Source organism: Osmia lignaria, unplaced genomic scaffold, assembly GCF_051020975.1.
Source record: "Osmia lignaria lignaria isolate PbOS001 unplaced genomic scaffold, iyOsmLign1 scaffold0002, whole genome shotgun sequence".
NCBI classification, from domain to species: domain Eukaryota; kingdom Metazoa; phylum Arthropoda; class Insecta; order Hymenoptera; family Megachilidae; genus Osmia; species Osmia lignaria.
The window spans coordinates 17,460,879-17,605,057 of record NW_027478159.1 but is presented as its reverse complement, the minus strand read 5'-3'; positions in this window follow the sequence as shown (position 1 = coordinate 17,605,057).

Here is a 144,179-nt window from a genome sequence, read left to right as displayed (position 1 = left end):
GTTGTTCTTCTTCTGCACAGCTAAGCTGGAAGTGGCATTTGCGGCTCGCACTAGTGCACAGTTATCTCAAAGAAAGGGGCCACGGTGTTTCTGTATCTCTATTATGTTGTTGCGGCTTCGGAACTTTTAAGTATCTCGATATATCTCGAGAACTACGCATCTGATCAAAAAATATCATAGAACATAAAAAGTAGGAAACTTAATTCTCTACAAAAAAGGTCTCTTAACATTTTGCCATATCTCTCTTCGTTTCCGAGATATTTGCAGATTTATCTCAAGGGAAGGGGCCTGACGGACATATTTCGAGATATTTCTTCTTCTTGTTGTTCTTCTTCTGCACAGCTAAGCTGGAAGTGGCATTTGCAGCTCGCAATAGTGCGGAGTTATCTCAAAGAAAGGGGCCACGGTGTTTCTGTATCTCTATTATGTTGGTGCGGCTTCGGAACTTTTAAATATCTTAATATATCTCGAGAACTACGCATCTGATCAAAAAATATCATAGAACATAAAAAGTAGGAAACTTAATTCTCTACAAAAAAGGTCTCTTAACATTTTGCCATAGCTCGCTTCGTTTCCGAGATATTTGCAGATTTATCTCAAGGGAAGGGGCCTAACGGACATATTTCGAGATATTTCTTCTTCTTGTTGTTCTTCTTCTGCACAGCTAAGCTGGAAGTGGCATTTGCGGCTCGCACTAGTGCAGAGTTATCTCAAAGAAAGGGGCCACGGTGTTTCTGTATCTCTATTATGTTGGTGCGGTTTCGGAACTTTTAAATATCTTGATATATCTCGAGAACTACGCGCCTGATCAAAAAATATCAGAGAACATAAAAAGTAGGAAACATAATTCTGTACAAAAAAGATCTCTTAACATTTTGCCATAGCTCGGTTCGTTTCCGAGATATTTGCAGATTTATCTCAAGGGAAGGGGCCTGACGGACATATTTCGAGATATTTCTTCTTCTTGTTGTTCTTCTTCTGCACAGCTAAGCTGGAAGTGGCATTTGCAGCTCGCACTAGTGCACAGTTATCTCAAAGAAAGGGGCCACGGTGTTTCTGTATCTCTATTATGTTGGTGCGGCTTCGGAACTTTTAAGTATCTCGATATATCTCGAAAACTACGCTTCTGATCAAAAAATATCATAGAACATAAATTGTAGGAAACATAATTCTCTACAAAAAACGTCTCTTATCATTTTGCCATAGCTCGCTTCGTTTCCGAGATATTTGCAGATTTATCTCAAGGGAAGGGGCCTGACGGACATATTTCGAGATATTTCTTCTTCTTGTTGTTCTTCTTCTGCACAGCTAAGCTGGAAGTGGCATTTGCAGCTCGCAATAGTGCAGAGTTATCTCAAAGAAAGGGGCCACGGTGTTTCTGTATCTCTATTATGTTGGTGCGGCTTCGGAACTTTTAAATATCTTGATATATCTCGAGAACTACGCATCTGATCAAAAAATATCATAGAACATAAAAAGTAGGAAACTTAATTCTCTACAAAAAAGGTCTCTTAACATTTTGCCATAGCTCGCTTCGTTTCCGAGATATTTGCAGATTTATCTCAAGGGAAGGGGCCTGACGGACATATTTCGAGATATTTCTTCTTCTTGTTGTTCTTCTTCTGCACAGCTAAGCTGGAAGTGGCATTTGCAGCTCGAAATAGTGCAGAGTTATCTCAAAGAAAGGGGCCACGGTGTTTCTGTATCTCTATTATGTTGGTGCGGCTTCGGAACTTTTAAATATCTTAATATATCTCGAGAACTACGCATCTGATCAAAAAATATCATAGAACATAAAAAGTAGGAAACATAATTCTCTACAAAAAAGGTCTCTTAACATTTTGCCATAGCTCGCTTCGTTTCCGAGATATTTGCAGATTTATCTCAAGGGAAGGGGCCTAACGGACATATTTCGAGATATTTCTTCTTCTTGTTGTTCTTCTTCTGCACAGCTAAACTGGAAGTGGCATTTCCAGCTCGCAATAGTGCAGAGTTATCTCAAAGAAAGGAGCCACGGTGTTTCTGTATCTCTATTATGTTGGTGCGGCTTCGGAACTTTTAAATATCTTGATATATCTCGAGAACTACGCATCTGATCAAAAAATATCATAGAACATAAAAAGTAGGAAACTTAATTCTCTACAAAAAAGGTCTCTTAACATTTTGCCATAGCTCGCTTCGATTCCGAGATATTTGCAGATTTATCTCAAGGGAAGGGGCCTCACGGACATATTTCGAGATATTTCTTCTTCTTGTTGTTCTTCTTCTGCACAGCTAAGCTGGAAGTGGCATTTGCAGCTCGCAATAGTGCAGACATATCTCAAAGAAAGGGGCCACGGTGTTTCTGTATCTCTATTATGTTGGTGCGGCTTCGGAACTTTTAAATATCTTGATATATCACGAGAACTACGCGCCTGATCAAAAAATATCATAGAACATAAAAAGTAGGAAACATAATTCTGTACAAAAAAGGTCTCTTAACATTTTGCCATAGCTCGCTTCGTTTCCGAGATATTTGCAGATTTATCTCAAGGGAAGGGGCCTGACGGACATATTTCGAGATATTTCTTCTTCTTGTTGTTCTTCTTCTGCACAGCTAAGCTGGAAGTGGCATTTGCGGCTCGCACTAGTGCACAGTTATCTCAAAGAAAGGGGCCACGGTGTTTCTGTATCTCTATTATGTTGGTGCGGCTTCGGAACTTTTAAGTATCTCGATATATCTCGAAAACTACGCTCCTGATCAAAAAATATCATAGAACATAAATTGTAGGAAACATAATTCTCTACAAAAAACGTCTCTTAACATTTTGCCATAGCTCGCTTCGTTTCCGAGATACTTGCAGATGCAGCTCAAAGGAACTGGCCTGACGGACATATTTCGAGATATTTCTTCTTCTTGTTGTTCTTCCTCTGCACAGCTAAGCTGGAAGTGGCATTTGCAGCTCGCAATAGTGCAGAGTTATCTCAAAGAAAGGGGCCACGGTGTTTCTGTATCTCTATTATGTTGGTGGGGCTTCGGAACTTTTAAATATCTTGATATATCTCGAGAACTACGCATCTGATCAAAAAATATCATAGAACATAAAAAGTAGGAAACTTAATTCTCTACAAAAAAGGTCGCTTAACATTTTGCCATAGCTCGCTTCGTTTCCGAGATATTTGCATATTTATCTCAAGGGAACGGGCCTGACGGACATATTTCGAGATATTTCTTCTTCTTGTTGTTCTTCTTCTGCACAGCTAAGCTGGAAGTGGCATTTGCAGCTCGCAATAGTGCAGAGTTATCTCAAAGAAAGGGGCCACTGTGTTTCTGTATCTCTATTATGTTGGTGCGGCTTCGGAACTTTTAAATATCTTGATATATCTCGAAAACTACGCTTCTGATCAAAAAATATCATAGAACATAACTTGTAGGAAACATAATTCTCTACAAAAAAGGTCTCTTAACATTTTGCCATAGCTCGCTTCGTTTCCGAGATAGTTGCAGATTTATCTCAAGGGAAGGGGCCTGACGGACATATTTCGAGATATTTCTTCTTCTTGTTGTTCTTCTTCTGCACAGCTAAGCTGGAAGTGGCATTTGCAGCTCGCAATAGTGCAGAGTTATCTCAAAGAAAGGGGCCACGGTGTGTCTGTATCTCTATTATGTTGGTGCGGCTTCGGAACTTTTAAATATCTCGATATATCTCGAGAACTACGCACCTGATCAAAAAATATCATAGAACATAAAAAGTAGGAAACTTAATTCTCTACAAATAAGGTCTCTTATCATTTTGCCATAGCTCGCTTCGTTTCCGAGATATTTGCAGATTTATCTCAAGGGAAGGGGCCTGACGGACATATTTCGAGATATTTCTTCTTCTTGTTGTTCTTCTTCTGCACAGCTAAGCTGGAAGTGGCATTTGCAGCTCGCAATAGTGCAGAGTTATCTCAAAGAAAGGGGCCACGGTGTTTCTGTATCTCTATTATGTTGGTGCGGCTTCGGAACTTTTAAATATCTTGATATATCTCGAGAACTACGCATCTGATCAAAAAATATCATAGAACATAAAAAGTAGGAAACTTAATTCTCTACAAAAAAGGTCTCTTAACATTTTGCCATAGCTCGCTTCGTTTCCGAGATATTTGCAGATTTATCTCAAGGGAAGGGGCCTGACGGACATATTTCGAGATATTTCTTCTTCTTGTTGTTCTTCTTCTGCACAGCTAAGCTGGAAGTGGCATTTGCAGCTCGCAATAGTGCAGAGTTATCTCAAAGAAAGGGGCCACGGTGTTTCTGTATCTCTATTATGGTGGTGCGGCTTCGGAACTTTTAAATATCTTGATATATCTCGAGAACTACGCACCTGATCAAAAAATATCATAGAACATAAAAAGTAGGAAACTTAATTCTCTACAAAAAAGGTCTCTTAACATTTTGCCATAGCTCGCTTCGTTTCCGAGATATTTGCAGATTTATCTCAAGGGAAGGGTCCTGACGGACATATTTCGAGATATTTCTTCTTCTTGTTGTTCTTCTTCTGCACAGCTAAGCTGGAAGTGGCATTTGCAGCTCGCAATAGTGCAGAGTTATCGCAAAGAAAGGGGCCACGGTGTTTCTGTATCTCTATTATGTTTGTGCGGCTTCGGAACTTTTAAATATCTTGATATATCTCGAGAACTACGCATCTGATCAAAAAATATCATAGAACATAAAAAGTAGGAAACCTAATTTTCTACAAAAAAGGTCTCTTAACATTTTGCCGTAGCTCGATTCGTTTCCGAGATATTTGCAGATTTATCTCAAGGGAAGGGCCCTGACGGACATATTTCGAAATATTTCTTATTCTTGTTGTTCTTCTTCTGCACAGCTAAGCTGGAAGTGGCATTTGCAGCTCGCAATAGTGCAGAGTTATCTCAAAGAAAGGGGCCACGGTGTTTCTGTACCTCTATTATGTTGGTGCAGCTTCGGAGCTTTTAAATATCTTGATATATCTCGAGAACTACGCATCTGATCAAAAAATATCATAGAACATAAATAGTAGGAAACTTAATTTCCTACAAAAAAGATCTCTTACTATTTTGCCATAGCTCGCATTATTTCCGAGATATTTGCAGATTTAGCTCAAGGGAAGGAGCCTGACGGACATATTTCGAGATATTTCTTCTTCTTGTTGTTCTTCTTCTGCACAGCTAAGCTGGAAGTGGCATTTGCAGCTCGCAATAGTGCAGAGTTATCGCAAAGAAAGGGGCCACGGTGTTTCTGTATCGCTATTATGTTGGTGCGGCTTCGGAACTTTTAAATATCTTGATATATCTCGAAAACTACGCATCTGATCAAAAAATATCATACAACATAAAAAGTAGGAAACTTAATCCTCTACAAAAAAGGTCTCTTAACATTTTGCCATAGCTCGCTTCGTTTCCGAGATATTTGCAGATTTATCTCAAGGGAAGGGGCCTAACGGACATATTTCGAGATATTTCTTCTTCTTGTTGTTCTTCTTCTGCACAGCTAAGCTGGAAGTGGCATTTGCAGCTCGCAATAGTGCAGAGTTATCTCAAAGAAAGGGGCCACGTGTTTCTGTATCTCTATTATGTTGGTGCGGCTTCGGAACTTTTAAATATCTCGATATATCTCGAAAACTACGCTTCTGATCAAAAAATACCATAGAACATAGCTTGTAGGAAACATAATTCTCTACAAAAAAGGTCTCTTAACATTTTGCCATAGCTCGCTTCGTTTCCGAGATAGTTGCAGATTTATCTCAAGGGAAGGGGCCTGACGGACATATTTCGAGATATTTCTTCTTCTTGTTGTTCTTCTTCTGCACAGCTAAGCTGGAAGTGGCATTTGCAGCTCGCAATAGTGCAGAGTTATCTCAAAGAAAGGGGCCACGGTGTTTCTGTATCTCTATTATGTTGGTGCGGCTTCGGAACTTTTAAATATCTCGATATATCTCGAGAACTACGCATCTGATCAAAAAATATCATAGAACATAAAAAGTAGGAAACTTAATTCTCTACAAATAAGGTCTCTTAACATTTTGCCATAGCTCGCTTCGTTTCCGAGATATTTGCAGATTTATCTCAAGGGAAGGGGCCTGACGGACATATTTCGAGATACTTCTTCTTCTTGTTGTTCTTCTTCTGCACAGCTAAGCTGGAAGTGGCATTTGCAGCTCGCAATAGTGCAGAGTTATCTCAAAGAAAGGGGCCACGGTGTTTCTGTATCTCTATTATGTTGGTGCGGCTTCGGAACTTTTAAATATCTTGATATATCTCGAGAACTACGCCTCTGATCGAAAAATATCATAGAACATAAAAAGTAGGAAACTTAATTCTCTACAAAAAAGTTCTCTTCACATTTTGCCATAGCTCGCTTCGTTTCCGAGATATTTGCAGATCCATCTCAAGGGAAGGGGCCTGACGGACATATTTCGAGATATTTCTTCTTCTTGTTGTTCTTCTTCTGCACAGCTAAGCTGGAAGTGGCATTTGCGGCTCGCACTAGTGCAGACTTATCTCAAAGAAAGGAGCCACTGTGTTTCTGTATCTCTATTATGTTGGTGCGGCTTCGGAACTTTTAAATATCTTGATATATCTCGAGAACTACGCATCTGATCAAAAAATATCATAGAACATAAAAAGTAGGAAACTTAATTCTCTACAAAAACGGTCTCTTAACATTTTGCCATAGCTCGCTTGGTTTCCGAGATATTTGCAGATTTATCTCAAGGGAAGGGGCCTGACGGACATATTTCGAGATATTTCTTCTTCTTGTTGTTCTTCTTCTGCACAGCTAAGCTGGAAGTGGCATTTGCGGCTCGCACTAGTGCAGAGTTATCTCAAAGAAAGGGGCCACGGTGTTTCTGTATCTCTATTATGTTGGTGCGGCTTCGGAACTTTTAAATATCTCGATATATCTCGAAAACTACGCTTCTGATCAAAAAATATCATAGAACATAAATTGTAGGAAACATAATTCTCTACAAAAAACGTCTCTTAACATTTTGCCATAGCTCGCTTCGTTTCCGAGATATTTGCAGATTCAGCTCAAAGGAACTGGCCTGACGGACATATTTCGAGATATTTCTTCTTCTTGTTGTTCTTCCTCTGCACAGCTAAGCTGGAAGTGGCATTTGCAGCTCGCAATAGTGCAGAGTTATCTCAAAGAAAGGGGCCACGGTGTTTCTGTATCTCTATTATGTTGGTGCGGCTTCGGAACTTTTAAATATCTTGATATATCTCGAGAACTACGCATCTGATCAAAAAATATCATAGAACATAAAAAGTAGGAAACTTAATTCTCTACAAAAAAGGTCTCTCAACATTTTGCCATAGCTCGCTTCGTTTCCGAGATATTTGCAGATATATCTCAAGGGAAGGGGCCTGCCGGACATATTTCGAGATATTTCTTCTTCTTGTTGTTCTTCTTCTGCACAGCTGAGCTGGAAGTGGCATTTACAGCTCGCAATAGTGCAGAGTTATCTCAAAGAAAGGGGCCACGGTGTTTCTGTATCTCTATTATGTTGGTGCTGCTTCGGAACTTTTAAATATCTTGATATATCTCGAGAACTACGCATCTGATCAAAAAATATCGTAGAACATGAAAAGTAGGAAACTTAATTCTCTACAAAAAAGGTCTCTTAACATTTTGCCATAGCTCTCTTCGTTTCCGAGATATTTGCAGATTTATCTCAAGGGAAGGGGCCTGACGGACATATTTCGAGATATTTCTTCTTCTTGTTGTTCTTCTTCTGCACAGCTAAGCTGGAAGTGGCATTTGCGGCTCGCACTAGTGCAGAGTTATCTCAAAGAAAGGAGCCACGGTGTTTCTGTATCTCTATTATGTTGGTGCGGCTTCGGAACTTTTAAATATCTCGATATATCTCGAAAACTACGCTTCTGATCAAAAAATGTCATAGAACATAAATTGTAGGAAACATAATTCACTACAAAAAACGTCTCTTAACATTTTGCCATAGCTCGCTTCGTTTCCGAGATATTTGCAGATTCAGCTCAAAGGAACGGGCCTGACGGACATATTTCGAGATACTTCTTCTTCTTGTTGTTCTTCCTCTGCACAGCTAAGCTGGAAGTGGCATTTGCAGCTCGCAATAGTGCAGAGTTATCTCAAAGAAAGGGGCCACGGTGTTTCTGTATCTCTATTATGTTGGTGCGGCTTCGGAACTTTTAAATATCTTGATATATCTCGAAAACTACGCATCTGATCAAAAAATATCATAGAACATAAAAAGTAGGAAACTTAATTCTCTACAAAAAAGCTCTCTTAACATTTTGCCATCGCTCGCTTCGTTTTCGAGATATTTGCAGATTTATCTCAAGGGAAGGGGCCTGACGGACATATTTCGAGATATTTCTTCTTCTTGTTGTTCTTCTTCTGCACAGCTGAGCTGGAAGTGGCATTTGCAGGTCGCAATAGTGCAGAGTTATCTCAAAGAAAGGGGCCACGGTGTTTCTGTATCTCTATTATGTTGGTGCGGCTTCGGAACTTTTAAATATCTTGATATATCTCGAAAACTACGCATCTGATCAAAAAATATCATAGAACATAAATTGTAGGAAACATAATTCTCTACAAAAAAGGTCTCTTAACATTTTGCCATAGCTCGCTTCGTTCCCGAGATATTTGCAGATTTATCTCAAGGGAAGGGGCCTGACGGACATATTTCGAGATATTTCTTCTTCTTGTTGTTCTTCTTCTGCACAGCTAAGCTGGAAGTGGCATTTGCGGCTCGCACTAGTGCAGAGTTATCTCAAAGAAAGGGGCCACGGTGTTTCTGTATCTCTATTATGTTGGTGCGGCTTCGGAACTTTTAAATATCTCGATATATCTCGAGAACTACGCGTCTGATCGAAAAATATCATACAACATAAAAAGTAGGAAACTTAATTCTCTACAAAAAAGGTCTCTTAAGATTTTGCCATAGCTCGCTTCGTTTCCGAGATATTTGCAGATTTATCTCAAGGGAAGGGGCCTGACGGACATATTTCGAGATATTTCTTCTTCTTGTTGTTCTTCTTCTGCACAGCTAAGCTGGAAGTGGCATTTGCGGCTCGCACTAGTGCAGAGTTATCTCAAAGAAGGGAGCTACGGTGTTTCTGTATCTCTATTATGTTGGTGCGGCTTCGGAATTTTTAAATATCTCGATATATCTCGAAAACTACGCTTCTGATCAAAAAATATCATAGAACATAAATTGTAGGAAACATAATGCGCTACAAAAAACGTCTCTTAACATTTTGCCATAGCTCGCTTCGTTTCCGAGATATTTGCAGATTCAGCTCAAAGGAACGGGCCTGACGGACATATTTCGAGATACTTCTTCTTCTTGTTGTTCTTCCTCTGCACAGCTAAGCTGGAAGTGGCATTTGAAGCTCGCAATAGTGCAGAGTTATCTCAAAGAAAGGGGCCACGGTGTTTCTGTATCTCTATTATGTTGGTGCGGCTTCGGAACTTTTAAATATCTTGATATATCTCGAGAACTACGCATCTGATCAAAAAATATCATAGAACATAAAAAGTAGGAAACTTAATTCTCTACAAAAAAGGTCTCTTAACATTTTGCCATAGCTCGCTTCGTTCCCGAGATATTTGCAGATTTATCTCAAGGGAAGGGGCCTGACGGACATATTTCGAGATGTTTCTTCTTCTTGTTGTTCTTCTTCTGCACAGCTAAGCTGGAAGTGGCATTTGCGGCTCGCACTAGTGCAGAGTTATCTCAAAGAAAGGGGCCACGGTGTTTCTGTATCTGTATTATGTTGGTGCGGCTTCGGAACTTTTAAATATCTCGATATATCTCGAGAACTACGCGTCTGATCGAAAAATATCGTAGAACATAAAAAGTAGGAAACTTAATTCTCTACAAAAAAGGTCTCTTAACATTTTGCCATAGCTCGCTTCGTTTCCGAGATATTTGCAGATTCAGCTCAAAGGAACGGGCCTGACGGACATATTTCGAGATACTTCTTCTTCTTGTTGTTCTTCCTCTGCACAGCTAAGCTGGAAGTGGCATTTGCAGCTCGCAATAGTGCAGAGTTATCTCAAAGGAAGGGGCCGCGGTGTTTCTGTATCTCTATTATGTTGGTGCGGCTTCGGAACTTTTAAATATCTTGATATATCTCGAGAACTACGCCTCTGATCGAAAAATATCATAGAACATAAAAAGTAGGAAACTTAATTCTCTACAAAAAAGGTCTCTTAACATTTTGCCATAGCTCGCTTCGTTTCCGAGATATTTGCAGATTTATCTCAAGGGAAGGGGCCTGACGGACATATTTCGAGATATTTCTTCTTCTTGTTGTTCTTCTTCTGCACAGCTAAGCTGGAAGTGGCATTTGCGGCTCGCACTAGTGCAGAGTTATCTCAAAGAAAGGAGCTACGGTGTTTCTGTATCTCTATTATGTTGGTGCGGCTTCGGAATTTTTAAATATCTCGATATATCTCGAAAACTACGCTTCTGATCAAAAAATATCATAGAACATAAATTGTAGGAAACATAATGCACTACAAAAAACGTCTCTTAACATTTTGCCATAGCTCGCTTCGTTTCCGAGATATTTGCAGATTCAGCTCAAAGGAACGGGCCTGACGGACATATTTCGAGATACTTCTTCTTCTTGTTGTTCTTCCTCTGCACAGCTAAGCTGGAAGTGGCATTTGCAGCTCGCAATAGTGCAGAGTTATCTCAAAGAAAGGGGCCACGGTGTTTCTGTATCTCTATTATGTTGGTGCGGCTTCGGAACTTTTAAATATCTTGATATATCTCGAGAACTACGCCTCTGATCGAAAAATATCATAGAACATAAACAGTAGGAAACTTAATTCTCTACAAAAAAGGTCTCTTAACATTTTGCCATAGCTCGCTTCGTTTCCGAGATATTTGCAGATTTATCTCAAGGGAAGGGGCCTGACGGACATATTTCGAGATATTTCTTCTTCTTGTTGTTCTTCTTCTGCACAGCTAAGCTGGAAGTGGCATTTGCGGCTCGCACTAGTGCAGAGTTATCTCAAAGAAAGGAGCTACGGTGTTTCTGTATCTCTATTATGTTGGTGCGGCTTCGGAATTTTTAAATATCTCGATATATCTCGAAAACTACGCTTCTGATCAAAAAATATCATAGAACATAAATTGTAGGAAACATAATGCACTACAAAAAACGTCTCTTAACATTTTGCCATAGCTCGCTTCGTTTCCGAGATATTTGCAGATTCAGCTCAAAGGAACGGGCCTGACGGACATATTTCGAGATACTTCTTCTTCTTGTTGTTCTTCCTCTGCACAGCTAAGCTGGAAGTGGCATTTGCAGCTCGCAATAGTGCAGAGTTATCTCAAAGAAAGGGGCCACGGTGTTTCTGTATCTCTATTATGTTGGTGCGGCTTCGGAACTTTTAAATATCTTGATATATCTCGAGAACTACGCATCTGATCAAAAAATATCATAGAACATAAAAAGTAGGAAACTTAATTCTCTACAAAAAAGGTCTCTTAACATTTTGCCATAGCTCGCTTCGTTCCCGAGATATTTGCAGATTTATCTCAAGGGAAGGGGCCTGACGGACATATTTCGAGATATTTCTTCTTCTTGTTGTTCTTCTTCTGCACAGCTAAGCTGGAAGTGGCATTTGCGGCTCGCACTAGTGCAGAGTTATCTCAAAGAAAGGGGCCACGGTGTTTCTGTATCTCTATTATGTTGGTGCGGCTTCGGAACTTTTAAATATCTCGATATATCTCGAGAACTACGCGTCTGATCGAAAAATATCGTAGAACATAAAAAGTAGGAAACTTAATTCTCTACAAAAAAGGTCTCTTAACATTTTGCCATAGCTCGCTTCGTTTCCGAGATATTTGCAGATTCAGCTCAAAGGAACGGGCCTGACGGACATATTTCGAGATACTTCTTCTTCTTGTTGTTCTTCCTCTGCACAGCTAAGGTGGAAGTGGCATTTGCAGCTCGCAATAGTGCAGAGTTATCTCAAAGGAAGGGGCCACGGTGTTTCTGTATCTCTATTATGTTGGTGCGGCTTCGGAACTTTTAAATATCTTGATATATCTCGAGAACTACGCATCTGATCAAAAAATATCATAGAACATAAAAAGTAGGAAACTTAATTCTCTACAAAAAAGGTCTCTTAACATTTTGCCATAGCTCGCTTCGTTTCCGAGATATTTGCAGATTTATCTCAAGGGAAGGGGCCTGACGGACATATTTCGAGATATTTCTTCTTCTTGTTGTTCTTCTTCTGCACAGCTAAGCTGGAAGTGGCATTTGCAGCTCGCACTAGTGCAGAGTTATCTCAAAGAAAGGGGCCACGGTGTTTCTGTATCTCTATTATGTTGGTGCGGCTTCGGAACTTTTAAATATCTCGATATATCTCGAAAACTACGCTTCTGATCAAAAAATATCATAGAACATAAATTGTAGGAAACATAATTCTCTACAAAAAAGGTCTCTTAACATTTTGCCATAGCTCGCTTCGTTTCCGAGATATTTGCAGATATATCTCAAGGGAAGGGGCCTGACGGACATATTTCGAGATATTTCTTCTTCTTGTTGTTCTTCTTCTGCACAGCTGAGCTGGAAGTGGCATTTCCAGCTCGCAATAGTGCAGAGTTATCCCAAAGAAAGGGGCCACGGTGTTTCTGTATCTCTATTATGTTGGTGCGGCTTCGCAACTTTTAAATATCTCGATATATCTCGAAAACTACGCTTCTGATCAAAAAATATCATAGAACATAAATTGTAGGAAACATAATTCTCTACAAAAAAGGTCTCTTAACATTTTGCCATAGCTCGCTTCGTTTCCGAGATATTTGCAGATATATCTCAAGGGAAGGGGCCTGACGGACATATTTCGAGATATTTCTTCTTCTTGTTGTTCTTCTTCTGCACAGCTAAACTGGAAGTGGCATTTCCAGCTCGCAATCGTGCAGAGTTATCTCAAAGAAAGGGGCCACGGTGTTTCTGTATCTCTATTATGTTGGTGCGGCTTCGGAACTTTTAAATATCTTGATATATCTCGAGAACTACGCATCTGATCAAAAAATATCATAGAACATAAAAAGTAGGAAACTTAATTCTCTACAAAAAAGGTCTCTTAACATTTTGCCATAGCTCGCTTCGTTTCCGAGATATTTGCAGATTTATCTCAAGGGAATGGGCCTGACGGACATATTTCGAGATATTTCTTCTTCTTGTTGTTCTTCTTCTGCACAGCTAAGCTGGAAGTGGCATTTGCAGCTCGCACTAGTGCAGAGTTATCTCAAAGAAAGGGGCCACGGTGTTTCTGTATCTCTATTATGTTGGTGCGGCTTCGGAACTTTTAAATATCTCGACATATCTCGAAAACTACGCTTCTGATCAAAAAATATCATAGAACATAAATTGTAGGAAACATAATTCTCTACAAAAAAGGTCTCTTAACATTTTGCCATAGCTCGCTTCGTTTCCGAGATATTTGCAGATATATCTCAAGGGAAGGGGCCTGACGGACATATTTCGAGATACTTCTTCTTCTTGTTGTTCTTCTTCTGCACAGCTAAACTGGAAGTGGCATTTCCAGCTCGCAATCGTGCAGAGTTATCTCAAAGAAAGGGGCCACGGTGTTTCTGTATCTCTATTATGTTGGTGCGGCTTCGGAGCTTTTAAATATCTTGATATATCTCGAGAACTACGCCTTTGATCGAAAAATATCATAGAACATAAAAAGTAGGAAACTTAATTCTCTACAAAAAAGGTCTCTTAACATTTTGCCATAGCTCGCTTCGTTTCCGAGATATTTGCAGATTTATCTCAAGGGAAGGGGCCTGACGGACATATTTCGAGATATTTCTTCTTCTTGTTGTTCTTCTTCTGCACAGCTAAGCTGGAAGTGGCATTTGCAGCGCGCAATAGTGCAGAGTTATCTCAAAGAAAGGGGCCACGGTGTTTCTGTATCTCTATTATGTTGGTGCGGCTTCGGAACTTTTAAATATCTTGATATATCTCGAGAACTACGCATCTGATCAAAAAATATCATAGAAGATCAAAAGTAGGAAACTTAATTCTCTACAAAAATGGTCTCTTAACATTTCGCCATAGCTCGCTTCGTTTCCGAGATATTTGCAGATTTATCTCAAGGGAAGGGGCCTGTCGGACATATTTCGAGATATTTCTTCTTCTTGTTGTTCTTCTTCTGCACAGCTAAGCTGGAAGTGGCATTTGCGGCTCGCACTAGTGCAGAGTTATCTCAAAGAAAGGGGCCACGGTGTTTCTGTATCTCTATTATGTTGGTGCGGCTTCGGAACTTTTAAATATCTCGATATATCTCGAAAACTACGCTTCTGATCAAAAAATATCATAGAACATAAATTGTAGGAAACATAATTCTCTACAAAAAACGTCTCTTAACATTTTGCCATAGCTCGCTTCGTTTCCGAGATATTTGCAGATTTATCTCAAGGGAAGGGGCCTGACGGACATATTTCGAGATATTTCTTCTTCTTGTTGTTCTTCTTCTGCACAGCTAAACTGGAAGTGGCATTTCCAGCTCGCAATCGTGCAGAGTTATCTCAAAGAAAGGGGCCACGGTGTTTCTGTATCTCTATTATGTTGGTGCGGTTTCGGAACTTTTAAATATCTTGATATATCTCGAGAACTACGCATCTGATCAAAAAATATCATAGAACATAAATAGTAGGAAACTTAATTCTCTGCAAATAAGGTCTCTTAACATTTTGCCATAGCTCGCTTCGTTTCCGAGATATTTGCAGATTTATCTCAAGGGAAGGGGCCTGACGGACATATTTCGAGATATTTCTTCTTCTTGTTGTTCTTCTTCTGCACAGCTAAGCTGGAAGTGGCATTTGCGGCTCGCACTAGTGCAGAGTTATCTCAACGAAAGGGGCCACGGTGTTTCTGTATCTCTATTATGTTGGTGCGGCTTCCGAACTTTTAAATATCTCGATATATCTCGAAAACTACGCTTCTGATCAAAAAATATCATAGAACATAAATTGTAGGAAACTTAATTCTCTACAAAAAAGGTCTCTTAACATTTTGCCATAGCTCTCTTCGTTTCCGAGATATTTGCAGATTTATCTCAAGGGAAGGGGCCTGACGGACATATTTCGAGATATTTCTTCTTCTTGTTGTTCTTCTGCACAGCTAAGCTGGAAGTGGCATTTGCAGCTCGCAATAGTGCAGAGCTATCTCAAAGAAAGGGGCCACGGTGTTTCTGTATCTCTATTATGTTGGTGCGGCTTCGGAACTTTTAAATATCTTGATATATCTCGAGAACTACGCATCTGATCAAAAAATATCATAGAACATAAAAAGTAGGAAACTTAATTCTCTACAAAAAAGGTCTCTTAACATTTTGCCATAGCTCGCTTCGTTTCCGAGATATTTGCAGATTTATCTCAAGGGAAGGGGCCTGACGGACATATTTCGAGATATTTCTTCTTCTTGTTGTTCTTCTTCTGCACAGCTAAGCTGGAAGTGGCATTTGCGGCTCGCACTAGTGCAGAGTTATCTCAAAGAAAGGGGCCACGGTGTTTCTGTATCCCTATTATGTTGGTGCGGCTTCGGAACTTTTAAATATCTCGATATATCTCGAAAACTACGCTTCTGATCAAAAAATATCATAGAACATAAATTGTAGGAAACATAATTCTCTACAAAAAACGTCTCTTAACATTTTGCCATAGCTCGCTTGGTTTCCGAGATATTTGCAGATTCAGCTCAAAGGAACTGGCCTGACGGACATATTTCGAGATATTTCTTCTTCTTGTTGTTCTTCCTCTGCACAGCTAAACTGGAAGTGGCATTTGCAGCTCGCAATAGTGCAGAGTTATCTCAAAGAAAGGGGCCACGCTGTTTCTGTATCTCTATTATGTTGGTGCGGCTTCGGAACTTTTAAATATCTTGATATATCTCGAGAGCTACGCGTCTGATCAAAAAATATCATAGAACATAAAAAGTAGGAAACTTAATTCTCTACAAAAAAGGTCTCTTAACATTTTGCCATAGCTCGCTTCGTTTCCGAGATATTTGCAGATTTATCTCAAGGGAAGGGGCCTGACGGACATATTTCGAGATATTTCTTCTTCTTGTTGTTCTTCTTCTGCACAGCTAAGCTGGAAGTGGCATTTGCGGCTCGCACTAGTGCAGAGTTATCTCAAAGAAAGGGGCCACGGTGTTTCTGTATCTCTATTATGTTGGTGCGGCTTCGGAACTTTTAAATATCTTGATATATCTCGAGAACTACGCATCTGATCAAAAAATATCATACAACATAAAAAGTAGGAAACTTAATTCTCTACAAAAAAGGTCTCTTAACATTTCGCCATAGCTCGCTTCGTTTCCGAGATATTTGCAGATTTATCTCAAGGGAAGGGGCCTAACGGACATATTTCGAGATATTTCTTCTTCTTGTTGTCCTTCTTCTGCACAGCTAAACTGGAAGTGGCATTTCCAGCTCGCAATAGTGCAGAGTTATCTCAAAGAGAGGGGCCACGGTGTTTCTGTATCTCTATTATGTTGGTGCGGCTTCAGAAATTTTAAATATCTTGATATATCTCGAGAACTACGCATCTGATCAAAAAATATCATAGAAGATAAAAAGTAGGAAACTTAATTCTCTACAAAAAAGGTCTCTGAACATTTTGCCATAGCTCGCTTCGTTTCCGAGATATTTGCAGATTTATCTCAAGGGAAGGGGCCTGACGGACATATTTCGAGATATTTCTTCTTCTTGTTGTTCTTCTTCTGCACAGCTAAGCTGGAAGTGGCATTTGCGGCTCGCACTAGTGCAGAGTTATCTCAAAGAAAGGGGCCACGGTGTTTCTGTATCTCTATTATGTTGGTGCGGCTTCGGAACTTTTAAATATCTTGATATATCTCGAGAACTACGCATCTGATCAAAAAATATCATAGAACATAAATAGTAGGAAACTTAATTCTCTGCAAATAAGGTCTCTTAACATTTTGCCATAGCTCGCTTCGTTTCCGAGATATTTGCAGATTTATCTCAAGGGAAGGGGCCTGACGGACATATTTCGAGATATTTCTTCTTCTTGTTGTTCTTCTTCTGCGCAGCTAAGCTGGAAGTGGCATTTGCAGCTCGCAATAGTGCAGAGATATCTCAAAGAATGGGGCCACGCTGTTTCTGTATCTCTATTATGTTGGTGCGGCTTCGGAACTTTTAAATATCTTGATATATCTCGAGAGCTACGCGTCTGATCAAAAAATATCATTGAACATAAAAAGTAGGAAACATAATTCTCTACAAAAAAGGTCTCTTAACATTTTGCCATAGCTCGCTTCGTTTCCGAGATATTTGCAGATTTATCTCAAGGGAAGTGGCCTGACGGACATATTTCGAGATATTTCTTCTTCTTGTTGTTCTTCTTCTGCACAGCTAAGCTGCAAGTGGCATTTGCGGCTCGCTCTAGTGCAGAGTTATCTCAAAGAAAGGGGCCACGGTGTTTCTGTATCTCTATTATGTTGGTGCGGCTTCGGAACTTTTAAATATCTTGATATATCTCGAGAACTACGCATCTGATCCAAAAATATCATAGAACGTAAATAGTAGGAAACTTAATTCTCTACAAAAAAGGTCTCTCAACATTTTGCCATAGCTCGCTTCGTTTCCGAGATATTTGCAGATTTATCTCAAGGGAAGGGGCCTGACGGACATATTTCCAGATATTTCTTCTTCTTGTTGTTCTTCTTCTGCACAGCTAAGCTGGAAGTGGCATTTGCAGCGCGAAATAGTGCAGAGTTATCTCAAAGAAAGGGGCCACGGTGTTTCTGTATCTCTATTATGTTGGTGCGGCTTCGGAACTTTTAAATATCTTGATATATCTCGAGAACTACGCATCTGATCAAAAAATATCATACTACATAAAAAGTAGGAAACTTAATTCTCTACAAGAAAGGTCTCTAAACATTTTGCCATAGCTGGCTTCGTTTCCGAGATATTTGCAGATTTATCTCAAGGGAAGGGGCCTGACGGACATATTTCGAGATATTTCATCTTCTTGTTGTTCTTCTTCTGCACAGCTAAGCTGGAAGTGGCATTTGCAGCTCGCACTAGTGCAGAGTTATCTCAAAGAAAGGGGCCACGGTGTTTCTGTATCTCTATTATGTTGGTGCGGCTTCGGAACTTTTAAATATCTCGATATATCTCGAAAACTACGCTTCTGATCAAAAAATATCATAGAACATAAATTGTAGGAAACATAATTCTCTACAAAAAAGGTCTCTTAACATTTTGCCATAGCTCGCTTCGTTTCCGAGATATTTGCAGATATATCTCAAGGGAAGGGGCCTGACGGACATATTTCGAGATATTTCTTCTTCTTGTTGTTCTTCTTCTGCACAGCTAAGCTGGAAGTGGCATTTGCAGCGCGCAATAGTGCAGAGTTATCTCAAAGAAAGGGGCCACGGTGTTTCTGTATCTCTATTATGTTGGTGCGGCTTCGGAACTTTTAAATATCTTGATATATCTCGAGAACTACGCATCTGATCAAAAAATATCATAGAAGATAAAAAGTAGGAAACTTAGTTCTCTACAAAAAAGGTCTCTTAACATTTCGCCATAGCTCGCTTCGTTTCCGAGATATTTGCAGATTTATCTCAAGGGAAGGGGCCTGTCGGACATATTTCGAGATATTTCTTCTTCTTGTTGTTCTTCTTCTGCACAGCTAAGCTGGAAGTGGCATTTGCGGCTCGCACTAGTGCAGAGTTATCTCAAAGAAAGGGGCCACGGTGTTTCTGTATCTCTATTATGTTGGTGCGGCTTCGGAACTTTTAAATATCTTGATATATCTCGAGAGCTACGCGTCTGATCAAAAAATATCATTGGACATAAAAAGTAGGAAACATAATTCTCTACAAAAAAGGTCTGTTAACATTTTGCCATAGCTCGCTTCGTTTCCGAGATATTTGCAGATTTATCTCAAGGGAAGGGGCCTGACGGACATATTTCGAGATATTTCTTCTTCTTGTTGTTCTTCTTCTGCACAGCTAAGCTGGAAGTGGCATTTGCGGCTCGCTCTAGTGCAGAGTTATCTCAAAGAAAGGGGCCACGGTGTTTCTGTATCTCTATTATGTTGGTGCGGCTTCGGAACTTTTAAATATCTTGATATATCTCGAGAACTACGCATCTGATCAAAAAATATCGTAGAACATAAAAAGTAGGAAACTTAATTCTCTACAAAAAAGGTCTCTTAACATTTTGCCATAGCTCGCTTCGTTTCCGAGATATTTGCAGATTTATCTCAAGGGAAGGGGCCTGACGGACATATTTCGAGATATTTCTTCTTCTTGTTGTTCTTCTTCTGCACAGCTAAGCTGGAAGTGGCATTTGCGGCTCGCACTAGTGCAGAGTTATCTCAACGAGAGGGGCCACGGTGTTTCTGTATCTCTATTATGTTGGTGCGGCTTCGGAACTTTTAAATATCTCGATATATCTCGAAAACTACGCTTCTGATCAAAAAATATCATAGAACATAAATTGTAGGAAACATAATTCTCTACAAAAAAGGTCTCTTAACATTTCGCCATAGCTCGCTTCGTTTCCGGGATATTTGCAGATATATCTCAAGGGAAGGGGCCTGACGGACATATTTCGAGATATTTCTTCTTCTTGTTGTTCTTCTTCTGCGCAGCTAAGCTGGAAGTGGCATTTGCAGCTCGCAATAGTGCAGAGATATCTCAAAGAATGGGGCCACGCTGTTTCTGTATCTCTATTATGTTGGTGCGGCTTCGGAACTTTTAAATATCTTGATATATCTCGAGAGCTACGCGTCTGATCAAAAAATATCATTGAACATAAAAAGTAGGAAACATAATTCTCTACAAAAAAGGTCTCTTAACATTTTGCCATAGCTCGCTTCGTTTCCGAGATATTTGCAGATTTATCTCAAGGGAAGTGGCCTGACGGACATATTTCGAGATATTTCTTCTTCTTGTTGTTCTTCTTCTGCACAGCTAAGCTGCAAGTGGCATTTGCGGCTCGCTCTAGTGCAGAGTTATCTCAAAGAAAGGGGCCACGGTGTTTCTGTATCTCTATTATGTTGGTGCGGCTTCGGAACTTTTAAATATCTTGATATATCTCGAGAACTACGCATCTGATCCAAAAATATCATAGAACGTAAATAGTAGGAAACTTAATTCTCTACAAAAAAGGTCTCTCAACATTTTGCCATAGCTCGCTTCGTTTCCGAGATATTTGCAGATTTATCTCAAGGGAAGGGGCCTGACGGACATATTTCGAGATATTTCATCTTCTTGTTGTTCTTCTTCTGCACAGCTAAGCTGGAAGTGGCATTTGCAGCTCGCACTAGTGCAGAGTTATCTCAAAGAAAGGGGCCACGGTGTTTCTGTATCTCTATTATGTTGGTGCGGCTTCGGAACTTTTAAATATCTCGATATATCTCGAAAACTACGCTTCTGATCAAAAAATATCATAGAACATAAATTGTAGGAAACACAATTCTCTACAAAAAAGGTCTCTTAACATTTTGCCATAGCTCGCTTCGTTTCCGAGATATTTGCAGATATATCTCAAGGGAAGGGGCCTGACGGACATATTTCGAGATATTTCTTCTTCTTGTTGTTCTTCTTCTGCACAGCTAAGCTGGAAGTGGCATTTGCAGCGCGCAATAGTGCAGAGTTATCTCAAAGAAAGGGGCCACGGTGTTTCTGTATCTCTATTATGTTGGTGCGGCTTCGGAACTTTTAAATATCTTGATATATCTCGAGAACTACGCATCTGATCAAAAAATATCATAGAAGATAAAAAGTAGGAAACTTAGTTCTCTACAAAAAAGGTCTCTTAACATTTCGCCATAGCTCGCTTCGTTTCCGAGATATTTGCAGATTTATCTCAAGGGAAGGGGCCTGTCGGACATATTTCGAGATATTTCTTCTTCTTGTTGTTCTTCTTCTGCACAGCTAAGCTGGAAGTGGCATTTGCGGCTCGCACTAGTGCAGAGTTATCTCAAAGAAAGGGGCCACGGTGTTTCTGTATCTCTATTATGTTGGTGCGGCTTCGGAACTTTTAAATATCTTGATATATCTCGAGAGCTACGCGTCTGATCAAAAAATATCATTGGACATAAAAAGTAGGAAACATAATTCTCTACAAAAAAGGTCTGTTAACATTTTGCCATAGCTCGCTTCGTTTCCGAGATATTTGCAGATTTATCTCAAGGGAAGGGGCCTGACGGACATATTTCGAGATATTTCTTCTTCTTGTTGTTCTTCTTCTGCACAGCTAAGCTGGAAGTGGCATTTGCGGCTCGCTCTAGTGCAGAGTTATCTCAAAGAAAGGGGCCACGGTGTTTCTGTATCTCTATTATGTTGGTGCGGCTTCGGAACTTTTAAATATCTTGATATATCTCGAGAACTACGCATCTGATCAAAAAATATCGTAGAACATAAAAAGTAGGAAACTTAATTCTCTACAAAAAAGGTCTCTTAACATTTTGCCATAGCTCGCTTCGTTTCCGAGATATTTGCAGATTTATCTCAAGGGAAGGGGCCTGACGGACATATTTCGAGATATTTCTTCTTCTTGTTGTTCTTCTTCTGCACAGCTAAGCTGGAAGTGGCATTTGCGGCTCGCACTAGTGCAGAGTTATCTCAACGAGAGGGGCCACGGTGTTTCTGTATCTCTATTATGTTGGTGCGGCTTCGGAACTTTTAAATATCTCGATATATCTCGAAAACTACGCTTCTGATCAAAAAATATCATAGAACATAAATTGTAGGAAACATAATTCTCTACAAAAAAGGTCTCTTAACATTTCGCCATAGCTCGCTTCGTTTCCGGGATATTTGCAGATATATCTCAAGGGAAGGGGCCTGACGGACATATTTCGAGATATTTCTTCTTCTTGTTGTTCTTCTTCTGCACAGCTAAGCTGGAAGTGCCATTTACAGCTCGCAATAGTGCAGAGTTATCTCAAAGAAAGGGGCCACGGTGTTTCTGTATCTCTATTATGTTGGTGCGGCTTCGGAACTTTTAAATATCTTGATATATCTCGAGAACTACGCATCAGATCAAAAAATATCATAGAACATAAAAAGTAGGAAACTTAATTCTCTACAAAAAAGGTCTCTTAACATTTTGCCATAGCTCTCTTCGTTTCCGAGATATTTGCAGATTTATCTCAAGGGAAGGGGCCTGACGGACATATTTCGAGATATTGCTTCTTCTTGTTGTTCTTCTGCACAGCTAAGCTGGAAGTGGCATTTGCAGCTCGCAATAGTGCATAGTTATCTGAAAGAAAGGGGCCACGGTGTTTCTGTATCTCTATTATGTTGGTGCGGCTTCCGAACTTTTAAATATCTTGATATATCTCGAGAACTACGCATCTGATCAAAAAATATCATAGAACATAAATAGTAGGAAACTTAATGCTCTGCAAATAAGGTCTCTTAACATTTTGCCATAGCTCGCTTCGTTTCCGAGATATTTGCAGATTTATCTCAAGGGAAGGGGCCTGACGGACATATTTCGAGATATTTCTTCTTCTTGTTGTTCCTCTTCTGCGCAGCTAAGCTGGAAGTGGCATTTGCAGCTCGCAATAGTGCAGAGATATCTCAAAGAAAGGGGCCACGCTGTTTCTGTATCTCTATTATGTTGGTGCGGCTTCGGAACTTTTAAATATCTTGATATATCTCGAGAGCTACGCGTCTGATCAAAAAATATCATTGGACATAAAAAGTAGGAAACATAATTCTCTACAAAAAAGGTCTCTTAACATTTTGCCATAGCTCGCTTCGTTTCCGAGATATTTGCAGATTTATCTCAAGGGAAGTGGCCTGACGGACATATTTCGAGATATTTCTTCTTCTTGTTGTTCTTCTTCTGCACAGCTAAGCTGGAAGTGGCATTTGCGGCTCGCTCTAGTGCAGAGTTATCTCAAAGAAAGGGGCCACGGTGTTTCTGTATCTCTATTATGTTGGTGCGGCTTCGGAACTTTTAAATATCTTGATATATCTCGAGAACTACGCATCTGATCCAAAAATATCATAGAACATAAATAGTAGGAAACTTAATTCTCTACAAAAAAGGTCTCTCAACATTTTGCCATAGCTCGCTTCGTTTCCGAGATATTTGCCGATTTATCTCAAGGGAAGGGGCCTGACGGACATATTTCCAGATATTTCTTCTTCTTGTTGTTCTTCTTCTGCACAGCTAAGCTGGAAGTGGCATTTGCAGCTCGCAATAGTGCAGAGTTATCTCAAAGAAAGGGGCCACGGTGTTTCTGTATCTCTATTATGTTGGTGCGGCTTCGGAACTTTTAAATATCTTGATATATCTCGAGAACTACGCATCTGATCAAAAAATATCGTAGAACATAAAAAGTAGAAAACTTAATTCTCTACAAAAAAGGTCTCTTAACATTTTGCCATAGCTCGCTTCGTTTCCGAGATATTTGCAGATTTATCTCAAGGGAAGGGGCCTGACGGACATATTTCGAGATATTTCTTCTTCTTGTTGTTCTTCTTCTGCACAGCTAAGCTGGAAGTGGCATTTGCGGCTCGCACTAGTGCAGAGTTATCTCAACGAAAGGGGCCACGGTGTTTCTGTATCTCTATTATGTTGGTGCGGCTTCGGAACTTTTAAATATCTCGATATATCTCGAAAACTACGCTTCTGATCAAAAAATATCATAGAACAGAAATTGTAGGAATCATAATTCTCTACAAAAAAGGTCTCTTAACATTTCGCCATAGCTCGCTTCGTTTCCGGGATATTTGCAGATATATCTCAAGGGAAGGGGCCTGACGGACATATTTCGAGATATTTCTTCTTCTTGTTGTTCTTCTTCTGCACAGCTAAGCTGGAAGTGCCATTTACAGCTCGCAATAGTGCAGAGTTATCTCAAAGAAGGGGGCCACGGTGTTTCTGTATCTCTATTATGTTGGTGCGGCTTCGGAACTTTTAAATATCTTGATATATCTCGAGAACTACGCATCAGATCAAAAAATATCATAGAACATAAAAAGTAGGAAACTTAATTCTCTACAAAAAAGGTCTCTTAACATTTTGCCATAGCTCTCTTCGTTTCCGAGATATTTGCAGATTTATCTCAAGGGAAGGGGCCTGACGGACATATTTCGAGATATTGCTTCTTCTTGTTGTTCTTCTGCACAGCTAAGCTGGAAGTGGCATTTGCAGCTCGCAATAGTGCATAGTTATCTGAAAGAAAGTGGCCACGGTGTTTCTGTATCTCTATTATGTTGGTGCGGCTTCGGAACTTTTAAATATCTTAATATATCTCGAGAACTACGCATCTAATCAAAAAATATCATAGAACATAAAAAGTAGGAAACTTAATTCTCTACAAAAAAGGTCTCTTAACATTTTGCCATAGCTCCCTTCGTTTCCGAGATATTTGCAGATTTATCTCAAGGGAAGGGGCCTGACGGACATATTTCGAGATATTTCTTCTTCTTGTTGTTCTTCTTCTGCACAGCTAAGCTGGAAGTGGCATTTGCAGCTCGCAATAGTACAGAGTTATCTCAAAGAAAGGGGCCACGGTGTTTCTGTATCTCTATTATGTTGGTGCGGCTTCGGAACTTTTAGATATCTTGATATATCTCGAGAACTACGCATCTGATCAAAAAATATCATAGAACATAAAAAGTAGGAAACTTAATTCTCTACATAAAAGGTCTCTTAACATTTTGCCATAGCTCTCTTCGTTTCCGAGATATTTGCAGATTTATCTCAAGGGAAGGGGCCTGACGGACATATTTCGAGATATTGCTTCTTCTTGTTGTTCTTCTGCACAGCTAAGCTGGAAGTGGCATTTGCAGCTCGCAATAGTGCATAGTTATCTGAAAGAAAGGGGCCACGGTGTTTCTGTATCTCTATTATGTTGGTGCGGCTTCCGAACTTTTAAATATCTTGATATATCTCGAGAACTACGCATCTGATCAAAAAATATCATAGAACATAAATAGTAGGAAACTTAATGCTCTGCAAATAAGGTCTCTTAACATTTTGCCATAGCTCGCTTCGTTTCCGAGATATTTGCAGATTTATCTCAAGGGAAGGGGCCTGACGGACATATTTCGAGATATTTCTTCTTCTTGTTGTTCCTCTTCTGCGCAGCTAAGCTGGAAGTGGCATTTGCAGCTCGCAATAGTGCAGAGATATCTCAAAGAAAGGGGCCACGCTGTTTCTGTATCTCTATTATGTTGGTGCGGCTTCGGAACTTTTAAATATCTTGATATATCTCGAGAGCTACGCGTCTGATCAAAAAATATCATTGGACATAAAAAGTAGGAAACATAATTCTCTACAAAAAAGGTCTCTTAACATTTTGCCATAGCTCGCTTCGTTTCCGAGATATTTGCAGATTTATCTCAAGGGAAGTGGCCTGACGGACATATTTCGAGATATTTCTTCTTCTTGTTGTTCTTCTTCTGCACAGCTAAGCTGGAAGTGGCATTTGCGGCTCGCTCTAGTGCAGAGTTATCTCAAAGAAAGGGGCCACGGTGTTTCTGTATCTCTATTATGTTGGTGCGGCTTCGGAACTTTTAAATATCTTGATATATCTCGAGAACTACGCATCTGATCCAAAAATATCATAGAACATAAATAGTAGGAAACTTAATTCTCTACAAAAAAGGTCTCTCAACATTTTGCCATAGCTCGCTTCGTTTCCGAGATATTTGCAGATTTATCTCAAGGGAAGGGGCCTGACGGACATATTTCGAGATATTTCTTCTTCTTGTTGTTCTTCTTCTGCACAGCTAAGCTGGAAGTGCCATTTACAGCTCGCAATAGTGCAGAGTTATCTCAAAGAAGGGGGCCACGGTGTTTCTGTATCTCTATTATGTTGGTGCGGCTTCGGAACTTTTAAATATCTTGATATATCTCGAGAACTACGCATCAGATCAAAAAATATCATAGAACATAAAAAGTAGGAAACTTAATTCTCTACAAAAAAGGTCTCTTAACATTTTGCCATAGCTCTCTTCGTTTCCGAGATATTTGCAGATTTATCTCAAGGGAAGGGGCCTGACGGACATATTTCGAGATATTGCTTCTTCTTGTTGTTCTTCTGCACAGCTAAGCTGGAAGTGGCATTTGCAGCTCGCAATAGTGCATAGTTATCTGAAAGAAAGTGGCCACGGTGTTTCTGTATCTCTATTATGTTGGTGCGGCTTCGGAACTTTTAAATATCTTAATATATCTCGAGAACTACGCATCTAATCAAAAAATATCATAGAACATAAAAAGTAGGAAACTTAATTCTCTACAAAAAAGGTCTCTTAACATTTTGCCATAGCTCCCTTCGTTTCCGAGATATTTGCAGATTTATCTCAAGGGAAGGGGCCTGACGGACATATTTCGAGATATTTCTTCTTCTTGTTGTTCTTCTTCTGCACAGCTAAGCTGGAAGTGCCATTTACAGCTCGCAATAGTGCAGAGTTATCTCAAAGAAAGGGGCCACGGTGTTTCTGTATCTCTATTATGTTGGTGCGGCTTCGGAACTTTTAAATATCTTGATATATCTCGAGAACTACGCATCAGATCAAAAAATATCATAGAACATAAAAAGTAGGAAACTTAATTCTCTACAAAAAAGGTCTCCTAACATTTTGCCATAGCTCTCTTCGTTTCCGAGATATTTGCAGATTTATCTCAAGGGAAGGGGCCTGACGGACATATTTCGAGATATTGCTTCTTCTTGTTGTTCTTCTGCACAGCTAAGCTGGAAGTGGCATTTGCAGCTCGCAATAGTGCATAGTTATCTGAAAGAAAGGGGCCACGGTGTTTCTGTATCTCTATTATGTTGGTGCGGCTTCCGAACTTTTAAATATCTTGATATATCTCGAGAACTACGCATCTGATCAAAAAATATCATAGAACATAAATAGTAGGAAACTTAATGCTCTGCAAATAAGGTCTCTTAACATTTTGCCATAGCTCGCTTCGTTTCCGAGATATTTGCAGATTTATCTCAAGGGAAGGGGCCTGACGGACATATTTCGAGATATTTCTTCTTCTTGTTGTTCCTCTTCTGCGCAGCTAAGCTGGAAGTGGCATTTGCAGCTCGCAATAGTGCAGAGATATCTCAAAGAAAGGGGCCACGCTGTTTCTGTATCTCTATTATGTTGGTGCGGCTTCGGAACTTTTAAATATCTTGATATATCTCGAGAGCTACGCGTCTGATCAAAAAATATCATTGGACATAAAAAGTAGGAAACATAATTCTCTACAAAAAAGGTCTCTTAACATTTTGCCATAGCTCGCTTCGTTTCCGAGATATTTGCAGATTTATCTCAAGGGAAGTGGCCTGACGGACATATTTCGAGATATTTCTTCTTCTTGTTGTTCTTCTTCTGCACAGCTAAGCTGGAAGTGGCATTTGCGGCTCGCTCTAGTGCAGAGTTATCTCAAAGAAAGGGGCCACGGTGTTTCTGTATCTCTATTATGTTGGTGCGGCTTCGGAACTTTTAAATATCTTGATATATCTCGAGAACTACGCATCTGATCCAAAAATATCATAGAACATAAATAGTAGGAAACTTAATTCTCTACAAAAAAGGTCTCTCAACATTTTGCCATAGCTCGCTTCGTTTCCGAGATATTTGCAGATTTATCTCAAGGGAAGGGGCCTGACGGACATATTTCCAGATATTTCTTCTTCTTGTTGTTCTTCTTCTGCACAGCTAAGCTGGAAGTGGCATTTGCAGCTCGCAATAGTGCAGAGTTATCTCAAAGAAAGGGGCCACGGTGTTTCTGTATCTCTATTATGTTGGTGCGGCTTCGGAACTTTTAAATATCTTGATATATCTCGAGAACTACGCATCTGATCAAAAAATATCGTAGAACATAAAAAGTAGAAAACTTAATTCTCTACAAAAAAGGTCTCTTAACATTTTGCCATAGCTCGCTTCGTTTCCGAGATATTTGCAGATTTATCTCAAGGGAAGGGGCCTGACGGACATATTTCGAGATATTTCTTCTTCTTGTTGTTCTTCTTCTGCACAGCTAAGCTGGAAGTGGCATTTGCGGCTCGCACTAGTGCAGAGTTATCTCAACGAAAGGGGCCACGGTGTTTCTGTATCTCTATTATGTTGGTGCGGCTTCGGAACTTTTAAATATCTCGATATATCTCGAAAACTACGCTTCTGATCAAAAAATATCATAGAACAGAAATTGTAGGAATCATAATTCTCTACAAAAAAGGTCTCTTAACATTTCGCCATAGCTCGCTTCGTTTCCGGGATATTTGCAGATATATCTCAAGGGAAGGGGCCTGACGGACATATTTCGAGATATTTCTTCTTCTTGTTGTTCTTCTTCTGCACAGCTAAGCTGGAAGTGCCATTTACAGCTCGCAATAGTGCAGAGTTATCTCAAAGAAGGGGGCCACGGTGTTTCTGTATCTCTATTATGTTGGTGCGGCTTCGGAACTTTTAAATATCTTGATATATCTCGAGAACTACGCATCAGATCAAAAAATATCATAGAACATAAAAAGTAGGAAACTTAATTCTCTACAAAAAAGGTCTCTTAACATTTTGCCATAGCTCTCTTCGTTTCCGAGATATTTGCAGATTTATCTCAAGGGAAGGGGCCTGACGGACATATTTCGAGATATTGCTTCTTCTTGTTGTTCTTCTGCACAGCTAAGCTGGAAGTGGCATTTGCAGCTCGCAATAGTGCATAGTTATCTGAAAGAAAGTGGCCACGGTGTTTCTGTATCTCTATTATGTTGGTGCGGCTTCGGAACTTTTAAATATCTTAATATATCTCGAGAACTACGCATCTAATCAAAAAATATCATAGAACATAAAAAGTAGGAAACTTAATTCTCTACAAAAAAGGTCTCTTAACATTTTGCCATAGCTCCCTTCGTTTCCGAGATATTTGCAGATTTATCTCAAGGGAAGGGGCCTGACGGACATATTTCGAGATATTTCTTCTTCTTGTTGTTCTTCTTCTGCACAGCTAAGCTGGAAGTGGCATTTGCAGCTCGCAATAGTACAGAGTTATCTCAAAGAAAGGGGCCACGGTGTTTCTGTATCTCTATTATGTTGGTGCGGCTTCGGAACTTTTAGATATCTTGATATATCTCGAGAACTACGCATCTGATCAAAAAATATCATAGAACATAAAAAGTAGGAAACTTAATTCTCTACATAAAAGGTCTCTTAACATTTTGCCATAGCTCTCTTCGTTTCCGAGATATTTGCAGATTTATCTCAAGGGAAGGGGCCTGACGGACATATTTCGAGATATTGCTTCTTCTTGTTGTTCTTCTGCACAGCTAAGCTGGAAGTGGCATTTGCAGCTCGCAATAGTGCATAGTTATCTGAAAGAAAGGGGCCACGGTGTTTCTGTATCTCTATTATGTTGGTGCGGCTTCCGAACTTTTAAATATCTTGATATATCTCGAGAACTACGCATCTGATCAAAAAATATCATAGAACATAAATAGTAGGAAACTTAATGCTCTGCAAATAAGGTCTCTTAACATTTTGCCATAGCTCGCTTCGTTTCCGAGATATTTGCAGATTTATCTCAAGGGAAGGGGCCTGACGGACATATTTCGAGATATTTCTTCTTCTTGTTGTTCCTCTTCTGCGCAGCTAAGCTGGAAGTGGCATTTGCAGCTCGCAATAGTGCAGAGATATCTCAAAGAAAGGGGCCACGCTGTTTCTGTATCTCTATTATGTTGGTGCGGCTTCGGAACTTTTAAATATCTTGATATATCTCGAGAGCTACGCGTCTGATCAAAAAATATCATTGGACATAAAAAGTAGGAAACATAATTCTCTACAAAAAAGGTCTCTTAACATTTTGCCATAGCTCGCTTCGTTTCCGAGATATTTGCAGATTTATCTCAAGGGAAGTGGCCTGACGGACATATTTCGAGATATTTCTTCTTCTTGTTGTTCTTCTTCTGCACAGCTAAGCTGGAAGTGGCATTTGCGGCTCGCTCTAGTGCAGAGTTATCTCAAAGAAAGGGGCCACGGTGTTTCTGTATCTCTATTATGTTGGTGCGGCTTCGGAACTTTTAAATATCTTGATATATCTCGAGAACTACGCATCTGATCCAAAAATATCATAGAACATAAATAGTAGGAAACTTAATTCTCTACAAAAAAGGTCTCTCAACATTTTGCCATAGCTCGCTTCGTTTCCGAGATATTTGCAGATTTATCTCAAGGGAAGGGGCCTGACGGACATATTTCGAGATATTTCTTCTTCTTGTTGTTCTTCTTCTGCACAGCTAAGCTGGAAGTGCCATTTACAGCTCGCAATAGTGCAGAGTTATCTCAAAGAAGGGGGCCACGGTGTTTCTGTATCTCTATTATGTTGGTGCGGCTTCGGAACTTTTAAATATCTTGATATATCTCGAGAACTACGCATCAGATCAAAAAATATCATAGAACATAAAAAGTAGGAAACTTAATTCTCTACAAAAAAGGTCTCTTAACATTTTGCCATAGCTCTCTTCGTTTCCGAGATATTTGCAGATTTATCTCAAGGGAAGGGGCCTGACGGACATATTTCGAGATATTGCTTCTTCTTGTTGTTCTTCTGCACAGCTAAGCTGGAAGTGGCATTTGCAGCTCGCAATAGTGCATAGTTATCTGAAAGAAAGTGGCCACGGTGTTTCTGTATCTCTATTATGTTGGTGCGGCTTCGGAACTTTTAAATATCTTAATATATCTCGAGAACTACGCATCTAATCAAAAAATATCATAGAACATAAAAAGTAGGAAACTTAATTCTCTACAAAAAAGGTCTCTTAACATTTTGCCATAGCTCCCTTCGTTTCCGAGATATTTGCAGATTTATCTCAAGGGAAGGGGCCTGACGGACATATTTCGAGATATTTCTTCTTCTTGTTGTTCTTCTTCTGCACAGCTAAGCTGGAAGTGGCATTTGCAGCTCGCAATAGTACAGAGTTATCTCAAAGAAAGGGGCCACGGTGTTTCTGTATCTCTATTATGTTGGTGCGGCTTCGGAACTTTTAGATATCTTGATATATCTCGAGAACTACGCATCTGATCAAAAAATATCATAGAACATAAAAAGTAGGAAACTTAATTCTCTACATAAAAGGTCTCTTAACATTTTGCCATAGCTCGCTTCGTTTCCGAGATATTTGCAGATTTTCCCAAGGGAAGGTGCCTGACGGACATATTTCGAGATATTTCTTCTTCTTGTTGTTCTTCTTCTGCACAGCTAAGCTGGAAGTGGCATTTGCGGCTCGCACTAGTGCAGAGTTATCTCAACGAAAGGGGCCACGGTGTTTCTGTATCTCAATTATGTTGGTGCGTCTTCGGAACTATTAAATATCTCGATATATCTCGAAAACTACGCATCTGATCAAAAAATATCATAGAACATAAATTGTAGGAAACATAATTCCCTACAAATAACGTCTCTTAACATTTTGCCATAGCTCGCTTCGTTTCCGAGATATTTGCAGATTCAGCTCAAAGGAACTGGCCTGACGGACATATTTCGAGATATTTCTTCTTCTTGTTGTTCTTCCTCTGCGCAGCTAAGCTGGAAGTGGCATTTGCAGCTCGCAATAGTGCAGAGTTATCTCAAAGAAAGGGGCCACGGTGTTTCTGTATCTCTATTATGTTGGTGCGGCTTCGGAACTTTTAAATATCTTGATATATCTCGAGAACTACGCATCTGATCAAAAAATATCATAGAACATAAAAAGTAGGAAACTTAATTCTCTACAAAAAAGGTCTCTTAACATTTTGCCATAGCTCGCTTCGTTTCCGAGATATTTGCAGATTTATCTCAAGGGAAGGGGCCTGACGGACATATTTCGAGATATTTCTTCTTCTTGTTGTTCTTCTTCTGCACAGCTAAGCTGGAAGTGGCATTTGCAGCTCGCACTAGTGCAGAGTTATCTCACCGAAATGGGCCACGGTGTTTCTATATCTCTATTATGTTGGTGCGGCTTCGGAACTTTTAAATATCTCGATATATCTCGAAAACTACGCTACTGATCAAAAAATATCATAGAACATAAATAGTAGGAAACATAATTCTCTACAAAAAAGGTCTCTTAACATTTTGCCATAGCTCGCTTCGTTTCCGAGATATTTGCAGATTTATCTCAAGGGAAGGGGCCTGACGGACATATTTCGAGATATTTCTTCTTCTTGTTGTTCTTCTTCTGCACAGCTAAGCTGGAAGTGGCATTTGCAGCTCGCACTAGTGCAGAGTTATCTCAAAGAAAGGGGCCACGGTGTTTCTGTATCTCTATTATGTTGGTGCGGCTTCGGAACTTTTAAATATCTCGATATATCTCGAAAACTACGCTTCTGATCAAAAAATATCATAGAACATAAATTGTAGGAAACATAATTCTCTACAAAAAAGCTCTCTTAACATTTTGCGATAGCTCGCTTCGTTTCCGAGATATTTGCAGATTTATCTCAAGGGAAGGGGCCTGACGGACATATTTCGAGATATTTCTTCTTCTTGTTGTTCTTCTTCTGCACAGCTAAGCTGGAAGTGGCATTTGCGGCTCACACTAGTGCAGAGTTATCTCAAAGAAAGGGGCCACGGTGTTTCTGTATCCCTATTATGTTGGTGCGGCTTCGGAACTTTTAAATATCTTGATATATCTCGAGAACTACGCATCTGATCAAAAAATATCATAGAACATAAAAAGTAGGAAACTTAATTCTCTACAAAAAAGCTCTCTTAACATTTTGCGATAGCTCGCTTCGTTTCCGAGATATTTGCAGATTTATCTCAAGGGAAGGGGCCTGACGGACATATTTCGAGATATTTCTTCTTCTTGTTGTTCTTCTTCTGCACAGCTAAGCTGGAAGTGGCATTTGCGGCTCACACTAGTGCAGAGTTATCTCAAAGAAAGGGGCCACGGTGTTTCTGTATCCCTATTATGTTGGTGCGGCTTCGGAACTTTTAAATATCTTGATATATCTCGAGAACTACGCATCTGATCAAAAAATATCATAGAACATAAAAAGTAGGAAACTTAATTCTCTACAAAAAAGGTCTCTTAACATTTTGCCATAGCTCGCTTCGTTTCCGAGATATTTGCAGATTTATCTCAAGGGAAGGGGCCTGACGGACATATTTCGAGATATTTCTTCTTCTTGTTGTTCTTCTTCTGCACAGCTAAGCTGGAAGTGGCATTTGCGGCTCGCACTAGTGCAGAGTTATCTCAAAGAAAGGGGCCACGGTGTTTCTGTATCTCTATTATGTTGGTGCGGCTTCGGAACTTTTAAATATCTCGATATATCTCGAAAACTACGCTTCTGATCAAAAAATATCATAGAACATAAATTGTAGGAAACATAATTCTCTACAAAAAAGGTCTCTTAACATTTTGCCATAGCTCGCTTCGTTTCCGAGATATTTGCAGATATATCTCAAGGGAAGGGGCCTGACGGACATATTTCGAGATACTTCTTCTTCTTGTTGTTCTTCTTCTGCACAGCTAAGCTGGAAGTGGCATTTACAGCTCGCAATAGTGCAGAGTTATCTCAAAGAAAGGGGCCACGGTGTTTCTGTATCTCTATTATGTTGGTGCGGCTTCGGAACTTTTAAATATCTTGATATATCTCGAGAACTACGCATCTGATCAAAAAATACCATAGAACATGAAAAGTAGGAAACTTAATTCTCTACAAAAAAGGTCTCTTAACATTTTGCCATAGCTCTCTTCGTTTCCGAGATATTTGCAGATTTATCTCAAGGGAAGGGGCCTGACGGACATATTTCGAGATATTTCTTCTTCTTGTTGTTCTTCTTCTGCACAGCTAAGCTGGAAGTGGCATTTACAGCTCGCAATAGTGCAGAGTTATCTCAAAGAAAGGGGCCACGGTGTTTCTGTATCTCTATTATGTTGGTGCGGCTTCGGAACTTTTAAATATCTTGATATATCTCGAGAACTACGCATCTGATCAAAAAATACCATAGAACATGAAAAGTAGGAAACTTAATTCTCTACAAAAAAGGTCTCTTAACATTTTGCCATAGCTCTCTTCGTTTCCGAGATATTTGCAGATTTATCTCAAGGGAAGGGGCCTGACGGACATATTTCGAGATATTTCTTCTTCTTGTTGTTCTTCCTCTGCGCAGCTAAGCTGGAAGTGGCATTTGCAGCTCGCAATAGTGCAGAGTTATCTCAAAGAAAGGGGCCACGGTGTTTCTGTATCTCTATTATGTTGGTGCGGCTTCGGAACTTTTAAATATCTTGATATATCTCGAGAACTACGCATCTGATCAAAAAATATCATAGAACATAAAAAGTAGGAAACTTAATTCTCTACAAAAAAGGTCTCTTAACATTTTGCCATAGCTCGCTTCGTTTCCGAGATATTTGCAGATTTATCTCAAGGGAAGGGGCCTGACGGACATATTTCGAGATATTTCTTCTTCTTGTTGTTCTTCTTCTGCACAGCTAAGCTGGAAGTGGCATTTGCAGCTCGCACTAGTGCAGAGTTATCTCACCGAAATGGGCCACGGTGTTTCTATATCTCTATTATGTTGGTGCGGCTTCGGAACTTTTAAATATCTCGATATATCTCGAAAACTACGCTTCTGATCAAAAAATATCATAGAACATAAATTGTAGGAAACATAATTCTCTACAAAAAAGGTCTCTTAACATTTTGCCATAGCTCTCTTCGTTTCCGAGATATTTGCAGATTTATCTCAAGGGAAGGGGCCTGACGGACATATTTCGAGATATTTCTTCTTCTTGTTGTTCTTCCTCTGCGCAGCTAAGCTGGAAGTGGCATTTGCAGCTCGCAATAGTGCAGAGTTATCTCAAAGAAAGGGGCCACGGTGTTTCTGTATCTCTATTATGTTGGTGCGGCTTCGGAACTTTTAAATATCTTGATATATCTCGAGAACTACGCATCTGATCAAAAAATATCATAGAACATAAAAAGTAGGAAACTTAATTCTCTACAAAAAAGGTCTCTTAACATTTTGCCATAGCTCGCTTCGTTTCCGAGATATTTGCAGATTTATCTCAAGGGAAGGGGCCTGACGGACATATTTCGAGATATTTCTTCTTCTTGTTGTTCTTCTTCTGCACAGCTAAGCTGGAAGTGGCATTTGCAGCTCGCACTAGTGCAGAGTTATCTCACCGAAATGGGCCACGGTGTTTCTATATCTCTATTATGTTGGTGCGGCTTCGGAACTTTTAAATATCTCGATATATCTCGAAAACTACGCTTCTGATCAAAAAATATCATAGAACATAAATTGTAGGAAACATAATTCTCTACAAAAAAGGTCTCTTAACATTTTGCCATAGCTCGCTTCGTTTCCGAGATATTTGCAGATTTATCTCAAGGGAAGGGGCCTGACGGACATATTTCGAGATATTTCTTCTTCTTGTTGTTCTTCTTCTGCACAGCTAAGCTGGAAGTGGCATTTGCAGCTCGCACTAGTGCAGAGTTATCTCAAAGAAAGGGGCCACGGTGTTTCTGTATCTCTATTATGTTGGTGCGGCTTCGGAACTTTTAAATATCTCGATATATCTCGAAAACTACGCTTCTGATCAAAAAATATCATAGAACATAAATTGTAGGAAACATAATTCTCTACAAAAAAGGTCTCTTAACATTTTGCGATAGCTCGCTTCGTTTCCGAGATATTTGCAGATTTATCTCAAGGGAAGGGGCCTGACGGACATATTTCGAGATATTTCTTCTTCTTGTTGTTCTTCTTCTGCACAGCTAAGCTGGAAGTGGCATTTGCCGCTCACACTAGTGCAGAGTTATCTCAAAGAAAGGGGCCACGGTGTTTCTGTATCCCTATTATGTTGGTGCGGCTTCGGAACTTTTAAATATCTTGATATATCTCGAGAACTACGCATCTGATCAAAAAATATCATAGAACATAAAAAGTAGGAAACTTAATTCTCTACAAAAAAGGTCTCTTAACATTTTGCCATAGCTCGCTTCGTTTCCGAGATATTTGCAGATTTATCTCAAGGGAAGGGGCCTGACGGACATATTTCGAGATATTTCTTCTTCTTGTTGTTCTTCTTCTGCACAGCTAAGCTGGAAGTGGCATTTGCGGCTCGCACTAGTGCAGAGTTATCTCAAAGAAAGGGGCCACGGTGTTTCTGTATCTCTATTATGTTGGTGCGGCTTCGGAACTTTTAAATATCTCGATATATCTCGAAAACTACGCTTCTGATCAAAAAATATCATAGAACATAAATTGTAGGAAACATAGTTCTCTACAAAAAAGGTCTCTTAACATTTTGCCATAGCTCGCTTCGTTTCCGAGATATTTGCAGATATATCTCAAGGGAAGGGGCCTGACGGACATATTTCGAGATATTTCTTCTTCTTGTTGTTCTTCTTCTGCACAGCTAAGCTGGAAGTGGCATTTACAGCTCGCAATAGTGCAGAGTTATCTCAAAGAAAGGGGCCACGGTGTTTCTGTATCTCTATTATGTTGGTGCGGCTTCGGAACTTTTAAATATCTTGATATATCTCGAGAACTACGCATCTGATCAAAAAATACCATAGAACATGAAAAGTAGGAAACTTAATTCTCTACAAAAAAGGTCTCTTAACAATTTGCCATAGCTCTCTTCGTTTCCGAGATATTTGCAGATTTATCTCAAGGGAAGGGGCCTGACGGACATATTTCGAGATATTTCTTCTTCTTGTTGTTCTTCCTCTGCGCAGCTAAGCTGGAAGTGGCATTTGCAGCTCGCAATAGTGCAGAGTTATCTCAAAGAAAGGGGCCACGGTGTTTCTGTATCTCTATTATGTTGGTGCGGCTTCGGAACTTTTAAATATCTTGATATATCTCGAGAACTACGCATCTGATCAAAAAATATCATAGAACATAAAAAGTAGGAAACTTAATTCTCTACAAAAAAGGTCTCTTAACATTTTGCCATAGCTCGCTTCGTTTCCGAGATATTTGCAGATTTATCTCAAGGGAAGGGGCCTGACGGACATATTTCGAGATATTTCTTCTTCTTGTTGTTCTTCTTCTGCACAGCTAAGCTGGAAGTGGCATTTGCAGCTCGCACTAGTGCAGAGTTATCTCACCGAAATGGGCCACGGTGTTTCTATATCTCTATTATGTTGGTGCGGCTTCGGAACTTTTAAATATCTCGATATATCTCGAAAACTACGCTTCTGATCAAAAAATATCATAGAACATAAATTGTAGGAAACATAATTCTCTACAAAAAAGGTCTCTTAACATTTTGCCATAGCTCGCTTCGTTTCCGAGATATTTGCAGATTTATCTCAAGGGAAGGGGCCTGACGGACATATTTCGAGATATTTCTTCTTCTTGTTGTTCTTCTTCTGCACAGCTAAGCTGGAAGTGGCATTTGCAGCTCGCACTAGTGCAGAGTTATCTCAAAGAAAGGGGCCACGGTGTTTCTGTATCTCTATTATGTTGGTGCGGCTTCGGAACTTTTAAATATCTCGATATATCTCGAAAACTACGCTTCTGATCAAAAAATATCATAGAACATAAATTGTAGGAAACATAATTCTCTACAAAAAAGGTCTCTTAACATTTTGCGATAGCTCGCTTCGTTTCCGAGATATTTGCAGATTTATCTCAAGGGAAGGGGCCTGACGGACATATTTCGAGATATTTCTTCTTCTTGTTGTTCTTCTTCTGCACAGCTAAGCTGGAAGTGGCATTTGCCGCTCACACTAGTGCAGAGTTATCTCAAAGAAAGGGGCCACGGTGTTTCTGTATCCCTATTATGTTGGTGCGGCTTCGGAACTTTTAAATATCTTGATATATCTCGAGAACTACGCATCTGATCAAAAAATATCATAGAACATAAAAAGTAGGAAACTTAATTCTCTACAAAAAAGGTCTCTTAACATTTTGCCATAGCTCGCTTCGTTTCCGAGATATTTGCAGATTTATCTCAAGGGAAGGGGCCTGACGGACATATTTCGAGATATTTCTTCTTCTTGTTGTTCTTCTTCTGCACAGCTAAGCTGGAAGTGGCATTTGCGGCTCGCACTAGTGCAGAGTTATCTCAAAGAAAGGGGCCACGGTGTTTCTGTATCTCTATTATGTTGGTGCGGCTTCGGAACTTTTAAATATCTCGATATATCTCGAAAACTACGCTTCTGATCAAAAAATATCATAGAACATAAATTGTAGGAAACATAGTTCTCTACAAAAAAGGTCTCTTAACATTTTGCCATAGCTCGCTTCGTTTCCGAGATATTTGCAGATATATCTCAAGGGAAGGGGCCTGACGGACATATTTCGAGATATTTCTTCTTCTTGTTGTTCTTCTTCTGCACAGCTAAGCTGGAAGTGGCATTTACAGCTCGCAATAGTGCAGAGTTATCTCAAAGAAAGGGGCCACGGTGTTTCTGTATCTCTATTATGTTGGTGCGGCTTCGGAACTTTTAAATATCTTGATATATCTCGAGAACTACGCATCTGATCAAAAAATACCATAGAACATGAAAAGTAGGAAACTTAATTCTCTACAAAAAAGGTCTCTTAACAATTTGCCATAGCTCTCTTCGTTTCCGAGATATTTGCAGATTTATCTCAAGGGAAGGGGCCTGACGGACATATTTCGAGATATTTCTTCTTCTTGTTGTTCTTCTTCTGCACAGCTAAGCTGGAAGTGGCATTTGCGGCTCGCACTAGTGCAGAGTTATCTCAAAGAAAGGGGCCACGGTGTTTCTGTATCTCTATTATGTTGGTGCGGCTTCGGAACTTTTAAATATCTTGATATATCTCGAGAACTACGCATCTGATCAAAAAATACCATAGAACATGAAAAGTAGGAAACTTAATTCTCTACAAAAAAGGTCTCTTAACATTTTGCCATAGCTCTCTTCGTTTCCGAGATATTTGCAGATTTATCTCAAGGGAAGGGGCCTGACGGACATATTTCGAGATATTTCTTCTTCTTGTTGTTCTTCTTCTGCACAGCTAAGCTGGAAGTGGCATTTGCGGCTCGCACTAGTGCAGAGTTATCTCAAAGAAAGGGGCCACGGTGTTTCTGTATCTCTATTATGTTGGTGCGGCTTCGGAACTTTTAAATATCTCGATATATCTCGAAAACTACGCTTCTGATCAAAAAATATCATAGAACATAAATTGTAGGAAACATAATTCTCTACAAAAAAGGTCTCTTAACATTTTGCCATAGCTCGCTTCGTTTCCGAGATATTTGCAGATATATCTCAAGGGAAGGGGCCTGACGGACATATTTCGAGATATTTCTTCTTCTTGTTGTTCTTCTTCTGCACAGCTAAGCTGGAAGTGGCATTTACAGCTCGCAATAGTGCAGAGTTATCTCAAAGAAAGGGGCCACGGTGTTTCTGTATCTCTATTATGTTGGTGCGGCTTCGGAACTTTTAAATATCTTGATATATCTCGAGAACTACGCGTCTGATCAAAAAATATCATAGAACATAAAAAGTAGGAAACATAATTCTCTACAAAAAAGGTCTCTTAACATTTTGCCATAGCTCGCTTCGTTTCCGAGATATTTGCATATTTATCTCAAGGGAAGGGGCCTGACGGACATATTTCGAGATATTTCTTCTTCTTGTTGTTCTTCTTCTGCACAGCTAAGCTGGAAGTGGCATTTGCGGCTCGCACTAGTGCAGAGTTATCTCAAAGAAAGGGGCCACGGTGTTTCTGTATCTCTATTATGTTGGTGCGGCTTCGGAACTTTTAAATATCTTGATATATCTCGAGAACTACGCATCTGATCAAAAAATATCATAGAGCATAAAAAGTAGGAAACTTAATTCTCTACAAAAAAGGTCTCTCAACATTTTGCCATAGCTCGCTTCGTTTCCGAGATATTTGCAGATTCATCTCAAGGGAAGGGGTCTGACGGACATATTTCGAGATATTTCTTCTTCTTGTTGTTCTTCTTCTGCACAGCTAAGCTCGAAGTGGCATTTGCAGCTCGCACTAGTGCAGAGTTATCTCAAAGAAAGGGGCCACGGTGTTTCTGTATCTCTATTATGTTGGTGCGGCTTCGGAACTTTTAAATATCTCGATATATCTCGAAAACTACGCTTCTGATCAAAAAATATCATAGAACATAAATTGTAGGAAACATAATTCTCTACAAAAAAGGTCTCTTAACATTTTGCCATAGCTCGCTTCGTTTCCGAGATATTTGCAGATATATCTCAAGGGAAGGGGCCTGACGGACATATTTCGAGATATTTCTTCTTCTTGTTGTTCTTCTTCTGCACAGCTAAGCTGGAAGTGGCATTTACAGCTCGCAATAGTGCAGAGTTATCTCAAAGAAAGGGGCCACGGTGTTTCTGTATCTCTATTATGTTGGTGCGGCTTCGGAACTTTTAAATATCTTGATATATCTCGAGAACTACGCATCTAATCAAAAAATACCATAGAACATGAAAAGTAGGAAACTTAATTCTCTACAAAAAAGGTCTCTTAACATTTTGCCATAGCTCTCTTCGTTTCCGAGATATTTGCAGATTTATCTCAAGGGAAGGGGCCTGACGGACATATTTCGAGATATTTCTTCTTCTTGTTGTTCTTCTTCTGCACAGCTAAGCTGGAAGTGGCATTTGCGGCTCGCACTAGTGCAGAGTTATCTCAAAGAAAGGGGCCACGGTGTTTCTGTATCTCTATTATGTTGGTGCGGCTTCGGAACTTTTAAATATCTTGATATATCTCGAGAACTACGCATCTGATCAAAAAATACCATAGAACATGAAAAGTAGGAAACTTAATTCTCTACAAAAAAGGTCTCTTAACATTTTGCCATAGCTCTCTTCGTTTCCGAGATATTTGCAGATTTATCTCAAGGGAAGGGGCCTGACGGACATATTTCGAGATATTTCTTCTTCTTGTTGTTCTTCTTCTGCACAGCTAAGCTGGAAGTGGCATTTGCGGCTCGCACTAGTGCAGAGTTATCTCAAAGAAAGGGGCCACGGTGTTTCTGTATCTCTATTATGTTGGTGCGGCTTCGGAACTTTTAAATATCTCGATATATCTCGAAAACTACGCTTCTGATCAAAAAACATCATAGAACATAAATTGTAGGAAACATAATTCTCTACAAAAAAGGTCTCTTAACATTTTGCCATAGCTCGCTTCGTTTCCGAGATATTTGCAGATATATCTCAAGGGAAGGGGCCTGACGGACATATTTCGAGATATTTCTTCTTCTTGTTGTTCTTCTTCTGCACAGCTAAGCTGCAAGTGGCATTTGCGGCTCGCACTAGTGCAGAGTTATCTCAAAGAAAGGGGCCACGGTGTTTCTGTATCTCTATTATGTTGGTGCGGCTTCGGAACTTTTAAATATCTTGATATATCTCGAGAACTACGCATCTGATCAAAAAATATCATAGAACATAAAAAGTAGGAAACTCAATTCTCTACAAAAAAGGTCTCTTAACATTTTGCAATAGCTCGCTTCGTTTCCGAGATATTTGCAGATTTATCTCAAGGGAAGGTGCCTGACGGACATATTTCGAGATATTTCTGCTTCTTGTTGTTCTTGTTCTGCACAGCTAAGCTGGAAGTGGCATTTGCGGCTCGCACTAGTGCAGAGTTATCTCAAAGAAAGGGGCCACGGTGTTTCTGTATCTCTATTATGTTGGTGCGGCTTCGGAACTTTTAAATATCTCGATATATCTCGAAAACTACGCTTCTGATCAAAAAATATCATAGAACATAAATTGTAGGAAACATAATTCTCTACAAAAAACGTCTCTTAACATTTTGCCATAGCTCGCTTCGTTTCCGAGATATTTGCAGATTCAGCTCAAAGGAACTGGCCTGACGGACATATTTCGAGATATTCCTTCTTCTTGTTGTTCTTCCTCTGCACAGTTAAGCTGGAAGTGGCATTTGCAGCTCGCAATAGTGCAGAGTTATCTCAAAGAAAGGGGCCACGGTGTTTCTGTATCTCTATTATGTTGGTGCGGCTTCGGAACTTTTGAATATCTTGATATATCTCGAGAACTACGCATCTGATCAAAAAATATCATAGAACATAAAAAGTAGGAAACTTAATGCTCTACAAAAAAGGTCTCTTAACATTTTGCCATAGCTCGCTTCGTTTCCGAGATATTTGCAGATTTATCTCAAGGGAAGGGGCCTGACGGACATATTTCGAGATATTTCTTCTTCTTGTTGTTCTTCTTCTGCACAGCTAAGCTGGAAGTGGCATTTGCGGCTCGCACTAGTGCAGAGTTATCTCAACGAAAGGGGCCACGGTGTTTCTGTATCTCTATTATGTTGGTGCGGCTTCGGAACTTTTAAATATCTCGATATATCTCGAAAACTACGCTTCTGATCAAAAAATATCATAGAACATAAATTGTAGGAAACATAATTCTCTACAAAAAAGGTCTCTTAACATTTTGCCATAGCTCGCTTCGTTTCCGAGATATTTGCAGATTTATCTCAAGGGAAGGGGCCTGACGGACATATTTCGAGATATTTCTTCTTCTTGTTGTTCTTCTTCTGCACAGCTAAGCTGAAAGTGGCATTTGCAGCTCGCAATAGTGCAGAGTTATCTCAAAGAAAGGGGCCACGGTGTTTCTGTATCTCTATTATGTTGTTGCGGCTTCGGAACTTTTAAATATCTTGATATATCTCGAGAACTACGCATCTGATCAGAAAATATCATAGAAGATAAAAAGTAGGAAACATAATTCTCTACAAAAAAGGTCTCTTAACATTTTGCCATAGCTCGCTTCGTTTCCGAGATATTTGCAGATTTATCTCAAGGGAAGGGGCCTGACGGACATATTTCGAGATATTTCTTCTTCTTGTTGTTCTTCTTCTGCACAGCTAAGCTGGAAGTGGCATTTGCGGCTCGCACTAGTGCAGAGTTATCTCAAAGAACGGGGCCACGGTGTTTCTGTATCCCTATTATGTTGGTGCGGCTTCGGAACTTTTAAATATCTTGATATATCTCGAGAACTACGCTTCTGATCAAAAAATATCATAGAACATAAATTGTAGGAAACATAATTCTCTCCAAAAAACGTCTCTTAACATTTTGCCATAGCTCGTTTCGTTTCCGAGATATTTGCAGATTCAGCTCAAAGGAACTGGCCTGACGGACATATTTCGAGATATTTCTTCTTCTTGTTGTTCTTCCACTGCACAGCTAAGCTGGAAGTGGCATTTGCAGCTCGCAATAGTGCAGAGTTATCTCAAAGAAAGGGGCCACGGTGTTTCTGTATCTCTATTATGTTGGTGCGGCTTCGGAACTTTTGAATATCTTGATATATCTCGAGAACTACGCATCTGATCAAAAAATATCATAGAACATAAATTGTAGGAAACATAATTCTCTACAAAAAAGGTCTCTTAACATTTTGCCATAGCTCGCTTCGTTTCCGAGATATTTGCAGATTTATCTCAAGGAAAGGGGCCTGACGGACATATTTCGAGATATTTCTTCTTCTTGTTGTTCTTCTTCTGCACAGCTAAGCTGAAAGTGGCATTTGCAGCTCGCAATAGTGCAGAGTTATCTCAAAGAAAGGGGCCACGGTGTTTCTGTATCTCTATTATGTTGGTGCGGCTTCGGAACTTTTAAATATCTTGATATATCTCGAGAACTACGCATCTGATCAGAAAATATCATAGAACATAAAAAGTAGGAAACTCAATTCTCTACAAAAAAGGTCTCTTAACATTTTGCAATAGCTCGCTTCGTTTCCGAGATATTTGCAGATTTATCTCAAGGGAAGGTGCCTGACGGACATATTTCGAGATATTTCTTCTTCTTGTTGTTCTTGTTCTGCACAGCTAAGCTGGAAGTGGCATTTGCGGCTCGTACTAGTGCAGAGTTATCTCAAAGAAAGGGGCCACGGTGTTTCTGTATCTCTATTATGTTGGTGCGGCTTCGGAACTTTTGAATATCTTGATATATCTCGAGAACTACGCATCTGATCAAAAAATATCATAGAACATAAATTGTAGGAAACATAATTCTCTACAAAAAAGGTCTCTTAACATTTTGCCATAGCTCGCTTCGTTTCCGAGATATTTGCAGATTTATCTCAAGGTAAGGGGCCTGACGGACATATTTCGAGATATTTCTTCTTCTTGTTGTTCTTCTTCTGCACAGCTAAGCTGGAAGTGGCATTTGCAGCTCGCAATAGTGCATAGTTATCTGAAAGAAAGGGGCCACGGTGTTTCTGTATCTCTATTATGTTGGTGCGGCTTCGGAACTTTTAAATATCTTGATATATCTCGAGAACTACGCATCTGATCAAAAAATATCATAGAACATGAAAAGTAGGAAACTCAATTCTCTACAAAAAAGGTCTCTTAACATTTTGCAATAGCTCGCTTCGTTTCCGAGATATTTGCAGATTTATCTCAAGGGAAGGTGCCTGACGGACATATTTCGAGATATTTCTTCTTCTTGTTGTTCTTGTTCTGCACAGCTAAGCTGGAAGTGGCATTTGCGGCTCGCACTAGTGCAGAGTTATCTCGAAGAAAGGGGCCACGGTGTTTCTGTATCTCTATTATGTTGGTGCGGCTTCGGAACTTTTAAATATCTTGATATATCTCGAGAACTACGCATCTGATCAAAAAATATCATAGAACATAAAAAGTAGGAAACCTAATTCTCTACAAAAAAGGTCTCTTAACATTTTGCCATAGCTCTCCTCGTTTCCGAGATATTTGCAGATTTATCTCAAGGGAAGGGGCCTGACGGACATATTTCGAGATATTTCTTCTTCTTGTTGTTCTTCTTCTGCACAGCTAAGCTGAAAGTGGCATTTGCAGCTCGCAATAGTGCAGAGTTATCTCAAAGAAAGGGGCCACGGTGTTTCTGTATCTCTATTATGTTGGTGCGGCTTCGGAACTTTTAAATATCTTGATATATCTCGAGAACTACGCATCTGATCAGAAAATATCATACAAGATAAAAAGTAGGAAACTTAATTCTCTACAAAAAAGGTCTCTTAACATTTTGCCATAGCTCGCTTCGTTTCCGAGATATTTGCAGATTTATCTCAAGGTAAGGGGCCTGACGGACATATTTCGAGATATTTCTTCTTCTTGTTGTTCTTCTTCTGCACAGCTAAGCTGGAAGTGGCATTTGCAGCTCGCAATAGTGCATAGTTATCTGAAAGAAAGGGGCCACGGTGTTTCTGTATCTCTATTATGTTGGTGCGGCTTCGGAACTTTTAAATATCTTGATATATCTCGAGAACTACGCATCTGATCAAAAAATATCATAGAACATAAAAAGTAGGAAACTCAATTCTCTACAAAAAAGGTCTCTTAACATTTTGCAATAGCTCGCTTCGTTTCCGAGATATTTGCAGATTTATCTCAAGGGAAGGTGCCTGACGGACATATTTCGAGATATTTCTTCTTCTTGTTGTTCTTGTTCTGCACAGCTAAGCTGGAAGTGGCATTTGCGGCTCGCACTAGTGCAGAGTTATCTCAAAGAAAGGGGCCACGGTGTTTCTGTATCTCTATTATGTTGGTGCGGCTTCGGAACTTTTAAATATCTCGATATATCTCGAAAACTACGCTTCTGATCAAAAAATATCATAGAACATAAATTGTAGGAAACATAATTCTCTACAAAAAACGTCTCTTAACATTTTGCCATAGCTCGCTTCGTTTCCGAGATATTTGCAGATTCAGCTCAAAGGAACTGGCCTGACGGACATATCTCGAGATATTCCTTCTTCGTGTTGTTCTTCCTCTGCACAGCTAAGCTGGAAGTGGCATTTGCAGCTTGCAATAGTGCATAGCTATCTGAAAGAAAGGGGCCACGGTGTTTCTGTATCTCTATTATGTTGGTGCAGCTTCAGAACTTTTAAATATCTTGATGTATCTCGAGAACTACGCATCTGATCAAAAAATATCATGGAACATAAAAAGTAGAAAACTTAATTCTCTACAGAAAAGGTCTCTTAACATTTTGCCATAGCTCGCTTCGTTTCCGAGATATTTGCAGATTTATCTCAAGGGAAGGGGCCTGACGGACATATTTCGAGATATTTCTTCTTCTTGTTGTTCTTCTTCTGCACAGCTAAGCTGGAAGTGGCATTTGCAGCTCGCAATAGTGCATAGTTATCTGAAAGAAAGGGGCCACGGTGTTTCTGTATCTCTATTATGTTGGTGCGGCTTCGGAACTTTTAAATATCTCGATATATCTCGAAAACTACGCTTCTGATCAAAAAATATCATAGAACATAAATTGTAGGAAACATAATTCTCTACAAAAAAGGTCTCTTCACATTTTGCCATAGCTCGCTTCGTTTCCGAGATATTTGCAGATATATCTCAAGGGAAGGGGCCTGACGGACATATTTCGAGATATTCCTTCTTCTTGTTGTTCTTCTTCTGCACAGCTAAGCTGGAAGTGGCACTTACAGCTCGCAATAGTGCAGAGTTATCTCAAAGAAAGGGGCCACGGTGTTTCTGTAGCTCTATTATGTTGGTGCGGCTTCGGAACTTTTAAATATCTTGATATATCTCGAGAACTACGCATCTGATCAAAAAATATCATAGAAGATAAAAAGTAGGGAACTTAATTCTCTACAAAAAAGGTCTCTTAACATTTTCCCATACCTGGCATCGTTTCCGAGATATTTGCAGATTTATCTCAAGGGAAGGGGCCTGACGGACATATTCCGAGATATTTCTTCTTCTTGTTGTTCCTCTTCTGCACAGCTAAGCTGGAAGTGGCATTTGCAGCTCGCAATAGTGCAGAGTTATCTCAAAGAAAGGGGCCACGGTGTTTCTGTATCTCTATTATGTTGGTGCGGCTTCGGAACTTTTAAATATCTCGATATATCTCGAAAACTATGCTTCTGATCAAAAAATATCATTGAACATAAATTGTAGGAAACATAATTCTCTACAAAAAAGGTCTCTTAACATTTTGCCATAGCTCGCTTCGTTTCCGAGATATTTGCAGATTTATCTCAAGGGAAGGGGCCTGACGGACATATTTCGAGATATTTCTTCTTCTTGTTGTTCTTCTTCTGCACAGCTAAGCTGAAAGTGGCATTTGCATCTCGCAATAGTGCAGAGTTATCTCAAAGAAAGGGGCCACGGTGTTTCTGTATCTCTATTATGTTGGTGCGGCTTCGGAACTTTTAAATATCTTGATATATCTCGAGAACTACGCATCTGATCAGAAAATATCATAGAAGATAAAAAGTAGGAAACTTAATTCTCTACAAAAAAGGTCTCTTAACATTTTGCCATAGCTCGCTTCGTTTCCGAGATATTTGCAGATTTATCTCAAGGTAAGGGGCCTGACGGACATATTTCGAGATATTTCTTCTTCTTGTTGTTCTTCTTCTGCACAGCTAAGCTGCAAGTGGCATTTGCAGCTCGCAATAGTGCATAGCTATCTGAAAGAAAGGGGCCACGGTGTTTCTGTATCTCTATTATGTTGGTGCGGCTTCGGAACTTTTAAATATCTTGATATATCTCGAGAACTACGCATCTGATCAAAAAATATCATAGAACATAAAAAGTAGGAAACTTAATTCGCTACAAAAAAGGTCTCTTAACATTTTGCCATAGCTCGCTTCGTTTCCGAGATATTTGCAGATTTATCTCAAGGGAAGGGGCCTGACGGACATATTTCGAGATATTTCTTCTTCTTGTTGTTCTTCTTCTGCACAGCTAAGCTGGAAGTGGCATTTGCAGCTCGCAATAGTGCAGAGTTATCTCAAAGAAAGGGGCCACGGTGTTTCTGTATCTCTATTATGTTGGTGCGGCTTCGGAACTTTTAAATATCTTGATATATCTCGAGAACTACGCATCTGATCAAAAAATATCATAGAACATAAAAAGTAGGAAACTTAATTCGCTACAAAAAAGGTCTCCTAACATTTTGCCATAGCTCGCTTCGTTTCCGAGATATTTGCAGATTTATCTCAAGGGAAGGGGCCTGACGGACATATTTCGAGATATTTCTTCTTCTTGTTGTTCTTCTTCTGCACAGCTAAGCTGGAAGTGGCATTTGCGGCTCGCACTAGTGCAGAGTTATCTCAAAGAAAGGCGCCACGGTGTTTCTGTATCTCTATTATGTTGGTGCAGCTTCAGAACTTTTAAATATCTTGATGTATCTCGAGAACTACGCAACTGATCAAAAAATATCATGGAACATAAAAAGTAGAAAACTTAATTCTCTACAGAAAAGGTCTCTTAACATTTTGCAATAGCTCGCTTCGTTTCCGAGATATTTGCAGATTTATCTCAAGGGAAGGTGCCTGACGGACATATTTCGAGATATTTCTTCTTCTTGTTGTTCTTGTTCTGCACAGCTAAGCTGGAAGTGGCATTTGCGGCTCGTACTAGTGCAGAGTTATCTCAAAGAAAGGGGCCACGGTGTTTCTGTATCTCTATTATGTTGGTGCGGCTTCGGAACTTTTGAATATCTTGATATATCTCGAGAACTACGCATCTGATCAGAAAATATCATAGAAGATAAAAAGTAGGAAACTTAATTCTCTACAAAAAAGGTCTCTTAACATTTTGCCATAGCTCGCTTCGTTTCCGAGATATTTGCAGATTTATCTCAAGGTAAGGGGCCTGACGGACATATTTCGAGATATTTCTTCTTCTTGTTGTTCTTCTTCTGCACAGCTAAGCTGCAAGTGGCATTTGCAGCTCGCAATAGTGCATAGCTATCTGAAAGAAAGGGGCCACGGTGTTTCTGTATCTCTATTATGTTGGTGCGGCTTCGGAACTTTTAAATATCTTGATATATCTCGAGAACTACGCATCTGATCAAAAAATATCATAGAACATAAAAAGTAGGAAACTTAATTCGCTACAAAAAAGGTCTCTTAACATTTTGCCATAGCTCGCTTCGTTTCCGAGATATTTGCAGATTTATCTCAAGGGAAGGGGCCTGACGGACATATTTCGAGATATTTCTTCTTCTTGTTGTTCTTCTTCTGCACAGCTAAGCTGGAAGTGGCATTTGCAGCTCGCAATAGTGCAGAGTTATCTCAAAGAAAGGGGCCACGGTGTTTCTGTATCTCTATTATGTTGGTGCGGCTTCGGAACTTTTAAATATCTTGATATATCTCGAGAACTACGCATCTGATCAAAAAATATCATAGAACATAAAAAGTAGGAAACTTAATTCGCTACAAAAAAGGTCTCTTAACATTTTGCCATAGCTCGCTTCGTTTCCGAGATATTTGCAGATTTATCTCAAGGGAAGGGGCCTGACGGACATATTTCGAGATATTTCTTCTTCTTGTTGTTCTTCTTCTGCATAGCTAAGCTGGAAGTGGCATTTGCGGCTCGCACTAGTGCAGAGTTATCTCAAAGAAAGGCGCCACGGTGTTTCTGTATCTCTATTATGTTGGTGCAGCTTCAGAACTTTTAAATATCTTGATGTATCTCGAGAACTACGCAACTGATCAAAAAATATCATGGAACATAAAAAGTAGAAAACTTAATTCTCTACAGAAAAGGTCTCTTAACATTTTGCCATAGCTCGCTTCGTTTCCGAGATATTTGCAGATTTATCTCAAGGGAAGGGGCCTGACGGACATATTTCGAGATATTTCTTCTTCTTGTTGTTCTTCTTCTGCACAGCTAAGCTGGAAGTGGCATTTGCAGCTCGCAATAGTGCATAGTTATCTGAAAGAAAGGGGCCACGGTGTTTCTGTATCTCTATTATGTTGGTGCGGCTTCGGAACTTTTAAATATCTCGATATATCTCGAAAACTACGCTTCTGATCAAAAAATATCATAGAACATAAATTGTAGGAAACATAATTGTCTACAAAAAAGGTCTCTTCACATTTTGCCATAGCTCGCTTCGTTTCCGAGATATTTGCAGATATATCTCAAGGGAAGGGGCCTGACGGACATATTTCGAGATATTTCTTCTTCTTGTTGTTCTTCTTCTGCACAGCTAAGCTGGAAGTGGCATTTACAGCTCGCAATAGTGCAGAGTTATCTCAAAGAAAGGGGCCACGGTGTTTCTGTAGCTCTATTATGTTGGTGCGGCTTCGGAACTTTTAAATATCTTGATATATCTCGAGAACTACGCATCTGATCAAAAAATATCATAGAAGATAAAAAGTAGGGAACTTAATTCTCTACAAAAAAGGTCTCTTAACATTTTCCCATACCTGGCATCGTTTCCGAGATATTTGCAGATTTATCTCAAGGGAAGGTGCCTGACGGACATATTTCGAGATATTTCTTCTTCTTGTTGTTCTTGTTCTGCACAGCTAAGCTGGAAGTGGCATTTGCGGCTCGTACTAGTGCAGAGTTATCTCAAAGAAAGGGGCCACGGTGTTTCTGTATCTCTATTATGTTGGTGCGGCTTCGGAACTTTTGAATATCTTGATATATCTCGAGAACTACGCATCTGATCAGAAAATATCATAGAAGATAAAAAGTAGGAAACTTAATTCTCTACAAAAAAGGTCTCTTAACATTTTGCCATAGCTCGCTTCGTTTCCGAGATATTTGCAGATTTATCTCAAGGTAAGGGGCCTGACGGACATATTTCGAGATATTTCTTCTTCTTGTTGTTCTTCTTCTGCACAGCTAAGCTGCAAGTGGCATTTGCAGCTCGCAATAGTGCATAGCTATCTGAAAGAAAGGGGCCACGGTGTTTCTGTATCTCTATTATGTTGGTGCGGCTTCGGAACTTTTAAATATCTTGATATATCTCGAGAACTACGCATCTGATCAAATAATATCATAGAACATAAAAAGTAGGAAACTTAATTCGCTACAAAAAAGGTCTCTTAACATTTTGCCATAGCTCGCTTCGTTTCCGAGATATTTGCAGATTTATCTCAAGGGAAGGGGCCTGACGGACATATTTCGAGATATTTCTTCTTCTTGTTGTTCTTCTTCTGCACAGCTAAGCTGGAAGTGGCATTTGCAGCTCGCAATAGTGCAGAGTTATCTCAAAGAAAGGGGCCACGGTGTTTCTGTATCTCTATTATGTTGGTGCGGCTTCGGAACTTTTAAATATCTTGATATATCTCGAGAACTACGCATCTGATCAAAAAATATCATAGAACATAAAAAGTAGGAAACTTAATTCGCTACAAAAAAGGTCTCTTAACATTTTGCCATAGCTCGCTTCGTTTCCGAGATATTTGCAGATTTATCTCAAGGGAAGGGGCCTGACGGACATATTTCGAGATATTTCTTCTTCTTGTTGTTCTTCTTCTGCACAGCTAAGCTGGAAGTGGCATTTGCGGCTCGCACTAGTGCAGAGTTATCTCAAAGAAAGGCGCCACGGTGTTTCTGTATCTCTATTATGTTGGTGCAGCTTCAGAACTTTTAAATATCTTGATGTATCTCGAGAACTACGCAACTGATCAAAAAATATCATGGAACATAAAAAGTAGAAAACTTAATTCTCTACAGAAAAGGTCTCTTAACATTTTGCCATAGCTCGCTTCGTTTCCGAGATATTTGCAGATTTATCTCAAGGGAAGGGGCCTGACGGACATATTTCGAGATATTTCTTCTTCTTGTTGTTCTTCTTCTGCACAGCTAAGCTGGAAGTGGCATTTGCAGCTCGCAATAGTGCATAGTTATCTGAAAGAAAGGGGCCACGGTGTTTCTGTATCTCTATTATGTTGGTGCGGCTTCGGAACTTTTAAATATCTCGATATATCTCGAAAACTACGCTTCTGATCAAAAAATATCATAGAACATAAATTGTAGGAAACATAATTGTCTACAAAAAAGGTCTCTTCACATTTTGCCATAGCTCGCTTCGTTTCCGAGATATTTGCAGATATATCTCAAGGGAAGGGGCCTGACGGACATATTTCGAGATATTTCTTCTTCTTGTTGTTCTTCTTCTGCACAGCTAAGCTGGAAGTGGCATTTACAGCTCGCAATAGTGCAGAGTTATCTCAAAGAAAGGGGCCACGGTGTTTCTGTAGCTCTATTATGTTGGTGCGGCTTCGGAACTTTTAAATATCTTGATATATCTCGAGAACTACGCATCTGATCAAAAAATATCATAGAAGATAAAAAGTAGGGAACTTAATTCTCTACAAAAAAGGTCTCTTAACATTTTCCCATACCTGGCATCGTTTCCGAGATATTTGCAGATTTATCTCAAGGGAAGGGGCCTGACGGACATATTCCGTGATATTTCTTCTTCTTGTTGTTCCTCTTCTGCACAGCTAAGCTGGAAGTGGCATTTGCAGCTCGCAATAGTGCAGAGTTATCTCAAAGAGAGGGGCCACGGTGTTTCTGTATCTCTATTATGTTGATGCGGCTTCGGAACTTTTAAATATCTTGATATATCTCGAGAACTACGCATCTGATCAGAAGATATCATAGAAGATAAAAAGTAGGAAACTTAATTCTCTACAAAAAAGGTCTCTTAACATTTTGCCATAGCTCGCTTCGTTTCCGAGATATTTGCAGATTTATCTCAAGGTAAGGGGCCTGACGGACATATTTCCAGATATTTCTTCTTCTTGTTGTTCTTCTTCTGCACAGCTAAGCTGGAAGTGGCATTTGCAGCTCGCAATAGTGCATAGCTATCTGAAAGAAAGGGGCCACGGTGTTTCTGTATCTCTATTATGTTGGTGCGGCTTCGGAACTTTTAAATATCTTGATATATCTCGAGAACTACGCATCTGATCAAAAAATATCATAGAACATAAAAAGTAGGAAACTTAATTCGCTACAAAAAAGGTCTCTTAACATTTTGCCATAGCTCGCTTCGTTTCCGAGATATTTGCAGATTTATCTCAAGGGAAGGGGCCTAACGGACATATTTCGTGATATTTCTTCTTCTTGTTGTTCTTCTTCTGCACAGCTAAGCTGGAAGTGGCATTTGCAGCTCGCAATAGTGCAGAGTTATCTCAAAGAAAGGGGCCACGGTGTTTCTGTATCTCTATTATGTTGGTGCGGCTTCTTAACTTTTAAATATCTTGATATATCTCGAGAACTACGCATCTGATCAAAAAATATCATAGAACATAAAAAGTAGGAAACTCAATTCTCTACAAAAAAGGTCTCTTACCATTTTGCAATAGCTCGCTTCGTTTCCGAGATATTTGCAGATTTATCTCAAGGGAAGGGGCCTGACGGACATATTTCGAGATATTTCTTCTTCTTGTTGTTCTTCTTCTGCACAGCTAAGCTGGAAGTGGCATTTGCGGCTCGCACTAGTGCAGAGTTATCTCAAAGAAAGGGGCCACGGTGTTTCTGTATCTCTATTATGTTGGTGCGGCTTCGGAACTTTTAAATATCTTGATATATCTCGAGAACTACGCATCTGATCAAAAAATATCATAGAACATAAAACGTAGGAAACTTAATTCTCTACAAAAAAGGTCTCTTAACATTTTGCCATAGCTCGCTTCGTTTCCGAGATATTTGCAGATTTATCTCAAGGGAAGGGGCCTAACGGACATATTTCGACATATTTCTTCTTCTTGTTGTTCTTCTTCTGCACAGCTAAACTGGAAGTGGCATTTCCAGGTCGCAATAGTGCAGAGTTATCTCAAAGAAAGGAGCCACGGTGTTTCTGTATCTCTATTATGTTGGTGCGGCTTCGGAACTTTTAAATATCTTGATATATCTCGAGAACTACGCGTCTGATCAAAAAATATCATAGAACATAAAAAGTAGGAAACATAATTCTCTACAAAAAAGGTCTCTTAACATTTTGCCATAGCTCGCTTCGTTTCCGAGATATTTGCAGATTTATCTCAAGGGAAGGGGCCTGACGGACATATTTCGAGATATTTCTTCTTCTTGTTGTTCCTCTTCTGCACAGCTAAGCTGGAAGTGGCATTTGCAGCTCGCAATTGTGCAGAGTTATCTCAAAGAGAGGGGCCACGGTGTTTCTGTATCTCTATTATGTTGGTGCGGCTTCGGAACTTTTAAATATCTTGATATATCTCGAGAACTACGCATCTGATCAGAAAATATCATAGAAGATAAAAAGTAGGAAACTTAATTCTCTACAAAAAAGGTCTCTTAACATTTTGCCATAGCTCGCTTCGTTTCCGAGATATTTGCAGATTTATCTCAAGGTAAGGGGCCTGACGGACATATTTCGAGATATTTCTTCTTCTTGTTGTTCTTCTTCTGCACAGCTAAGCTGGAAGTGGCATTTGCAGCTCGCAATAGTGCATAGCTATCTGAAAGAAAGGGGCCACGGTGTTTCTGTATCTCTATTATGTTGGTGCGGCTTCGGAACTTTTAAATATCTCGATATATCTCGAAAACTACGCTTCTGATCAAAAAATATCATAGAACATAAATTGTAGGAAACATAATTCTCTACAAAAAACGTCTCTTAACATTTTGCCATAGCTCGCTTCGTTTCCGAGATATTCGCAGATTCAGCTCAAAGGAACTGGCCTGACGGACATATTTCGAGATATTTCTTCTTCTTGTTGTTCTTCCTCTGCACAGCTAAGCTGGAAGTGGCATTTGCAGCTCGCAATAGTGCAGAGTTATCTCAAAGAAAGGGGCCACAGTGTTTCTGTATCTCTATTATGTTGGTGCGGCTTCGGAACTTTTAAATATCTTGATATATCTCGAGAACTACGCATCTGATCAAAAAATATCATAGAACATAAAAAGTAGGAAAGTTAATTCTCTACAAAAAAGGTCTCTTAACATTTTGCCATAGCTCGCTTCGTTTCCGAGATATTTGCAGATTTATCTCAAGGGAAGGGGCCTGACGGACATATTTCGAGATATTTCTTCTTCTTGTTGTTCCTCTTCTGCACAGCTAAGCTGGAAGTGGCATTTGCAGCTCGCAATTGTGCAGAGTTATCTCAAAGAGAGGGGCCACGGTGTTTCTGTATCTCTATTATGTTGGTGCGGCTTCGGAACTTTTAAATATCTTGATATATCTCGAGAACTACGCATCTGATCAGAAAATATCATAGAAGATAAAAAGTAGGAAACTTAATTCTCTACAAAAAAGGTCTCTTAACATTTTGCCATAGCTCGCTTCGTTTCCGAGATATTTGCAGATTTATCTCAAGGTAAGGGGCCTGACGGACATATTTCGAGATATTTCTTCTTCTTGTTGTTCTTCTTCTGCACAGCTAAGCTGGAAGTGGCATTTGCAGCTCGCAATAGTGCATAGCTATCTGAAAGAAAGGGGCCACGGTGTTTCTGTATCTCTATTATGTTGGTGCGGCTTCGGAACTTTTAAATATCTTGATATATCTCGAGAACTACGCATCTGATCAAAAAATATCATAGAACATAAAAAGTAGGAAACTTAATTCTCTACAAAAAAGGTCTCTTATCATTTTGCCATAGCTCTCTTCGTTTCCGAGATATTTGCAGATTTATCTCAAGGGAAGGGGCCTGACGGACATATTTCGAGATATTTCTTCTTCTTGTTGTTCTTCTTCTGCACAGCTAAGCTGGAAGTGGCATTTGCAGCTCGCAATAGTGCAGAGTTATCTCAAAGAAAGGGGCCACGGTGTTTCTGTATCTCTATTATGTTGGTGCGGCTTCGGAACTTTTAAATATCTTGATATATCTCGAGAACTACGCATCTGATCAAAAAATATCATAGAACATAAAACGTAGGAAACTTAATTCTCTACAAAAAAGGTCTCTTAACATTTTGCCATAGCTCGCTTCGTTTCCGAGATGTTTGCAGATTTATCTCAAGGTAAGGGGCCTGACGGACATATTTCGAGATATTTCTTCTTCTTGTTGTTCTTCTTCTGCACAGCTAAGCTGGAAGTGGCATTTGCAGCTCGCAATAGTGCATAGCTATCTGAAAGAAAGGGGCCACGGTGTTTCTGTATCTCTATTATGTTGGTGCGGCTTCGGAACTTTTAAATATCTTGATATATCTCGAGAACCACGCATCTGATCAAAAAATATCATAGAACATAAAAAGTAGGAAACTTAATTCGCTACAAAAAAGGTCTCTTAACATTTTGCCATAGCTCGCTTCGTTTCCGCGATATTTGCAGATTTATCTCAAGGGAAGGGGCCTAACGGACATATTTCGTGATATTTCTTCTTCTTGTTGTTCTTCTTCTGCACAGCTAAGCTGGAAGTGGCATTTGCAGCTCGCAATAGTGCAGAGTTATCTCAAAGAAAGGGGCCACGGTGTTTCTGTATCTCTATTATGTTGGTGCGGCTTCGGAACTTTTAAATATCTTGATATATCTCGAGAACTACGCATCTGATCAAAAAATACCATAGAACATAAAAAGTAGGAAACTTAATTCTCTACACATAAGGTCTCTTAACATTTTGCCATAGCTCGCTTCGTTTCCGAGATATTTGCAGATTTATCTCAAGGGAAGGGGCCTGACGGACATATTTCGAGATATTTCTTCTTCTTGTTGTTCTTCTTCTGCACAGCTAAGCTGGAAGTGGCATTTGCAGCTCGCAATAGTGTAGAGTTATCTCAAAGAAAGGGGCCACGGTGTTTCTGTATCTCTATTATGTTGGTGCGGCTTCGGAACTTTTAAATATCTTGATATATCTCGAGAACTACGCGTCTGATCAAAAAATATCATAGAACATAAAAAGTAGGAAACATAATTCTCTACAAAAAAGTTCTCTTAACATTTTGCCATAGCTCGCTTCGTTTCCGAGATATTTGCAGATTTATCTCAAGGGAAGGGGCCTGACGGACATATTTCGAGATATTTCTTCTTCTTGTTGTTCTTCTTCTGCACAGCTAAACTGGACGTGGCATTTCCAGCTCGCAATAGTGCAGAGTTATCTCAAAGAGAGGGGCCACGGTGTTTCTGTATCTCTATTATGTTGGTGCGGCTTCGGAACTTTTAAATATCTTGATATATCTCGAGAACTACGCATCTGATCAAAAAATATCATAGAACATAAATTGTAGGAAACATAATTCTCTACAAAAAAGGTCTCTTAACATTTTGCCATAGCTCTCTTCGTTTCCGAGATATTTGCCGATTTATCTCAAGGGAAGGGGCCTGACGGACATATTTCGAGATATTTCTTCTTCTTGTTGTTCTTCTTCTGCACAGCTAAGCTGGAAGTGGCATTTACAGCTCGCAATAGTGCAGAGTTATCTCAAAGAAAGGGGCCACGGTGTTTCTGTATCTCTATTATGTTGGTGCGGCTTCGGAACTTTTAAATATCTCGATATATCTCGAAAACTACGCTTCTGATCAAAAAATATCATAGAACATAAATTGTAGGAAACATAATTCTCTACAAAAAAGGTCTCTTAACATTTTGCGATAGCTCGCTTTGTTTCCGAGATATTTGCAGATATATCTCAAGGGAAGGGGCCTGACGGACATATTTCGAGATATTTCTTCTTCTTGTTGTTCTTCTTCTGCACAGCTAAGCTGGAAGTGGCATTTACAGCTCGCAATAGTGCAGAGTTATCTCAAAGAAAGGGGCCACGGTGTTTCTGTATCTCTATTATGTTGGTGCGGCTTCGGAACTTTTAAATATCTTGATATATCTCGAGAACTACGCATCTGATCAAAAAATATCATAGAAGATAAAAAGTAGGAAACTTAATTCTCTACAAAAGAGGTTTCTTAACATTTTCCCATAGCTGGCATCGTTTCCGAGATATTTGCAGATTTATCTCAAGGGAAGGGGCCTGACGGACATATTCCGAGATATTTCTTCTTCTTGTTGTTCCTCTTCTGCACAGCTAAGCTGGAAGTGGCATTTGCAGCTCGCAATAGTGCAGAGTTATCTCAAAGAAAGAGGCCACGGTGTTTCTGCACCTCTATTATGTTGGTGCAGCTTCGGAACTTTTAAATATCTTGATATATCTCGAGAACTACGCATCTGATCAAAAAATATCATAGAACATAAAAAGTAGGAAACTTAATTGTCTAGAAATAAGGTCTCTTAACATTTTGGCATAGCTCGCTTCGTTTCCGAGATATTTGCAGATTTATCTCAAGGGAAGGGGCCTGACGGACATATTTCGAGATATTTCTTCTTCTTGTTGTTCTTCTTCTGCACAGCTAAGCTGGAAGTGGCATTTGCAGCTCGCAATAGTGCAGAGTTATCGCAAAGAAAGGGGCCACGGTGTTTCTGTATCTCTATTATGTTGGTGCGGCTTCGGAACTTTTAAATATCTTGATATATCTCGAGAACTACGCATCTGATCAAAAAATATCATAGAACATAAATTGTAGGGAACATAATTCTCTACAAAAAAGGTCTCTTAACATTTTGCCATAGCTCGCTTCGTTTCCGAGATATTTGCAGATGTATCTCAAGGGAAGGGTCCTGATGGACATATTTCGAGATATTTCTTCTTCTTGTTGTTCTTCTTCTGCATAGCTAAACTGGAAGTGGCATTTCCAGCTCGCAATCGTGCAGAGTTATCTCAAAGAAAGGGGCCACGGTGTTTCTGTATCTCTATTATGTTGGTGCGGCTTCGGAACTTCTAAATATCTTGATATATCTCGAGAACTACGCATCTGATCAAAAAATATCATAGAACATAAATTGTAGGAAACATAATTCTCTACAAAAAAGGTCTCTTAACATTTTGCCATAGCTCTCTTCGTTTCCGAGATATTTGCCGATTTATCTCAAGGGAAGGGGCCTGACGGACATATTTCGAGATATTTCTTCTTCTTGTTGTTCTTCTTCTGCACAGCTAAGCTGGAAGTGGCATTTACAGCTCGCAATAGTGCAGAGTTATCTCAAAGAAAGGGGCCACGGTGTTTCTGTATCTCTATTATGTTGGTGCGGCTTCGGAACTTTTAAATATCTCGATATATCTCGAAAACTACGCTTCTGATCAAAAAATATCATAGAACATAAATTGTAGGAAACATAATTCTCTACAAAAAAGGTCTCTTAACATTTTGCGATAGCTCGCTTTGTTTCCGAGATATTTGCAGATATATCTCAAGGGAAGGGGCCTGACGGACATATTTCGAGATATTTCTTCTTCTTGTTGTTCTTCTTCTGCACAGCTAAGCTGGAAGTGGCATTTACAGCTCGCAATAGTGCAGAGTTATCTCAAAGAAAGGGGCCACGGTGTTTCTGTATCTCTATTATGTTGGTGCGGCTTCGGAACTTTTAAATATCTTGATATATCTCGAGAACTACGCATCTGATCAAAAAATATCATAGAAGATAAAAAGTAGGAAACTTAATTCTCTACAAAAGAGGTTTCTTAACATTTTCCCATAGCTGGCATCGTTTCCGAGATATTTGCAGATTTATCTCAAGGGAAGGGGCCTGACGGACATATTCCGAGATATTTCTTCTTCTTGTTGTTCCTCTTCTGCACAGCTAAGCTGGAAGTGGCATTTGCAGCTCGCAATAGTGCAGAGTTATCTCAAAGAAAGAGGCCACGGTGTTTCTGCACCTCTATTATGTTGGTGCAGCTTCGGAACTTTTAAATATCTTGATATATCTCGAGAACTACGCATCTGATCAAAAAATATCATAGAACATAAAAAGTAGGAAACTTAATTGTCTACAAATAAGGTCTCTTAACATTTTGGCATAGCTCGCTTCGTTTCCGAGATATTTGCAGATTTATCTCAAGGGAAGGGGCCTGACGGACATATTTCGAGATATTTCTTCTTCTTGTTGTTCTTCTTCTGCACAGCTAAGCTGGAAGTGGCATTTGCAGCTCGCAATAGTGCAGAGTTATCGCAAAGAAAGGGGCCACGGTGTTTCTGTATCTCTATTATGTTGGTGCGGCTTCGGAACTTTTAAATATCTTGATATATCTCGAGAACTACGCATCTGATCAAAAAATATCATAGAACATAAATTGTAGGGAACATAATTCTCTACAAAAAAGGTCTCTTAACATTTTGCCATAGCTCGCTTCGTTTCCGAGATATTTGCAGATGTATCTCAAGGGAAGGGTCCTGATGGACATATTTCGAGATATTTCTTCTTCTTGTTGTTCTTCTTCTGCATAGCTAAACTGGAAGTGGCATTTCCAGCTCGCAATCGTGCAGAGTTATCTCAAAGAAAGGGGCCACGGTGTTTCTGTATCTCTATTATGTTGGTGCGGCTTCGGAACTTTTAAATATCTTGATATATCTCGAGAACTACGCCTCTGATCGAAAAATATCACAGAGCATAAAAAGTAGGAAACTTAATTCTCTACAAAAAAGGTCTCTTAACATTTTGCCATAGCTCGCTTGGTTTCCGAGGTATTTGCAGATTTATCTCAAGGGAAGGGGCCTGACGGACATATTTCGAGATATTTCTTCTTCTTGTTGTTCTTCTTCTGCACAGCTAAGCTGGAAGTGGCATTTGCAGCTCGCAATAGTGCAGAGTTATCGCAAAGAAAGGGGCCACGGTGTTTCTGTATCTCTATTATGTTGGTGCGGCATCGGAACTTTTAAATATCTTGATATATCTCGAGAACTACGCATCTGATCAAAAAATATCCTAGAACATAAAAAGTAGGAAACCTAATTTTCTACAAAAAAGGTCTCTTAACATTTTGCCGTAGCTCGCTTCGTTTCCGAGATATTTGCAGATTTATCTCAAGGGAAGGGTCCTGACGGACATATTTCGAGATATTTCTTCTTCTTGTTGTTCTTCTTCTGCACAGCTAAGCTGGAAGTGGCATTTGCAGCTCGCAATAGTGCAGAGTTATCGCAAAGAAAGGGGCCACGGTGTTTCTGTATCTCTATTATGTTGGTGCGGCTTCGGAACTTTTAAATATCTTGATATATCTCGAGAACTACGCATCTGATCAAAAAATATCCTAGAACATAAAAAGTAGGAAACCTAATTTTCTACAAAAAAGGTCTCTTAACATTTTGCCGTAGCTCGCTTCGTTTCCGAGATATTTGCAGATTTATATCAAGGGAAGGGGCCTGACGGACATATTTCGAAATATTTCTTATTCTTGTTGTTCTTCTTCTGCACAGCTAAGCTGGAAGTGGCATTTGCAGCTCGCAATAGTGCAGAGTTATCTCAAAGAAAGGGGCCACGGTGTTTCTGTACCTCTATTATGTTGGTGCAGCTTCGGAGCTTTTAAATATCTTGATATATCTCGAGAACTACGCATCTGATCAAAAAATATCATACAACATAAAAAGTAGGAAACTTAATTCTCTACAAAAAAGGTCTCTTAATGTTTTGCAATAGCTCGCTTCGTTTCCGAGATATTTGCAGATTTATCTCAAGGGAGGGGGCCTGAGGGACATATTTCGAGATATTTCTTCTTCTTGTTGTTCTTCTTCTGCACAGCTAAGCTGGAAGTGGCATTTGCAGGTCGCAATAGTGCAGAGTTATCTCAAAGAAAGGGGCCACGGTGTTTCTGTATCTCTATTATGTTGGTGCGGCTTCGGAACTTTTAAATATCTCGATATATCTCGAAAACTACGCTTCTGATCAAAAAATATCAGAGAACGTAAATTGTAGGAAACATAATTCTCTACAAAAAAGGTCTCTTAAGATTTTGCCATAGCTCGCTTCGTTTCCGAGATATTTGCAGATTTATCTCAAGGGAAGGGGCCTGACGGACATATTTCGAGATATTTCTTCTTCTTGTTGTTCTTCTTCTGCACAGCTAAGCTGGAAGTGGCATTTGCAGCTCGCAATAGTGCAGAGTTATCGCAAAGAAAGGGGCCACGGTGTTTCTGTATCTCTATTATGTTGGTGCGGCTTCGGAACTTTTAAATATCTTGATATATCTCGAGAACTACGCATCTGATCAAAAAATATCCTAGAACATAAAAAGTAGGAAACCTAATTTTCTACAAAAAAGGTCTCGTAACATTTTGCCGTAGCTCGCTTCGTTTCCGAGATATTTGCAGATTTATCTCAAGGGAAGGGGCCTGACGGACATATTTCGAAATATTTCTTATTCTTGTTGTTCTTCTTCTGCACAGCTAAGCTGGAGTGGCATTTGCAGCTCGCAATAGTGCAGAGTTATCTCAAAGAAAGGGGCCACGGTGTTTCTGTACCTCTATTATGTTGGTGCAGCTTCGGAGCTTTTAAATATCTTGATATATCTCGAGAACTACGCATCTGATCAAAAAATATCATACAACATAAAAAGTAGGAAACTTAATTCTCTACAAAAAAGGTCTCTTAATGTTTTGCAATAGCTCGCTTCGTTTCCGAGATATTTGCAGATTTATCTCAAGGGAAGGGGCCTGAGGGACATATTTCGAGATATTTCTTCTTCTTGTTGTTCTTCTTCTGCACAGCTAAGCTGGAAGTGGCATTTGCAGGTCGCAATAGTGCAGAGTTATCTCAAAGAAAGGGGCCACGGTGTTTCTGTATCTCTATTATGTTGGTGCGGCTTCGGAACTTTTAAATATCTCGATATATCTCGAAAACTACGCTTCTGATCAAAAAATATCAGAGAACGTGAATTGTAGGAAACATAATTCTCTACAAAAAAGGTCTCTTAACATTTTGCCATAGCTCGCTTCGTTTCCGAGATATTTGCAGATTTATCTCAAGGGAAGGGGCCTGACGGACATATTTCGAGATATTTCTTCTTCTTGTTGTTCTTCTTCTGCACAGCTAAGCTGGAAGTGGCATTTGCAGCTCGCAGTAGTGCAGAGTTATCTCAAAGAAAGGGGCCACGGTGTTTCTGTATCTCTATTATGTTGGTGCGGCTTCGGAACTTTTAAATATCTTGATATATCTCGAGAACTACGCATCTGATCAAAAAATATCATAGAACATAAAAAGTAGGAAACTTAATTCTCTACAAAAAAGGTCTCTTAACATTTTGCCATAGCTCGCTTCGTTTCCGCGATATTTGCAGATTTATCTCAAGGGAAGGGGCCTGACGGACATATTTCGAGATATTTCTTCTTGTTGTTGTTCTTCTTCTGCACAGCTAAGCTGGAAGTGGCATTTGCAGCTCGCAATAGTGCAGAGTTATCTCAAAGAAAGGGGCCACGGTGTTTCTGTATCTCTATTATGTTGGTGCGGCTTCGGAACTTTTAAATATCTCGATATATCTCGAAAACTACGCTTCTGATCAAAAAATATCAGAGAACGTAAATTGTAGGAAACATAATTCTCTACAAAAAAGGTCTCTTAAGATTTTGCCATAGCTCGCTTCGTTTCCGAGATATTTGCAGATTTATCTCAAGGGAAGGGGCCTGACGGACATATTTCGAAATATTTCTTATTCTTGTTGTTCTTCTTCTGCACAGCTAAGCTGGAAGTGGCATTTGCAGCTCGCAATAGTGCAGAGTTATCTCAAAGAAAGGGGCCACGGTGTTTCTGTATCTCTATTATGTTGGTGCGGCTTCTTAACTTTTAAATATCTTGATATATCTCGAGAACTACGCATCTGATCAAAAAATATCATAGAACATAAAAAGTAGGAAACTCAATTCTCTACAAAAAAGGTCTCTTACCATTTTGCAATAGCCCGCTTCGTTTCCGAGATATTTGCAGATTTATCTCAAGGGAAGGGGCCTGACGGACATATTTCGAGATATTTCTTCTTCTTGTTGTTCTTCTTCTGCACAGCTAAGCTGGAAGTGGCATTTGCGGCTCGCACTAGTGCAGAGTTATCTCAAAGAAAGGGGCCACGGTGTTTCTGTATCTCTATTATGTTGGTGCGGCTTCGGAACTTTTAAATATCTTGATATATCTCGAGAACTACGCATCTGATCAAAAAATATCATAGAACATAAAACGTAGGAAACTTAATTCTCTACAAAAAAGGTCTCTTAACATTTTGCCATAGCTCGCTCCGTTTCCGAGATATTTGCAGATTTATCTCAAGGGAAGGGGCCTAACGGACATATTTCGACATATTTCTTCTTCTTGTTGTTCTTCTTCTGCACAGCTAAACTGGAAGTGGCATTTCCAGGTCGCAATAGTGCAGAGTTATCTCAAAGAAAGGAGCCACGGTGTTTCTGTATCTCTATTATGTTGGTGCGGCTTCGGAACTTTTAAATATCTTGATATATCTCGAGAACTACGCGTCTGATCAAAAAATATCATAGAACATAAAAAGTAGGAAACATAATTCTCTACAAAAAAGGTCTCTTAACATTTTGCCATAGCTCGCTTCGTTTCCGAGATATTTGCAGATTTATCTCAAGGGAAGGGGCCTGACGGACATATTTCGAGATATTTCTTCTTCTTGTTGTTCCTCTTCTGCACAGCTAAGCTGGAAGTGGCATTTGCAGCTCGCAATTGTGCAGAGTTATCTCAAAGAGAGGGGCCACGGTGTTTCTGTATCTCTATTATGTTGGTGCGGCTTCGGAACTTTTAAATATCTTGATATATCTCGAGAACTACGCATCTGATCAGAAAATATCATAGAAGATAAAAAGTAGGAAACTTAATTCTCTACAAAAAAGGTCTCTTAACATTTTGCCATAGCTCGCTTCGTTTCCGAGATATTTGCAGATTTATCTCAAGGTAAGGGGCCTGACGGACATATTTCGAGATATTTCTTCTTCTTGTTGTTCTTCTTCTGCACAGCTAAGCTGGAAGTGGCATTTGCAGCTCGCAATAGTGCATAGCTATCTGAAAGAAAGGGGCCACGGTGTTTCTGTATCTCTATTATGTTGGTGCGGCTTCGGAACTTTTAAATATCTCGATATATCTCGAAAACTACGCTTCTGATCAAAAAATATCATAGAACATAAATTGTAGGAAACATAATTCTCTACAAAAAACGTCTCTTAACATTTTGCCATAGCTCGCTTCGTTTCCGAGATATTCGCAGATTCAGCTCAAAGGAACTGGCCTGACGGACATATTTCGAGATATTTCTTCTTCTTGTTGTTCTTCCTCTGCACAGCTAAGCTGGAAGTGGCATTTGCAGCTCGCAATAGTGCAGAGTTATCTCAAAGAAAGGGGCCACAGTGTTTCTGTATCTCTATTATGTTGGTGCGGCTTCGGAACTTTTAAATATCTTGATATATCTCGAGAACTACGCATCTGATCAAAAAATATCATAGAACATAAAAAGTAGGAAAGTTAATTCTCTACAAAAAAGGTCTCTTAACATTTTGCCATAGCTCGCTTCGTTTCCGAGATATTTGCAGATTTATCTCAAGGGAAGGGGCCTGACGGACATATTTCGAGATATTTCTTCTTCTTGTTGTTCCTCTTCTGCACAGCTAAGCTGGAAGTGGCATTTGCAGCTCGCAATTGTGCAGAGTTATCTCAAAGAGAGGGGCCACGGTGTTTCTGTATCTCTATTATGTTGGTGCGGCTTCAGAACTTTTAAATATCTTGATATATCTCGAGAACTACGCATCTGATCAGAAAATATCATAGAAGATAAAAAGTAGGAAACTTAATTCTCTACAAAAAAGGTCTCTTAACATTTTGCCATAGCTCGCTTCGTTTCCGAGATATTTGCAGATTTATCTCAAGGTAAGGGGCCTGACGGACATATTTCGAGATATTTCTTCTTCTTGTTGTTCTTCTTCTGCACAGCTAAGCTGGAAGTGGCATTTGCAGCTCGCAATAGTGCATAGCTATCTGAAAGAAAGGGGCCACGGTGTTTCTGTATCTCTATTATGTTGGTGCGGCTTCGGAACTTTTAAATATCTTGATATATCTCGAGAACTACGCATCTGATCAAAAAATATCATAGAACATAAAAAGTAGGAAACTTAATTCTCTACAAAAAAGGTCTCTTATCATTTTGCCATAGCTCTCTTCGTTTCCGAGATATTTGCAGATTTATCTCATGGGAAGGGGCCTGACGGACATATTTCGAGATATTTCTTCTTCTTGTTGTTCTTCTTCTGCACAGCTAAGCTGGAAGTGGCATTTGCAGCTCGCAATAGTGCAGAGTTATCTCAAAGAAAGGGGCCACGGTGTTTCTGTATCTCTATTATGTTGGTGCGGCTTCGGAACTTTTAAATATCTTGATATATCTCGAGAACTACGCATCTGATCAAAAAATATCATAGAACATAAAACGTAGGAAACTTAATTCTCTACAAAAAAGGTCTCTTAACATTTTGCCATAGCTCGCTTCGTTTCCGAGATGTTTGCAGATTTATCTCAAGGTAAGGGGCCTGACGGACATATTTCGAGATATTTCTTCTTCTTGTTGTTCTTCTTCTGCACAGCTAAGCTGGAAGTGGCATTTGCAGCTCGCAATAGTGCATAGCTATCTGAAAGAAAGGGGCCACGGTGTTTCTGTATCTCTATTATGTTGGTGCGGCTTCGGAACTTTTAAATATCTTGATATATCTCGAGAACTACGCATCTGATCAAAAAATATCATAGAACATAAAAAGTAGGAAACTTAATTCGCTACAAAAAAGGTCTCTTAACATTTTGCCATAGCTCGCTTCGTTTCCGCGATATTTGCAGATTTATCTCAAGGGAAGGGGCCTAACGGACATATTTCGTGATATTTCTTCTTCTTGTTGTTCTTCTTCTGCACAGCTAAGCTGGAAGTGGCATTTGCAGCTCGCAATAGTGCAGAGTTATCTCAAAGAAAGGGGCCACGGTGTTTCTGTATCTCTATTATGTTGGTGCGGCTTCGGAACTTTTAAATATCTTGATATATCTCGAGAACTACGCATCTGATCAAAAAATACCATAGAACATAAAAAGTAGGAAACTTAATTCTCTACACATAAGGTCTCTTAACATTTTGCCATAGCTCGCTTGGTTTCCGAGATATTTGCAGATTTATCTCAAGGGAAGGGGCCTGACGGACATATTTCGAGATATTTCTTCTTCTTGTTGTTCTTCTTCTGCACAGCTAAGCTGGAAGTGGCATTTGCAGCTCGCAATAGTGTAGAGTTATCTCAAAGAAAGGGGCCACGGTGTTTCTGTATCTCTATTATGTTGGTGCGGCTTCGGAACTTTTAAATATCTTGATATATCTCGAGAACTACGCGTCTGATCAAAAAATATCATAGAACATAAAAAGTAGGAAACATAATTCTCTACAAAAAAGTTCTCTTAACATTTTGCCATAGCTCGCTTCGTTTCCGAGATATTTGCAGATTTATCTCAAGGGAAGGGGCCTGACGGACATATTTCGAGATATTTCTTCTTCTTGTTGTTCTTCTTCTGCACAGCTAAACTGGACGTGGCATTTCCAGCTCGCAATAGTGCAGAGTTATCTCAAAGAGAGGGGCCACGGTGTTTCTGTATCTCTATTATGTTGGTGCGGCTTCGGAACTTTTAAATATCTTGATATATCTCGAGAACTACGCATCTGATCAAAAAATATCATAGAACATAAATTGTAGGAAACATAATTCTCTACAAAAAAGGTCTCTTAACATTTTGCCATAGCTCTCTTCGTTTCCGAGATATTTGCCGATTTATCTCAAGGGAAGGGGCCTGACGGACATATTTCGAGATATTTCTTCTTCTTGTTGTTCTTCTTCTGCACAGCTAAGCTGGAAGTGGCATTTACAGCTCGCAATAGTGCAGAGTTATCTCAAAGAAAGGGGCCACGGTGTTTCTGTATCTCTATTATGTTGGTGCGGCTTCGGAACTTTTAAATATCTCGATATATCTCGAAAACTACGCTTCTGATCAAAAAATATCATAGAACATAAATTGTAGGAAACATAATTCTCTACAAAAAAGGTCTCTTAACATTTTGCGATAGCTCGCTTTGTTTCCGAGATATTTGCAGATATATCTCAAGGGAAGGGGCCTGACGGACATATTTCGAGATATTTCTTCTTCTTGTTGTTCTTCTTCTGCACAGCTAAGCTGGAAGTGGCATTTACAGCTCGCAATAGTGCAGAGTTATCTCAAAGAAAGGGGCCACGGTGTTTCTGTATCTCTATTATGTTGGTGCGGCTTCGGAACTTTTAAATATCTTGATATATCTCGAGAACTACGCATCTGATCAAAAAATATCATAGAAGATAAAAAGTAGGAAACTTAATTCTCTACAAAAGAGGTTTCTTAACATTTTCCCATAGCTGGCATCGTTTCCGAGATATTTGCAGATTTATCTCAAGGGAAGGGGCCTGACGGACATATTCCGAGATATTTCTTCTTCTTGTTGTTCCTCTTCTGCACAGCTAAGCTGGAAGTGGCATTTGCAGCTCGCAATAGTGCAGAGTTATCTCAAAGAAAGAGGCCACGGTGTTTCTGCACCTCTATTATGTTGGTGCAGCTTCGGAACTTTTAAATATCTTGATATATCTCGAGAACTACGCATCTGATCAAAAAATATCATAGAACATAAAAAGTAGGAAACTTAATTGTCTACAAATAAGGTCTCTTAACATTTTGGCATAGCTCGCTTCGTTTCCGAGATATTTGCAGATTTATCTCAAGGGAAGGGGCCTGACGGACATATTTCGAGATATTTCTTCTTCTTGTTGTTCTTCTTCTGCACAGCTAAGCTGGAAGTGGCATTTGCAGCTCGCAATAGTGCAGAGTTATCGCAAAGAAAGGGGCCACGGTGTTTCTGTATCTCTATTATGTTGGTGCGGCTTCGGAACTTTTAAATATCTTGATATATCTCGAGAACTACGCATCTGATCAAAAAATATCATAGAACATAAATTGTAGGGAACATAATTCTCTACAAAAAAGGTCTCTTAACATTTTGCCATAGCTCGCTTCGTTTCCGAGATATTTGCAGATGTATCTCAAGGGAAGGGTCCTGATGGACATATTTCGAGATATTTCTTCTTCTTGTTGTTCTTCTTCTGCATAGCTAAACTGGAAGTGGCATTTCCAGCTCGCAATCGTGCAGAGTTATCTCAAAGAAAGGGGCCACGGTGTTTCTGTATCTCTATTATGTTGGTGCGGCTTCGGAACTTTTAAATATCTTGATATATCTCGAGAACTACGCCTCTGATCGAAAAATATCACAGAGCATAAAAAGTAGGAAACTTAATTCTCTACAAAAAAGGTCTCTTAACATTTTGCCATAGCTCGCTTGGTTTCCGAGGTATTTGCAGATTTATCTCAAGGGAAGGGGCCTGACGGACATATTTCGAGATATTTCTTCTTCTTGTTGTTCTTCTTCTGCACAGCTAAGCTGGAAGTGGCATTTGCAGCTCGCAATAGTGCAGAGTTATCGCAAAGAAAGGGGCCACGGTGTTTCTGTATCTCTATTATGTTGGTGCGGCTTCGGAACTTTTAAATATCTTGATATATCTCGAGAACTACGCATCTGATCAAAAAATATCCTAGAACATAAAAAGTAGGAAACCTAATTTTCTACAAAAAAGGTCTCTTAACATTTTGCCGTAGCTCGCTTCGTTTCCGAGATATTTGCAGATTTATCTCAAGGGAAGGGTCCTGACGGACATATTTCGAGATATTTCTTCTTCTTGTTGTTCTTGTTCTGCACAGCTAAACTGGAAGTGGCATTTCCAGCTCGCAATAGTGCAGAGTTATCCCAAAGAAAGGGGCCACGGTGTTTCTGTATCTCTATTATGTTGGTGCGGCTTCGGAACTTTTAAATATCTCGATATATCTCGAAAACTACGCTTCTGATCAAAAAATATCATAGAACATAAATTGTAGGAAACATAATTCTCTACAAAAAAGGTCTCTTAACATTTTGCCATAGCTCGCTTGGTTTCCGAGGTATTTGCAGATTTATCTCAAGGGAAGGGGCCTGACGGACATATTTCGAGATATTTCTTCTTCTTGTTGTTCTTCTTCTGCACAGCTAAGCTGGAAGTGGCATTTGCAGCTCGCAATAGTGCAGAGTTATCGCAAAGAAAGGGGCCACGGTGTTTCTGTATCTCTATTATGTTGGTGCGGCTTCGGAACTTTTAAATATCTTGATATATCTCGAGAACTACGCATCTGATCAAAAAATATCCTAGAACATAAAAAGTAGGAAACCTAATTTTCTACAAAAAAGGTCTCTTAACATTTTGCCGTAGCTCGCTTCGTTTCCGAGATATTTGCAGATTTATCTCAAGGGAAGGGGCCTGACGGACATATTTCGAAATATTTCTTATTCTTGTTGTTCTTCTTCTGCACAGCTAAGCTGGAAGTGGCATTTGCAGCTCGCAATAGTGCAGAGTTATCTCAAAGAAAGGGGCCACGGTGTTTCTGTACCTCTATTATGTTGGTGCAGCTTCGGAGCTTTTAAATATCTTGATATATCTCGAGAACTACGCATCTGATCAAAAAATATCATACAACATAAAAAGTAGGAAACTTAATTCTCTACAAAAAAGGTCTCTTAATGTTTTGCAATAGCTCGCTTCGTTTCCGAGATATTTGCAGATTTATCTCAAGGGAAGGGGCCTGAGGGACATATTTCGAGATATTTCTTCTTCTTGTTGTTCTTCTTCTGCACAGCTAAGCTGGAAGTGGCATTTGCAGGTCGCAATAGTGCAGAGTTATCTCAAAGAAAGGGGCCACGGTGTTTCTGTATCTCTATTATGTTGGTGCGGCTTCGGAACTTTTAAATATCTCGATATATCTCGAAAACTACGCTTCTGATCAAAAAATATCAGAGAACGTAAATTGTAGGAAACATAATTCTCTACAAAAAAGGTCTCTTAAGATTTTGCCATAGCTCGCTTCGTTTCCGAGATATTTGCAGATTTATCTCAAGGGAAGGGGCCTGACGGACATATTTCGAGATATTTCTTCTTCTTGTTGTTCTTCTTCTGCACAGCTAAGCTGGAAGTGTCATTTGCGGCTCGCACTAGTGCAGAGTTATCTCAAAGAAAGGGGCCACGGTGTTTCTGTATCCCTATTATGTTGGTGCGGCTTCGGAACTTTTAAATATCTCGATATATCTCGAAAACTACGCTTCTGATCAAAAAATATCATAGAACATAAATTGTAGGAAACATAATTCTCTACAAAAAAGGTCTCTTAACATTTTGCCATAGCTCGCTTCGTTTCCGAGATATTTGCAGATATATCTCAAGGGAAGGGGCCTGACGGACATATTTCGAGATATTTCTTCTTCTTGTTGTTCTTCTTCTGCACAGCTAAGCTGGAAGTGGCATTTACAGCTCGCAATAGTGCAGAGTTATCTCAAAGAAAGGGGCCACGGTGTTTCTGTATCTCTATTATGTTGGTGCTGCTTCGGAACTTTTAAATATCTTGATATATCTCGAGAACTACGCATCTGATCAAAAAATATTATAGAACATAAAAAGTAGGAAACCTAATTTTCTACAAAAAAGGTCTCTTAACATTTTGCCATAGCTCGCTTCGTTTCCGAGATATTTGCAGATTCAGCTCAAAGGAACGGGCCTGACGGACATATTTCGAGATACTTCTTCTTCTTGTTGTTCTTCCTCTGCACAGCTAAGCTGGAAGTGGCATTTGCAGCTCGCAATAGTGCAGAGTTATCTCAAAGAAAGGGGCCACGGTGTTTCTGTATCTCTATTATGTTGGTGCGGCTTCGGAACTTTTAAATATCTTGATATATCTCGAGAACTACGCATCTGATCAAAAAATATCATAGATCATAAAAAGTAGGAAACTTAATTCTCTACAAAAAAGGTCTCTTAACATTTTGCCATAGCTCGCTTCGTTTCCGAGATATTTGCAGATTTATCTCAAGGGAAATGGCCTGACGGACATATTTCGAGATATTTCTTCTTCTTGTTGTTCTTCTTCTGCACAGCTGAGCTGGAAGTGGCATTTGCAGGTCGCAATAGTGCAGAGTTATCTCAAAGAAAGGGGCCACGGTGTTTCTGTATCTCTATTATGTTGGTGCGGCTTCGGAACTTTTAAATATCTTGATATATCTCGAGAACTACGCATCTGATCAAAAAATATCGTAGAACATGAAAAGTAGGAAACTTAATTCTCTACAAAAAAGGTCTCTTAACATTTTGCCATAGCTCTCTTCGTTTCCGAGATATTTGCAGATTTATCTCAAGGGAAGGGGCCTGACGGACATATTTCGAGATATTTCTTCTTCTTGTTGTTCTTCTTCTGCACAGCTAAGCTGGAAGTGGCATTTGCAGCTCGCAATAGTGCAGAGTTATCTCAAAGAAAGGGGCCACGGTGTTTCTGTATCTCTATTATGTTGGTGCGGCTTCGGAACTTTTAAATATCTCGATATATCTCGAAAACTACGCTTCTGATCAAAAAATATCAGAGAACGTAAATTGTAGGAAACATAATTCTCTACAAAAAAGGTCTCTTAACATTTTGCCATAGCTCGCTTCGTTTCCGAGATATTTGCAGATATATCTCAAGGGAAGGGGCCTGACGGACATATTTCAAGATATTTCTTCTTCTTGTTGTTCTTCTTCTGCACAGCTAAGCTGGAAGTGGCATTTACAGCTCGCAATAGTGCAGAGTTATCTCAAAGAAAGGGGCCACGGTGTTTCTGTATCTCTATTATGTTGGTGCGGCTTCGGAACTTTTAAATATCTTGATATATCTCGAGAACTACGCATCTGATCAAAAAATGTCATAGAACGTAAAAAGTAGGAAACTTAATTCTCTACAAAAAAGGTCTCTTAACATTTTGCCATAGCTCTCTTCGTTTCCGAGATATTTCCAGATTTATCTCAAGGGAGGGGGCCTGACGGACATATTTCGAGATATTTCTTCTTCTTGTTGTTCTTCTTCTGCACAGCTAAGCTGGAAGTGGCATTTGCAGCTCGCAATAGTGCAGAGTTATCTCAAAGAAAGGGGCCACGGTGTTTCTGTATCTCTATTAGGTTGGTGCGGCTTCGGAACTTTTAAATATCTTGATATATCTCGAGAACTACGCATCTGATCAAAAAATAGCATAGAACATAAAAAGTAGGAAACTTAATTCTCTACAAAAAAGGTCTCTTAACATTTTGCCATAGCTCGCTTCGTTCCCGAGATATTTGCAGATTTATCTCAAGGGAAGGGGCCTGACGGACATATTTCGAGATATTTCTTCTTCTTGTTGTTCTTCTTCTGCACAGCTAAGCTGGAAGTGGCATTTGCGGCTCGCACTAGTGCAGAGTTATCTCAAAGAAAGGGGCCACGGTGTTTCTGTATCTCTATTATGTTGGTGCGGCTTCGGAACTTTTAAATATCTCGATATATCTCGAGAACTACGCGTCTGATCGAAAAATATCATAGAACATAAAAAGTAGCAAACCTAATTCTCTACAAAAAAGGTCTCTTAACATTTTGCCATAGCTCGCTTCGTTTCCGAGATATTTGCAGATTTATTTCAAGGGAAGGGGCCTGACGGACATATTTCGAGATATTTCTTCTTCTTGTTGTTCTTCTTCTGCACAGCTAAGCTGGAAGTGGCATTTGCAGCTCGCAATAGTGCAGAGTTATCTCTAAGAAAGGGGCCACGGTGTATCTGTATCTCTATTATGTTGGTGCGGCTTCGGAACTTTTAAATATCTTGATATATCTCGAGAACCACGCATCTGATCAAAAAATATCATAGAACATAAGAAGTAGGAAACTTAATTCTCTACAAAAACGGTCTCTCAACATTTTGCCATAGCTCGCTTCGTTTCCGAGATATTTGCAGATTTATCTCAAGGGAAGGGGCCTGACGGACATATTTCGAGATATTTCTTCTTCTTGTTGTTCTTCTTCTGCACAGCTGAGCTGGAAGTGGCATTGGCAGGTCGCAATAGTGCAGAGTTATCTCAAAGAAAGGGGCCATGGTGTTTCTGTATCTCTATTATGTTGGTGCGGCTTCGGAACTTTTAAATATCTCGATATATCTCGAAAACTACGCTTCTGATCAAAAAATATCATAGAACGTAAATTGTAGGAAACCTAATTCTCTACAAAAAAGGTCTCTTAACATTTTGCCATAGCTCGCTTCGTTTCCGAGATATTTGCAGATTTATCTCAAGGGAAGGGGCCTGACGGACATATTTCGAGATATTTCTTCTTCTTGTTGTTCTTCTTCTGCACAGCTAAGCTGGAAGTGGCATTTGCGGCTCGCACTAGTGCAGAGTTATCTCAAAGAAAGGGGCCACGGTGTTTCTGTATCTCTATTATGTTGGTGCGGCTTCGGAACTTTTAAATATCTCGATATATCTCGAGAACTACGCGTCTGATCGAAAAATATCATAGAACATAAAAAGTAGGAAACCTAATTCTCTACCAAAAAGGTCTCTTAACATTTTGCCATAGCTCGCTTCGTTTCCGAGATATTTGCAGATTTATTTCAAGGGAAGGGGCCTGACGGACATATTTCGAGATATTTGTTCTTCTTGTTGTTCTTCTTCTGCACAGCGAAGCTGGAAGTGGCATTTGCAGCTCGCAATAGTGCAGAGTTATCTCAAAGAAAGGGGCCACGGTGTTTCTGTATCTCTATTATGTTGGTGCGGCTTCGGAACTTTTAAATATCTCGATATATCTCGAAAACTACGCTTCTGATCAAAAAATATCATAGAACATAAATTATAGGAAACATAATTCACTACAAAAAACGTCTTTTAACATTTTGCCATAGCTCTCTTCGTTTCCGAGATATTTGCAGATTCAGCTCAATGGAACGGGCCTGACGGACATATTTCGAGATACTTCTTCTTCTTGTTGTTCTTCCTCTGCACAGCTAAGCTGGAAGTGGCATTTGCAGCTCGCAATAGTGCAGAGTTATCTCAAAGAAAGGGGCCACGGTGTTTCTGTATCTCTATTAGGTTGGTGCGGCTTCGGAACTTTTAAATATCTTGATATATCTCGAGAACTACGCAGCTGATCAAAAAATAGCATAGAACATAAAAAGTAGGAAACTTAATTCTCTACAAAAAAGGTCTCTTAACATTTTGCCATAGCTCGCTTCGTTCCCGAGATATTTGCAGATTTATCTCAAGGGAAGGGGCCTGACGGACATATTTCGAGATATTTCTTCTTCTTGTTGTTCTTCTTCTGCACAGCTAAGCTGGAAGTGGCATTTGCGGCTCGCACTAGTGCAGAGTTATCTCAAAGAAAGGGGCCACGGTGTTTCTGTATCTCTATTATGTTGGTGCGGCTTCGGAACTTTTAAATATCTCGATATATCTCGAGAACTACGCGTCTGATCGAAAAATATCATAGAACATAAAAAGTAGCAAACCTAATTCTCTACAAAAAAGGTCTCTTAACATTTTGCCATAGCTCGCTTCGTTTCCGAGATATTTGCAGATTTATTTCAAGGGAAGGGGCCTGACGGACATATTTCGAGATATTTCTTCTTCTTGTTGTTCTTCTTCTGCACAGCTAAGCTGGAAGTGGCATTTGCAGCTCGCAATAGTGCAGAGTTATCTCTAAGAAAGGGGCCACGGTGTATCTGTATCTCTATTATGTTGGTGCGGCTTCGGAACTTTTAAATATCTTGATATATCTCGAGAACCACGCATCTGATCAAAAAATATCATAGAACATAAAAAGTAGGAAACTTAATTCTCTACAAAAACGGTCTCTTAACATTTTGCCATAGCTCGCTTCGTTTCCGAGATATTTGCAGATTTATCTCAAGGGAAGGGGCCTGACGGACATATTTCGAGATATTTCTTCTTCTTGTTGTTCTTCTTCTGCACAGCTGAGCTGGAAGTGGCATTTGCAGGTTGCAATAGTGCAGAGTTATCTCAAAGAAAGGGGCCATGGTGTTTCTGTATCTCTATTATGTTGGTGCGGCTTCGGAACTTTTAAATATCTCGATATATCTCGAAAACTACGCTTCTGATCAAAAAATATCATAGAACGTAAATTGTAGGAAACATTATTCTCTACAAAAAAGGTCTCTTAACATTTTGCCATAGCTCGCTTCGTTTCCGAGATATTTGCAGATTTATCTCAAGGGAAGGGGCCTGACGGACATATTTCGAGATATTTCTTCTTCTTGTTGTTCTTCTTCTGCACAGCTAAGCTGGAAGTGGCATTTGCGGCTCGCACTAGTGCAGAGTTATCTCAAAGAAAGGGGCCACGATGTTTCTGTATCTCTATTATGTTGGTGCGGCTTCGGAACTTTTAAATATCTCGATATATCTCGAGAACTACGCGTCTGATCGAAAAATATCATAGAACATAAAAAGTAGGAAACCTAATTCTCTACCAAAAAGGTCTCTTAACGTTTTGCCATAGCTCGCTTCGTTTCCGAGATATTTGCAGATTTATCTCAAGGGAAGGGGCCTGACGGACATATTTCGAGATATTTCTTCTTCTTGTTGTTCTTCTTCTGCACAGCTAAGCTGGAAGTGGCATTTGCAGCTCGCAATAGTGCAGAGTTATCTCAAAGAAAGGGGCCACGGTGTTTCTGTATCTCTATTATGTTGGTGCGGCTTCGGAACTTTTAAATATCTTCATATATCTCGAGAACTACGCATCTGATCAAAAAATATCATAGAACATAAAAAGTAGGAAACTTAATTCTCTACAAAAAAGGTCTCTTAACATTTTGCCATAGCTCGCTTCGTTTCCGAGATATTTGCAGATTTATCTCAAGGGAAGGGGCCTAACGGACATATTTCGAGATATTTCTTCTTCTTGTTGTTCTTCTTCTGCACAGCTAAACTGGAAGTGGCATTTCCAGCTCGCAATAGTGCAGAGTCATCTCAAAGAAAGGGGCCACGGTGTTTCTGTATCTCTATTATGTTGGTGCGGCTTCGGAACTTTTAAATATCTCGATATATCTCGAAAACTACGCTTCTGATCAAAAAATATCATAGAACATAAATTGTAGGAAACATAATTCTCGACAAAAAAGGTCTCTTAACATTTTGCCATAGCTCGCTTCGTTTCCGAGATATTTGCAGATATATCTCAAGGGAGGGGGCCTGACGGACATATTTCGAGATATTTCTTCTTCTTGTTGTTCTTCTTCTGCACAGCTAAGCTGGAAGTGGCATTTACAGCTCGCAATAGTGCAGAGTTATCTCAAAGAAAGGGGCCACGGTGTTTCTGTATCTCTATTATGTTGGTGCGGCTTCGGAACTTTTAAATATCTTGATATATCTCGAGAACTACGCATCTGATCAAAAAATGTCATAGAACGTAAAAAGTAGGAAACTTAATTCTCTACAAAAAAGGTCTCTTAACATTTTGCCATAGCTCTCTTCGTTTCCGAGATATTTCCAGATTTATCTCAAGGGAAGGGGCCTGACGGACATATTTCGAGATATTTCTTCTTCTTGCTGTTCTTCTTCTGCACAGCTAAGCTGGAAGTGGCATTTGCAGCTCGCAATAGTGCAGAGTTATCTCAAAGAAAGGGGCCACGGTGTTTCTGTATCTCTATTATGTTGGTGCGGCTTCGGAACTTTTAAATATCTTGATATATCTCGAGAACCACGCATCTGATCAAAAAATATCATAGAACATAAAAAGTAGGAAACTTAATTCTCTACAAAAACGGTCTCTTAACATTTTGCCATAGCTCGCTTCGTTTCCGAGATATTTGCAGATTTATCTCAAGGGAAGGGGCCTGACGGACATATTTCGAGATATTTCTTCTTCTTGTTGTTCTTCTTCTGCACAGCTGAGCTGGAAGTGGCATTTGCAGGTTGCAATAGTGCAGAGTTATCTCAAAGAAAGGGGCCATGGTGTTTCTGTATCTCTATTATGTTGGTGCGGCTTCGGAACTTTTAAATATCTCGATATATCTCGAAAACTACGCTTCTGATCAAAAAATATCATAGAACGTAAATTGTAGGAAACATTATTCTCTACAAAAAAGGTCTCTTAACATTTTGCCATAGCTCGCTTCGTTTCCGAGATATTTGCAGATTTATCTCAAGGGAAGGGGCCTGACGGACATATTTCGAGATATTTCTTCTTCTTGTTGTTCTTCTTCTGCACAGCTAAGCTGGAAGTGGCATTTGCGGCTCGCACTAGTGCAGAGTTATCTCAAAGAAAGGGGCCACGATGTTTCTGTATCTCTATTATGTTGGTGCGGCTTCGGAACTTTTAAATATCTCGATATATCTCGAGAACTACGCGTCTGATCGAAAAATATCATAGAACATAAAAAGTAGGAAACCTAATTCTCTACCAAAAAGGTCTCTTAACGTTTTGCCATAGCTCGCTTCGTTTCCGAGATATTTGCAGATTTATCTCAAGGGAAGGGGCCTGACGGACATATTTCGAGATATTTCTTCTTCTTGTTGTTCTTCTTCTGCACAGCTAAGCTGGAAGTGGCATTTGCAGCTCGCAATAGTGCAGAGTTATCTCAAAGAAAGGGGCCACGGTGTTTCTGTATCTCTATTATGTTGGTGCGGCTTCGGAACTTTTAAATATCTTCATATATCTCGAGAACTACGCATCTGATCAAAAAATATCATAGAACATAAAAAGTAGGAAACTTAATTCTCTACAAAAAAGGTCTCTTAACATTTTGCCATAGCTCGCTTCGTTTCCGAGATATTTGCAGATTTATCTCAAGGGAAGGGGCCTAACGGACATATTTCGAGATATTTCTTCTTCTTGTTGTTCTTCTTCTGCACAGCTAAACTGGAAGTGGCATTTCCAGCTCGCAATAGTGCAGAGTCATCTCAAAGAAAGGGGCCACGGTGTTTCTGTATCTCTATTATGTTGGTGCGGCTTCGGAACTTTTAAATATCTCGATATATCTCGAAAACTACGCTTCTGATCAAAAAATATCATAGAACATAAATTGTAGGAAACATAATTCTCGACAAAAAAGGTCTCTTAACATTTTGCCATAGCTCGCTTCGTTTCCGAGATATTTGCAGATATATCTCAAGGGAGGGGGCCTGACGGACATATTTCGAGATATTTCTTCTTCTTGTTGTTCTTCTTCTGCACAGCTAAGCTGGAAGTGGCATTTACAGCTCGCAATAGTGCAGAGTTATCTCAAAGAAAGGGGCCACGGTGTTTCTGTATCTCTATTATGTTGGTGCGGCTTCGGAACTTTTAAATATCTTGATATATCTCGAGAACTACGCATCTGATCAAAAAATGTCATAGAACGTAAAAAGTAGGAAACTTAATTCTCTACAAAAAAGGTCTCTTAACATTTTGCCATAGCTCTCTTCGTTTCCGAGATATTTCCAGATTTATCTCAAGGGAAGGGGCCTGACGGACATATTTCGAGATATTTCTTCTTCTTGCTGTTCTTCTTCTGCACAGCTAAGCTGGAAGTGGCATTTGCAGCTCGCAATAGTGCAGAGTTATCTCAAAGAAAGGGGCCACGGTGTTTCCGTATCTCTATTATGTTGGTGCGGCTTCGGAACTTTTAAATATCTTGATATATCTCGAGAACTGCGCATCTGATCAAAAAATATCATAGAACATAAAAAGTAGGAAACTTAATTCTCTACAAAAAAGGTCTCTTAACATTTTGCCATAGCTCGCTTCGTTTCCGAGATATTTGCAGGTTTATCTCAAGGGAAGGGTCCTGATGGACATATTTCGAGATATTTCTTCTTCTTGTTGTTCTTCTTCTGCACAGCTAAACTGGAAGTGGCATTTCCAGCTCGCACTAGTGCAGAGTTAGCTCAAAGAAAGGGGCCACGGTGTTTCTGTATCTCTATTATGTTGGTGCGGCTTCGGAACTTTTAAATATCTTGATATATCTCGAGAACTACGCATCTGATCAAAAAATATCATAGAACATAAAAAGTAGGAAACCTAATTCTCTACAAAAAAGGTCTCTTAACATTTTGCCATAGCTCGCTTCGTTCCCGAGATATTTGCAGATTTATCTCAAGAGAAGGGGCCTGACGGACATATTTCGAGATATTTCTTCTTCTTGTTGTTCTTCTTCTGCACAGCTAAGCTGGAAGTGGCATTTGCGGCTCGCACTAGTGCAGAGTTATCTCAAGGAAAGGGGCCACGGTGTTTCTGTATCCCGATTATGTTGGTGCGGCTTCGGAACTTTTAAATATCTCGATATATCTCGAAAACTACGCTTCTGATCAAAAAATATCATAGAACATAAATTGTAGGAAACATAATTCTCTACAAAAAACGTGTCTTAACATTTTGCCATAGCTCGCTTCGTTTCCGAGATATTTGCAGATTCAGCTCAAAGGAACTGGCCTGACGGACATATTTCGAGATATTTCTTCTTCTTGTTGTTCTTCTTCTGCACAGCTAAACTGGAAGTGGCATTTCCAGCTCGCAATCGTGCAGAGTTATCTCAAAGAAAGGGGCCACGGTGTTTCTGTATCTCTATTATGTTGGTGCGGCTTCGGAACTTTTAAATATCTTGATATATCTCGAGAACTACGCCTCTGATCGAAAAATATCATAGAACATAAAAAGTAGGAAACTTAATTCTCTACAAAAAAGGTCTCCTAACATTTTGCCATAGCTCGCTTCGTTTCCGAGATATTTGCAGATTTATCTCAAGGGAAGGGGCCTGACGGACATATTTCGAGATATTTCTTCTTCTTGTTGTTCTTCTTCTGCACAGCTAAGCTGGAAGTGGCATTTGCGGCTCGCACTAGTGCAGACATATCTCAAAGAAAGGAGCCACGGTGTTTCTGTATCTCTATTATGTTGGTGCGGCTTCGGATCTTTTAAATATCTCGATATATCTCGAAAACTACGCTTCTGATCAAAAAATATCATAGAACATAAATTGTAGGAAGCATAATTCACTACAAAAAACGTCTCTTAACATTTTGCCATAGCTCGCTTCGTTTCCGAGATATTTGCAGATTCAGCTCAAAGGAACGGGCCTGACGGACATATTTCGAGATACTTCTTCTTCTTGTTGTTCTTCCTCTGCACAGCTAAGCTGGAAGTGGCATTTGCAGCTCGCAATAGTGCAGAGTTATCTCAAAGAAAGGGGCCACGGTGTTTCTGTATCTCTATTATGATGGTGCGGCTTCGGAACTTTTAAATATCTTGATATATCTCGAGAACTACGCATCTGATCAAAAAATATCATAGAACATAAAAAGTAGGAAACTTAATTCTCTACAAAAAAGGTCTCTTAACATTTTGCCATAGCTCGCTTCGTTCCCGAGATATTTGCAGATTTATCTCAAGGGAAGGGGCCTGACGGACATATTTCGAGATATTTCTTCTTCTTGTTGTTCTTCTTCTGCACAGCTAAGCTGGAAGTGGCATTTGCGGCTCGCACTAGTGCAGAGTTATCTCAAAGAAAGGGGCCACGGTGTTTCTGTATCTCTATTATGTTGGTGCGGCTTCGGAACTTTTAAATATCTCGATATATCTCGAAAACTACGCTTCTGATCAAAAAATATCATAGAACATAAATTGTAGGAAACATAATTCTCTACAAAAAACGTCTCTTAACATTTTGCCATAGCTCGCTTCGTTTCCGAGATATTTGCAGATTCAGCTCAAAGGAACTGGCCTGACGGACATATTTCGAGATACTTCTTCTTCTTGTTGTTCTTCCTCTGCACAGCTAAGCTGGAAGTGGCATTTGCAGCTCGCAATAGTGCAGAGTTATCTCAAAGAAAGGGGCCACGGTGTTTCTGTATCTCTATTATGTTGGTGCGGCTTCGGAACTTTTAAATATCTTGATATATCTCGAGAACTACGCATCTGATCAAAAAATATCATAGACCATAAAAAGTAGGAAACTTAGTTCTCTACAAAAAAGGTCTCTTAACATTTTGCCATAGCTCGCTTCGTTTCCGAGATATTTGCAGATTTATCTCAAGGGAAGGGGCCTGACGGACATATTTCGAGATATTTCTTCTTCTTGTTGTTCTTCTTCTGCACAGCTGAGCTGGAAGTGGCATTTGCAGGTCGCAATAGTGCAGAGTTATCTCAAAGAAAGGGGCCACGGTGTTTCTGTATCTCTATTATGTTGGTGCGGCTTCGGAACTTTTAAATATCTTGATATATCTCGAGAACTACGCATCTGATCAAAAAATATCGTAGAACATGAAAAGTAGGAAACTTAATTCTCTACAAAAAAGGTCTCTTAACATTTTGCCATAGCTCTCTTCGTTTCCGAGATATTTGCAGATTTATCTCAAGGGAAGGGGCCTGACGGACATATTTCGAGATATTTCTTCTTCTTGTTGTTCTTCTTCTGCACAGCTAAGCTGGAAGTGGCATTTGCGGCTCGCACTAGTGCAGAGTTATCTCAAGGAAAGGGGCCACGGTGTTTCTGTATCCCGATTATGTTGGTGCGGCTTCGGAACTTTTAAATATCTCGATATATCTCGAAAACTACGCTTCTGATCAAAAAATATCATAGAACATAAATTGTAGGAAACATAATTCTCTACAAAAAACGTGTCTTAACATTTTGCCATAGCTCGCTTCGTTTCCGAGATATTTGCAGATTCAGCTCAAAGGAACTGGCCTGACGGACATATTTCGAGATATTTCTTCTTCTTGTTGTTCTTCTTCTGCACAGATAAACTGGAAGTGGCATTTCCAGCTCGCAATCGTGCAGAGTTATCTCAAAGAAAGGGGACACGGTGTTTCTGTATCTCTATTATGTTGGTGCGGCTTCGGAACTGTTAAATATCTTGATATATCTCGAGAACTACGCCTCTGATCGAAAAATATCATAGAACATAAAAAGTAGGAAACTTAATTCTCTACAAAAAAGGTCTCTTAACATTTTGCCATAGCTCGCTTCGTTTCCGAGATATTTGCAGATTTATCTCAAGGGATGGGGTCTGACGGACATATTTCGAGATATTTCTTCTTCTTGTTGTTCCTCTTCTGCACAGCTAAGCTGGAAGTGGCATTTGCGGCTCGCACTAGTGCAGACTTATCTCAAAGAAAGGAGCCACGGTGTTTCTGTATCTCTATTATGTTGGTGCGGCTTCGGATCTTTTAAATATCTCGATATATCTCGAAAACTACGCTTCTGATCAAAAAATATCATAGAACATAAATTGTAGGAAACATAATTCACTACAAAAAACGTCTCTTAACATTTTGCCATAGCTCGCTTCGTTTCCGAGATATTTGCAGATTCAGCTCAAAGAAACGGGCCTGACGGACATATTTCGAGATACTTCTTCTTCTTGTTGTTCTTCCTCTGCACAGCTAAGCTGGAAGTGGCATTTGCAGCTCGCAATAGTGCAGAGTTATCTCAAAGAAAGGGGCCACGGTGTTTCTGTATCTCTATTATGTTGGTGCGGCTTCGGAACTTTTAAATATCTTGATATATCTCGAGAACTACGCATCTGATCAAAAAATATCATAGAACATAAAAAGTAGGAAACTTAATTCTCTACAAAAAAGGTCTCTTAACATTTTGCCATAGCTCGCTTCGTTCCCGAGATATTTGCGGATTTATCTCAAGGGAAGGGGCCTGACGGACATATTTCGAGATATTTCTTCTTCTTGTTGTTCTTCTTCTGCACAGCTAAGCTGGAAGTGGCATTTGCGGCTCGCACTAGTGCAGAGTTATCTCAAAGAAAGGGGCCACGGTGTTTCTGTATCTCTATTATGTTGGTGCGGCTTCGGAACTTTTAAATATCTCGATATATCTCGAAAACTACGCTTCTGATCAAAAAATATCATAGAACATAAATTGTAGGAAACATAATTCTCTACAAAAAACGTCTCTTAACATTTTGCCATAGCTCGCTTCGTTTCCGAGATATTTGCAGATTCAGCTCAAAGGAACTGGCCTGACGGACATATTTCGAGATACTTCTTCTTCTTGTTGTTCTTCCTCTGCACAGCTAAGCTGGAAGTGGCATTTGCAGCTCGCAATAGTGCAGAGTTATCTCAAAGAAAGGGGCCACGGTGTTTCTGTATCTCTATTATGTTGGTGCGGCTTCGGAACTTTTAAATATCTCGATATATCTCGAAAACTACGCTTCTGATCAAAAAATATCATAGAACATGAATTGTAGGAAACATAATTCACTACAAAAAACGTCTCTTAACATTTTGCCATAGCTCGCTTCGTTTCCGAGATATTTGCAGATTCAGCTCAAAGGAACGGGCCTGACGGACATATTTCGAGATACTTCTTCTTCTTGTTGTTCTTCCTCTGCACAGCTAAGCTGGAAGTGGCATTTGCAGCTCGCAATAGTGCAGAGTTATCTCAAAGAAAGGGGCCACGGTGTTTCTGTATCTCTATTATGTTGGTGCGGCTTCGGAACTTTTAAATATCTTGATATATCTCGAGAACTACGCATCTGATCAAAAAATATCATAGAACATAAAAAGTAGCAAACTTAATTCTCTACAAAAAAGGTCTCTTAACATTTTGCCATAGCTCGCTTCGTTCCCGAGATATTTGCAGATTTATCTCAAGGGAAGGGGCCTGACGGACATATTTCGAGATATTTCTTCTTCTTGTTGTTCTTCTTCTGCACAGCTAAGCTGGAAGTGGCATTTGCGGCTCGCACTAGTGCAGAGTTATCTCAAAGAAAGGGGCCACGGTGTTTCTGTATCTCTATTATGTTGGTGCGGCTTCGGAACTTTTAAATATCTCGATATATCTCGAAAACTACGCTTCTGATCAAAAAATATCATAGAACATAAATTGTAGGAAACATAATTCTCTACAAAAAACGTCTCTTAACATTTTGCCATAGCTCGCTTCGTTTCCGAGATATTTGCAGATTCAGCTCAAAGGAACTGGCCTGACGGACATATTTCGAGATACTTCTTCTTCTTGTTGTTCTTCCTCTGCACAGCTAAGCTGGAAGTGGCATTTGCAGCTCGCAATAGTGCATAGTTATCTCAAAGAAAGGGGCCACGGTGTTTCTGTATCTCTATTATGTTGGTGCGGCTTCGGAACTTTTAAATATCTTGATATATCTCGAGAACTACGCATCTGATCAAAAAATATCATAGACCATAAAAAGTAGGAAACTTAATTCTCTACAAAAAAGGTCTCTTAACATTTTGCCATAGCTCGCTTCGTTTCCGAGATATTTGCAGATTTATCTCAAGGGAAGGGGCCTGACGGACATATTTCGAGATATTTCTTCTTCTTGTTGTTCTTCTTCTGCACAGCTGAGCTGGAAGTGGCATTTGCAGGTCGCAATAGTGCAGAGTTATCTCAAAGAAAGGTGCCACGGTGTTTCTGTATCTCTATTATGTTGGTGCGGCTTCGGAACTTTTAAATATCTTGATATATCTCGAGAACTACGCATCTGATCAAAAAATATCGTAGAACATGAAAAGTAGGAAACTTAATTCTCTACAAAAAAGGTCTCTTAACATTTTGCCATAGCTCTCTTCGTTTCCGAGATATTTGCAGATTTATCTCAAGGGAAGGGGCCTGACGGACATATTTCGAGATATTTCTTCTTCTTGTTGTTCTTCTTCTGCACAGCTAAGCTGGAAGTGGCATTTGCGGCTCGCACTAGTGCAGAGTTATCTCAAGGAAAGGGGCCACGGTGTTTCTGTATCCCGATTATGTTGGTGCGGCTTCGGAACTTTTAAATATCTCGATATATCTCGAAAACTACGCTTCTGATCAAAAAATATCATAGAACATAAATTGTAGGAAACATAATTCTCTACAAAAAAGGTCTCTTAACATTTTGCCATAGCTCGCTTCGTTTCCGAGATATTTGCAGATATATCTCAAGGGAAGGGGCCTGACGGACATATTTCGAGATATTTCTTCTTCTTGTTGTTCTTCTTCTGCACAGCTAAGCTGGAAGTGGCATTTACAGCTCGCAATAGTGCAGAGTTATCTCAAAGAAAGGGGCCACGGTGTTTCTGTATCTCTATTATGTTGGTGCTGCTTCGGAACTTTTAAATATCTTGATATATCTCGAGAACTACGCATCTGATCAAAAAATATCATAGAACATAAATTGTAGGAAACATAATTCTCTACAAAAAAGGTATCTTAACATTTTGCCATAGCTCGCTTCGTTTCCGAGATATTTGCAGATTTATCTCAAGGGAAGGCGCCTGACGGACATATTTCGAGATATTTCTTCTTCTTGTTGTTCTTCTTCTGCACAGCTAAGCTGGAAGTGGCATTTGCGGCTCGCACTAGTGCAGAGTTATCTCAAAGAAAGGGGCCACGGTGTTTCTGTATCTCTATTATGTTGGTGCGGCTTCGGAACTTTTAAATATCTCGATATATCTCGAGAACTACGCATCTGATCAAAAAATATCATAGAACATAAAAAGTAGGAAACTTAATTCTCTACAAAAAAGGTCTCTTAACATTTTGCCATAGCTCGCTTCGTTTCCGAGATATTTGCAGATTTATCTCAAGGGAAGGGGCCTGACGGACATATTTCGAGATATTTCTTCTTCTTGTTGTTCTTCTTCTGCACAGCTGAGCTGGAAGTGGCATTTGCAGGTCGCAATAGTGCAGAGTTATCTCAAAGAAAGGGGCCACGGTGTTTCTGTATCTCTATTATGTTGGTGCGGCTTCGGAACTTTTAAATATCTCGATATATCTCGAAAACTACGCTTCTGATCAAAAAATATCATAGAACATAGATTGTAGGAAACATAATTCTCTACAAAAAACGAATCTTAACATTTTGCCATAGCTCGCTTCGTTTCCGAGATATTTGCAGATTCAGCTCAAAGGAACTGGCCTGACGGACATATTTCGAGATATTTCTTCTTCTTGTTGTTCTTCCTCTGCACAGCTAAGCTGGAAGTGGCATTTGCAGCTCGCAATAGTGCAGAGTTATCTCAAAGAAAGGGGCCACGGTGTTTCTGTATCTCTATTATGTTGGTGCGGCTTCGGAACTTTTAAATATCTTGATATATCTCGAGAACTACGCATCTGATCAAAAAATATCATAGAACATAAATTGTAGGAAACATAATTCTCTACAAAAAAGGTATCTTAACATTTTGCCATAGCTCGCTTCGTTTCCGAGATATTTGCAGATATATCTCAAGGGAAGGGGCCTGCCGGACATATTTCGAGATATTTCTTCTTCTTGTTGTACTTCTTCTGCACAGCTAAGCTGGAAGTGGCATTTACAGCTCGCAATAGTGCAGAGTTATCTCAAAGAAAGGGGCCACGGTGTTTCTGTATCTCTATTATGTTGGTGCTGCTTCGGAACTTTTAAATATCTTGATATATCTCGAGAACTACGCATCTGATCAAAAAATATCATAGAACATGAAAAGTAGGAAACTTAATTCTCTACAAAAAAGGTCTCTTAACATTTTGCCATAGCTCTCTTCGTTTCCGAGATATTTGCAGATTTATCTCAAGGGAAGGGGCCTAACGGACATATTTCGAGATATTTCTTCTTCTTGTTGTTCTTCTTCTGCACAGCTAAACTGGAAGTGGCATTTCCAGCTCGCAATAGTGCAGAGTTATCTCAAAGAGAGGGGCCACGGTGTTTCTGTATCTCTATTATGTTGGTGCGGCTTCGGAACTTTTAAATATCTTGATATATCTCGAGAACTACGCATCTGATCAAAAAATATCATAGAACATAAAAAGTAGGAAACTCAATTCTCTACAAAAAAGGTCTCTTAACATTTTGCAATAGCTCGCTTCGTTTCCGAGATATTTGCAGATTTATCTCAAGGGAAGGGGCCTGACGGACATATTTCGAGATATTTCTTCTTCTTGTTGTTCTTCTTCTGCACAGCTAAGCTGGAAGTGGCATTTGCGGCTCGCACTAGTGCAGAGTTATCTCAAAGAAAGGGGCCACGGTGTTTCTGTATCTCTATTATGTTGGTGCTGCTTCGGAACTTTTAAATATCTCGATATATCTCGAAAACTACGCTTCTGATCAAAAAACATCATAGAACATAAATTGTAGGAAACATAATTCTCTACAAAAAAGGTCTCTTAACATTTTGCCATAGCTCGCTTCGTTTCCGAGATATTTGCAGATTTATCTCAAGGGAAGGGGCCTGACGGACATATTTCGAGATATTTCTTCTTCTTGTTGTTCTTCTTCTGCACAGCTAAACTGGAAGTGGCATTTCCAGCTCGCACTAGTGCAGAGTTATCTCAAAGAGAGGGGCCACGGTGTTTCTGTATCTCTATTATGTTGGTGCGGCTTCGGAACTTTTAAATATCTTGATATATCTCGAGAACTACGCATCTGATCAAAAAATATCATAGAACATAAATTGTAGGAAACATAATTCTCTACAAAAAAGGTCTCTTAACATTTTGCCATAGCTCGCTTCGTTTCCGAGATATTTGCAGATATATCTCAAGGGAAGGGGCCTGACGGACATATTTCGAGATATGTCTTCTTCTTGTTGTTCTTCTTCTGCACAGCTAAGCTGGAAGTGGCATTTACAGCTCGCAATAGTGCAGAGTTATCTCAAAGAAAGGGGCCACGGTGTTTCTGTATCCCTATTATGTTGGTGCGGCTTCGGAACTTTTAAATATCTCGATATATCTCGAAAACTACGCTTCTGATCAAAAAATATCATAGAACATAAATTGTAGGAAACATAATTCTCTACAAAAAACGTCTCTTAACATTTTGCCATAGCTCGCTTCGTTTCCGAGATATTTGCAGATTCAGCTCAAAGGAACTGGCCTGACGGACATATTTCGAGATATTTCTTCTTCTTGTTGTTCTTCCTCTGCACAGCTAAGCTGGAAGTGGCATTTGCAGCTCGCAATAGTGCAGAGTTATCTCAAAGAAAGGGGCCACGGTGTTTCTGTATCTCTATTATGTTGGTGCGGCTTCGGAACTTTTAAATATCTCGATATATCTCGAAAACTACGCTTCTGATCAAAAAATGTCATAGAAGATAAAAAGTAGGAAACTTAATTCTCTACAAAAAAGGTCTCTTAACATTTTGCCATAGCTCGCTTCGTTTCCGAGATATTTGCAGATTTATCTCAAGGTAAGGGGCCTGACGGACATATTTCGAGATATTTCTTCTTCTTGTTGTTCTTCTTCTGCACAGCTAAGCTGGAAGTGGCATTTACAGCTCGCAATAGTGCATAGTTATCTGAAAGAAAGGGGCCACGGTGTTTCTGTATCTCTATTATGTTGGTGCGGCTTCGGAACTTTTAAATATCTCGATATATCTCGAAAACTACGCTTCTGATCAAAAAATATCATAGAACATAAATGGTAGGAAACATAATTCTCTACAAAAAAGGTCTCTTAACATTTTGCCATAGCTCGCTTCGTTTCCGAGATATTTGCAGATTTATCTCAAGGGAAGGGGCCTAACGGACATATTTCGAGATATTTCTTCTTCTTGTTGTTCTTCTTCTGCACAGCTAAACTGGAAGTGGCATTTCCAGCTCGCAATAGTGCAGAGTTATCTCAAAGAGAGGGGCCACGGTGTTTCTGTATCTCTATTATGTCGGTGCGGCTTCGGAACTTTTAAATATCTTGATATATCTCGAGAGCTACGCGTCTGATCAAAAAATATCATAGAACATAAAAAGTAGGAAACATAATTCTCTACAAAAAAGGTCTCTTAACATTTTGCCATAGCTCGCTTCGTTTCCGAGATATTTGCAGATTTATCTCAAGGGAAGGGGCCTGACGGACATATTTCGAGATATTTCTTCTTCTTGTTGTTCTTCTTCTGCACAGCTAAACTGGAAGTGGCATTTCCAGCTCGCAATAGTGCAGAGTTATCTCAAAGAGAGGGGCCACGGTATTTCTGTATCTCTATTATGTCGGTGCGGCTTCGGAACTTTTAAATATCTTGATATATCTCGAGAGCTACGCGTCTGATCAAAAAATATCATAGAACATAAAAAGTAGGAAACATAATTCTCTACAAAAAAGGTCTCTTAACATTTTGCCATAGCTCGCTTCGTTTCCGAGATATTTGCAGATTTATCTCAAGGGAAGTGGCCTGACGGACATATTTCGAGATATTTCTTCTTCTTGTTGTTCTTCTTCTGCACAGCTAAGCTGGAAGTGGCATTTGCGGCTCGCACTAGTGCAGAGTTATCTGAAAGAAAGGGGCCACGGTATTTCTGTATCTCTATTATGTTGGTGCGGCTTCGGAACTTTTAAATATCTTGATATATCTCGAGAACTACGCATCTGATCAGAAAATATCATAGAAGATAAAAAGTAGGAAACTTAATTCTCTACAAAAAACGTCTCTCAACATTTTGCCATAGCTCGCTTCGTTTCCGAGATATTTGCAGATTTATCTCAAGGTAAGGGGCCTGACGGACATATTTCGAGATATTTCTTCTTCTTGTTGTTCTTCTTCTGCACAGCTAAGCTGGAAGTGGCATTTACAGCTCGCAATAGTGCATAGTTATCTGAAAGAAAGGGGCCACGGTGTTTCTGTGTCTCTATTATGTTGGTGCGGCTTCGGAACTTTTAAATATCTTGATATATCTCGAGAACTACGCATCTGATCAAAAAATATCATAGAACATAAAAAGTAGGAAACTCAATTCTCTACAAAAAAGGTCTCTTAACATTTTGCAATAGCTCGCTTCGTTTCCGAGATATTTGCAGATTTATCTCAAGGGAAGGGGCCTGACGGACATATTTCGAGATATTTCTTCTTCTTGTTGTTCTTCTTCTGCACAGCTAAGCTGGAAGTGGCATTTGCGGCTCGCACTAGTGCAGAGTTATCTCAAAGAAAGGGGCCACGGTGTTTCTGTATCTCTATTATGTTGGTGCTGCTTCGGAACTTTTAAATATCTCGATATATCTCGAAAACTACGCTTCTGATCAAAAAATATCATAGAACATAAATTGTAGGAAACATAATTCTCTACAAAAAAGGTCTCTTAACATTTTGCCATAGCTCGCTTCGTTTCCGAGATATTTGCAGATTTATCTCAAGGGAAGGGGCCTGACGGACATATTTCGAGATATTTCTTCTTCTCGTTGTTCTTCTTCTGCACAGCTAAACTGGAAGTGGCATTTCCAGCTCGCACTAGTGCAGAGTTATCTCAAAGAGAGGGGCCACGGTGTTTCTGTATCTCTATTATGTTGGTGCGGCTTCGGAACTTTTAAATATCTTGATATATCTCGAGAACTACGCATCTGATCAAAAAATATCATAGAACATAAATTGTAGGAAACATAATTCTCTACAAAAAAGGTCTCTTAACATTTTGCCATAGCTCGCTTCGTTTCCGAGATATTTGCAGATATATCTCAAGGGAAGGGGCCTGACGGACATATTTCGAGATATGTCTTCTTCTTGTTGTTCTTCTTCTGCACAGCTAAGCTGGAAGTGGCATTTACAGCTCGCAATAGTGCAGAGTTATCTCAAAGAAAGGGGCCACGGTGTTTCTGTATCCCTATTATGTTGGTGCGGCTTCGGAACTTTTAAATATCTCGATATATCTCGAAAACTACGCTTCTGATCAAAAAATATCATAGAACATAAATTGTAGGAAACATAATTCTCTACAAAAAACGTCTCTTAACATTTTGCCATAGCTCGCTTCGTTTCCGAGATATTTGCAGATTCAGCTCAAAGGAACTGGCCTGACGGACATATTTCGAGATATTTCTTCTTCTTGTTGTTCTTCCTCTGCACAGCTAAGCTGGAAGTGGCATTTGCAGCTCGCAATAGTGCAGAGTTATCTCAAAGAAAGGGGCCACGGTGTTTCTGTATCTCTATTATGTTGGTGCGGCTTCGGAACTTTTAAATATCTCGATATATCTCGAAAACTACGCTTCTGATCAAAAAATGTCATAGAAGATAAAAAGTAGGAAACTTAATTCTCTACAAAAAAGGTCTCTTAACATTTTGCCATAGCTCGCTTCGTTTCCGAGATATTTGCAGATTCAGCTCAAAGGAACTGGCCTGACGGATATATTTCGAGATATTTCTTCTTCTTGTTGTTCTTCCTCTGCACAGCTAAGCTGGAAGTGGCATTTGCAGCTCGCAATAGTGCAGAGTTATCTCAAAGAAAGGGGCCACGGTGTTTCTGTATCTCTATTATGTTGGTGCGGCTTCGGAACTTTTAAATATCTCGATATATCTCGAAAACTACGCTTCTGATCAAAAAATATCATAGAACATAAATTGTAGGAAACATAATTCTCTACAAAAAAGGTCTCTTAACATTTTGCCATAGCTCGCTTCGTTTCCGAGATATTTGCAGATTTATCTCAAGGGAAGTGGCCTGACGGACATATTTCGAGATATTTCTTCTTCTTGTTGTTCTTCTTCTGCACAGCTAAACTGGAAGTGGCATTTCCAGCTCGCAATAGTGCAGAGTTATCTCAAAGAGAGGGGCCACGGTGTTTCTGTATCTCTATTATGTTGGTGCGGCTTCGGAACTTTTAAATATCTTGATATATCTCGAAAACTACGCTTCTGATCAAAAAATATCATAGAACATAAATTGTAGGAAACATAATTCTCTACAAAAAACGTCTCTTAACATTTTGCCATAGCTCGCTTCGTTTCCGAGATATTTGCAGATTCATCTCAAGGGAAGGGGCCTAACGGACATATTTCGAGATATTTCTTCTTCTTGTTGTTCTTCTTCTGCACAGCTAAACTGGAAGTGGCATTTCCAGCTCGCAATAGTACAGAGTTATCTCAAAGAAAGGGGCCACGGTGTTTCTGTATCTCTATTATGTTGGTGCGGCTTCGGAACTTTTAAATATCTTGATATATCTCGAGAGCTACGCATCTGATCAAAAAATATCATAGAACATAAAAAGTAGGAAACTTAATTCTCTACAAAAAAGTCTCGTAAGATTTTGCCATAGCTCGCTTCGTTTCCGAGATATTTGCAGATTTATCTCAAGGTAAGGGGCCTGACGGACATATTTCGAGATATTTCTTCTTCTTGTTGTTCTTCTTCTGCACAGCTAAGCTGGAAGTGGCATTTACAGCTCGCAATAGTGCATAGTTATCTGAAAGAAAGGGGCCACGGTGTTTCTGTATCTCTATTATGTTGGTGCGGCTTCGGAACTTTTAAATATCTCGATATATCTCGAAAACTACGCTTCTGATCAAAAAATATCATAGAACATAAATGGTAGGAAACATAATTCTCTACAAAAAAGGTCTCTTAACATTTTGCCATAGCTCGCTTCGTTTCCGAGATATTTGCAGATTTATCTCAAGGGAAGTGGCCTGATGGACATATTTCGAGATATTTCTTCTTCTTGTTGTTCTTCTTCTGCACAGCTAAACTGGAAGTGGCATTTCCAGCTCGCAATCGTGCAGAGTTATCTCAAAGAAAGGGGCCACGGTGTTTCTGTATCTCTATTATGTTGGTGCGGCTTCGGAACTTTTAAATATCTCGATATATCTCGAAAACTACGCTTCTGATCAAAAAATATCATAGAACATAAATTGTAGGAAACATAATTCTCTACAAAAAAGGTCTCTTAACATTTTGCCATAGCTCACTTCGTTTCCGAGATATTTGCAGATATATCTCAAGGGAAGGGGCCTGACGGACATATTTCGAGATATTTCTTCTTCTTGTTGTTCTTCTTCTGCACAGCTAAGCTGGAAGTGGCATTTGCAGCTCGCAATAGTGCAGAGTTATCTCGAAGAAAGGGGCCACGGTGTTTCTGTATCTCTATTATGTTGGTGCGGCTTCGGAACTTTAAAATATCTTTATATATCTCGAGAACTACGCATCTGATTAAAAAATATCATAGAACGTAAAAAGTAGGAAACTTAATTCTCTACAAATAAAGTCGCTTAACATTTTGCCATAGCTCGCTTCGTTTCCGAGATATTTGCAGATTTATCTCAAGGGAAGGGGCCTGACGGACATATTTCGAGATATTTCTTCTTCTTGTTGTTCTTCCTCTGCACAGCTAAGCTGGAAGTGGCATTTGCAGCTCGCAATAGTGCAGAGTTATCTCAAAGAGAGGGGCCACGGTGTTTCTGTATCTCTATTATGTTGGTGCGGCTTCGGAACTTTTAAATATCTTGATATATCTCGAGAACTACGCATCTGATCAAAAAATATCATAGAAGATAAAAAGTAGGAATCTTAATTCTCTACACAAAAGGTCTCTTCACATTTTGCCATAGCTCGCTTCGTTTCCGAGTTATGTGCAGATTTATCTCAAGGGAAGGGGCCTGACGGACATATTTCGAGATATTTCTTCTTCTTGTTGTTCTTCTTCTGCACAGCTAAGCTGGAAGTGGCATTTGCGGCTCGCACTAGTGCAGAGTTATCTCAAAGAAAGGGGCCACGGTGTTTCTGTATCTCTATTATGTTGGTGCGGCTTCGGAACTTTTAAATATCTCGATATATCTCGAAAACTACGCTTCTGATCAAAAAATATCATAGAACCTAAATTGTAGGAAACATAATTCTCTACAAAAAAGGTCTCTTAAGATTTTGCCATAGCTCGCTTCGTTTCCGAGATATTTGCAGATATATCTCAAGGGAAGGGGCCTGACGGACATATTTCGAGATATTTCTTCTTCTTGTTGTTCTTCTTCTGCACAGCTAAGCTGGAAGTGGCATTTGCAGCTCGCAATAGTGCAGAGTTATCTCAAAGAAAGGGGCCACGGTGTTTCTGTATCTCTATTATGTTGGTGCGGCTTAGGAACTTTTAAATATCTTGATATATCTCGAGAACTACGCATCTGATCAAAAAATATCATAGAACATAAAAAGTAGGAAACTTAATTCTCTACAAAAAAGGTCTCTTAACATTTTGCCATAGCTCGCTTCGTTTCCGAGATATTTGCAGATTTATCTCAAGGGAAGGGGCCTAACGGACATATTTCGAGATATTTCTTCTTCTTGTTGTTCTTCTTCTGCACAGCTAAACTGGAAGTGGCATTTCCAGCTCGCAATAGTGCAGAGTTGTCTCAAAGAAAGGGGCCACGGTGTTTCTGTATCTCTATTATGTTGGTGCGGCTTCGGAACTTTTAAATATCTTGATATATCTCGAGAACTACGCATCTGATCAAAAAATATCATAGAACATAAAAAGTAGGAAACTTAATTCTCTACAAAAAAGGTCTCTTAACATTTTGCCATAGCTCGCTTCGTTTCCGAGATATTTGCAGATTTATCTCAAGGGAAGGGGCCTGACGGACATTTTTCGAGATATTTCTTCTTCTTGTTGTTCTTCTTCTGCACAGCTAAGCTGGAAGTGGCATTTGCAGCTCGCAATAGTGCAGAGTTATCTCAAAGAAAGGGGCCACGGTGTTTCTGTATCTCTATTATGTTGGTGCGGCTTCGGAACTTTTAAATATCTTGATATATCTCGAGAACTACGCGTCTGATCAAAAAATATCATAGAACATAAAAAGTAGGAAACTTAATTCTCTACAAAAACGGTCTCTTAACATTTTGCCATAGCTCGCTTCGTTTCCGAGATATTTGCAGATATATCTCAAGGGAAGGGGCCTGACGAACATATTTCGAGATATTTCTTCTTCTTGTTGTGCTTCTTCTGCACAGCTAAGCTGGAAGTGGCATTTGCGGCTCGCACTAGTGCACAGTTATCTCAAAGAAAGGGGCCACGGTGTTTCTGTATCTCTATTATGTTGGTGCGTCTTCGGAACTTTTAAATATCTCGATATATCTCGAAAACTACGCTTCTGATCAAAAAATATCATAGAACATAAATTGTACGAAACATAATTCTCTACAAAAAACGTCTCTTAACATTTTGCCATAGCTCGCTTCGTTTCCGAGATATTTGCAGATTCAGCTCAAAGGAACTGGCCTGACGGACATATTTCGAGATATTTCTTCTTCTTGTTGTTCTTCCTCTGCACAGCTAAGCTGGAAGTGGCATTTGCAGCTCGCAATAGTGCAGAGTTATCTCGAAGAAAGGGGCCACGGTGTTTCTGTATCTCTATTATGTTGGTGCGGCTTCGGAACTTTAAAATATCTTTATATATCTCGAGAACTACGCATCTGATTAAAAAATATCATAGAACGTAAAAAGTAGGAAACATAATTCTCTACAAATAAAGTCGCTTAACATTTTGCCATAGCTCGCTTCGTTTCCGAGATATTTGCAGATTTATCTCAAGGGAAGGGGCCTGACGGACATATTTCGAGATATTTCTTCTTCTTGTTGTTCTTCTTCTGCACAGCTAAGCTGGAAGTGGCATTTGCAGCTCGCAATAGTGCAGAGTTATCTCAAAGAAAGGGGCCACGGTGTTTCTGTATCTCTATTATGTTGGTGCGGCTTCGGAACTTTTAAATATCTTGATATATCCCGAGAACTACGCATCTGATCAAAAAATATCATAGAAGATAAAAAGTAGGAAACTTAATTCTCTACACAAAAGGTCTCTTCACATTTTGCCATAGCTCGCTTCGTTTCCGAGATATCTGCAGATTTATCTCAAGGGAAGGGGCCTGACGGACATATTTCGAGATATTTCTTCTTCTCGTTGTTCTTCTTCTGCACAGCTAAGCTGGAAGTGGCATTTGCGGCTCGCACTAGTGCAGAGTTATCTCAAAGAAAGGGGCCACGGTGTTTCTGTATCTCTATTATGTTGGTGCGGCTTCGGAACTTTTAAATATCTCGATATATCTCGAAAACTACGCTTCTGATCAAAAAATATCATAGAACATAAATTGTAGGAAACATAATTCTCTACAAAAAACGTCTCTTAACATTTTGCCATAGCTCGCTTCGTTTCCGAGATATTTGCAGATTCAGCTCAAAGGAACGGGCCTGACGGACATATTTCGAGATACTTCTTCTTATTGTTGTTCTTCTTCTGCACAGCTAAGCTGGAAGTGGCATTTGCGGCTCGCACTAGTGCAGAGTTATCTCAAAGAAAGGGGCCACGGTGTTTCTGTATCTCTATTATGTTGGTGCGGCTTCGGAACTTTTAAATATCTCGATATATCTCGAAAACTACGCTTCTGAACAAAAAATATCATAGAAGATAAATTGTAGGAAACATAATTCTCTACAAAAAAGGTCTCTTAACATTTTGCCATAGCTCGCTTCGTTTCCGAGATATTTGCAGATTCAACTCAAAGGAACTGGCCTGACGGACATATTTCGAGATATTTCTTCTTCTTGTTGTTCTTCCTCTGCACAGCTAAGCTGGAAGTGGCATTTGCAGCTCGCAATAGTGCAGAGTTATCTCAAGGAAAGGGGCCACGGTGTTTCTGTATCTCTATTATGTTGGTGCGGCTTCGGAACTTTTAAATATCTTGATATATCTCGAGAACTACGCATCTGATCAAAAAATATCATAGAACATAAAAAGTAGGAAACTTAATTCTCTACAAAAAAGGTCTCTTAACATTTTGCCATAGCTCGCTTCGTTTCCGAGATATTTGCATATTTATCTCAAGGGAAGGGGCCTGACGGACATATTTCGAGATATTTCTTCTTCTTGTTGTTCTTCTTCTGCACAGCTAAGCTGGAAGTGGCATTTGCGGCTCGCACTAGTGCAGAGTTATCTCAAAGAAAGGGGCCACGGTGTTTCTGTATCTCTATTATGTTGGTGCGGCTTCGGAACTTTTAAATATCTTGATATATCTCGAGAACTACGCTTCTGATCAAAAAACATCATAGAACATAAAAAGTAGGAAACTTAATTCTCTACAAAAACGGTCTCTTAACATTTTGCCATAGCTCGCTTCGTTTCCGAGATATTTGCAGATATATCTCAAGGGAAGGGGCCTGACGAACATATTTCGAGATATTTCTTCTTCTTGTTGTGCTTCTTCTGCACAGCTAAGCTGGAAGTGGCATTTGCGGCTCGCACTAGTGCACAGTTATCTCAAAGAAAGGGGCCACGGTGTTTCTGTATCTCTATTATGTTGGTGCGTCTTCGGAACTTTTAAATATCTCGATATATCTCGAAAACTACGCTTCTGATCAAAAAATATCATAGAACATAAATTGTACGAAACATAATTCTCTACAAAAAACGTCTCTTAACATTTTGCCATAGCTCGCTTCGTTTCCGAGATATTTGCAGATTCAGCTCAAAGGAACTGGCCTGACGGACATATTTCGAGATATTTCTTCTTCTTGTTGTTCTTCCTCTGCACAGCTAAGCTGGAAGTGGCATTTGCAGCTCGCAATAGTGCAGAGTTATCTCGAAGAAAGGGGCCACGGTGTTTCTGTATCTCTATTATGTTGGTGCGGCTTCGGAACTTTAAAATATCTTTATATATCTCGAGAACTACGCATCTGATTAAAAAATATCATAGAACGTAAAAAGTAGGAAACATAATTCTCTACAAATAAAGTCGCTTAACATTTTGCCATAGCTCGCTTCGTTTCCGAGATATTTGCAGATTTATCTCAAGGGAAGGGGCCTGACGGACATATTTCGAGATATTTCTTCTTCTTGTTGTTCTTCTTCTGCACAGCTAAGCTGGAAGTGGCATTTGCAGCTCGCAATAGTGCAGAGTTATCTCAAAGAAAGGGGCCACGGTGTTTCTGTATCTCTATTATGTTGGTGCGGCTTCGGAACTTTTAAATATCTTGATATATCCCGAGAACTACGCATCTGATCAAAAAATATCATAGAAGATAAAAAGTAGGAAACTTAATTCTCTACACAAAAGGTCTCTTCACATTTTGCCATAGCTCGCTTCGTTTCCGAGATATCTGCAGATTTATCTCAAGGGAAGGGGCCTGACGGACATATTTCGAGATATTTCTTCTTCTCGTTGTTCTTCTTCTGCACAGCTAAGCTGGAAGTGGCATTTGCGGCTCGCACTAGTGCAGAGTTATCTCAAAGAAAGGGGCCACGGTGTTTCTGTATCTCTATTATGTTGGTGCGGCTTCGGAACTTTTAAATATCTCGATATATCTCGAAAACTACGCTTCTGATCAAAAAATATCATAGAACATAAATTGTAGGAAACATAATTCTCTACAAAAAACGTCTCTTAACATTTTGCCATAGCTCGCTTCGTTTCCGAGATATTTGCAGATTCAGCTCAAAGGAACGGGCCTGACGGACATATTTCGAGATACTTCTTCTTATTGTTGTTCTTCTTCTGCACAGCTAAGCTGGAAGTGGCATTTGCGGCTCGCACTAGTGCAGAGTTATCTCAAAGAAAGGGGCCACGGTGTTTCTGTATCTCTATTATGTTGGTGCGGCTTCGGAACTTTTAAATATCTCGATATATCTCGAAAACTACGCTTCTGAACAAAAAATATCATAGAAGATAAATTGTAGGAAACATAATTCTCTACAAAAAAGGTCTCTTAACATTTTGCCATAGCTCGCTTCGTTTCCGAGATATTTGCAGATTCAACTCAAAGGAACTGGCCTGACGGACATATTTCGAGATATTTCTTCTTCTTGTTGTTCTTCCTCTGCACAGCTAAGCTGGAAGTGGCATTTGCAGCTCGCAATAGTGCAGAGTTATCTCAAGGAAAGGGGCCACGGTGTTTCTGTATCTCTATTATGTTGGTGCGGCTTCGGAACTTTTAAATATCTTGATATATCTCGAGAACTACGCATCTGATCAAAAAATATCATAGAACATAAAAAGTAGGAAACTTAATTCTCTACAAAAAAGGTCTCTTAACATTTTGCCATAGCTCGCTTCGTTTCCGAGATATTTGCATATTTATCTCAAGGGAAGGGGCCTGACGGACATATTTCGAGATATTTCTTCTTCTTGTTGTTCTTCTTCTGCACAGCTAAGCTGGAAGTGGCATTTGCGGCTCGCACTAGTGCAGAGTTATCTCAAAGAAAGGGGCCACGGTGTTTCTGTATCTCTATTATGTTGGTGCGGCTTCGGAACTTTTAAATATCTTGATATATCTCGAGAACTACGCTTCTGATCAAAAAACATCATAGAACGTAAATTGTAGGAAACATTATTCTCTACAAAAAAGGTCTCTTAACATTTTGCCATAGCTCGCTTCGTTCCCGAGATATTTGCAGATTCATCTCAAGGGAAGGGGTCTGACGGACATATTTCGAGATATTTCTTCTTCTTGTTGTTCTTCTTCTGCACAGCTAAGCTCGAAGTGGCATTTGCAGCTCGCAATAGTGCAGAGTTATCTCAAAGAAAGAGGCCACGGTGTTTCTGTACCTCTATTATGTTGGTGCAGCTTCGGAACTTTTAAATATCTTGATATATCTCGAGAACTACGCATCTGATCAAAAAATATCATAGAACATAAAAAGTAGGAAACTTAATTCTCTACACAAAAGGTCTCTTCACATTTTGCCATAGCTCGCTTCGTTTCCGAGTTATGTGCAGATTTATCTCAAGGGAAGGGGCCTGACGGACATATTTCGAGATATTTCTTCTTCTTGTTGTTCTTCTTCTGCACAGCTAAGCTGGAAGTGGCATTTGCGGCTCGCACTAGTGCAGAGTTATCTCAAAGAAAGGGGCCACGGTGTTTCTGTATCTCTATTATGTTGCTGCGGCTTCGGAACTTTTAAATATCTCGATATATCTCGAAAACTACGCTTCTGATCAAAAAATATCATAGAACATAAATTGTAGGAAACATAATTCTCTACAAAAAAGGTCTCTTAACATTTTGCCATAGCTCGCTTCGTTTCCGAGATATTTGCAGATTCAACTCAAAGGAACTGGCCTGACGGACATATTTCGAGGTATTTCTTCTTCTTGTTGTTCTTCCTCTGCACAGCTAAGCTGGAAGTGGCATTTGCAGCTCGCAATAGTACAGAGTTATCTCAAAGAAAGGGGCCACGGTGTTTCTGTATCTCTATTATGTTGGTGCAGCTTCGGAACTTTTAAATATCTTGATATATCTCGAGAACTACGCATCTGATCAAAAAATATCATAGATCATAAAAAGTAGGAAACTTAATTCTCTACAAAAAAGGTCTCTCAACATTTTGCCATAGCTCGCTTCGTTTCCGAGATATTTGCAGATTTATCTCAAGGGAAGGGGCCTAACGGACATATTTCGAGATATTTCTTCTTCTTGTTGTTCTTCTTCTGCACAGCTAAACTGGAAGTGGCATTTCCAGCTCGCAATAGTGCAGAGTTATCTCAAAGAAAGGGGCCACGGTGTTTCTGTATCTCTATTATGTTGGTGCGGCTTCGGAACTTTTAAATATCTTGATATATCTCGAGAACTACGCATCTGATCAAAAAATATCATAGAACATGAAAAGTAGGAAACTTAATTCTCTACAAAAAAGGTCGCTTAACATTTTGCCATAGCTCTCTTCGTTTCCGAGATATTTGCAGATTTATCTCAAGGGATGGGGCCTGACGGACATATTTCGAGATATTTCTTCTTCTTGTTGTTCTTCTTCTGCACAGCTAAGCTGGAAGTGGCATTTGCAGCTCGCAATAGTGCAGAGTTATCTCAAAGAAAGGGGCCACGGTGTTTCTGTATCTCTATTATGTTGGTGCGGCTTCGGAACTTTTAAATATCTTGATATATCTCGAGAACTACGCGTCTGATCAAAAAATATCATAGAACATAAAAAGTAGGAAACTTAATTCTCTACAAAAACGGTTTCTTAACATTTTGCCATAGCTCGCTTCGTTTCCGAGATATTTGCACATACATCTCAAGGGAAGGGGCCTGACGGACATATTTCGAGATATTTCTTCTTCTTGTTGTTCTTCTTCTGCACAGCTAAGCTGGAAGTGGCATTTGCGGCTCGCACTAGTGCACAGTTATCTCAAAGAAAGGGGCCACGGTGTTTCTGTATCTCTATTATGTTGGTGCGTCTTCGGAACTTTTAAATATCTCGATATATCTCGAGAACTACGCATCTGATCAAAAAATATCATAGAACATAAAAAGTAGGAAACTTAATTCTCTACAAAAAAGGTCTCTTAACATTTTGCCATAGCTCGCTTCGTTTCCGAGATATTTGCAGATTTATCTCAAGGGAAGGGGCCTAACGGACATATTTCGAGATATTTCTTCTTCTTGTTGTTCTTCTTCTGCACAGCTAAACTGGAAGTGGCATTTCCAGCTCGCAATAGTGCAGAGTTGTCTCAAAGAAAGGGGCCACGGTGTTTCTGTATCTCTATTATGTTGGTGCGGCTTCGGAACTTTTAAATATCTTGATATATCTCGAGAACTACGCATCTGATCAAAAAATATCATAGAACATAAAAAGTAGGAAACTTAATTCTCTACAAAAAAGGTCTCTTAACATTTTGCCATAGCTCGCTTCGTTTCCGAGATATTTGCAGATTTATCTCAAGGGAAGGGGCCTGACGGACATTTTTCGAGATATTTCTTCTTCTTGTTGTTCTTCTTCTGCACAGCTAAGCTGGAAGTGGCATTTGCAGCTCGCAATAGTGCAGAGTTATCTCAAAGAAAGGGGCCACGGTGTTTCTGTATCTCTATTATGTTGGTGCGGCTTCGGAACTTTTAAATATCTTGATATATCTCGAGAACTACGCGTCTGATCAAAAAATATCATAGAACATAAAAAGTAGGAAACTTAATTCTCTACAAAAACGGTCTCTTAACATTTTGCCATAGCTCGCTTCGTTTCCGAGATATTTGCAGATATATCTCAAGGGAAGGGGCCTGACGAACATATTTCGAGATATTTCTTCTTCTTGTTGTTCTTCTTCTGCACAGCTAAGCTGGAAGTGGCATTTGCGGCTCGCACTAGTGCACAGTTATCTCAAAGAAAGGGGCCACGGTGTTTCTGTATCTCTATTATGTTGGTGCGTCTTCGGAACTTTTAAATATCTCGATATATCTCGAAAACTACGCTTCTGATCAAAAAATATCATAGAACATAAATTGTACGAAACATAATTCTCTACAAAAAACGTCTCTTAACATTTTGCCATAGCTCGCTTCGTTTCCGAGATATTTGCAGATTCAGCTCAAAGGAACTGGCCTGACGGACATATTTCGAGATATTTCTTCTTCTTGTTGTTCGTCCTCTGCACAGCTAAGCTGGAAGTGGCATTTGCAGCTCGCAATAGTGCAGAGTTATCTCGAAGAAAGGGGCCACGGTGTTTCTGTATCTCTATTATGTTGGTGCGGCTTCGGAACTTTAAAATATCTTTATATATCTCGAGAACTACGCATCTGATTAAAAAATATCATAGAACGTAAAAAGTAGGAAACATAATTCTCTACAAATAAAGTCGCTTAACATTTTGCCATAGCTCGCTTCGTTTCCGAGATATTTGCAGATTTATCTCAAGGGAAGGGGTCTGACGGACATATTTCGAGATATTTCTTCTTCTTGTTGTTCTTCTTCTGCACAGCTAAGCTCGAAGTGGCATTTGCAGCTCGCAATAGTGCAGAGTTATCTCAAAGAAAGAGGCCACGGTGTTTCTGTACCTCTATTATGTTGGTGCAGCTTCGGAACTTTTAAATATCTTGATATATCTCGAGAACTACGCATCTGATCAAAAAATATCATAGAACATAAAAAGTAGGAAACTTAATTCTCTACACAAAAGGTCTCTTCACATTTTGCCATAGCTCGCTTCGTTTCCGAGTTATGTGCAGATTTATCTCAAGGGAAGGGGCCTGACGGACATATTTCGAGATATTTCTTCTTCTTGTTGTTCTTCTTCTGCACAGCTAAGCTGGAAGTGGCATTTGCGGCTCGCACTAGTGCAGAGTTATCTCAAAGAAAGGGGCCACGGTGTTTCTGTATCTCTATTATGTTGCTGCGGCTTCGGAACTTTTAAATATCTCGATATATCTCGAAAACTACGCTTCTGATCAAAAAATATCATAGAACATAAATTGTAGGAAACATAATTCTCTACAAAAAAGGTCTCTTAACATTTTGCCATAGCTCGCTTCGTTTCCGAGATATTTGCAGATTCAACTCAAAGGAACTGGCCTGACGGACATATTTCGAGGTATTTCTTCTTCTTGTTGTTCTTCCTCTGCACAGCTAAGCTGGAAGTGGCATTTGCAGCTCGCAATAGTACAGAGTTATCTCAAAGAAAGGGGCCACGGTGTTTCTGTATCTCTATTATGTTGGTGCAGCTTCGGAACTTTTAAATATCTTGATATATCTCGAGAACTACGCATCTGATCAAAAAATATCATAGATCATAAAAAGTAGGAAACTTAATTCTCTACAAAAAAGGTCTCTCAACATTTTGCCATAGCTCGCTTCGTTTCCGAGATATTTGCAGATTTATCTCAAGGGAAGGGGCCTAACGGACATATTTCGAGATATTTCTTCTTCTTGTTGTTCTTCTTCTGCACAGCTAAACTGGAAGTGGCATTTCCAGCTCGCAATAGTGCAGAGTTATCTCAAAGAAAGGGGACACGGTGTTTCTGTATCTCTATTATGTTGGTGCGGCTTCGGAACTTTTAAATATCTTGATATATCTCGAGAACTACGCATCTGATCAAAAAATATCATAGAACATGAAAAGTAGGAAACTTAATTCTCTACAAAAAAGGTCGCTTAACATTTTGCCATAGCTCTCTTCGTTTCCGAGATATTTGCAGATTTATCTCAAGGGATGGGGCCTGACGGACATATTTCGAGATATTTCTTCTTCTTGTTGTTCTTCTTCTGCACAGCTAAGCTGGAAGTGGCATTTGCAGCTCGCAATAGTGCAGAGTTATCTCAAAGAAAGGGGCCACGGTGTTTCTGTATCTCTATTATGTTGGTGCGGCTTCGGAACTTTTAAATATCTTGATATATCTCGAGAACTACGCGTCTGATCAAAAAATATCATAGAACATAAAAAGTAGGAAACTTAATTCTCTACAAAAACGGTTTCTTAACATTTTGCCATAGCTCGCTTCGTTTCCGAGATATTTGCACATACATCTCAAGGGAAGGGGCCTGACGGACATATTTCGAGATATTTCTTCTTCTTGTTGTTCTTCTTCTGCACAGCTAAGCTGGAAGTGGCATTTGCGGCTCGCACTAGTGCACAGTTATCTCAAAGAAAGGGGCCACGGTGTTTCTGTATCTCTATTATGTTGGTGCGTCTTCGGAACTTTTAAATATCTCGATATATCTCGAGAACTACGCATCTGATCAAAAAATATCATAGAACATAAAAAGTAGGAAACTTAATTCTCTACAAAAAAGGTCTCTTAACATTTTGCCATAGCTCGCTTCGTTTCCGAGATATTTGCAGATTTATCTCAAGGGAAGGGGCCTAACGGACATATTTCGAGATATTTCTTCTTCTTGTTGTTCTTCTTCTGCACAGCTAAACTGGAAGTGGCATTTCCAGCTCGCAATAGTGCAGAGTTGTCTCAAAGAAAGGGGCCACGGTGTTTCTGTATCTCTATTATGTTGGTGCGGCTTCGGAACTTTTAAATATCTTGATATATCTCGAGAACTACGCATCTGATCAAAAAATATCATAGAACATAAAAAGTAGGAAACTTAATTCTCTACAAAAAAGGTCTCTTAACATTTTGCCATAGCTCGCTTCGTTTCCGAGATATTTGCAGATTTATCTCAAGGGAAGGGGCCTGACGGACATTTTTCGAGATATTTCTTCTTCTTGTTGTTCTTCTTCTGCACAGCTAAGCTGGAAGTGGCATTTGCAGCTCGCAATAGTGCAGAGTTATCTCAAAGAAAGGGGCCACGGTGTTTCTGTATCTCTATTATGTTGGTGCGGCTTCGGAACTTTTAAATATCTTGATATATCTCGAGAACTACGCGTCTGATCAAAAAATATCATAGAACATAAAAAGTAGGAAACTTAATTCTCTACAAAAACGGTCTCTTAACATTTTGCCATAGCTCGCTTCGTTTCCGAGATATTTGCAGATATATCTCAAGGGAAGGGGCCTGACGAACATATTTCGAGATATTTCTTCTTCTTGTTGTTCTTCTTCTGCACAGCTAAGCTGGAAGTGGCATTTGCGGCTCGCACTAGTGCACAGTTATCTCAAAGAAAGGGGCCACGGTGTTTCTGTATCTCTATTATGTTGGTGCGTCTTCGGAACTTTTAAATATCTCGATATATCTCGAAAACTACGCTTCTGATCAAAAAATATCATAGAACATAAATTGTACGAAACATAATTCTCTACAAAAAACGTCTCTTAACATTTTGCCATAGCTCGCTTCGTTTCCGAGATATTTGCAGATTCAGCTCAAAGGAACTGGCCTGACGGACATATTTCGAGATATTTCTTCTTCTTGTTGTTCTTCCTCTGCACAGCTAAGCTGGAAGTGGCATTTGCAGCTCGCAATAGTGCAGAGTTATCTCGAAGAAAGGGGCCACGGTGTTTCTGTATCTCTATTATGTTGGTGCGGCTTCGGAACTTTAAAATATCTTTATATATCTCGAGAACTACGCATCTGATTAAAAAATATCATAGAACGTAAAAAGTAGGAAACATAATTCTCTACAAATAAAGTCGCTTAACATTTTGCCATAGCTCGCTTCGTTTCCGAGATATTTGCAGATTTATCTCAAGGGAAGGGGCCTGACGGACATATTTCGAGATATTTCTTCTTCTTGTTGTTCTTCTTCTGCACAGCTAAGCTGGAAGTGGCATTTGCAGCTCGCAATAGTGCAGAGTTATCTCAAAGAAAGGGGCCACGGTGTTTCTGTATCTCTATTATGTTGGTGCGGCTTCGGAACTTTTAAATATCTTGATATATCCCGAGAACTACGCATCTGATCAAAAAATATCATAGAAGATAAAAAGTAGGAAACTTAATTCTCTACACAAAAGGTCTCTTCACATTTTGCCATAGCTCGCTTCGTTTCCGAGATATCTGCAGATTTATCTCAAGGGAAGGGGCCTGACGGACATATTTCGAGATATTTCTTCTTCTCGTTGTTCTTCTTCTGCACAGCTAAGCTGGAAGTGGCATTTGCGGCTCGCACTAGTGCAGAGTTATCTCAAAGAAAGGGGCCACGGTGTTTCTGTATCTCTATTATGTTGGTGCGGCTTCGGAACTTTTAAATATCTCGATATATCTCGAAAACTACGCTTCTGATCAAAAAATATCATAGAACATAAATTGTAGGAAACATAATTCTCTACAAAAAACGTCTCTTAACATTTTGCCATAGCTCGCTTCGTTTCCGAGATATTTGCAGATTCAGCTCAAAGGAACGGGCCTGACGGACATATTTCGAGATACTTCTTCTTATTGTTGTTCTTCTTCTGCACAGCTAAGCTGGAAGTGGCATTTGCGGCTCGCACTAGTGCAGAGTTATCTCAAAGAAAGGGGCCACGGTGTTTCTGTATCTCTATTATGTTGGTGCGGCTTCGGAAATTTTAAATATCTCGATATATCTCGAAAACTACGCTTCTGAACAAAAAATATCATAGAAGATAAATTGTAGGAAACATAATTCTCTACAAAAAAGGTCTCTTAACATTTTGCCATAGCTCGCTTCGTTTCCGAGATATTTGCAGATTCAACTCAAAGGAACTGGCCTGACGGACATATTTCGAGATATTTCTTCTTCTTGTTGTTCTTCCTCTGCACAGCTAAGCTGGAAGTGGCATTTGCAGCTCGCAATAGTGCAGAGTTATCTCAAGGAAAGGGGCCACGGTGTTTCTGTATCTCTATTATGTTGGTGCGGCTTCGGAACTTTTAAATATCTTGATATATCTCGAGAACTACGCATCTGATCAAAAAATATCATAGAACATAAAAAGTAGGAAACTTAATTCTCTACAAAAATGGTCTCTTAACATTTTGCCATAGCTCGCTTCGTTTCCGAGATATTTGCATATTTATCTCAAGGGAAGGGGCCTGACGGACATATTTCGAGATATTTCTTCTTCTTGTTGTTCTTCTTCTGCACAGCTAAGCTGGAAGTGGCATTTGCGGCTCGCACTAGTGCAGAGTTATCTCAAAGAAAGGGGCCACGGTGTTTCTGTATCTCTATTATGTTGGTGCGGCTTCGGAACTTTTAAATATCTTGATATATCTCGAGAACTACGCTTCTGATCAAAAAACATCATAGAACGTAAATTGTAGGAAACATTATTCTCTACAAAAAAGGTCTCTTAACATTTTGCCATAGCTCGCTTCGTTCCCGAGATATTTGCAGATTCATCTCAAGGGAAGGGGTCTGACGGACATATTTCGAGATATTTCTTCTTCTTGTTGTTCTTCTTCTGCACAGCTAAGCTCGAAGTGGCATTTGCAGCTCGCAATAGTGCAGAGTTATCTCAAAGAAAGAGGCCACGGTGTTTCTGTACCTCTATTATGTTGGTGCAGCTTCGGAACTTTTAAATATCTTGATATATCTCGAGAACTACGCATCTGATCAAAAAATATCATAGAACATAAAAAGTAGGAAACTTAATTCTCTACACAAAAGGTCTCTTCACATTTTGCCATAGCTCGCTTCGTTTCCGAGTTATGTGCAGATTTATCTCAAGGGAAGGGGCCTGACGGACATATTTCGAGATATTTCTTCTTCTTGTTGTTCTTCTTCTGCACAGCTAAGCTGGAAGTGGCATTTGCGGCTCGCACTAGTGCAGAGTTATCTCAAAGAAAGGGGCCACGGTGTTTCTGTATCTCTATTATGTTGCTGCGGCTTCGGAACTTTTAAATATCTCGATATATCTCGAAAACTACGCTTCTGATCAAAAAATATCATAGAACATAAATTGTAGGAAACATAATTCTCTACAAAAAAGGTCTCTTAACATTTTGCCATAGCTCGCTTCGTTTCCGAGATATTTGCAGATTCAACTCAAAGGAACTGGCCTGACGGACATATTTCGAGGTATTTCTTCTTCTTGTTGTTCTTCCTCTGCACAGCTAAGCTGGAAGTGGCATTTGCAGCTCGCAATAGTACAGAGTTATCTCAAAGAAAGGGGCCACGGTGTTTCTGTATCTCTATTATGTTGGTGCGGCTTCGGAACTTTTAAATATCTTGATATATCTCGAGAACTACGCATCTGATCAAAAAATATCATAGATCATAAAAAGTAGGAAACTTAATTCTCTACAAAAAAGGTCTCTCAACATTTTGCCATAGCTCGCTTCGTTTCCGAGATATTTGCAGATTTATCTCAAGGGAAGGGGCCTAACGGACATATTTCGAGATATTTCTTCTTCTTGTTGTTCTTCTTCTGCACAGCTAAACTGGAAGTGGCATTTCCAGCTCGCAATAGTGCAGAGTTATCTCAAAGAAAGGGGCCACGGTGTTTCTGTATCTCTATTATGTTGGTGCGGCTTCGGAACTTTTAAATATCTTGATATATCTCGAGAACTACGCATCTGATCAAAAAATATCATAGAACATGAAAAGTAGGAAACTTAATTCTCTACAAAAAAGGTCGCTTAACATTTTGCCATAGCTCTCTTCGTTTCCGAGATATTTGCAGATTTATCTCAAGGGATGGGGCCTGACGGACATATTTCGAGATATTTCTTCTTCTTGTTGTTCTTCTTCTGCACAGCTAAGCTGGAAGTGGCATTTGCAGCTCGCAATAGTGCAGAGTTATCTCAAAGAAAGGGGCCACGGTGTTTCTGTATCTCTATTATGTTGGTGCGGCTTCGGAACTTTTAAATATCTTGATATATCTCGAGAACTACGCGTCTGATCAAAAAATATCATAGAACATAAAAAGTAGGAAACTTAATTCTCTACAAAAACGGTTTCTTAACATTTTGCCATAGCTCGCTTCGTTTCCGAGATATTTGCACATACATCTCAAGGGAAGGGGCCTGACGGACATATTTCGAGATATTTCTTCTTCTTGTTGTTCTTCTTCTGCACAGCTAAGCTGGAAGTGGCATTTGCGGCTCGCACTAGTGCACAGTTATCTCAAAGAAAGGGGCCACGGTGTTTCTGTATCTCTATTATGTTGGTGCGTCTTCGGAACTTTTAAATATCTCGATATATCTCGAAAACTACGCTTCTGATCAAATAATATCATAGAACATAAATTGTAGGAAACATAATTCTCTACAAAAAACGTCTCTTAACATTTTGCCATAGCTCGCTTCGTTTCCGAGATATTTGCAGATTCAGCTCAAAGGAACTGGCCTGACGGACATATTTCGAGATATTTCTTCTTCTTGTTGTTCTTCCTCTGCACAGCTAAGCTGGAAGTGGCATTTGCAGCTCGCAATAGTGCAGAGTTATCTCAAAGAAAGGGGCCACGGTGTTTCTGTATCTCTATTATGTTGGTGCGGCTTCGGAACTTTTAAATCTCTTGATATATCTCGAGAACTACGCATCTGATCAAAAAATATCATAGAACATAAAAAGTAGGAAACTTAATTCTCTACAAAAAAGGTCTCTTAACATTTTGCCATAGCTCGCTTCGTTTCCGAGATATTTGCATATTTATCTCAAGGGAAGGGGCCTGACGGACATATTTCGAGATATTTCTTCTTCTTGTTGTTCTTCTTCTGCACAGCTAAGCTGGAAGTGGCATTTGCGGCTCGCACTAGTGCAGAGTTATCTCAAAGAAAGGGGCCACGGTGTTTCTGTATCTCTATTATGTTGGTGCGGCTTCGGAACTTTTAAATATCTCGATATATCTCGAAAACTACGCTTCTGATCAAAAAATATCATAGAACCTAAATTGTAGGAAACCTAATTCTCTACAAAAAAGGTCTCTTAACATTTTGCCATAGCTCGCTTCGTTTCCGAGATATTTGCAGATATATCTCAAGGGAAGGGGCCTGACGGACATATTTCGAGATATTTCTTCTTCTTCTTGTTCTTCTTCTGCACAGCTAAGCTGGAAGTGGCATTTGCGGCTCGCACTAGTGCACAGTTATCTCAAAGAAAGGGGCCACGGTGTTTCTGTATCTCTATTATGTTGGTGCGTCTTCGGAACTTTTAAATATCTCGATATATCTCGAAAACTACGCTTCTGATCAAAAAATATCATAGAACATAAATTGTAGGAAACATAATTCTCTACAAAAAACGTCTCTTAACATTTTGCCATAGCTCGCTTCGTTTCCGAGATAATTGCAGATTCAGCTCAAAGGAACTGGCCTGACGGACATATTTCGAGATATTTCTTCTTCTTGTTGTTCTTCTTCTGCACAGCTAAGCTGGAAGTGGCATTTCCAGCTCGCAATCGTGCAGAGTTATCTCAAAGAAAGGGGCCACGGTGTTTCTGTATCTCTATTATGTTGGTGCGGCTTCGGAACTTTTAAATATCTTGATATATCTCGAGAACTACGCATCTGATCAAAAAATATCATAGAACATGAAAAGTAGGAAACTTAATTCTCTACAAAAAAGGTCGCTTAACATTTTGCCATAGCTCTCTTCGTTTCCGAGATATTTGCAGATTTATCTCAAGGGATGGGGCCTGACGGACATATTTCGAGATATTTCTTCTTCTTGTTGTTCTTCTTCTGCACAGCTAAGCTGGAAGTGGCATTTGCAGCTCGCAATAGTGCAGAGTTATCTCAAAGAAAGGGGCCACGGTGTTTCTGTATCTCTATTATGTTGGTGCGGCTTCGGAACTTTTAAATATCTTGATATATCTCGAGAACTACGCGTCTGATCAAAAAATATCATAGAACATAAAAAGTAGGAAACTTAATTCTCTACAAAAACGGTTTCTTAACATTTTGCCATAGCTCGCTTCGTTTCCGAGATATTTGCACATACATCTCAAGGGAAGGGGCCTGACGGTCATATTTCGAGATATTTCTTCTTCTTGTTGTTCTTCTTCTGCACAGCTAAGCTGGAAGTGGCATTTGCGGCTCGCACTAGTGCACAGTTATCTCAAAGAAAGGGGCCACGGTGTTTCTGTATCTCTATTATGTTGGTGCGTCTTCGGAACTTTTAAATATCTCGATATATCTCGAAAACTACGCTTCTGATCAAATAATATCATAGAACATAAATTGTAGGAAACATAATTCTCTACAAAAAACGTCTCTTAACATTTTGCCATAGCTCGCTTCGTTTCCGAGATATTTGCATATTTATCTCAAGGGAAGGGGCCTGACGGACATATTTCGAGATATTTCTTCTTCTTGTTGTTCTTCTTCTGCACAGCTAAGCTGGAAGTGGCATTTGCGGCTCGCACTAGTGCAGAGTTATCTCAAAGAAAGGGGCCACGGTGTTTCTGTATCTCTATTATGTTGGTGCGGCTTCGGAACTTTTAAATATCTCGATATATCTCGAAAACTACGCTTCTGATCAAAAAATATCATAGAACCTAAATTGTAGGAAACCTAATTCTCTACAAAAAAGGTCTCTTAACATTTTGCCATAGCTCGCTTCGTTTCCGAGATATTTGCAGATATATCTCAAGGGAAGGGGCCTGACGGACATATTTCGAGATATTTCTTCTTCTTCTTGTTCTTCTTCTGCACAGCTAAGCTGGAAGTGGCATTTGCGGCTCGCACTAGTGCACAGTTATCTCAAAGAAAGGGGCCACGGTGTTTCTGTATCTCTATTATGTTGGTGCGTCTTCGGAACTTTTAAATATCTCGATATATCTCGAAAACTACGCTTCTGATCAAAAAATATCATAGAACATAAATTGTAGGAAACATAATTCTCTACAAAAAACGTATCTTAACATTTTGCCATAGCTCGCTTCGTTTCCGAGATAATTGCAGATTCAGCTCAAAGGAACTGGCCTGACGGACATATTTCGAGATATTTCTTCTTCTTGTTGTTCTTCTTCTGCACAGCTAAGCTGGAAGTGGCATTTGCAGCTCGCAATAGTGCAGAGTTATCTCAAAGAAAGGGGCCACGGTGTTTCTGTATCTCTATTATGTTGGTGCGGCTTCGGAACTTTTAAATATCTTGATATATCTCGAGAACTACGCGTCTGATCAAAAAATATCATAGAACATAAAAAGTAGGAAACTTAATTCTCTACAAAAACGGTTTCTTAACATTTTGCCATAGCTCGCTTCGTTTCCGAGATATTTGCACATACATCTCAAGGGAAGGGGCCTGACGGACATATTTCGAGATATTTCTTCTTCTTGTTGTTCTTCTTCTGCACAGCTAAGCTGGAAGTGGCATTTGCGGCTCGCACTAGTGCACAGTTATCTCAAAGAAAGGGGCCACGGTGTTTCTGTATCTCTATTATGTTGGTGCGTCTTCGGAACTTTTAAATATCTCGATATATCTCGAAAACTACGCTTCTGATCAAATAATATCATAGAACATAAATTGTAGGAAACATAATTCTCTACAAAAAACGTCTCTTAACATTTTGCCATAGCTCGCTTCGTTTCCGAGATATTTGCAGATTCAGCTCAAAGGAACTGGCCTGACGGACATATTTCGAGATATTTCTTCTTCTTGTTGTTCTTCCTCTGCACAGCTAAGCTGGAAGTGGCATTTGCAGCTCGCAATAGTGCAGAGTTATCTCAAAGAAAGGGGCCACGGTGTTTCTGTATCTCTATTATGTTGGTGCGGCTTCGGAACTTTTAAATCTCTTGATATATCTCGAGAACTACGCATCTGATCAAAAAATATCATAGAACATAAAAAGTAGGAAACTTAATTCTCTACAAAAAAGGTCTCTTAACATTTTGCCATAGCTCGCTTCGTTTCCGAGATATTTGCATATTTATCTCAAGGGAAGGGGCCTGACGGACATATTTCGAGATATTTCTTCTTCTTGTTGTTCTTCTTCTGCACAGCTAAGCTGGAAGTGGCATTTGCGGCTCGCACTAGTGCAGAGTTATCTCAAAGAAAGGGGCCACGGTGTTTCTGTATCTCTATTATGTTGGTGCGGCTTCGGAACTTTTAAATATCTCGATATATCTCGAAAACTACGCTTCTGATCAAAAAATATCATAGAACCTAAATTGTAGGAAACCTAATTCTCTACAAAAAAGGTCTCTTAACATTTTGCCATAGCTCGCTTCGTTTCCGAGATATTTGCAGATATATCTCAAGGGAAGGGGCCTGACGGACATATTTCGAGATATTTCTTCTTCTTCTTGTTCTTCTTCTGCACAGCTAAGCTGGAAGTGGCATTTGCGGCTCGCACTAGTGCACAGTTATCTCAAAGAAAGGGGCCACGGTGTTTCTGTATCTCTATTATGTTGGTGCGTCTTCGGAACTTTTAAATATCTCGATATATCTCGAAAACTACGCTTCTGATCAAAAAATATCATAGAACATAAATTGTAGGAAACATAATTCTCTACAAAAAACGTCTCTTAACATTTTGCCATAGCTCGCTTCGTTTCCGAGATAATTGCAGATTCAGCTCAAAGGAACTGGCCTGACGGACATATTTCGAGATATTTCTTCTTCTTGTTGTTCTTCTTCTGCACAGCTAAGCTGGAAGTGGCATTTCCAGCTCGCAATCGTGCAGAGTTATCTCAAAGAAAGGGGCCACGGTGTTTCTGTATCTCTATTATGTTGGTGCGGCTTCGGAACTTTTAAATATCTTGATATATCTCGAGAACTACGCATCTGATCAAAAAATATCATAGAACATGAAAAGTAGGAAACTTAATTCTCTACAAAAAAGGTCGCTTAACATTTTGCCATAGCTCTCTTCGTTTCCGAGATATTTGCAGATTTATCTCAAGGGATGGGGCCTGACGGACATATTTCGAGATATTTCTTCTTCTTGTTGTTCTTCTTCTGCACAGCTAAGCTGGAAGTGGCATTTGCAGCTCGCAATAGTGCAGAGTTATCTCAAAGAAAGGGGCCACGGTGTTTCTGTATCTCTATTATGTTGGTGCGGCTTCGGAACTTTTAAATATCTTGATATATCTCGAGAACTACGCGTCTGATCAAAAAATATCATAGAACATAAAAAGTAGGAAACTTAATTCTCTACAAAAACGGTTTCTTAACATTTTGCCATAGCTCGCTTCGTTTCCGAGATATTTGCACATACATCTCAAGGGAAGGGGCCTGACGGTCATATTTCGAGATATTTCTTCTTCTTGTTGTTCTTCTTCTGCACAGCTAAGCTGGAAGTGGCATTTGCGGCTCGCACTAGTGCACAGTTATCTCAAAGAAAGGGGCCACGGTGTTTCTGTATCTCTATTATGTTGGTGCGTCTTCGGAACTTTTAAATATCTCGATATATCTCGAAAACTACGCTTCTGATCAAATAATATCATAGAACATAAATTGTAGGAAACATAATTCTCTACAAAAAACGTCTCTTAACATTTTGCCATAGCTCGCTTCGTTTCCGAGATATTTGCATATTTATCTCAAGGGAAGGGGCCTGACGGACATATTTCGAGATATTTCTTCTTCTTGTTGTTCTTCTTCTGCACAGCTAAGCTGGAAGTGGCATTTGCGGCTCGCACTAGTGCAGAGTTATCTCAAAGAAAGGGGCCACGGTGTTTCTGTATCTCTATTATGTTGGTGCGGCTTCGGAACTTTTAAATATCTCGATATATCTCGAAAACTACGCTTCTGATCAAAAAATATCATAGAACCTAAATTGTAGGAAACCTAATTCTCTACAAAAAAGGTCTCTTAACATTTTGCCATAGCTCGCTTCGTTTCCGAGATATTTGCAGATATATCTCAAGGGAAGGGGCCTGACGGACATATTTCGAGATATTTCTTCTTCTTCTTGTTCTTCTTCTGCACAGCTAAGCTGGAAGTGGCATTTGCGGCTCGCACTAGTGCACAGTTATCTCAAAGAAAGGGGCCACGGTGTTTCTGTATCTCTATTATGTTGGTGCGTCTTCGGAACTTTTAAATATCTCGATATATCTCGAAAACTACGCTTCTGATCAAAAAATATCATAGAACATAAATTGTAGGAAACATAATTCTCTACAAAAAACGTATCTTAACATTTTGCCATAGCTCGCTTCGTTTCCGAGATAATTGCAGATTCAGCTCAAAGGAACTGGCCTGACGGACATATTTCGAGATATTTCTTCTTCTTGTTGTTCTTCTTCTGCACAGCTAAGCTGGAAGTGGCATTTCCAGCTCGCAATCGTGCAGAGTTATCTCAAAGAAAGGGGCCACGGTGTTTCTGTATCTCTATTATGTTGGTGCGGCTTCGGAACTTTTAAATATCTTGATATATCTCGAGAACTACGCATCTGATCAAAAAATATCATAGAACATGAAAAGTAGGAAACTTAATTCTCTACAAAAAAGGTCGCTTAACATTTTGCTATAGCTCTCTTCGTTTCCGAGATATTTGCAGATTTATCTCAAGGGATGGGGCCTGACGGACATATTTCGAGATATTTCTTCTTCTTGTTGTTCTTCTTCTGCACAGCTAAGCTGGAAGTGGCATTTGCAGCTCGCAATAGTGCAGAGTTATCTCAAAGAAAGGGGCCACGGTGTTTCTGTATCTCTATTATGTTGGTGCGGCTTCGGAACTTTTAAATATCTTGATATATCTCGAGAACTACGCGTCTGATCAAAAAATATCATAGAACATAAAAAGTAGGAAACTTAATTCTCTACAAAAACGGTTTCTTAACATTTTGCCATAGCTCGCTTCGTTTCCGAGATATTTGCACATACATCTCAAGGGAAGGGGCCTGACGGTCATATTTCGAGATATTTCTTCTTCTTGTTGTTCTTCTTCTGCACAGCTAAGCTGGAAGTGGCATTTGCGGCTCGCACTAGTGCACAGTTATCTCAAAGAAAGGGGCCACGGTGTTTCTGTATCTCTATTATGTTGGTGCGTCTTCGGAACTTTTAAATATCTCGATATATCTCGAAAACTACGCTTCTGATCAAATAATATCATAGAACATAAATTGTAGGAAACATAATTCTCTACAAAAAACGTCTCTTAACATTTTGCCATAGCTCGCTTCGTTTCCGAGATATTTGCAGATTCAGCTCAAAGGAACTGGCCTGACGGACATATATCGAGATATTTCTTCTTCTTGTTGTTCTTCCTCTGCACAGCTAAGCTGGAAGTGGCATTTGCAGCTCGCAATAGTGCAGAGTTATCTCAAAGAAAGGGGCCACGGTGTTTCTGTATCTCTATTATGTTGGTGCGGCTTCGGAACTTTTAAATATCTTGATATATCTCGAGAACTACGCATCTGATCAAAAAATATCATAGAACATAAAAAGTAGGAAACTTAATTCTCTACAAAAAAGGTCTCTTAACATTTTGCCATAGCTCGCTTCGTTTCCGAGATATTTGCATATTTATCTCAAGGGAAGGGGCCTGACGGACATATTTCGAGATATTTCTTCTTCTTGTTGTTCTTCTTCTGCACAGCTAAGCTGGAAGTGGCATTTGCGGCTCGCACTAGTGCAGAGTTATCTCAAAGAAAGGGGCCACGGTGTTTCTGCATCTCTATTATGTTGGTGCGGCTTCGGAACTTTTAAATATCTCGATATATCTCGAAAACTACGCTTCTGATCAAAAAATATCATAGAACCTAAATTGTAGGAAACCTAATTCTCTACAAAAAAGGTCTCTTAACATTTTGCCATAGCTCGCTTCGTTTCCGAGATATTTGCAGATATATCTCAAGGGAAGGGGCCTGACGGACATATTTCGAGATATTTCTTCTTCTTGTTGTTCTTCTTCTGCACAGCTAAGCTGGAAGTGGCATTTGCAGCTCGCAATACTGCAGAGTTATCTCAAAGAAAGGGGCCACGGTGTTTCTGTATCTCTATTATGTTGGTGCGGCTTCGGAACTTTTAAATATCTTGATATATCTCGAGAACTACGCATCTGATCAAAAAATATCATAGAACATAAAAAGTAGGAAACTTAATTCTCTACAGAAAAGGTCTCTTAACATTTTGCCATAGCTCGCTTCGTTTCCGAGATATTTGCAGATTTATCCCAAGGGAAGGGGCCTAACGGACATATTTCGAGATATTTCTTCTTCTTGTTGTTCTTCTTCTGCACAGCTAAACTGGAAGTGGCATTTCCAGCTCGCAATCGTGCAGAGTTATCTCAAAGAAAGGGGCCACGGTGTTTCTGTATCTCTATTATGTTGGTGCGGCTTCGGAACTTTTAAATATCTTGATATATCTCGAGAACTACGCCTCTGATCGAAAAATATCATAGAACATAAAAAGTAGGAAACTTAATTCTCTACAAAAACGGTCTCTTAACATTTTGCCATAGCTCGCTTCGTTTCCGAGATATTTGCACATATATCTCAAGGGAAGGGGCCTGACGGACATATTTCGAGATATTTCTTCTTCTTGTTGTTCTTCTTCTGCACAGCTAAGCTGGAAGTGGCATTTGCGGCTCGCACTAGTGCACAGTTATCTCAAAGAAAGGGGCCACGGTGTTTCTGTATCTCTATTATGTTGGTGCGTCTTCGGAACTTTTAAATATCTCGATATATCTCGAGAACTACGCATCTGATCAAAAAATATCATAGAACATAAAAAGTAGGAAACTTAATTCTCTACAAAAAAGGTCTCTTAACATTTTGCCATAGCTCGCTTCGTTTCCGAGATATTTGCGGATTTATCTCAAGGGAAGGGGCCTAACGGACATATTTCGAGATATTTCTTCTTCTTGTTGTTCTTCTTCTGCACAGCTAAACTGGAAGTGGCATTTGCAGCTCGCAATAGTGCAGAGTTATCCCAAAGAAAGGGGCCACGGTGTTTCTGTATCTCTATTATGTTGGTGCGGCTTCGGAACTTTTAAATATCTCGATGTATCTCGAAAACTACGCTTCTGATCAAAAAATATCATAGAACATAAATTGTAGGAAACATAATTCTCTACAAAAAAGGTCTCTTAACATTTTGCCATAGCTCGCTTCGTTTCCGAGATATTTGCAGATATATCTCAAGGGAAGGGGCCTGACGGACATATTTCGAGATATTTCTTCTTCTTGTTGTTCTTCTTCTGCACAGCTAAGCTGGAAGTGGCATTTACAGCTCGCAATAGTGCAGAGTTATCTCCAAGAAAGGGGCCACGGTGTTTCTGTATCTCTATTATGTTGGTGCGGCTTCGGAACTTTTAAATATCTTGATATATCTCGAAAACTACGCTTCTGATCAAAAAATATCATAGAACATAAATTGTAGGAAACTTAATTCTCTACAAGAAAGGTCTCTTAACATTTTGCCATAGCTCGCTTCGTTTCCGAGATATTTGCAGATTTATCTCACGGGAAGGGGCCTAACGGACATATTTCGAGATATTTCTTCTTCTTGTTGTTCTTCTTCTGCACAGCTAAGCTGGAAGTGGCATTTGCGGCTCGCACTAGTGCAGAGTTATCTCAAAGAAAGGGGCCACGGTGTTTCTGTATCCCTATTATGTTGGTGCGGCTTCGGAACTTTTAAATATCTCGATATATCTCGAAAACTACGCTTCTGATCAAAAAATATCATAGAACATAAATTGTAGGAAACATAATTCTCTATAAAAAACGTCTCTTAACATTTTGCCATAGCTCGCTTCGTTTCCGAGATATTTGCAGATATATCTCAAGGGAAGGGGCCTGACGGACATATTTCGAGATATTTCTTCGTCTTGTTGTTCTTCTTCTGCACAGCTAAGCTGGAAGTGGCATTTGCGGCTCGCACTAGTGCAGAGTTATCTCAAAGAAAGGGGCCACGGTGTTTCTGTATCTCTATTATGTTGGTGCGGCTTCGGAACTTTTAAATATCTCGATGTATCTCGAAAACTACGCTTCTGATCAAAAAATATCATAGAACATAAATTGTAGGAAACATAATTCTCTACAAAAAAGGTCTCTTAACATTTTGCCATAGCTCGCTTCGTTTCCGAGATATTTGCTGATATATCTCAAGGGAAGGGGCCTGACGGACATATTTCGAGATATTTCTTCTTCTTGTTGTTCTTCTTCTGCACAGCTAAGCTGGAAGTGGCATTTCCAGCTCGCAATAGTGCAGAGTTATCTCAAAGAAAGGGGCCACGGTGTTTCTGTATCTCTATTATGTTGGTGCGGCTTCGGAACTTTTAAATATCTTGATATATCTCGAGAACTACGCATCAGATCAAAAAATATCATAGAACATAAAAAGTAGGAAACTTAATTCTCTACAAAAAAAGTCTCTTAACATTTTGCCATAGCTCTCTTCGTTTCCGAGATATTTGCAGATTTATCTCAAGGGAAGGGGCCTGACGGACATATTTCGAGATATTTCTTCTTCTTGTTGTTCTTCTGCACAGCTAAGCTGGAAGTGGCATTTGCAGCTCGCAATAGTGCATAGTTATCTGAAAGAAAGGGGCCACGGTGTTTCTGTATCTCTATTATGTTGGTGCGGCTTCGGAACTTTTAAATATCTTGATATATCTCGAGAACTACGAATCTGATCAAAAAATATCATAGAACATAAAAAGTAGGAAACTTAATTCTCTACAAAAAAGGTCTCTTAACATTTTGCCATAGCTCTCTTCGTTTCCGAGATATTTGCAGATTTATCTCACGGGAAGGGGCCTAACGGACATATTTCGAGATATTTCTTCTTCTTGTTGTTCTTCTTCTGCACAGCTAAACTGGAAGTGGCATTTCCAGCTCGCAATAGTGCAGAGTTATCTCAAAGAAAGGGGCCACGGTGTTTCTGTATCTCTATTATGTTGGTGCGGCTTCGGAACTTTTAAATATCTCGATGTATCTCGAAAACTACGCTTCTGATCAAAAAATATCATAGAACATAAATTGTAGGAAACATAATTCTCTACAAAAAAGGTCTCTTAACATTTTGCCATAGCTCGCTTCGTTTCCGAGATATTTGCTGATATATCTCAAGGGAAGGGGCCTGACGGACATATTTCGAGATATTTCTTCTTCTTGTTGTTCTTCTTCTGCACAGCTAAGCTGGAAGTGGCATTTCCAGCTCGCAATAGTGCAGAGTTATCTCAAAGAAAGGGGCCACGGTGTTTCTGTATCTCTATTATGTTGGTGCGGCTTCGGAACTTTTAAATATCTTGATATATCTCGAGAACTACGCATCAGATCAAAAAATATCATAGAACATAAAAAGTAGGAAACTTAATTCTCTACAAAAAAAGTCTCTTAACATTTTGCCATAGCTCGCTTCGTTTCCGAGATATTTGCAGATTTATCTCAAGGGAAGGGGCCTGACGGACATATTTCGAGATATTTCTTCTTCTTGTTGTTCTTCTTCTGCACAGCTAAGCTGGAAGTGGCATTTGCGGCTCGCACTAGTGCAGAGTTATCTCAAAGAAAGGGGCCACGGTGTTTCTGTATCTCTATTATGTTGGTGCGGCTTCGGAACTTTTAAATATCTCGATGTATCTCGAAAACTACGCTTCTGATCACAAAATATCATAGAACATAAATTGTAGGAAACATAAGTCTCTACAAAAAAGGTCTCTTAACATTTTGCCATAGCTCGCTTCGTTTCCGAGATATTTGCAGATTCAGCTCAAAGGAACTGGCCTGACGGACATATTTCGAGATATTTCTTCTTCTTGTTGTTCTTCCTCTGCACAGCTAAGCTGGAAGAGGCATTTGCAGCTCGCAATAGTGCAGAGTTATCTCAAAGAAAGGGGCCACGGTGTTTCTGTATCTCTATTATGTTGGTGCGGCTTCGGAACTTTTAAATATCTTGATATATCTCGAGAACTGCGCATCAGATCAAAAAATATCATAGAACATAAAAAGTAGGAAACTTAATTCTCTACAAAAAAAGTCTCTTAACATTTTGCCATAGCTCTCTTCGTTTCCGAGATATTTGCAGATTTATCTCAAGGGAAGGGGCCTGACGGACATATTTCGAGATATTTCTTCTTCTTGTTGTTCTTCTGCACAGCTAAGCTGGAAGTGGCATTTGCAGCTCGCAATAGTGCATAGTTATCTGAAAGAAAGGGGCCACGGTGTTTCTGTATCTCTATTATGTTGGTGCGGCTTCGGAACTTTTAAATATCTTGATATATTTCGAGAACTACGTATCTGATCAAAAAATATCATAGAACATAAAAAGTAGGAAACTTAATTCTCTACAAAAAAGGTCTCTTAACATTTTGCCATAGCTCTCTTCGTTTCCGAGATATTTGCAGATTTATCTCAAGGGAAGGGGCCTGACGGACATATTTCGAGATATTTCTTCTTCTTGTTGTTCTTCTTCTGCACAGCTAAGCTGGAAGTGGCATATGCAGCTCGCAATAGTGCAGAGTTATCTCAAAGAAAGGGGCCACGGTGTTTCTGTATCTCTATTATGTTGGTGCGGCTTCGGAACTTTTAAATATCTTGATATATCTCGAGAACTACGCATCTGATCAAAAAATATCATAGAACATCAAAAGTAGGAAACTTAATTCTCTACAAAAGAGGTCTCTTAACATTTTGCCATAGCTCGCTTCGTTTCCGAGATATTTGCAGATTTATCTCACGGGAAGGGGCCTAACGGACATATTTCGAGATATTTCTTCTTCTTGTTGTTCTTCTTCTGCACAGCTAAACTGGAAGTGGCATTTCCAGCTCGCAATAGTGCAGAGTTATCTCAAAGAAAGGGGCCACGGTGTTTCTGTATCTCTATTATGTTGGTGCGGCTTCGGAACTTTTAAATATCTCGATGTATCTCGAAAACTACGCTTCTGATCAAAAAATATCATAGAACATAAATTGTAGGAAACATAATTCTCTACAAAAAAGGTCTCTTAACATTTTGCCATAGCTCGCTTCGTTTCCGAGATATTTGCAGATATATCTCAAGGGAAGGGGCCTGACGGACATATTTAGAGATATTTCTTCTTCTTGTTGTTCTTCTTCTGCACAGCTAAGCTGGAAGTGGCATTTACAGCTCGCAATAGTGCAGAGTTATCTCAAAGAAAGGGGCCACGGTGTTTCTGTATCTCTATTATGTTGGTGCGGCTTCGGAACTTTTAAATATCTTGATATATCTCGAGAACTACGAATCTGATCAAAAAATATCATAGAACATAAAAAGTAGGAAACTTAATTCTCTACAAAAAAGGTCTCTTAACATTTTGCCATAGCTCGCTTCGTTTCCGAGATATTTGCAGATTTATCTCAAGGGAAGGGGCCTGACGGACATATTTCGAGATATTTCTTCTTCTTGTTGTTCTTCTTCTGCACAGCTAAGCTGGAAGTGGCATTTGCGGCTCGCACTAGTGCAGAGTTATCTCAAAGAAAGGGGCCACGGTGTTTCTGTATCTCTATTATGTTGGTGCGGCTTCGGAACTTTTAAATATCTCGATGTATCTCGAAAACTACGCTTCTGATCAAAAAATATCATAGAACATAAATTGTAGGAAACATAATTCTGTACAAAAAAGGTCTCTTAACATTTTGCCATAGCTCGCTTCGTTTCCGAGATATTTGCAGATTCAGCTCAAAGGAACTGGCCTGACGGACATATTTCGAGATATTTCTTCTTCTTGTTGTTCTTCCTCTGCACAGCTAAGCTGGAAGAGGCATTTGCAGCTCGCAATAGTGCAGAGTTATCTCAAAGAAAGGGGCCACGGTGTTTCTGTATCTCTATTATGTTGGTGCGGCTTCGGAACTTTTAAATATCTTGATATATCTCGAGAACTACGCATCTCATCAAAAAATATCATAGAACATAAAAAGTAGGAAACTTAATTCTCTACAAAAAAGGTCTCTTAAGATTTTGCCATAGCTCGCTTCATTTCCGAGATATTTGCAGATTTATCGCAAGGGAAGGGGCCTGACGGACATATTTCGAGATATTTCTTCTTCTTGTTGTTCTTCTTCTGCACAGCTAAGCTGGAAGTGGCATTTGCGGCTCGCACTAGTGCAGAGTTATCTCAAAGAAAGGGGCCACGGTGTTTCTGTATCTCTATTATGTTGGTACGGCTTCGGAACTTTTAAATATCTTGATATATCTCGAGAACTACGCATCTGATCAAAAAATATCATAGAACATAAAAAGTAGGAAACTTAATTCTCTACAAAAAAGGTCTCTTAACATTTTGCCATAGCTCGCTTCGTTTCCGAGATATTTGCATATTTATCTCAAGGGAAGGGGCCTGACGGACATATTTCGAGATATTTCTTCTTCTTGTTGTTCTTCTTCTGCACAGCTAAGCTGGAAGTGGCATTTGCGGCTCGCACTAGTGCAGAGTTATCTCAAAGAAAGGGGCCACGGTGTTTCTGTATCTCTATTATGTTGGTGCGGCTTCGGAACTTTTAAATATCTCGATATATCTCGAAAACTACGCTTCTGATCCAAAAATGTCATAGAACATAAAAAGTAGGAAACTTAATTCTCTACAAAAAAGGTCTCTTAACATTTTGCCATAGCTCGCTTCGTTTCCGAGATATTTGCAGATATATCTCAAGGGAAGGGGCCTGACGGACATATTTCGAGATATTTCTTCTTCTTGTTGTTCTTCTTCTGCACAGCTAAGCTGGAAGTGGCATTTGCGGCTCGCACTAGTGCAGAGTTATCTCAAAGAAAGGGGCCACGGTGTTTCTGTATCTCTATTATGTTGGTGCGGCTTCGGAACTTTTAAATATCTTGATATATCTCGAGAACTACCGCGTCTGATCAAAAAATATCATAGAACATAAAAAGTAGGAAACTTAATTCTCTACAAAAACGGTCTCTTAACATTTTGCCATAGCTCACTTCGTTTCCGAGATATTTGCAGATATATCTCAAGGGAAGGGGCCTGACGGACATATTTCGAGATATTTCTTCTTCTTGTTGTTCTTCTTGTGCACAGCTAAGCTGGAAGTGGCATTTGCGGCTCGCACTAGTGCACAGTTATGTCAAAGAAAGGTGCCACGGTGTTTCTGTATCTCTATTATGTTGGTGCGTCTTCGGAACTTTTAAATATCTCGATATATCTCGAAAACTACGCTTCTGATCAAAAAATATCATAGAACGTAAATTGTAGGAAACATTATTCTCTACAAAAAAGGTCTCTTAACATTTTGCCATAGCTCGCTTCGTTTCCGAGATATTTGCAGATTCATCTCAAGGGAAGGGGTCTGACGGACATATTTCGAGATATTTCTTCTTCTTGTTGTTCTTCTTCTGCACAGCTAAGCTCGAAGTGGCATTTGCAGCTCGCAATAGTGCAGAGTTATCTCAAAGAAAGAGGCCACGGTGTTTCTGTACCTCTATTATGTTGGTGCAGCTTCGGAACTTTTAAATATCTTGATATATCTCGAGAACTACGCATCTGATCAAAAAATATCATCGAACATAAAAAGTAGGAAACTTAATTCTCTACAAAAAGGGTCTCTTAACATTTTGCCATAGCTCGCTTCGTTTCCGAGATATTTGCAGATTTATCTCAAGGGAAGTGGCCTGACGGACATATTTCGAGATATTTCTTCTTCTTGTTGTTCTTCTTCTGCACAGCTAAGCTGGAAGTGGCATTTGCAGCTCGCAATAGTGCAGAGATATCTCAAAGAAAGGGGCCACGGTGTTTCTGTATCTCTATTATGTTGGTGCGGCTTCGGAACTTTTAAATATCTTGATATATCTCGAGAACTACGCGTCTGATCAAAAAATATCATAGAACATAAAAAGTAAGAAACATAATTCTCTACAAAAAAGGTCTCTTAACATTTTGCCATAGCTCGCTTCGTTTCCGAGATATTTGCATATTTATCTCAAGGGAAGGGGCCTGACGGACATATTTCGAGATATTTCTTCTTCTTGTTGTTCTTCTTCTGCACAGCTAAGCTGGAAGTGGCATTTGCGGCTCGCACTAGTGCAGAGTTATCTCAAAGAAAGGGGCCACGGTGTTTCTGTATCTCTATTATGTTGGTGCGGCTTCGGAACTTTTAAATATCTCGATATATCTCGAAAACTACGCTTCTGATCAAAAAATATCATAGAACCTAAATTGTAGGAAACATAATTCTCTACAAAAAAGGTCTCTTAACATTTTGCCATAGCTCGCTTCGTTTCCGAGATATTTGCAGATATATCTCAAGGGAAGGGGCCTGACGGACATATTTCGAGATATTTCTTCTTCTTGTTGTTCTTCTTCTGCACAGCTAAGCTGGAAGTGGCATTTGCAGCTCGCAATAGTGCAGAGTTATCTCAAAGAAAGGGGCCACGGTGTTTCTGTATCTCTATTATGTTGGTGCGGCTTCGGAACTTTTAAATATCTTGATATATCTCGAGAACTACGCATCTGATCAAAAAATATCATAGAACATGAAAAGTAGGAAACTTAATTCTCTACCAAAAAGGTCTCTTAACATTTTGCCATAGCTCTCTTCGTTTCCGAGATATTTGCATATTTATCTCAAGGGAAGGGGCCTGACGGACATATTTCGAGATATTTCTTCTTCTTGTTGTTCTTCTTCTGCACAGCTAAGCTGGAAGTGGCATTTGCGGCTCGCACTAGTGCAGAGTTATCTCAAAGAAAGGGGCCACGGTGTTTCTGTATCTCTATTATGTTGGTGCGGCTTCGGAACTTTTAAATATCTCGATATATCTCGAAAACTACGCTTCTGATCAAAAAATATCATAGAACCTAAATTGTAGGAAACATAATTCTCTACAAAAAAGGTCTCTTAACATTTTGCCATAGCTCGCTTCGTTTCCGAGATATTTGCAGATATATCTCAAGGGAAGGGGCCTGACGGACATATTTCGAGATATTTCTTCTTCTTGTTGTTCTTCTTCTGCACAGCTAAGCTGGAAGTGGCATTTGCAGCTCGCAATAGTGCAGAGTTATCTCAAAGAAAGGGGCCACGGTGTTTCTGTATCTCTATTATGTTGGTGCGGCTTCGGAACTTTTAAATATCTTGATATATCTCGAGAACTACGCATCTGATCAAAAAATATCATAGAACATGAAAAGTAGGAAACTTAATTCTCTACCAAAAAGGTCTCTTAACATTTTGCCATAGCTCGCTTCGTTTCCGAGATATTTGCAGATTTATCTCAAGGGAAGGGGCCTGACGGACATATTTCGAGATATTTCTTCTTCTTGTTGTTCTTCTTCTGCACAGCTAAGCTGGAAGTGGCATTTGCGGCTCGCACTAGTGCAGAGTTATCTCAAAGAAAGGGGCCACGGTGTTTCTGTATCTCTATTATGTTGGTGCGGCTTCGGAACTTTTAAATATCTCGATGTATCTCGAAAACTACGCTTCTGATCAAAAAATATCATAGAACATAAATTGTAGGAAACATAATTCTGTACAAAAAAGGTCTCTTAACATTTTGCCATAGCTCGCTTCGTTTCCGAGATATTTGCAGATTCAGCTCAAAGGAACTGGCCTGACGGACATATTTCGAGATATTTCTTCTTCTTGTTGTTCTTCCTCTGCACAGCTAAGCTGGAAGAGGCATTTGCAGCTCGCAATAGTGCAGAGTTATCTCAAAGAAAGGGGCCACGGTGTTTCTGTATCTCTATTATGTTGGTGCGGCTTCGGAACTTTTAAATATCTTGATATATCTCGAGAACTACGCATCTCATCAAAAAATATCATAGAACATAAAAAGTAGGAAACTTAATTCTCTACAAAAAAGGTCTCTTAAGATTTTGCCATAGCTCGCTTCATTTCCGAGATATTTGCAGATATATCGCAAGGGAAGGGGCCTGACGGACATATTTCGAGATATTTCTTCTTCTTGTTGTTCTTCTTCTGCACAGCTAAGCTGGAAGTGGCATTTGCGGCTCGCACTAGTGCAGAGTTATCTCAAAGAAAGGGGCCACGGTGTTTCTGTATCTCTATTATGTTGGTACGGCTTCGGAACTTTTAAATATCTTGATATATCTCGAGAACTACGCATCTGATCAAAAAATATCATAGAACATAAAAAGTAGGAAACTTAATTCTCTACAAAAAAGGTCTCTTAACATTTTGCCATAGCTCGCTTCGTTTCCGAGATATTTGCATATTTATCTCAAGGGAAGGGGCCTGACGGACATATTTCGAGATATTTCTTCTTCTTGTTGTTCTTCTTCTGCACAGCTAAGCTGGAAGTGGCATTTGCGGCTCGCACTAGTGCAGAGTTATCTCAAAGAAAGGGGCCACGGTGTTTCTGTATCTCTATTATGTTGGTGCGGCTTCGGAACTTTTAAATATCTCGATATATCTCGAAAACTACGCTTCTGATCCAAAAATGTCATAGAACATAAAAAGTAGGAAACTTAATTCTCTACAAAAAAGGTCTCTTAACATTTTGCCATAGCTCGCTTCGTTTCCGAGATATTTGCAGATATATCTCAAGGGAAGGGGCCTGACGGACATATTTCGAGATATTTCTTCTTCTTGTTGTTCTTCTTCTGCACAGCTAAGCTGGAAGTGGCATTTGCGGCTCGCACTAGTGCAGAGTTATCTCAAAGAAAGGGGCCACGGTGTTTCTGTATCTCTATTATGTTGGTGCGGCTTCGGAACTTTTAAATATCTTGATATATCTCGAGAACTACGCATCTGATCAAAAAATATCATAGAACATAAAAAGTAGGAAACTTAATTCTCTACAAAAAAGGTCTCTTAACATTTTGCCATAGCTCGCTTCGTTTCCGAGATATTTGCATATTTATCTCAAGGGAAGGGGCCTGACGGACATATTTCGAGATATTTCTTCTTCTTGTTGTTCTACTTCTGCACAGCTAAGCTGGAAGTGGCATTTGCGGCTCGCACTAGTGCAGAGTTATCTCAAAGAAAGGGGCCACGGTGTTTCTGTATCTCTATTATGTTGGTGCGGCTTCGGAACTTTTAAATATCTCGATATATCTCGAAAACTACGCTTCTGATCAAAAAATATCATAGAACATAAAAAGTAGCAAACTTAATTCTCTACAAAAAAGGTCTCTTAACATTTTGCCATAGCTCGCTTCGTTTCCGAGATATTTGCAGATTCATCTCAAGGGAAGGGGTCTGACGGACATATTTCGAGATATTTCTTCTTCTTGTTGTTCTTCTTCTGCACAGCTAAGCTGGAAGTGGCATTTGCAGCTCGCAATAGTGCAGAGTTATCTCAAAGAAAGGGCCCACGGTGTTTCTGTATCTCTATTATGTTGGTGCGGCTTCGGAACTTTTAAATATCTCGATATATCTCGAAAACTACGCTTCTGATCAAAAAATATCATAGAACATAAATTGTAGGAAACATAATTCTTTACAAAAAAGGTCTCTTAACATTTTGCCATAGCTCGTTTCGTTTCCGAGATATTTGCAGATTTATCTCAAGGGAAGGGTCCTGATGGACATATTTCGAGATATTTCTTCTTCTTGTTGTTCTTCTTCTGCACAGCTAAACTGGAAGTGGCATTTCCAGCTCGCAATCGTGCAGAGTTATCTCAAAGAAAGGGGCCACGGTGTTTCTGTATCTCTATTATGTTGGTGCGGCTTCGGAACTTTTAAATATCTTGATATATCTCGAGAACTACGCCTCTGATCGAAAAATATCATAGAACATAAAAAGTAGGAAACTTAATTCTCTACAAAAAAGGTCTCTTAACATTTTGCCATAATTCGCTTCGTTTCCGAGATATTTGCAGATTTATCTCAAGGGAAGGGGCCTGACGGACATACTTCGAGATATTTCTTCTTTTTGTTGTTCTTCTTCTGCACAGCTAAGCTGGAAGTGGCATTTGCAGCGCGCAATAGTGCAGAGTTATCTCAAAGAAAGGGGCCACGGTGTTTCTGTATCTCCATTATGTTGGTGCGGCTTCGGAACTTTTAAATATCTTGATATATCTCGAGAACTACCGCGTCTGATCAAAAAATATCATAGAACATAAAAAGTAGGAAACTTAATTCTCTACAAAAACGGTCTCTTAACATTTTGCCATAGCTCACTTCGTTTCCGAGATATTTGCAGATATATCTCAAGGGAAGGGGCCTGACGGACATATTTCGAGATATTTCTTCTTCTTGTTGTTCTTCTTGTGCACAGCTAAGCTGGAAGTGGCATTTGCGGCTCGCACTAGTGCACAGTTATGTCAAAGAAAGGTGCCACGGTGTTTCTGTATCTCTATTATGTTGGTGCGTCTTCGGAACTTTTAAATATCTCGATATATCTCGAAAACTACGCTTCTGATCAAAAAATATCATCGAACATAAAAAGTAGGAAACTTAATTCTCTACAAAAAGGGTCTCTTAACATTTTGCCATAGCTCGCTTCGTTTCCGAGATATTTGCAGATTTATCTCAAGGGAAGTGGCCTGACGGACATATTTCGAGATATTTCTTCTTCTTGTTGTTCTTCTTCTGCACAGCTAAGCTGGAAGTGGCATTTGCAGCTCGCAATAGTGCAGAGATATCTCAAAGAAAGGGGCCACGGTGTTTCTGTATCTCTATTATGTTGGTGCGGCTTCGGAACTTTTAAATATCTTGATATATCTCGAGAACTACGCGTCTGATCAAAAAATATCATAGAACATAAAAAGTAAGAAACATAATTCTCTACAAAAAAGGTCTCTTAACATTTTGCCATAGCTCGCTTCGTTTCCGAGATATTTGCATATTTATCTCAAGGGAAGGGGCCTGACGGACATATTTCGAGATATTTCTTCTTCTTGTTGTTCTTCTTCTGCACAGCTAAGCTGGAAGTGGCATTTGCGGCTCGCACTAGTGCAGAGTTATCTCAAAGAAAGGGGCCACGGTGTTTCTGTATCTCTATTATGTTGGTGCGGCTTCGGAACTTTTAAATATCTCGATATATCTCGAAAACTACGCTTCTGATCAAAAAATATCATAGAACCTAAATTGTAGGAAACATAATTCTCTACAAAAAAGGTCTCTTAACATTTTGCCATAGCTCGCTTCGTTTCCGAGATATTTGCAGATATATCTCAAGGGAAGGGGCCTGACGGACATATTTCGAGATATTTCTTCTTCTTGTTGTTCTTCTTCTGCACAGCTAAGCTGGAAGTGGCATTTGCAGCTCGCAATAGTGCAGAGTTATCTCAAAGAAAGGGGCCACGGTGTTTCTGTATCTCTATTATGTTGGTGCGGCTTCGGAACTTTTAAATATCTTGATATATCTCGAGAACTACGCATCTGATCAAAAAATATCATAGAACATGAAAAGTAGGAAACTTAATTCTCTACCAAAAAGGTCTCTTAACATTTTGCCATAGCTCTCTTCGTTTCCGAGATATTTGCATATTTATCTCAAGGGAAGGGGCCTGACGGACATATTTCGAGATATTTCTTCTTCTTGTTGTTCTTCTTCTGCACAGCTAAGCTGGAAGTGGCATTTGCGGCTCGCACTAGTGCAGAGTTATCTCAAAGAAAGGGGCCACGGTGTTTCTGTATCTCTATTATGTTGGTGCGGCTTCGGAACTTTTAAATATCTCGATATATCTCGAAAACTACGCTTCTGATCAAAAAATATCATAGAACCTAAATTGTAGGAAACATAATTCTCTACAAAAAAGGTCTCTTAACATTTTGCCATAGCTCGCTTCGTTTCCGAGATATTTGCAGATATATCTCAAGGGAAGGGGCCTGACGGACATATTTCGAGATATTTCTTCTTCTTGTTGTTCTTCTTCTGCACAGCTAAGCTGGAAGTGGCATTTGCAGCTCGCAATAGTGCAGAGTTATCTCAAAGAAAGGGGCCACGGTGTTTCTGTATCTCTATTATGTTGGTGCGGCTTCGGAACTTTTAAATATCTTGATATATCTCGAGAACTACGCATCTGATCAAAAAATATCATAGAACATGAAAAGTAGGAAACTTAATTCTCTACCAAAAAGGTCTCTTAACATTTTGCCATAGCTCTCTTCGTTTCCGAGATATTTGCAGATTTATCTCAAGGGAAGGGGCCTGACGGACATATTTCGAGATATTTCTTCTTCTTGTTGTTCTTCTTCTGCACAGCTAAGCTGGAAGTGGCATATGCGGCTCGCACTAGTGCAGAGTTATCTCAATGAATGGGGCCACGGTGTTTCTGTATCTCTATTATGTTGGTGCGGCTTCGGAACTTTTAAATATCTCGAAATATCTCGAAAACTACGCTTCTGATCAAAAAATATCATAGAACCTAAAAAGTAGAAAACTTAATTCTCTACAGAAAAGGTCTCTTAACATTTTGCCATAGCTCGCTTCGTTTCCGAGATATTTGCAGATATATCTCAAGGGAAGGGGCCTGACGGACATATTTCGAGATATTTCTTCTTCTTGTTGTTCTTCTTCTGCACAGCTAAGCTGGAAGTGGCATTTGCGGCTCGCACTAGTGCAGAGTTATCTCAAAGAAAGGGGCCACGGTGTTTCTGTATCTCTATTATGTTGGTGCGGCTTCGGAACTTTTAAATATCTCGATATATCTCGAAAACTACGCTTCTGATCAAAAAATATCATAGAACATAAATTGTAGGAAACATAATTCTCTACAAAAAACGTCTCTTAACATTTTGCCATAGCTCGCTTCGTTTCCGAGATATTTGCAGATTCAGCTCAAAGGAACTGGCCTGACGGACATATTTCGAGATATTTCTTCTTCTTGTTGTTCTTCCTCTGCACAGCTAAGCTGGAAGTGGCATTTGCAGCTCGCAATAGTGCAGAGTTATCTCAAAGAAAGGGGCCACGGTGTTTCTGTATCTCTATTATGTTTGTGCGGCTTCGGAACTTTTAAATATCTTGGTATATCTCGAGAACTACGCATCTGATCAAAAAATATCATAGAACATAAAAAGTAGGAAACTTAATTCTCTACAAAAAAGGTCTCTTAACATTTTGCCATAGCTCGCTTCGTTTCCGAGATATTTGCAGATTTATCTCAAGGGAAGGGGCCTAACGGACATATTTCCAGATATTTCTTCTTCTTGTTGTTCTTCTTCTGCACAGCTAAGCTGGAAGTGGCATTTGCGGCTCGCACTAGTGCAGAGTTATGTCAAAGAAAGGGGCCACGGTGTTTCTGTATCTCTATTAAGTTGGTGCAGCTTCAGGACTTTTAAATATCTTGATATATCTCGAGAACTACGCATCTGATCAAAAAATATCATGGAACATAAAAAGTAGAAAACTTAATTCTCTACAGAAAAGGTCTCTTAACATTTTGCCATAGCTCGCTTCGTTTCCGAGATATTTGCAGATATATCTCAAGGGAAGGGGCCTGACGGACATATTTCGAGATATTTCTTCTTCTTGTTGTTCTTCTTCTGCACAGCTAAGCTGGAAGTGGCATTTGCAGCTCGGAATAGTGCAGAGTTATCGCAAAGAAAGGGGCCACGGTGTTTCTGTATCTCTATTATGTTGGTGCGGCTTCGGAACTTTTAAATATCTTGATATATCTCGAGAACTACGCATCTGATCAAAAAATATCATGGAACATAAAAAGTAGAAAACTTAATTCTCTACAGAAAAGGTCTCTTAACATTTTGCCATAGCTCGCTTCGTTTCCGAGATACTTGCCGATTTATCTCAAGGGAAGGGGCCTGACGGACATATTTCGAGATTTTTCTTCTTCTTGTTGTTCTTCTTCTGCGCAGCTAAGCTGGAAGTGGCATTTGCAGCTCGCAATTGTGCAGAGTTATCTCAAAGAAAGGGGCCACGGTGTTTCTGTATCTCTATTATGTTGGTGCGGCTTCGGAACTTTTAAATATCTCGATATATCTCGAGAACTACGCATCTGATCAAAAAATATCATAGAACATAAAAAGTAGGAAACTTAATTCTCTACAAATAAGGTCTCTTAACATTTTGGCATAGCTCGCTTCGTTTCCGAGATATTTGCAGATTTATCTCAAGGGAAGGGGCCTGACGGACATATTTCGAGATATTTCTTCTTCTTGTTGTTCTTCTTCTGCACAGCTAAGCTGGAAGTGGCATTTGCAGCTCGCAATAGTGCAGAGTTATCGCAAAGAAAGGGGCCACGGTGTTTCTGTATCTCTATTATGTTGGTGCGGCTACGGAACTTTTAAATATCTTGATATATCTCGAGAACTACGCATCTGATCAAAAAATATCATAGAACATAAAAAGTAGGAAACCTAATTTTCTACAAAAAAGGTCTCTGAACACTTTGCCGTAGCTCGCTTCGTTTCCGAGATATTTGCAGATTTATCTCAAGGGAAGGGGCCTGACGGACATATTTCGAGATATTTCTTCTTCTTGTTGTTCTTCTTCTGCACAGCTAAGCTGGAAGTGGCATTTGCGGCTCGCACTAGTGCAGAGTTATCTCAAAGGAAGGGGCCACGGTGTTTCTGTACCTCTATTATGTTGGTGCAGCTTCGGAGCTTTTAAATATCTTGATATATCTCGAGAACTACGCATCTGATCAAAAAATATCATAGAACATAAAAAGTAGGAAACCTAATTCTCTACAAAAAAGGTCTCTTAACGTTTTGCAATAGCTCGCTTCGTTTCCGAGATATTTGCAGATTTATCTCAAGGGAGGGGTCCTGACGGACATATTTCGTGATATTTCTTCTTCTTGTTGTTCTTCTCCTGCACAGCTAAACTGGAAGTGGCATTTCCAGCTCGCAATAGTGCAGAGTTATCCCAAAGAAAGGGGCCACGCTGTTTCTGTATCTCTATTATGTTGGTGCGGCTTCGGAACTTTTAAATATCTCGATATATCTCGAAAACTACGCTTCTGATCAAAAAATATCAGAGAACGTAAATTGTAGGAAAGATAATTCTGTACAAAAAAGGTCTCTTAACATTTTGCCATAGCTCGCTTCGTTTCCGAGATATTTGCAGATTTATCTCAAGGGAAGAGGCCTGACGGACATATTTCGAGATATTTCTTCTTCTTGTTGTTCTTCTTCTGCACAGCTAAGCTGGAAGTGGCATTTGCAGTTCGCAATAGTGCAGAGTTATCTCAAAGAAAGGGGCCACGGTGTTTCTGTATCTCTATTATGTTGGTGCGGCTTCGGAACTTTTAAATATCTTGATATATCTCGAGAACTACGCATCTGATCAAAAAATATCATGGAACATAAAAAGTAGAAAACTTAATTCTCTACAGAAAAGGTCTCTTAACATTTTGCCATAGCTCGCTTCGTTTCCGAGATACTTGCCGATTTATCTCAAGGGAAGGGGCCTGACGGACATATTTCGAGATTTTTCTTCTTCTTGTTGTTCTTCTTCTGCGCAGCTAAGCTGGAAGTGGCATTTGCAGCTCGCAATTGTGCAGAGTTATCTCAAAGAAAGGGGCCACGGTGTTTCTGTATCTCTATTATGTTGGTGCGGCTTCGGAACTTTTAAATATCTCGATATATCTCGAGAACTACGCATCTGATCAAAAAATATCATAGAACATAAAAAGTAGGAAACTTAATTCTCTACAAATAAGGTCTCTTAACATTTTGGCATAGCTCGCTTCGTTTCCGAGATATTTGCAGATTTATCTCAAGGGAAGGGGCCTGACGGACATATTTCGAGATATTTCTTCTTCTTGTTGTTCTTCTTCTGCACAGCTAAGCTGGAAGTGGCATTTGCAGCTCGCAATAGTGCAGAGTTATCGCAAAGAAAGGGGCCACGGTGTTTCTGTATCTCTATTATGTTGGTGCGGCTACGGAACTTTTAAATATCTTGATATATCTCGAGAACTACGCATCTGATCAAAAAATATCATAGAACATAAAAAGTAGGAAACCTAATTTTCTACAAAAAAGGTCTCTGAACATTTTGCCGTAGCTCGCTTCGTTTCCGAGATATTTGCAGATTTATCTCAAGGGAAGGGGCCTGACGGACATATTTCGAGATATTTCTTCTTCTTGTTGTTCTTCTTCTGCACAGCTAAGCTGGAAGTGGCATTTGCGGCTCGCACTAGTGCAGAGTTATCTCAAAGGAAGGGGCCACGGTGTTTCTGTACCTCTATTATGTTGGTGCAGCTTCGGAGCTTTTAAATATCTTGATATATCTCGAGAACTACGCATCTGATCAAAAAATATCATAGAACATAAAAAGTAGGAAACCTAATTCTCTACAAAAAAGGTCTCTTAACGTTTTGCAATAGCTCGCTTCGTTTCCGAGATATTTGCAGATTTATCTCAAGGGAGGGGTCCTGACGGACATATTTCGTGATATTTCTTCTTCTTGTTGTTCTTCTTCTGCACAGCTAAACTGGAAGTGGCATTTCCAGCTCGCAATAGTGCAGAGTTATCCCAAAGAAAGGGGCCACGCTGTTTCTGTATCTCTATTATGTTGGTGCGGCTTCGGAACTTTTAAATATCTCGATATATCTCGAAAACTACGCTTCTGATCAAAAAATATCAGAGAACGTAAATTGTAGGAAAGATAATTCTGTACAAAAAAGGTCTCTTAACATTTTGCCATAGCTCGCTTCGTTTCCGAGATATTTGCAGATTTATCTCAAGGGAAGAGGCCTGACGGACATATTTCGAGATATTTCTTCTTCTTGTTGTTCTTCTTCTGCACAGCTAAGCTGGAAGTGGCATTTGCAGTTCGCAATAGTGCAGAGTTATCTCAAAGAAAGGGGCCACGGTGTTTCTGTATCTCTATTATGTTGGTGCGGCTTCGGAACTTTTAAATATCTTGATATATCTCGAGAACTACGCATCTGATCAAAAAATATCGTAGAACATAAAAAGTAGGAAACTTAATTCTCTACAAATAAGGTCTCTTAACATTTTGCCATAGCTCGCTTGGTTTCCGAGATATTTGCAGATTTATCTCAAGGGAAGGGGCCTGACGGACATATTTCGAGATATTTCTTCTTCTTGTTGTTCTTCTTCTGCACAGCTAAGCTGGAAGTGGCATTTGCAGCTCGCAATAGTGCAGAGTTACCTCAAAGAAAGGGGCCACGGTGTTTCTGTATCTCTATTATGTTGGTGCGGCTTCGGAACTTTTAAATATCTTGATATATCTCGAGAACTACGCATCCGATCAAAAAATATCATAGAACATAAAAAGTAGGAAACTTAATTCTCTACAAAAAAGGTCTCTCAACATTTTGCCATAGCTCGCTTCGTTTCCGAGATATTTGCAGATATATCTCAAGGGAAGGGGCCTGACAGACATGTTTCGAGATATTTCTTCTTCTTGTTGTTCTTCTTCTGCACAGCTAAGCTGGAAGTGGCATTTGCAGCTCGCAATAGTGCAGAGTTATCTCAAAGAAAGGGGCCACGGTGTTTCTGTATCTCTATTATGTTGGTGCGGCTTCGGAACTTTTAAATATCTTGATATATCTCGAGAACAACGCATCTGATCAAAAAATATCATAGAACATAAAAAGTAGGAAACTTAATTCTCTACAAAAAAGGTCTCTTAACATTTTGCCATAGCTCGCTTCGCTTCCGAGATATTTGCATATTTATCTCAAGGGAAGGGGCCTGACGGACATATTTCGAGATATTTCTTCTTCTTGTTGTTCTTCTTCTGCACAGCTAAGCTGGAAGTGGCATTTGCGGCTCGCACTAGTGCAGAGTTATCTCAAAGAAAGGGGCCACGGTTTTTCTGTATCTCTATTATGTTGGTGCGGCTTCGGAACTTTTAAATATCTCGATATATCTCGAAAACTACGCTTCTGATCAAAAAATATCATAGAACATAAATTGTAGGAAACATAATTCTCTACAAAAAATGTCTCTTAACATTTTGCCATAGCTCGCTTCGTTTCCGAGATATTTGCAGATTCAGCTCAAAGGAACTGGCCTGACGGACATATTTCGAGATATTTCTTCTTCTTGTTGTTCTTCCTCTGCACAGCTAAGCTGGAAGTGGCATTTGCAGCTCGCAATAGTGCAGAGTTATCTCAAAGAAAGGGGCCACGGTGTTTCTGTATCTCTATTATGTTTGTGCGGCTTCGGAACTTTTAAATATCTTGGTATATCTCGAGAACTACGCATCTGATCAAAAAATATCATAGAACATAAAAAGTAGGAAACCTACTTTTCTACAAAAAAGGTCTCTGAACATTTTGCCGTAGCTCGCTTCGTTTCCGAGATATTTGCAGATTTATCTCAAGGGAAGGGGCCTGACGGACATATTTCGAGATATTTCTTCTTCTTGTTGTTCTTCTTCTGCACAGCTAAGCTGGAAGTGGCATTTGCGGCTCGCACTAGTGCAGAGTTATCTCAAAGAAAGGGGCCACGGTGTTTCTGTATCTCTATTATGTTGGTGCGGCTTCGGAACTTTTAAATATCTTGATATATCTCGAGAACTACGCATCTGATCAAAAAATATCGTAGAACATAAAAAGTAGGAAACTTAATTCTCTACAAATAAGGTCTCTTAACATTTTGCCATAGCTCGGTTGGTTTCCGAGATATTTGCAGATTTATCTCAAGGGAAGGGGCCTGACGGACATATTTCCAGATATTTCTTCTTCTTGTTGTTCTTCTTCTGCACAGCTAAGCTGGAAGTGGCAGTTGCGGCTCGCACTAGTGCAGAGTTATCTCAAAGAAAGGGGCCACGGTGTTTCTGTATCTCTATTAAGTTGGTGCAGCTTCAGGACTTTTAAATATCTTGATATATCTCGAGAACTACGCATCTGATCAAAAAATATCGTAGAACATAAAAAGTAGGAAACTTAATTCTCTACAAAAAAGGTCTCTCAACATTTTGCCATAGCTCGCTTCGTTTCCGAGATATTTGCAGATATATCTCAAGGGAAGGGGCCTGACAGACATATTTCGAGATATTTCTTCTTCTTGTTGTTCTTCTTCTGCACAGCTAAGCTGGAAGTGGCATTTGCAGCTCGCAATAGTGCAGAGTTATCTCAAAGAAAGGGGCCACGGTGTTTCTGTATCTCTATTATGTTGGTGCGGCTTCGGAACTTTTAAATATCTCGATATATCTCGAAAACTACGCTTCTGATCAAAAAATATCATAGAACATAAATTGTAGGAAACATAATTCTCTACAAAAAACGTCTCTTAACATTTTGCCATAGCTCGCTTCGTTTCCGAGATATTTGCAGATTCAGCTCAAAGGAACTGGCCTGACGGACATATTTCGAGATATTTCTTCTTCTTGTTGTTCTTCCTCTGCACAGCTAAGCTGGAAGTGGCATTTGCAGCTCGCAATAGTGCAGAGTTATCTCAAAGAAAGGGGCCACGGTGTTTCTGTATCTCTATTATGTTTGTGCGGCTTCGGAACTTTTAAATATCTTGGTATATCTCGAGAACTACGCATCTGACCAAAAAATATCATAGAACATAAAAAGTAGGAAACCTAATTCTCTACAAAAAAGGTCTCTTAACGTTTTGCAATAGCTCGCTTCGTTTCCGAGATATTTGCAGATTTATCTCAAGGGAGGGGTCCTGACGGACATATTTCGTGATATTTCTTCTTCTTGTTGTTCTTCTTCTGCACAGCTAAACTGGAAGTGGCATTTCCAGCTCGCAATAGTGCAGAGTTATCCCAAAGAAAGGGGCCACGCTGTTTCTGTATCTCTATTATGTTGGTGCGGCTTCGGAACTTTTAAATATCTCGATATATCTCGAAAACTACGCTTCTGATCAAAAAATATCATAGAACATAAATTGTAGGAAACATAATTCTCTACAAAAAACGTCTCTTAACATTTTGCCATAGCTCGCTTCGTTTCCGAGATATTTGCAGATTCAGCTCAAAGGAACTGGCCTGACGGACATATTTCGAGATATTTCTTCTTCTTGTTGTTCTTCCTCTGCACAGCTAAGCTGGAAGTGGCATTTGCAGCTCGCAATAGTGCAGAGTTATCTCAAAGAAAGGGGCCACGGTGTTTCTGTATCTCTATTATGTTTGTGCGGCTTCGGAACTTTTAAATATCTTGGTATATCTCGAGAACTACGCATCTGATCAAAAAATATCATAGAACATAAAAAGTAGGAAACTTAATTCGCTACAAAAAAGGTCTCTTAACATTTTGCCATAGCTCGCTTCGTTTCCGAGATATTTGCAGATTTATCTCAAGGGAAGGGGCCTAACGGACATATTTCCAGATATTTCTTCTTCTTGTTGTTCTTCTTCTGCACAGCTAAGCTGGAAGTGGCATTTGCGGCTCGCACTAGTGCAGAGTTATCTCAAAGAAAGGGGCCACGGTGTTTCTGTATCTCTATTAAGTTGGTGCAGCTTCAGGACTTTTAAATATCTTGATATATCTCGAGAACTACGCATCTGATCAAAAAATATCGTAGAACATAAAAAGTAGGAAACTTAATTCTCTACAAAAAAGGTCTCTCAACATTTTGCCATAGCTCGCTTCGTTTCCGAGATATTTGCAGATATATCTCAAGGGAAGGGGCCTGACAGACATATTTCGAGATATTTCTTCTTCTTGTTGTTCTTCTTCTGCACAGCTAAGCTGGAAGTGGCATTTGCAGCTCGCAATAGTGCAGAGTTATCTCAAAGAAAGGGGCCACGGTGTTTCTGTATCTCTATTATGTTGGTGCGGCTTCGGAACTTTTGAATATCTTGATATATCTCGAGAACAACGCATCTGATCAAAAAATATCATAGAACATAAAAAGTAGGAAACTTAATTCTCTACAAAAAAGGTCTCTTAACATTTTGCCATAGCTCGCTTCGTTTCCGAGATATTTGCATATTTATCTCAAGGGAAGGGGCCTGACGGACATATTTCGAGATATTTCTTCTTCTTGTTGTTCTTCTTCTGCACAGCTAAGCTGGAAGTGGCATTTGCGGCTCGCACTAGCGCAGAGTTATCTCAAAGAAAGGGGCCACGGTGTTTCTGTATCTCTATTATGTTGGTGCGGCTTCGGAACTTTTAAATATCTCGATATATCTCGAGAACTACGCTTCTGATCAAAAAATATCATAGAACATAAATTGTAGGAAACATAATTCTCTACAAAAAACGTCTCTTAACATTTTGCCATAGCTCGCTTCGTTTCCGAGATATTTGCAGATTCAGCTCAAAGGAACTGGCCTGACGGACATATTTCGAGATATTTCTTCTTCTTGTTGTTCTTCCTCTGCACAGCTAAGCTGGAAGTGGCATTTGCAGCTCGCAATAGTGCAGAGTTATCTCAAAGAAAGGGGCCACGGTGTTTCTGTATCTCTATTATGTTGGTGCGGCTTCGGAACTTTTAAATATCTTGATATATCTCGAGAACTACGCATCCGATCAAAAAATATCATAGAACATAAAAAGTAGGAAACTTAATTCTCTACAAAAAAGGTCGCTCAACATTTTGCCATAGCTCGCTTCGTTTCCGAGATATTTGCAGATATATCTCAAGGGAAGGGGCCTGACAGACATATTTCGAGATATTTCTTCTTCTTGTTGTTCTTCTTCTGCACAGCTAAGCTGGAAGTGGCATTTGCAGCTCGCAATAGTGCAGAGTTATCTCAAAGAAAGGGGCCACGGTGTTTCTGTATCTCTATTATGTTTGTGCGGCTTCGGAACTTTTAAATATCTTGATATATCTCGAGAACAACGCATCTGATCAAAAAATATCATAGAACATAAAAAGTAGGAAACTTAATTCTCTACAAAAAAGGTCTCTTAACATTTTGCCATAGCTCGCTTCGTTTCCGAGATATTTGCATATTTATCTCAAGGGAAGGGGCCTGACGGACATATTTCGAGATATTTCTTCTTCTTGTTGTTCTTCTTCTGCACAGCTAAGCTGGAAGTGGCATTTGCGGCTCGCACTAGCGCAGAGTTATCTCAAAGAAAGGGGCCACGGTGTTTCTGTATCTCTATTATGTTGGTGCGGCTTCGAAACTTTTAAATATCTCGATATATCTCGAGAACTACGCATCTGATCAAAAAATATCATAAAACATAAAAAGTAGGAAACTTAATTCTCTACAAAAAAGGTCTCTTAACATTTTGCCATAGCTCGCTTCGTTTCCGAGATATTTGCAGATTCAGCTCAAAGGAACTGGCCTGACGGACATATTTCGAGATATTTCTTCTTCTTGTTGTTCTTCCTCTGCACAGCTAAGCTGGAAGTGGCATTTGCAGCTCGCAATAGTGCAGAGTTATCTCAAAGAAAGGGGCCACGGTGTTTCTGTATCTCTATTATGTTGGTGCGGCTTCGGAACTTTTAAATATCTTGGTATATCTCGAGAACTACGCATCTGATCAAAAAATATCATAGAACCTAAAAAGTAGGAAACTTAATTCTCTACAAAAAAGGTCTCTTAACATTTTGCCATAGCTCGCTTCGTTTCCGAGATATTTGCAGATTTATCTCAAGGGAAGGGGCCTGACGGACATATTTCGAGATATTTCTTCTTCTTGTTGTTCTTCTTCTGCGCAGCTAAGCTGGAAGTGGCATTTGCAGCTCGCAATAGTGCAGAGATATCTCAAAGAAAGGGGCCACGGTGTTTCTGTATCTCTATTATGTTGGTGCGGCTTCGGCACTTTTAAATATCTTGATATATCTCGAGAACTACGCGTCTGATCAAAAAATATCATAGAACATAAAAAGTAGGAAACATAATTCTCTACAAAAAAGGTCTCTTAACATTTTGCCATAGCTCGCTTCGTTTCCGAGATATTTGCAGATTTATCTCAAGGGAAGGGGCCTAACGGACATATTTCCAGATATTTCTTCTTCTTGTTGTTCTTCTTCTGCACAGCTAAGCTGGAAGTGGCATTCGCGGCTCGCACTAGTGCAGAGTTATCTCAAAGAAAGGGGCCACGGTGTTTCTGTATCTCTATTAAGTTGGTGCAGCTTCAGGACTTTTAAATATCTTGATATATCTCGAGAACTACGCATCTGATCAAAAAATATCATGGAACATAAAAAGTAGAAAACTTAATTCTCTACAGAAGAGGTCTCTTAACATTTTGCCATAGCTCGCTTCGTTTCCGAGATATTTGCAGATTTATCTCAAGGGAAGGGGCCTGACGGACATATTTCGAGATATTTCTTCTTCTTGTTGTTCTTCTTCTGCGCAGCTAAGCTGGAAGTGGCATTTGCAGCTCGCAATAGTGCAGAGATATCTCAAAGAAAGGGGCCACGGTGTTTCTGTATCTCTATTATGTTGGTGCGGCTTCGGAACTTTTAAATATCTTGATATATCTCGAGAACTACGCGTCTGATCAAAAAATATCATAGAACATAAAAAGTAGGAAGCATAATTCTCTACAAAAAAGGTCTCTTAACATTTTGCCATAGTTCGCTTCGTTTCCGAGATATTTGCAGATTTATCTCAAGGGAAGGGGCCTAACGGACATATTTCCAGATATTTCTTCTTCTTGTTGTTCTTCTTCTGCACAGCTAAGCTGGAAGTGGCATTCGCGGCTCGCACTAGTGCAGAGTTATCTCAAAGAAAGGGGCCACGGTGTTTCTGTATCTCTATTAAGTTGGTGCAGCTTCAGGACTTTTAAATATCTTGATATATCTCGAGAACTACGCATCTGATCAAAAAATATCATGGAACATAAAAAGTAGAAAACTTAATTCCCTACAGAAGAGGTCTCTTAACATTTTGCCATAGCTCGCTTCGTTTCCGAGATATTTGCAGATTTATCTCAAGGGAAGGGGCCTGACGGACATATTTCGAGATATTTCTTCTTCTTGTTGTTCTTCTTCTGCACAGCTAAGCTGGAAGTGGCATTTGCAGCTCGCAATAGTGCAGAGTTATCTCAAAGAAAGGGGCCACGGTGTTTCTGTATCTCTATTATGTTGGTGCGGCTTCGGAACTTTTAAATATCTTGATATATCTCGAGAACTACGCATCTGATCAAAAAATATCATGGAACATAAAAAGTAGAAAACTTAATTCTCTACAGAAAAGGTCTCTTAACATTTTGCCATAGCTCGCTTCGTTTCCGAGATACTTGCAGATTCAGCTCAAAGGAACTGGCCTGACGGACATATTTCGAGATATTTCTTCTTCTTGTTGTTCTTCCTCTGCACAGCTAAGCTGGAAGTGGCATTTGCAGCTCGCAATAGTGCAGAGTTATCTCAAAGAAAGGGGCCACGGTGTTTCTGTATCTCTATTATGTTGGTGCGGCTTCGGAACTTTTAAATATCTTGATATATCTCGAGAACTACGCATCCGATCAAAAAATATCATAGAACATAAAAAGTAGGAAACTTAATTCTCTACAAAAAAGGTCTCTCAACATTTTGCCATAGCTCGCTTCGTTTCCGAGATATTTGCAGATATATCTCAAGGGAAGGGGCCTGACAGACATATTTCGAGATATTTCTTCTTCTTGTTGTTCTTCTTCTGCACAGCTAAGCTGGAAGTGGCATTTGCAGCTCGCAATAGTGCAGAGTTATCTCAAAGAAAGGGGCCACGGTGTTTCTGTATCTCTATTATGTTTGTGCGGCTTCGGAACTTTTAAATATCTTGATATATCTCGAGAACAACGCATCTGATCAAAAAATATCATAGAACATAAAAAGTAGGAAACTTAATTCTCTACAAAAAAGGTCTCTTAACATTTTGCCCTAGCTCGCTTCGTTTCCGAGATATTTGCATATTTATCTCAAGGGAAGGGGCCTGACGGACATATTTCGAGATATTTCTTCTTCTTGTTGTTCTTCTTCTGCACAGCTAAGCTGGAAGTGGCATTTGCGGCTCGCACTAGCGCAGAGTTATCTCAAAGAAAGGGGCCACGGTGTTTCTGTATCTCTATTATGTTGGTGCGGCTTCGGAACTTTTAAATATCTCGATATATCTCGAGAACTACGCATCTGATCAAAAAATATCATAAAACATAAAAAGTAGGAAACTTAATTCTCTACAAAAAAGGTCTCTTAACATTTTGCCATAGCTCGCTTCGTTTCCGAGATATTTGCGGATTCAGCTCAAAGGAACTGGCCTGACGGACATATTTCGAGATATTTCTTCTTCTTGTTGTTCTTCTTCTGCACAGCTAAGCTGGAAGTGGCATTTGCGGCTCGCACTAGCGCAGAGTTATCTCAAAGAAAGGGGCCACGGTGTTTCTGTATCTCTATTATGTTGGTGCGGCTTCGGAACTTTTAAATATCTCGATATATCTCGAGAACTACGCTTCTGATCAAAAAATATCATAGAACATAAATTGTAGGAAACATAATTCTCTACAAAAAACGTCTCTTAACATTTTGCCATAGCTCGCTTCGTTTCCGAGATATTTGCAGATTCAGCTCAAAG